The sequence below is a fragment of the Dermacentor silvarum genome, chromosome 9 (genome assembly GCF_013339745.2).
Source record: "Dermacentor silvarum isolate Dsil-2018 chromosome 9, BIME_Dsil_1.4, whole genome shotgun sequence".
Lineage (NCBI taxonomy): Eukaryota > Metazoa > Arthropoda > Arachnida > Ixodida > Ixodidae > Dermacentor > Dermacentor silvarum.
This window is the reverse complement of record NC_051162.1, coordinates 107669868-107814046: the sequence shown is the minus strand read 5'-3', so window position 1 is coordinate 107814046 and position 144179 is coordinate 107669868. Positions and strand designations below refer to the sequence as shown.

The 144179-nt window shown below is 48.8% G+C and overlaps 4 protein-coding genes across 5 annotated transcripts; 2 read left to right on the top strand and 2 right to left on the bottom strand.

Annotated features, from left to right (window-relative positions):
• Window positions 1-5273: 5273 nt before the first annotated feature.
• Window positions 5274-21266, bottom strand: LOC119463805 (uncharacterized). Its single transcript, XM_037724629.2, has 5 exons — window positions 20606-21266; window positions 17540-18080; window positions 15913-16330; window positions 13055-13411; window positions 5274-7291 (listed from the first exon to the last, which is right to left on the bottom strand). The coding sequence occupies exons 1-5, from the start codon at window positions 20913-20915 to the stop codon at window positions 6851-6853; spliced, it is 2067 nt and encodes a 688-aa protein (XP_037580557.2). The 5' UTR covers window positions 20916-21266; the 3' UTR covers window positions 5274-6850.
• An 8936-nt stretch (window positions 21267-30202) lies between these two features.
• On the top strand, window positions 30203-32039 carry LOC125940386 (uncharacterized). Its single transcript, XM_049656489.1, has 2 exons — window positions 30203-31073; window positions 31111-32039. The coding sequence occupies exons 1-2, from the start codon at window positions 30558-30560 to the stop codon at window positions 31474-31476; spliced, it is 882 nt and encodes a 293-aa protein (XP_049512446.1). The 5' UTR covers window positions 30203-30557; the 3' UTR covers window positions 31477-32039.
• A 7695-nt stretch (window positions 32040-39734) lies between these two features.
• Window positions 39735-105598, bottom strand: LOC119464079 (fibrous sheath CABYR-binding protein). 2 transcript variants are annotated; one of them, XM_037724906.2, is made up of 4 exons: window positions 105555-105598; window positions 76563-76771; window positions 43168-44202; window positions 39735-41727 (listed from the first exon to the last, which is right to left on the bottom strand). In XM_037724906.2, exons 2-4 carry the CDS (start codon window positions 76734-76736, stop codon window positions 41671-41673), a joined length of 1266 nt encoding a protein of 421 aa, XP_037580834.1. In that variant the 5' UTR covers window positions 76737-76771; window positions 105555-105598; the 3' UTR covers window positions 39735-41670. The 2 variants fall into 2 exon arrangements, with proteins under 2 accessions (XP_037580834.1, XP_037580835.1); XM_037724907.2 differs by lacking the exons at window positions 76563-76771; window positions 105555-105598 and adding an exon at window positions 57345-57548.
• A 24078-nt stretch (window positions 105599-129676) lies between these two features.
• Window positions 129677-133888, top strand: LOC119463804 (uncharacterized). Its single transcript, XM_037724628.2, has 4 exons — window positions 129677-130965; window positions 132812-132980; window positions 133156-133241; window positions 133435-133888. Exons 1-4 carry the CDS (start codon window positions 130752-130754, stop codon window positions 133779-133781), a joined length of 816 nt encoding a protein of 271 aa, XP_037580556.1. The 5' UTR covers window positions 129677-130751; the 3' UTR covers window positions 133782-133888.
• The last annotated feature ends 10291 nt before the right edge of the window (window positions 133889-144179 follow it).

Sequence of the window (144179 nt, the reverse complement as noted above, 5' to 3'; positions counted from 1 at the left end):
TGTAGTTCGTTCACGTTACTTCTTAAAGTGCACTAAACCGAAAAGCAGAACACGAATATAACAGACACCGCTACGGGACAAAGCAAGAATATTCATCTGTTAATGTTTCCGTGCGCTGAATGGTGGATTGACGGTAATGGTGATCGGATCTTTGTCTTAATTGCATTTTCTTACGCGAACCTCCTCTTCCGTAATCGTACGGAAGAGCAGCTTGAAGCCAACATCTGATATCTGTTGGCTTCAAGCGACCACAGTGTTCTTCGGCCGAACTCCTTAACAGCTTGAATCGTGTCTTAATTGTGTCTGTCTTCAACACTGCAGTCTGCGCGGATGGCCAACGCCACAGACCCCTACGCGTCGCTCATCACTAATCCGGACGAGCGAAACGCAACTTTCGTCGAGCTCTTCGTGAAGGCGATGACGATCGCTCACGGTCTGCGCATTCGAAGTCCACCGACGCGGGCGCAGTCCGTCATCTCTCAACTGGAAGCACGCCACGAGGTGGCGTACTCGTCGGCGACGTCGTCCATGGTGGTGCCGACGCTTTATCGGCGCGCTCCGCACCTCTACGTGACGGGGGTACCGTCCCACTTCAACTATGCCACCGTCGGAGCAGTGCTGGCCACGCGAATTGTAGACATCGTTGGACCGGCTCTTGCGATGGAAACGGTAGGCTACTCGGTTTTCTCGTATTCCATTATTTCATGGGTCAACGAGTGCACTTATTTGCAGTTACACTCATTTCTCGAGCGCGCTCTGTGTGGACACATTAGTTCCTCGTGTTGTGCGTGTGCAGTGCACGTATAGAGTGTATTGGACGTTGCGGTATATACTTCTTTGTACTGTCTCATCGTCACCTGCCATCTGCCTCTTCCTTTCACCGTCTCTCCCCTTTCTGTTAATACTGGCGAGGAGGTAGCAGGCTTATGGACCCATTCTTCCGGTCTACTTCTGCTTTATTTTCAATAAAGGCGCAATAAAGATAAACATAACTTAAGACTAAATAATTACTTCGTTACGGTGCCAGAGATGCTACTATTACCGTGAGTTTTGCAGTCTTTTCTGGCTTCATAATAGAGAGCTAGAACACACGCAATGACGACAGATTGGGTGGCGGCACCGTCTTGAAGTTCGCGCACCAGGTCGCCCGTGACGTCATAAATATTGACACTCTGCTCAGGTCTCGTTAACTGTTTATCGTAAAAGATGGATTAAATCGTTTCAAGAACGTTTACCTGCACCTCATCGGTCCAAATACGAGAAAGCACATTGAAATCCATGACGTTTCACTGACGTCATGACTTTCCCGTTTCAGCGCGAAGTTTAAAAAAAAAAAACATGCAAGTCCGGCCTGAATCTTTTTCCTTCAAGTAATCAAGCTTTTACTGCGAAAGGAACGAAAATAGAGCTTCAAAAGAAAAGTTTGTCATTCTAATGGCAAATTCCATTGGGAGAACAGGAACAGGGCGCCGCGCAGTGCGGAGTCGGGTGACAGCGCAGTGAGAGCAGGGACACTCGACCCGCCACTGGAATACGGCGTGCATTCGGAGAGCAGGTGGGTTGGGGACGTGTGAGGAGAAATGTACCATATGACTAAAGCAATCGACGTCCCACTATTCTCTGCAGGAGAGCGGCAAAACAAACGCGATCGTCTTGTAATTTGTCGGGCGTAACGCTGCCACCGTTTGCGACCACGTAGTACATACTTTTGTGCAGCGCCGACGCATCCCACAATGTTTCGGCCTGCGAAGATCATCTGAAACTGCAACTTGAATCTGAAGTTGAGCGCTCCAGCAGCTTTCGCTGCTGTCACCGTCGAGCGTGTCAAGCACTTCAGCAAGGCGAAGTCCGCTGTCCCCCGCGCATCCAACGAGAAGCAAGGTGGACTAGAAATGCCAGGATCTGTTGCTAAATCGCTGCGAAGCTCGCTCGTATCACCGACGTCAAAAACAGCGGTGCCAAAACACCAACTACGCTTGCCTGCCGCCATTGCCGCCGCGCGCGCCGGCTGAAGCAAAATAAAAAGAAATGAGGAGGATATGACGGTTAAAGTCACGTGACTTCCTCCATACTCCGCTTTTCAGGCGAGAGCAGTCCGGACTGCTCCCGACTGCTCTCGGCGCAGCGAAACTGCTCTTGTTCTACCACTGGATGACGGCTCTCCCACTCCTGTTCGATCACTGAACCACGTCGCCTCTGGAACGAGCACTTTCAGCGTGCTTTTGAGTGCTCCTGTTCTCCCAATGGAATTCGCCATAAACTTATTCAATGCTGCTCTTTAGTGTCCCATTAAAACCTACGTTCTCTGTGCTTAGAAACGGAAGCTTTTAGATGCCGCCCTCTTGGGCTAATAACGCTGTAGTTTTCTGTCTTTAACAACTACATGTACGTTACTACAGTCGATTTGCAAGCATGAAAATATTTGTATAAATGCGTTCAGCATCTCATGACCATGTTACGTGACTTCACTTCTCCTAAAACTTGGAAACTGTCTGTGTAACAGCCCAAGATGGCGGCGCCCATGAATCGAATATAAAACCGTCTATAGCCAAATGGCTATGACGGTGCGCTGGTGAGCTCGAGGTTGCCGGTTCGATCCCGACGGCCACATTACGATGGACGCGGAATGCGAAAAAAAAAAAAAACGCCCGTGTACCGCGCATTGGGTTCACTACTACGCGTGCCTCATAATCGTATCGATGTCCCTGCACTAAAAACCCCTGAATTGAAATAAATTAATGCTCCCCGTCGTTTCGGTGGCGCCCTCTCGCAGGGGCAAGGAACAAGCCCGCACAGCCCGCACGCCGAAGTCTGGTGGACGCGAGCGGCGTGGCGCCAGTACAACGCCAGCGCCCTCTGCTTGCAGCGGCTGCACGGACGTCTCGGGCTGCGATACCGCACGAGCGGCGGCGGTAGCGGTGGCGAGATCCAACGTCGCGACATGTTCCTCCGCGCCCAGGGCCTCCGGCTCGCCTACGACGCCCTGGTGGCCAGTTTAGGCCCCGTGGTGTCCAACCGATACCTCCGGGCGCTGTGGCACGAGGCGCAGGTGGTGTTCTTCGCCAGGTTCTGCCTGCTCTACTGCGACGCCGACCAGCGGCTCCAGGCCGCGTTGTCATCGCGCGCCAAGTGTCTCATGCCACTGCACAACATGCCCGAGTTCGGAGCCGTGTTCGACTGCGTGTCGCGGGAGGAGTTCGTGACCGAGCAGTGCGTTGCGTGATGCGGTGTTCCGCGAGAGTACGCCGCCGGTGGCTCCACCTGCTGGACTTGCTCGGGACGTCTCGACGAGGATTCGCGTGCGGCAGAGTCGAATGTTACACGTATCTGCTTCAATAACAATAATGTAAGGGGTGTTCTTTTCTCTCTTGGGAGGGTAAACGGAACTGCGAGGACATTAAGAGTTATCGTCGCGCCTCTACTAGCTACTACGTACAATGGCGCCAATACTGCGGATAAGCGGATAGGGTCTTTGCTGCACACCTTGACTGCTTAGGGCACCTCGACGAGGGCTTGTATGAGGTATTTGAAGGTATGCCAGCTTCGAAGGTTGGTAAGGTGGTGTGTGTAGTTTTTTTTTTTTTTGGAAGTCGAAATGTGGGACAGTACCGCCGAGGTTTATGCGTTCTATAAAGACCGTAACTGTTTCGAGCATCCACGTTGCGCCTCGATTAAAAATTTTCGATGGAAATGCCGACCACGTATTTCCTCAACCCTCCCGCTGTTACGCAGCTCGTGTCTGTAAAGCTGCAGTGATATCTGTGTCGCACCTGCCACTGCCTCATAGATCGATGCTTTCTAAATACGTTAGGCTTGAATGAACTTTGTCGTCTTACGTGCGTCATACAGTGACGGCATCCATAAACATAGAGATGTTTATCTTTGTTATTTTTTATTAAGCATAATCTTGAGTCTTCTGCTTGACGTGCTAAGTGTGTGTTCGTGGGATGGATGGATGCTACGAGCGTCCCCTTCGAAACGGGGTGTTCAGTAGCGCCACCAAGCTATTTTTCTTATTTTGCCGAATGTCCTAGCTTTTCTTCCTTTTTTTACATTTTTTACAGCCTAAAATTGTCAACATCAAACTTTCAGAACCAGTACTGGAAACTTTGTTCTTGTACGCCTCCGTTATTTGTGGTCTGCTTTTCTCCAACCAAACCCCCACCCGCCTTTTACGAATCTCCGTTGCGGACACGTTTACTTTCCCCCTGCTGTCCCTGAACCCAAGGGCTTTAAGGAGGCCAGCGGAGCCTGAACTGACAGCCGGGTAGATATCGTGTTTAACGCGAGTAGCGCCACCTGGTCTTGCTTAGGACATTTCGACAGGGACTCGTGCGCGGTGGCAGGGCCGTATGTATCTCGGACGTCTTTTAAAATGAATAGTAAGCGAGTAACTTTAGAATCGAATACGAATATTTGGGAAACATTACCTTTGAATCGGATGTGTTCTCATTTCTAAACAAAGTCAAATAGTTTAAATAGAGTCCATTTGCTAAAAGTAAAAAAAAAAAAAAAACGAAGGCATCAGTTTTATTTACATTAAATGGTTTAATGGTTAATTTCATTAAATGGTACCAAGGAAACGCGTGCCGCGCTGCCGTGAAACCATTTCATGGGATTTACAATTAAATTCGGCAAAAAAAAAAAAGAGCTTGGCGACTCCAGGGATGAACCTGTTTCCTGTTTGGCAAGTAATTAGCGAAGTTTTTTTTTTTTTAGAATTGTGAACATGCGGCGCTGGAGCTTGGTCTCCCCGTCCCGACGTGGGTGCGGCCCGCGGCTTCGTCGCCTCCCTGAGAGGGGGCAACAGAGCTTCTCAGGACCTCCATTAAAGTTCTTTGTCTGTCTGTCTATCTGGCTCTTAAGTCAAGGTTTTATACAAATCACGCCACTGTTCCGAATATTCGCTCAGACTTCGCTTCGAACCAAGAAACTGATATTCGCACAAGAATTGGTCTTCACATATATCAGTATTACCCACAAAAATCCTACAATTTCACTGCTTTCGTACTAGCACTCGTCTTTCTAAGCCACAGAAACATGAATTTGCCAAGACAAGTCGAAATGCGGGACAGTATAGCCGAGGTTTATGCTTTCCATAAAAAGCGCAACTTTTTCGAGCATTACTTGCCAAACAGGAAACAGCTTCATCCCTGGAGTCACCAAGCTCTTCCTTACTTTGCCGAATTTAATGAAAAATCCCATGAAAGTATTCGATTCGAAAGTTTCACTATTCAAAGACCCCCCCCCAGAAACAGTTGAACGAGGCGACACTCACGCTTACAATTCATTTTAGAAAGACGTCCGAGTTACATACGGCTCTGCCACCGCGCGCGATTCCCTGTCGAAATTTCCCGAGAAAGACCAGGTGGCGCTACTCGCGTTAAACACGATATCTACCCGGCTGTCAGTTAAGGCTCCACTGGCCTCCTTGAAGCCCTTGAGTTCCGGGACAGCAGGGGGAAAGTAAACGTGTCCGCAACAGAGATTCGCACAAGCTTCGTCTTCACATATATCAATATTACCCACAGAAATCCTACAATTTCACTGCTTTCGTACTAGCACTCGTCTTTCTAAGCCACAGAAACATGAATTTGCCAAGACAAGTCGAAATGCGGGACAGTATAGCCGAGGTTTATGCTTTCCATAAAAAGCGCAACTTTTTCGAGCATTACTTGCCAAACAGGAAACAGCTTCATCCCTGGAGTCACCAAGCTCTTCCTTACTTTGCCGAATTTAATGAAATATTTCATGAAAGTATTCGATTCGAAAGTTTCACTATTCAAAGACCCCCCAGAAACAGTTGAACGAGGCGACACTCACGCTTACAATTCATTTTAGAAAGACGTCCGAGTTACATACGGCTCTGCCACCGCGCGCGATTCCCTGTCGAAATTTCCCGAGAAAGACCAGGTGGCGCTACTCGCGTTAAACACGATATCTACCCGGCTGTCAGTTAAGGCTCCACTGGCCTCCTTGAAGCCCTTGAGTTCCGGGACAGCAGGGGGAAAGTAAACGTGTCCGCAACAGAGATTCGCACAAGCTTCGTCTTCACATATATCAATATAACCCACAAAAATCCTATAATTTCACTGCTTTCGTACTAGCACTTGTCTTTCTAAGCCACATGAAACATGCATTTGCCAAGACAAGCATATACAGAACGAAACGAATGTAGTGAACACATGTCCATGTACCAAGCGGCAGCATAAAGTATACATTGCGATCTCACTAAACGCTTTTGTGGTTCAGTCTGTATAGCAGTCTAGGCAACACAGACGATTCACATGTATTGCACCCGGCTATGGCATAATTCACGCCATTATAGACAGATAGAAATTGTTCTTTGAACCAGATACGTCAACTTGGGCGCCTGAGACTCTGTTACTGCGCCTATGTCTTCCAGCATCATCAGTCACCGTAGTAACTTTACAAATTACAATAATAATAACAAAAACCAATATTACAATTCGCAATCACACACACAAAAAAGCAAAACAGGGCAGGTACAAAACACAACCCGCACGACCATTCTTCTGCAGGAGAAGTCACATAGCCGTTTCAAAAAACATGTGCGACGCTAATGTTCGGGATAAATACACTCGTCGCGGACAAGGAATCTCGTCCAAGTTCATCCTCGCAGTTTGGTTAGCTACGAGCACAGTAAAGCGACCTTCGTGGCTTTGACATAACCTTGCGAAGAGGCACGCTTCTTTTGATTCGTACACAGAGTATACCTTTGTCAAGGTGTTGCCTTTACACCGTCAGGCTACACCGTCAGGCCGTCACACGGTGTATCCTCGTCAGGCCTGACGGTGTATCCTGACGGCTACACCGTCAGGCTACACCGTCAGGCCAGACATTGCTCGGCGACGAAGTCCTCCCTGGACCCGCAATCAAAGACGGTCCCGAACTCCGGCATGTTATGCAGCGGCAGGAGACAATTGGCACGCGAAGACAGCACGGGTTTGGGACTCTGATGGTCGGCGTCGCACGAGAGCAGGCAGAATCGAGCGAAGAATATGGCCTGCGCCTCGGGCCACAGGTTCCGGAACTCCTTGCTGGCGGAGGCGATGCCGAAGCTCTCCACCAGGGCGTCGTAGGCGAGCCGCAGGCCCTGGGCTCGGAGCACCATGTCGCGGCGTTTGACCGCCGCTGTGCTCCCGCCATTCGCTTTGTGCCGCAGACCGAGACGGCCGTGCAGCCGCTCCAGGCACTGGGCTGTGACGTTGTACTGTCGCATGGCCGCTCGTGTCCACCAGACGTCCTGGACCGGGCGGCCGGGACCTTTCTGCGAAGACATTGTTACACTTCAACTTGGAAAGATGCCTCGTTGGTGATCTGTTCGGGCTTTCTGTATAGTTGCATCTGGCACGGCTGTGGGCAGCATGGGTAGCATCGTGTAATGTATAAGAAGAGACACGTATACCGCCGGTGTGTCAAACGAAAGTGTATACGCCAAAAGCAAGAAGAACAGGGGGATCCGAGGGGCTCGACTTCAATTACAACCATATTGTCACGTTGTTGTGACGGTGAAGAGCCACAGTGGCACAACGCAAGTCACGAAGCTAAACGTTTGTTGGGCGAACCTGTGCCAAGCAAAACAGGTAGCGCTCAGTACAATGATACAGTGGCGAGCACACTCGCCGATCGTCGAAATCTAATCTGCGAATCAAGCGCGTCGGCTTTTATACATGTCTCGTCGAAGGTTTCAGATGGTTTCAGCGTAATTGCTGGCGCTTGCATCAGAAAGTACAACACTACTCACGTCGCGCATACAATCTGTTTACACAAGGTCCGGTGAGAGCATTAACAACAGATAGAATCAGCGTTATAACTTTCGAGTAACTTCCAAATCACGCAGGCGCGTCTTGCGCTGAGCGATAAGCTTAAGCTGTTAGCGGGTGAAATGCACTTCCCGGAAAATGGATAAACAAGCACACGTGTCAATACGCGGAAACCGGGCCATGAAGCCAGAGAAACAAAGCATATATAGGAGGAATTGCATCGGCTATCTTTCTTTCCACTTTCGTTTCCATTTTTCTTACAATTTCTTCATCTCAATTTAAACTCAATAATTTACCCTATCATTGGTCTAGTTTCATTTTATTTTCTCTATACGACTGTAACGAAGATTTACGCGAATAAATTTTACACAGTTGACCTTTTTTTTAAATAAAACACGGAGTGAAAAATGAAAGTTTTGTTAAAAAGCACAGTTTTTGGGCAGCTTGTGTACACGAATAGCCGAACGATTGATATAGTGTGCTATAGTAAGTTTAGTCTTGATGCTCTTGCACTCACATCTGTATAAACGAAACACAGCTGAAACCTGTCACATAGGCACATCATGGTTATCTGTTCAAACAACAGAATTTGTCCCGCTATACCGTTGACGCGCTGTGCTCCTAAATAGACCATCTGTATAGACCTTTTCACAAACCGACGTTTTAGCAGCGCCATTTGCCGACGCGGGCGACGTCTAGCGTCAGAACATGTTATGCCACCATTTTGGACTGTGCGCCTTGCGAGAGCAGGCCGGCCGCACTTCGGTTGTGTGATCTTCGCCGCGCATTATTTCGATTGTTTTCTTCCGTTTCGCTTGTCTTGTGCGGCTTGACTTGTTACATGTTTCACGTGCTCGCGTGAGCGCTCAGTGTGGTGTGCCATGGCAACAGCAAGCCCAGCCATTGGATGTGGTGTTTCGTCGTCGGTAGCGGCGGCAGCCGCGTCTGCTTCGTCGAGACCTGGCGTGCTAATCAGCGGTATATTTCATTGTTATTTCTGGACACATGTGACCGTATCGTCGATTGAATCTGATCACCATTAGGTTTCGCGGTTGAGGGTTGCCTCATTTAGCGAAAGCAGGCGCGTACGTAGCTGTCGGGCAATGCTTAGAACCAGGCGCCGGCGGCCTGACGACGCGTGTCAGTGGTTGGTAGATATGCGGTGGTTACTCCATACGCTTCCGACGCAACTGAACAGCTCAATCATGCAAAATTTATTGGATCTGGTGTGGTGCAGTGTGCTTATAACCAAATGTCTAAGCATAAACGTGGCGATCGAGCAGCGCGGTACCTGCAGCGAACCGACGCGCGACAGTGATCACAGATGCCAGCGCAACTGATACAGCCCAGGTGCTAGATTTTTATTTTTAGTATTTAGTAGTTATTTATTTATACATACTGTCAATCCCAATAGGGATTATAACATGACTTGTTATAAAGATATATTTGTTTACCTATTTTTTACGTTTGTTTACCTGGAATGGCTTTTCTTTCGAATGTCTGAATTTGGAACAAGCTTCGCTCACGGTGAACCTTAACGTAGATCGTGCGCGAAGTTTGTATTGAAGATATCGCGTACGGAAAGAATTGTTCATGTGCGCTATCTCTGAAGCGAAATAAGCCAATAATATTGCAGCGTTAGGGCCATCTCTGCTCTTTCTCTAGTTTCTGTGCAATGTTCATAATAAAGTAATGTAGAGTCTTGACAATTGTCGAATAAATACATATGCGTATGACTGCAAACTACTACTGACCGTGAGTGAAAAGTGCTTAGTCGTCAGCGAAGCGGTCACTGCACGCACGTAAGTATTTCACTTGATCGACTGTGCGAATAATTTTTTTTTCGTTGCTGTTATTCTTGAAAGTATGATGCTATTGTCCGCGCGTACCCATGCGAATACCATTTTTTACGTTCTAACTTGCGCGGGCTCATTTAGCGTGTTTCTACGCCATGCACAGTTAGCGCATTACGGTTCCCGAACTCTAGCACTGGCGCTAGGCCGCGCTGATGAGGTTGACACGTTCGTTTTTGCATTCTCTTGCTGCCCAAGCACATAGACAACGCTCAAAGATGGGTGAGCTCGATGCAGCACCACACTGTTGAAGTTATTAATTTTATGGGCAGGGCCGCGCAGGGTGCGTGTGAACGCAGAGACAATGTTTTGGTGGACACAGGGTCTGCATACATCTTCCATAGGACACGATTTTTCCAGATCGTTGCGAAGTGTATTTACCGACTAGTTCTCTCGCAGAGTGCTTCAATTTGTGTTATACCGGTGTCACACGGCCATTTTGATAGCGATCGAGACCGATCTGGATCAGAATGTTCGACCGCGATTGGCTCCCTTCCGCAGATTGAGCCAAGAAGCCAATCGTGACCAAGAAAATCGACCCATATCGGCCTCGATCACGATCAAACGTGCGCCGTGTGGCCCCCGTATTAGGCAGTGGAACGAAGTCGTGTTTGAAAGAATAACAAATGTAGCCTCTGCCACTACATACGAGAAAATATTGCATCGAAGAGCTGACAATTCTCGCAACCGATTGGGAAATGTGCCGAAAAAGTTTTACCAAAATGCGTTATTTTACTGATGTGTGCATTTGTTCACATTAGACTGAAATGCCAAGTCCTCAGGTGATGCAGGAAACCGGCGAAACGTGAACATATCACATCGGCAGTGGTCTCGCGGAGTGCTGTGTTGTGGACACACTTAGTCCCCCAAATCGTTATTTTCCGCTGGTTGTTTGTGCACCCATAAACTGCACAGTGCTGGTCTGTAGCCTTTTGATGAGTATATATGCCATTATTTACGAGCGTAAGTAATTCGTGACAAAAATAAACGGAAACATCGAAGGAAAGCTACCACTCCGCAATGCAAGCGCAAGGCAAGCTCACAGTCCAGACCAAACAGGCAACACTGACACATACTCTCCACGCCAGACCGTCGGAAGCACGCCCTCGTGAAAACGTCTATATGTACCAAATGCAGCTAGACAGGTCATTTAACACTTAGAGCAAACAACGGGTATACGGTCTATGCTATAGCGAAAAATAAATTTCATTTCGTCGCACATTTTCTAAAGGAATCTATTGATCTTGTGCTAATCTCAGAATTAATTTTAAGTGGACATGCTTTGCAAGCTCAATGGTTCTAATTCGCAAATTGCAAATATGTTCCATAAACTGATAAGTGAGAAACTTAATCAGTAAAATTGTTCATTATTCAATTACGCAACAATACTTAACGTGCAAGTATTCCAGCTATAGGACTACTAGAATTGTGACACATGCCACAGGTGATTAAAAGTCCTGCTATAGCAAAAAAATTATGCAAGTCCAACTGACATATTGGAATCCATTTTACGCGAAGCTTTCGTGAAGCGTTAGTTCAAAGCTGTAAAGCTAAGTAAGATGCACTCTATTAATAGTCTTTATTGTCATACTGTGCAACGTGTAATCTCATGCAAGGTTTACGCACCGCACATGTCACAACTTTTATTGTCACGCAACGTTCATTCGTTTACGCACTACCACGTTCACAAGCTTTGCTGCCACAACGCAGCTATGCTACCACAAGGCAGCAGGAGTCATAGCAAGAATAAGGACTTAAACTCTGATAACTGCGCAAACATTCACTGTCGTTCACTGTGGTTACATCGCGGATGCCGCTCGTCTCAAAGCTCATTCGCTGGAAGCAAGAAAAAAATTACTAGGGGTCCCTTATGCTACAACTAAGGCGACTTGAAGGCGAAAGCCCGCGCCCCGCTAACTCAATGACACGATGACCACTTTTTCTTGCTGAGTCATCATCACTCTGAAACCACAATTGACAGTTATTTTTGCAAGCCATCATGTTTTCTTGCAAGTCACCCTTCCCGATTAACCAAGCTCGTACCGTGACTCTTATCCTAAGAGGGCCAATTTCGTGTCGACGACGCTGTTTCGAAACGGCCTCGAAGCGGAGACCTCACCATGAGACATATAAGACTTTCGCCTTAATATTCTGCGAATTCGGTCCTGTGTACCTGCTGCCGTCGTGTGAACTGAGCAGGAACTGAAGCGTAGAGTTTCCTACAACAAAAAAAAAAAAATGCTAGAGGAAATTCCGGCGCTGGTTTCTAAAGGACCGGCAAGCATGGTCGTTCAGTCAGCATGGTAATGATGGTCAGCACATGAATATACTTGAACTTTGTTTTGGTGCGTTCAAACGTCTTTGCGACTGTGCAATAGGTTACTCCCGAAACAAGGCGGCCACGCCGTAATTCCGGATTCTAGAATTCCTTCCGGCGCTTGCACTAGTACACACAAGCGTCCCCGCCGTGGTGGCGTAGTGGCATAGGCGTTGCTCTGCTAAGCCTAAGGGGCGCGGGTTCAAATCACCAGCTGCTGCGCCCGCATTTCGACAGGGCGAAATGCAAAAAGAACTGCCGGTGTACCGTGCATTGGGTGCACGTAAAGAACCCCAGGTGGTCGAAAATAATCCGCAGTCCCTCATAATCACATCCTGGTTGTGCCACGTAACACTAATAAACTTGAACAAAAGCATGTCCTCCGAGATCAGCTAGGAAGCCGTCTGCTGGTAGCGCGATTTCGAAGGCACCTATGATTGATCATTTTCAACAAAAAATTGCGTTTAAATCAAACAATTGGTAATTTTAACCCGTATGTGTTTAGAAAACTACGAGTTCCTCTAAATTTAGACAAATAAAGCGCAATAAGTAACGCCATAAGAACGTGGCGCATGCCCGAAGATTAGACTAATCTATGTATTCACCAGCATTCTCATCACGGAGGAGGGAGCGTGACGTCAGACAGCTAGCCTCGGCAAGCCGACCTCCTCTGACACCGCCCCACCCTCAATTCCGAGCCCATCTGCGCGTCGGATCTTGGGGAGCGGGCTCACCAAGGTTGCCGGACTTTCCGAAGCATTGTTTAGCTTGTGGTGTGGTAGCTCAAAGTGATGCCCACGTCACGACTAGCCCTCGCCACCCGCTCTACTCTCTCCATCCACCGTGCTCTATAAGCGCGCTCGGAGACTAGAAATTACCGCTCGCCTATCGCGTGGTAAGGGCCTATTTCCCATGAGCTTTTCATTTGTATATATATTTTTGTAACTAGGCTTCAATATTGCGACCTGACACCTTTTGTTACTAGTCTGTTTCCTTCCTCCATGATTCTGGTGGCCAGCTGAAAGATTCGATCCACCACCAGAATTCCCTCCGGTAATTAACAAAAAAAGTCTACGGGAAGCGACTGGGACTCGCACCGTTTCCTTGGCCGCCGTCAAAGCCGGTCCGACAGCCTCCGAGATGCGCGTAGCCATAAGTGCCCCGACGGTGGCGTAGTTGAAGTACGGCGGCACGTCAACCGCGTAGAAGTGCGGGACACGCTGGTACAACGTCGGCACCACGACGGACGACGTCTCCTCAGAGTAGGCCAGCTCGTCGAGTTGTTCCAGCTTGGAGACGATGAACTCCTGCTGCGTCGGCGGGTTTCGCACGAGCCTGCCGTGCACAAACGCCATGGCCTGGACGAAGAGCTCGACAAAAGTGGCGTTGCGCTGCTCGAAATCGGCGGTGAGCGGCGCGGCGTCGGTCGCTCTGGCTGTCCGCGCTGACTTCGGCTGCAACGTTATGGACATATTCAAAGTCCTCTAGAGGCTATTGAAATGAGTGCCTTCTTGTTTTCCAACGTTTAACGATCACTTAAGGTATGCATTAGAGAACAAAGCCGGATAGCTAGATGATATTCGTACAGTCACCGACACAGCCGGCGGGGAAGTCCGAACGGCCCGACAAGGAACGCCACAAGGGGGAGTTGCGGAGGCAAGCAGAGGAGTGGGGGAATGGACGTTTAATCAAACATGGGGTGGGATTCTGGAAAACTGTGACATTCAGCCACATCTTCAAAAGTTCGCCATCTTGCAAGCTCCGATTGGCCCACGGGGTTGCAACGGCCTCCCCGATTGGGTCTCAAAAACGCCAACATGAAGGAAATCGGCACAACGGCAGAGTTTGATACTGTCCAGAATTCGACCCCTAGAAGTGCCGCTTCAAGTATAGAAGGGAAAGGGGGGGGGGGGGGGTGATTCATGTATAGTAGCCACCGATATAGTGAAGATGACAAGGAAGAAGTGACGTGACGCAGAGCATACGCAAAAAAAAAGCAAACTCATCATGAAGGTTCCAGCAGAAACGTTCAACGCAAATTCTCGGTTCTTGTCACACCCACCGCTGTGCCGCAGTGCATACATGGTGTTCTGCTGCTAACCGCAAGGTCGCGGGCTCGATTCCTAGCCGCATTTCGATCGAGTCAAAATGCAAAAAAAAAAAAAAAAAAACGCTCGTATACACTTTCATTTAGGAAGTGTACGTTAAAGAACCCCTAGGCGGTCAAGATTTAACCCGGCGCCCTACTACGGCAGGTCTCTCATAGCTCCTGCAGTGTTGTCTGATTACATTGAAACCCGTTAATCCAATCAATCAATCGGGTCTCATCCCTGCCTCGCCCCGTCTTAGCTAGAGATAAGGCACACTGACGTAAGAGGACGTCACATGGTGTTACAGAAGCTGGCCGTGAGAAGCGCTACACGACTGAAACACCGAAACAGAAACTTATGAAAAGCCCGCTACGCAACAATATTCTAGTTGAAGTTATGAGGAGTTGGGCCGGCCACGTAATGCGAGGGGGCAACCAATTAATACTTTATTAGACTAATAGAATGAAAGTGCAAAGGCGATCACGAAGTACGTTTTGGTACAAAGGTACTTTTTGTGCTCAAGAGGGTTCCGACGCGAATTCAGGGCGCAGGCTCCTTTCCCTAGCGTATCACCCCTGAGGGAAGCCGAATGCCAGGCCGGAGCGCGCTTGTGCCCATTTGAACCAGTGGGTGCCCGGCGGCATTGGGAATCGAATCCACAACCTCCCGCATCCGAGGTGGACACTCTGCCACGCAGTCCATAGTGTTTCCACCTAATCTTCCATAGCGTTCCACTCGTTCTCGCTAAATTTAAAGGGCCCCTGAAACGATTTTGACGATTTTGTACAAACGTACTGAGTCGTTAAGGTAGGTCCTTCTGATCATTAAGTGACGCCTTTTAGCCCTACGCGTAAAGCGTGTAATTTATTATAAGGTTTTAAAATGTGCATCGCTAGTGATTGCAGCGGCGCCGCTCCTGGGTGTTTTAAACCGCCCTTCCCATTGAGATAGCCCAATTGACATCAGTTGGGCGAGCGATCCGATTGGCCACCCAGGTTGCGTCATCGATAATTTTAAAATTAATTAAATTATGGGGTTTTACGTGCCAAAACCACTATCTGATTATGAGGCACGCCGTAGTGAGGGACTACGGATCAATTTTGGTGCACCTGGGGTTCTTTAACGTGCACCTAAATCTAAATACACGGGTGTTTTCTGCATTTCGCACTTATTGAAATGCGGCCGCCACGGCCGGGATTCGATCCCGTGACCTCGTCGAATCCAGACCACGGCGGCCAACTTTATGGCGGCAAATTTTCGTAATAGTTTCAATGTTGGTTAATATGCTGTCTTAATATAAGATGCTTTACTTCAATTGTGGCGCTAATGTTTTAGTGTAGCCGTAGCCTACACGTCTACAAAATTTGTCCGAAGCGTTTCAGGGACCCTTTAATGGTGCTTTATACATCGCATAAAAATTGCGAAAAGGCGAGTATACAACAAATATTTTCAAAGCACATAAATAACGTACACACTTGAACATTTCGGGACACTTCGCCCCAGAAATATTACCCATTTCGTTTAAATATAAATCATCTGCCAAGTTTGGTCCTCCCACGGATACCAAGAAATGTTTGATGAGTTTCATATAACGTCTTTAAACGGACCGAAAACAAGGTTTTAGCCATTTTCATTTAACCCCTAATTAACACATATACAAAATTTACCTGCATATATTGCCCCTAACAATCTCCACAGTTTCTCAAGGCACAAACTTCGCGAGTGACCTAGTTTTTTTTTCTTCCTGAATACCATGAGAACTGGCCTGTAAAGCTTTCGAGCACTTCTACTCGCATTAAAAGCGAGGCTGTAAACGAAATTTAATCTAATTGATTTGCTATATGGTTAAAACATTGTTCACTCACAGCCATGTCCTCAGAGACGACAGCGAGGTCCACCTTCTGAATTCTCTTCTCGGCGACTCGGGGCATAACTTTGGCCAGCCACGTGAAAACGGTGGTCTTTGAGGCGGCCTCCCTCAGGTACTCGAACATGGTCACGAGCACTTCCTTGCTTCCGCGTAGCTCCAGGATCCTGGCCAGGAGCCTTGGCCACGAGAATGACACGGGCTTTCGCGCCAACGCGAGGCAGAACTGTGCAGTCTCTACGGGGTTCATCGGCAGCCGGTTCCTCGACAGTTCCATGGACAGGATCTCGGCATCCAGATGCGAGGCCAAGTACATCGCGGCGGTCTCGACGCCGCCGTCTGACGCAGTGACTTCGTGGAAGGCAACCCGGAAGCCATCGGCTCCCGAAGCCAGGCCGACGTCAAACAAGTGGGACCTGTTTTGGAGCGTCGGTAAACGAGCACTGATGATGACCGTTTACAACTTCTCACTTTTTCTGAGCATTTCTTTCTTACTTTTTTTTTTGCCTACAAGATCCCAAGATCATTTGCGCTGTTAGCCGTTTCTCGTGCAGGTATAAATTATGTCGCAAATACTACAGCTAATCTCCGGAGTACACTTCCTAGTGACATGACTTGATCATCACCCATTCAGTACTTTTCTAATTCATTGCGTCCAGTATTTCCTTTAGAACTTTAATTTCATATAAAAAGCAGAGACAATTAACGCAGTCTTGCACATGCACATTCTAAAGAAACAATATGGTGTATATGCATTACCAGTGTTTGATCGTTCGTTTTTATGTTTTGACATATATGCAATTTTCTTATGCATCCCTCGTTCTCTCTGTTCAGCTATATTCTGTAACATAGGGGTCCTTGCCACGACTCATTTTGAGTTCTGAGGTCCCTACTGTACAATTCTGATGTATTTTATTCTGTTTGGTAACGAATAAGACTGTTCTATTTGCCTTAAGTGAGTCTTGGACCTCGATAACCTGCAATAAAAAATCCCAAGTGCACAGCGCTTTAAATAGCTTTAGCATTTCCACAAATAACTTCTGGTTTAATTTCTCAGGGGGCGTAAGTGTCGTGACGTGACACAGAAGTGCGCACGTGAGATGCTGAGCGCGAGATCGTGGGATCGAGTCCCGGCCGGGGCGGCCGCATATCGATGGAGGCGAAATGCAAAAACGCCCGTGTGCTTGCGTTGTAGTGCAAGTTAAAGAACCCCAGGTGGTAAAAATTAATCCGGAGCCCTCCATTACGGCGTGCCTCATAAGCACAACTGGTGTTGGCACGTACAACCCCAGAAAGAAGACGAAGAAGCGGGACATCACACTGAGGTTTCGACATTTCGACACGTGGAAGGTCTCGATAGATCGCCAAAGCGAGTGCCGAAACGTCGCGAAGTGCTGATGTCACGTGACTGCCTTCTGCGACATGACGTCCCGACACACGCACACGCACACACACACACACACACACACACACACACACACACACACACACACACACACACACACACACACACACACACACACACACACACACACGGCTCGTCCATGGTTACGACGGGGGTTTCAGGCGACCGAGAACGAGCTAAATTTAGCGCCTTTCTGTCTCAGGTCAACAACACGCTGGACCTGTTATATCCCGAATCCGCGAGGACTTCGTCAACCGCCGAGACCCATTCGGTCGCGTTGACGCCGGGAACGAGGTCGTCCAGAATCTCGTCCAGGGTCTTGGTGACGTCGTGTTGGCCGGCATTTCCAGCGCAGCGGCGTTCGAGATGGCCGTGCACGCTTTCGTCGATCGCCAGTATCTTGGACAGCTCGCCGGCATCGTAGTTCACGATTCGCAGGGTGGCCTCCAGGTTCCATTGCTCGCCGGTGGTCGTGAGCTTCCGGAGGAGCGACTGTCCGCACGAGAGACGCAGGAGGACGTGCGTGTCCTCGCTGAGCAGCTGGATGGCCACGACCGTGTGGAAGCCGAGCAGCAGCGACGTACGCACCAGTAACGCGACGAGATCGCGGTAGACGCGACATCCACGGATCGGGGCCCAGTTCAGCTGCTTACGAGCGGACTCGAGCGTCCCTTTGAACGACCGTTCGTCGCGCGCGTCGGCCGTGTAGCGGTGACACTTCTGGTAGACGCGGCGCATCAAACGCAGATCTGTCGGATCGTCTGCGAGGGAGCGGTTTTGGTAGCGAAAAAGAAAGAGGAAAATGGCAACCGCGTAAAGAAGGGATTTATAAAAATGGTCGACAAAAAAGAAAAAAAAAACAAATAATGAGCCATTCCACTCTGTAAAGGTGAATGACCGGTGAAGCTGTTTAGCACAGGACACAGAGTTGACACAGAATTTTGATCAAAGGTACGAACACATTTTGTTGTCTTGAGCGGCGGTCATCGCGTCGAAAGACGCGCGCGCGCACGTACACACGCACATTTATTCTTGCTCGGTGAGTCTTGATCGACGAATACACACACACAGACATTTATTCTCGATCACCGCCGCCAATCACATTCTCGTCTTTGTTCGCGTCGTCGCTCTTCGTAGGCGCGTTGCCCCTCGGGAGTGCGCACTACACGCGGCCTCCCCATTACGATGAGAGAAGTGGAATTCAAAATGGAGAACGGCAGCTTGTCTTTATGTTTTTATTTATATACACGCGCGACAGGACCGCCCGCCGGCGGAGAGGATAAACGCGTTACGTCTCGACGTTGCCGTCGCCCCGGGATAGCGGCAGGAAACAAGGCATGCAAGCGGTTGGAACGACGAGAAAGAGAGGGCGGTGTGAGTTTTTGATCGTGCACACGAAAAATGCACTGAATCCTAGCCATAAACAGCTTCGCTGTGGAAACAGGCAGACTCAACGCCAGTTGACATCTACGTGAAGCGAAGCATTCTTTTGTGAATGGCTCATGAAAAATGTGTGTGTGTGTGTGGGGGGGGGGGGAGAGAGGGGTAGACTGATGTGTCACACGTCGTGTGAAAGAAGCCCGCGATTATACACAATATTGCCGCGCGACTGGCCGCTCGAGGCATTTTTGCGTGTATTCGCGGGCTTCTTTCACGCTCGAAAAACTATATTTATGTAGCACATGCTGACCAACAGAAAGTTGTATCGGGAGTTTTTCATGTTGCTCTACAATTTTCTTACTGACGCTTTTCATATAATTTGATAAACATTTGAGAAGTTCATTGAATTAATTAGGACTAATTATGTAATTAGGCGCAATTCAATAAATAATCTGAGTATCTCCAAGCGATGGCAAGCAACATTACCTTGGTTCTGTTCAGCTACGTGGCATTTGCATATTTTAAATCTTGGTGCATGATAGTTGGGACACCCTGTATATATACATATATCAGTGAAGTGTTGAATCACAGGATCCGGGCGTGAAATAGTTCAAGGAACAGAACCACGTACGAAAAAAATTCAGAGCCCTTCCACTACAGTGAAGATGGAAGCCAACGAAGCTGTGACTATGGTGGTTCTGCTATAGTGAATATTGCTATAGTGAATTCATATATTATCATTATTGACTATACTGAGCATATTCGGCATGTTCGTCGAAAGCCAAGGACACTGACGTCTTGTTTTCGCCCGGCGCGATGACCAAGTAGTGCATTTGCAGCGCCAAGTCCGCCCCATCGTCATAGACTACCGTATGAGCCACAGCGTTCATGGCCGCGACACACTGCACGGCATCATCAGGATCCTGACGTCAGGATCCTGGAAGATGTGGTTAAACGAGCGTCTGTCCCATAGCGAGTCTAAAGGGCAACCGCTGATAACAGCCTAGCGCGATCTCTACGTCACGGGTCAAAGGGTCACAACGATTGGTGGGACGTGCCGCCGCCGATTATCGCGACACTTGTGAAAGAAGCATCGGTGGTGGCAAGGGGTATAACAATGGGCCATCCATCATCCGTTTTCACACCTACGCTAATGCCAGTAGCGCACCCAGGATCTCTGCCAGGGGGGGGGGGGGGGGGGAGGAGCAAGCACTTTGCATAATATGCAATTTCCTTGCTTTAGCCAGAGGTATCCAACAGCAAATAAAATCCCTAATAATTGCAATAATGACACCAAGGATGATGATGTTTCTTCAGCGTTTTACTCACAGTAATTTAAGGTCGAGTGAATGAAAAATACAAGACAGTGATAGAGTGTTTTTGTTAGTCAGGAAAATTCGACCTCAAGCCACCTTCTAAATTGTAATGACAATGCGAACAGAGCGCGGAAGGTACACGTTGGACTGGTGGGGCTGGACGCGTGGGTGGGGCGAGTTAACTCGGCCTCGAAGGGTGGGGGGGGGGGGGGTTACAACACTCGAACCACCTCCCCGTCCGTGCGCCACTGGCTAATGCACAACTGGCGGGAAACCGCCACGCGCATGGAGCCAAACCAAATGCTCATGGTGATAGTTTTTTTCTACACGCGGACACGATCCTGGGGAACCTTTCCCTTAACAGCTTCGCTCTAAGAACATAACGCTACTTTACTGACGTTTCGGCCGCGGGATCGGCCGAAACGACAGTAAAGTAGCAGTTATTTTTTTTCCTCCGTTCTTCTGTTCTTTGAACTACGTATATGTATGTACATGTACATTAGTTTGGGAAGGCTTCCCACACTTCACACACATACATTTTTTGGCCGGTTTTACACTCTGATAATGCTAGGGTGTTATTACGTGCCTACCATCTGCGTCCTCCCTGCGCCAGAGGTGATTGTTGATCTTGACGAGCGTCGTCGCGATGCTGTCGGCGCGAAAGCTGCCGCCGTCGTCCTGACCGTGCACGATCCACGAGCTGCACACGTAGCCGTAGAAATCGCTGCACGCGTCCCTGCTGGTGTTGAGGAGGCCGGACAGGTAGTCGCGCGCGGCGACGCACTGGGGCGTCACGCAGGCCAGCGGGGACGGAACTCGTGTGCCGTACAGCAGCGCGATCACGGCGCCCAACAGCACGGAGCCGACGAGGGCGATGGAGCAGATGACGCCGCCGTACATCAAGCGTTCCTGCTTGGAGTCCAGCTCCGTGACGAAGGTCACGTTGAGAGCTGCGAGTCACACCCCACATCATCATCAACCACTGCATATCCACTGCAGGACGGAGGCCTCTCCCTGCGATCTCCAATTATCCCTGTCTTGCGCTAGCCGATTACAACTTGCGCCTGCAAATTTCCTAACCTGCACCTTGTTTTCTGCAGTCCTCGACTGCACCTCCCTTCTCTTGGCACCCATTCTGTAACTCTAATGGTCCGCTGGTTATCCATCCTGCGCATTACGTGGCCTGCCCAGCTCCACTTTTTTCTCTTAATGTAATTAGAGTATCAGCTATCCCCGTTTGATCAAGTTAAAGACCGCACAAAGAGCGATGGAACGAAAAATGGTAGGCCTAAGATTAAGAGACAGGAAAAGAGCGGTGTGGACGCCACATCAATTTCTGACTAATACACGCCTGGGGAGGTATTCTGTAGGAGTCCACGTAGTGGACATGTCCATTTCGTCTGCTGTTGAAGTTCTGATTGGCTGGGCTGGGGTGCGCTTCAGCGGGAGCCAGGCGCCACAGCCAATCAGCACTTCAGCGGCAGACGAAATGCACTTGTCCACTAGGTGGACTCTTACAGAATACCTCCCGTGATCGCGTTCTAAGTTCCACTAAGTAATAGGGACTTTGTTTTTGCAAACACGTTCTTCAGTTTGTTATTGGATATGTGCAACGTACACTTAAAGGGACTGACAACCGATGTGTATGAGCCCAGTTTTTTTATGACGCAACGAAAAGCTCACCCTCTATAGTGTTGACACCTACACCGGCTACTTCCCAAAGAGCGTGGATATTCTGTAAACAGAATATTTTGATCTGAGCAGCCTCTAAAAAATAAAAAAAAAATAAGAGTCAATCCTGCAGCAACGCTGAGAAGTGATAGCGATGCCGATAGCTCACCTCGCAAATTGTGAAAGCCGCCCATCGTCCTGCTTTCACTGGAGCGAGTGCAACTGTGATTAACCACCTATATTGTCACCTTTCCAACCACTTTTAAAGGTAAATAGGCTGGTACAATTAGTTTGCGTTGTTCTACGGACCTTCTTTTATAGTTGCACTGCGTTTTTTCCCAAGTACACGCCTACGACATGGCTGGCTGGGCCCCCGGCGTCGTTATTCTGTCGATAGACGAGCAAGCCAACTCATCGCAAACGAAGGCGAAGTCAGCGCCACTTTCCTGCTCACTACAAACGAAGGCTTATCTGCACTTTGTAAGTTAGAAAAAACTTGCAATAGAAAGAATGTTACTGCATTTCAATATTAATAAAAGACCAGGAACCGCGTACTCAAGTAGAAGGTCACGTGGTGGACCTCATAAGTATGTTCATGTTTTTGCCGCGTGGGGCGCCAAAGGTCGTTTTTCGCAACTTTTAGTGAAGAATGAAAAATATAAATTCACGTTTAATGAGAAAAACAGCACCCGTTCTAGCCAATACGATAGACGATCTTTCCATCAGCAGGGTTATCTCAGTTCATGTTCTGAGTGGTTGTCTGTCCCTTTAAGAATTATTCGGGCTGTTCCGGTAAATTACACAACACCGAAACAGCCATTCTTACCGCGGGAGGGCGCTTGGTGAGCAAAAAAAGTGCGACGACGCTCAAGGCGACGACGCTGACGCCGCCTTGAAATTCCCGCACCAGTACGCACTGAGGTCATGAATTCTGACCCGTCTGTTCGCGCCCAGTTAACTTTTATGGGCAAACAATGGGCTACATTGTATTCTAAAAAAATCCCAAATGAAGTTTCAGGAACTTTTAAACTGAACCACGACAGCCGAAATATGAAAAAAGTAACGTTACAGTGTAAATAACGTCACAGTGTGACGTCCGCCACGTTACACTGACGTAATAACCCTGGGTCTCCGGCGCGAAATTCGAAAATCCACCTTTACCGTCATTTTCTTGTAAAAAATAATCTATTACCGCGAAATCAACAAGAATAGAGTTCATTAAGAATAATTTGTCCACCTAAACTGATTTGGTGTTTCTCCTTAGTTTGCCTTTTAAGAGGAAGCTTTACATAAGGGGCTCCTATTAATACATTGGAACGGAGAAATAGTTTTTCTCGGCAACCACTCCACCATGTTTGATGAGGTTTGTTGCATGTAAAATAAAAAGTTAAAATCTTGACTGTTGAAAGCGAATTTTTTTTTGATTTAGGCCGTTGATTTTTTAAAACAAAATTGTTGACAATCTAAACTGTTCTGAAAACGAAACTATCATGTTTACAGCTCAGTAACGCAGCAGTGAAACTCATATCGTTATTCTGTAAGCTGCGTGAAATGGTAAATTTAAAGCGGATAAAATTGCTGTTATTTTAGATGGCTCCTCCAAAATGAACTATAAATATGTGAGTAGGACTCTTGCAAAACCTTTATAAGCATTGTAAGAAGTTCACGTATTATAAATTAATATACAAAATTTGTCCGCTTTGGATGTTCGAAAGGGCGCAGTTGATAGAACTGCGATATCTGTTCTCGGTGCTGATATTGGTGCTTCTATTTTTTTTTCTATTTCTATGCTTCTTCTTTTTTCTATTTTCTATTCTTCGGCAATGTTTCTAAAAAATTGTAATTTTTAGAATAAAAATTCCGTCACCAACAGTCGCTAAAAGTTAACTCGATCTCTTCAAATCCAATAGATTTCATTAAAATCAGCGAAGGGTTATCGCCGAAAAGCATTTCTGCGTCTTAAGTGTATATGAATATCGGAGTTAAACGCGAGCTAGAGCTTGTTCTTAAGATATTCAACGTAGTGAGCATTCGTGCCACGTAAGTTCCACTTAGTACGACTAACATAGTTTCCAAATCTGTCCCACTTGTCCCTGACCGTAGGCTGTTCCTTCGGTCGAGCTTCTCGCCACTGTACTGTATATCACGCTAATATTAATCCTCCCACACATGTTTCCCTAAGTGGAACATATCTTAATTGTGTTCCACGTGGGTTTCCCCAACCAGGAGGAACATATTTGAAAAAAAAGTAAAGAAAGTTCGGCAGCACTTTACACTCCTGTAACACGTGAAGGCGAAAGAATGCTGTAAACGTGGTAATGCATTAAGTTACACGATCTGAGTGGTCAGACTTCTTGCAAGAAATAACGAGCCGCACTGTGAAGTACACGTGTGGCCCGTATAGCGGGTTAAGACTCGCGCCAACAACGTGTCCATTTGACTGTAAACGTCATCTTCCCGGCAGTGGAACGCCTCGCTCCCGGCGCTTCGCACGTCGCACTTCGTTTTTCGCTTGGCGAGCATCCGAGGCCTATCGCGCAAACCGCTAGGCCCCGGGCGAGCGTTTGGGATGATTTAAGGGTCGCGAACGCCGACGCCGGATTTTCTCCGACATGGGGCCTTTAAAGCTATCGCGTTAAAATAGCTTGCATTAATTGACTATTCGTTTCGAGCACGAAACGTATCCAAAATCCACGGGGTTACACAATGGTGGAATCCACCGTAAATGAACGTTTCAAACTTGTTTTGGCTTCACTGGTGTCGCAAAGACGCTCACAACATCTGAAATCACGAAAAAAGTGGCTAAGATATCCCTTGTATCACCTTGTTACATACAAGAAACGTTACTCTGTCGCCTGCGACTACGAGTTTCATTCACGAACGTCTACTCATTCTTAATTGGTAGAGGGGATAGTGCCTAGTGCAACAAATTTGGCGCAGAAGCTACCATCTAACACTTCCCGTGTTTGATGGTAGCTTCGAAGATGAGAGGCTTGCGCATAACAGTGAAGATGGCAGGCTTGCCCATCGGACCGCTTTAGGACACGTAGCTGACAGGCCCTTTACAGAAGAGATCTTCAGACCGTGCCCTTGTGCGTCTGCGATGTACATTAAAAGCCACGAAGGCGCTGGTGCGCTTCATGACGTGCCTGTATGACCGCTTGTGATGAACTGAACGGTGGACGCTTCACTGTGCGCGTCTCCGCGCTGAGTGCGATAAGTGGTTCTTGAGGGAAAGGGAAAGGTTGGCGCTATCTTCTGCAGCCCTTGAGGGAGCACGGCTCAGCGCCAACGGGGAGGGGTAAGTGGGCGCGCTGAGTGCGAACTTCTCTTCCTCTCCTCATTTTTGAGTCCCCATCTTCCCTTCCCCAGTGCAGAGTAGCCAATCTGGCTCAGCCGTGGTTAATGATCCCTGCATTTCGCTTACGAGTTCTCTTTCTCTGTCTCTCCTTCTTGTTACGGATTTTGTTACATACAGTGGCATACTGCTCCGCGTCGCTTTCTATAGTGTCATTGTTTACGCTTTAAGGTGGACGGGCTTTAATTAAGCATCGAGCACAACCTGGAGCCTTGCAACCTAGAGCCAGCACAAACTAGAGCACAACCTTCGGCTTCCGGTATGCTGTAAACCGAAATTCTATTATTTAACAAACGGATGAGTCGACAACTCACGGTAGAATGACCATTGGCTCGGGGACCCGATGGCACTCCTCCGCGCCTCGTGCGAGGAAACCGCGCGATCGTCGCTTCCTCTGGACATCAGCCTGCTGTTCTCCACATCTTTGCTCTGAGCGGTTCCCTTCCGCCGCTTGGGAGCTCCGCCACTCGCCTGTCCCTGGACCAACTGCTGCCGCATGGGGGGCGGCGCCGACGCCGCAGCGGATACAGCTGGCGGCACCTGTTGGACTGGTTCCTCCACGGGCACGGCAATCCCGGACACCGCTGGATGTGCTGCAAGCGTGTCCTGTTTCGCCGTGTCAGCGTCCTTGTCCTCTCTGACCGACGACGGCAAGACACCGAGGTCTTCTTGCGCGTGGGTCGTGGTGGCCGCTGCGTCGGCTTGTTTCTGGTCCAGTGGCGCACCTGCCGCATCGCGGTCTTCGAGGTCGACCGCGCCAGCATCCGCCAGCAGGGCAGGCTGGACTACTCGTTGCTTGCGGGAACTCGACTGCGTGACGGTCGCCGTGTCGTCTCCGTCTTGTGGTGCGTCGACCGAGGCCTTGTCCGCGGGTCCTGCCGAGTCATCCGGCGCCAACATGGCAGAAGACCTGCGGTGAAACGTGGCGGACGCAGTGTCGATCCGAGTTCCAGCGGCGGCGTCGTCCCCGCCGTACAGCGCGACGACTTCGGTGGCCAGGTCGCAGATTACCGGCGCGAAGTCGGCGATTATCGACGTCTCCAGCGACGAGGTGAACCCGGTGGTCGTTGCTGCGGCCGAAGGTCGTCGCTCCGACGCCGTGGTTGTCGCGGTCTCCGTCGGATCTCTCACGGAGCCGGTGGTGGACGACTTGGAGCTACTTTTCCGCCGTTTCTTCCTGCTTCGCGAGGAGCGGCGGGGTGCCTCCGCCTCTCCGCCCAACGTAGTCGTCTTCGATCGCGTGCTGAAGAGGTGCGCTTCAGCTGGGATGGGGGCCACGGTGTGAGGCTGCCTTGCGTCGGCACCGGCTGCGGACGCGATTTCATCGGCAGCGCGTCTTGTAGCCGCCGAGTTGGTTCTACGCGAAGAAGGCGCAACTAAAGCGAGATCGTCAGTCGCGGTTTCTACGGAGGCTTGTCTTCTTGCGTGGGCGTCGGAAGCAGTCGGAACGTCGATCGCCGTACGGCTGCCTCGAGGAGTGACTCTCGCTCTCTTCGGTGACGGGCCCAGGGCGCGCACTAGGGGGGTGGACGCTGTGGAGTCCCTCTCAGCGTGGACGCCGTCCGCGGACTGTTTCCGGGAATCGGCGGACTTACTGCTCGAGGCGGCTCCACCCGATCCCGGTTCAGTTCCGCGTTCCATCCGGGCGACGGAGTTGTCTCGTTCGTGACGAACACGATGGGGACGACGTGTCCGAGAGAATGGCTTTCTAGCGATCAAAGCGGGAGAACGCGGTGCGGGCGACCGATACCTCGTAGTCCTCTTCTTCTTCTTGTCGATCGATGATTGCATCGCGCAGGGATTAGGGCGGTTGAGGAATAGCAAGTGCGTAATTATTGGAACTCGGGGCTAATTTTGAATTTTTTTTACTTTTTATCAAATAATTCTATCCTCGCTTGCAGCAGATATATACATGGTGTTTCAGTGGAACACTTTCAAACATTTTTGAAGGTTGCCTGTGGCAGATAGCACAATTATAGCTCAGTAGCTGGTCTACTCGAAGAGGCGGACATTATTTGCACAACAAATTAAATGGAATAATCGACTAATTGACAAAAATTCACTAATTACGTTTTAACAAATTACCTTATGGCTCATATTGCAATTTACAAATTCTAGCCGTCGAGTTTGCAAGGTGGATCCACTTGGAACGAATTCTCAGGATGACACCATAGTTTAGAGATGTTAATTCCCGAACTTTGCGCACAAATGCATCGGCGTTCCAGTTACGTTTGTGCTTCAATGCATAAAACGACGTTTTGTTAAGAAAGTAACTGGAACGCCGATGCATTTCTCCGCAAAAGAAGATGCCAAGTGTATCTTCGTTCAGAACACTTTCGCTCAGAGTTCAGTGCGTGCTGGTACATCAGCTGCTACATAAGCTGGTACATCAGCTTGTGTTTCTCAGAGCTCAGTGCGACAACAAACGTTCGTGTGTGTTTCTTCTGCATTCAGGACAATCTGGATTGGCGAGCCTCAGTGTTCTATAAGGCGTCGCTGCCGACTGCAGCGCCATTAGAAGACGCCTGCTTGGAGCCGCCGGAGCAGAAAAAGAGGAGGATGGAATAAACGGTCAGGGACTGAGTAATTACAGGCAACAACAACAACAACAACAACAACAACAACAACAACAACAACAACAACAACAACAACAACATTACAGGCCCTGTGTTTTTCCTTCTTCCAAAGACGGGTTTCATAACGTCTGTCAGGTTTAGAACATACACCCTTATGGCATCAAAATCAATTCTAGCATCATCCATCGAATTGCACCACTTACAATTCCCTTGGAGCAGGAAATTTTGCAAGACCAGACAGACAGAAGTGACAATAACGAGACTGCGAGGTCGAGTCCTACGCCTAAAAACATGCACCGATCTGGTCTGGCGATTTCCCCTTTGTGCCATTTCTGTAACGTATTAGAAACGATCGACCATTACTTACTGGACTGCCGTCGTTTCTCCTCCCTGAGAAAAAGGACATTGCAAATTGCAATGCGACAGCTCGGCCTGCCATTGAAACTCCAGTACTGCTGTCGTTCGGAGCTTCTGTGCTTGGACAGTCACACAGGAATGTATGCATGGCCATAGAGAAATTAATTGTTAAATGAAACAAATTTCATTGTTAATCATATTATTCCATTTACCTTTACCTTATTTATCATGTACAGGTATGTATACGTTTTATATATTTATTGAATGACTGTCCACTGAATCGTCGTGGCATTTACTCGCTTTAATTTATTCACCAAAATTATACATTTGCTAAATTCATTCACTTAGCACATATATAAAATCTGCCCGACTCTTGGCCAATCCCCGTGAGTGGCTATGTGCCAAAGACGTTAAGGTCATCAACATCAATGTCTCCATTGATATCGCACTGAGTATTATGCACGATACAACACATTTGGCGACGAAGATGGGATCCTTGGCACCGCGCTCTTCATCGGTGTAACTCTACGACTTCATTTGCTTGTTCTTGATGCGCTCTCACAACTCCTGTAGTACCTTTGAAGGGTCCGTGCTCAAGAATTTGTCAGGCAATCCCACAATATCGAGTCAGGTTCGAGGTTGACGTCCATGAAGAACAACAGTGGGTGCAACACAAGTAGTCGCATGAGGCGTACAAGCGATATGTTTGCAGGTAATCAAGCATCGCTGTTCTTTATCTTGGGCGCAGAAAACTGCGCCCAAGAAAATTATTGAAAAGCGTGGACCCGCCTCTTACTTCTTGGAAGATGGGCGTGTGTGGAATGCTTCTAGGTTAGCGGCCATTCACCGTGAAGCTATCAGCAAAATGAAGTTCGGTACGTCTGCTGTCATGAACTGGTCACTGGCATCCGATTATTCCGCTGTTGCAGCTGTAAATCATCCTTCACAACCTGGCACGTCAAGCGCGGAAAACTACGAGAATGCACCCCTGAACCCTGAACCACCTGCTCCAGAACGCACGCAAGAAGCATAATCTGCCGGGATGCGAGGCACACGCAAGAAGCGCCAGTATCAAGAAGACGCCGAAGAAGCTGCAGCACATTACTTCCTACATTAGCTTACCTAACGACTGCTATATTCAAGAGATATACAATTGTTCAAGACTTTTTGAACCCAGCAGGAGTTAATTTTTCAGAATATCGACAAATCCTATTCCCTTGGCCCAAAACTTCCTTTCACACCAGAAAAACTGGAGTAATTTTTAGCCGATTACGTTGTCGAATACCAACATTAAACTTCTATCGTCACAGGGCTAGTCTGGCGCCCTCCCCTTTGTGCCTAGTATGTGGAGACGATGAAACCATAAATCATTTTTTCATGTTCTATTGCCGTTTTTCTTCTTTAAGGAAAAACATTTTAGAATCAAGGTTGACACAGCTTCGTTTACGTTTTTCAATTCTAAATATCCTTTGTCTAGGAGCCTCCTCTCTTGGAAAGTGCCACAGGGATATTTGCTCCGCCGTGGAGGATTTTATAGTTGCTTCAAATAGATTTTCTTAAATTCGTCAAATTTTATTTGTGTTCATTTCCTCCAGACAACTTTACCAATTGTAGTATTAACAAAGGTTTCCTAATACCATACAAATCTTGGCCAATCCCCCGCAGTGGGTGTGCGCCATCAGACAAGGCATACCATACCATACCATACCATACCGTACCATACCGTACCATACCGTACCATACCGTACCATACCGTACCTTACCATACCGTACCGTACCATACCGTACCGTACCATACCGTACCGTACCATACCGTACCACGTTAGGGAGTAATGGGCAACCGTTTTTTTCTCTTGTTTTGAATTTAGTTGATTTTTTTATATTTTTGCAAGAGGGGATATGTTATATAAGGCGTCGCTGCCGACTGCAGCGCCATTAGAAGACGCGTGCTTGGAGCCACCTGAGGAGAAAAAGAGGAGGATGGAATAAACGGTCAGGGACTGAGTAATGGGGGTATGCGCCAAAGATGATAAGGTCATCATCATCATCTCAGTAATGTCTCCATTGATATTGCACTGAGTATTACGCACGATACAACACTCAGTACGGCTCCATTTTGAAAAATATACTTACCTCGATCTCTTTGTGTAATTTGTTTCCCATTTTTTTTGTTAGTCTTCGCGCTGTACTTGTAAGTGAATCTCTATACACAAACTTTCCATCCTTTTGGCTTCCCGTGCCGGTCAATGGGTGGCGGACAATTGCAATGACATTGCAAACCAAAGCCTTAGCCACAGCCACAGCCTCTAACACCTGCGAACGAGCGAGCGAGCTAGCATCGACGACGAAGAGGTGGACCTCGCGTGCCTCGCTGGCCGGGCCGGTGGACGGAACACTGCGCGCCGTTTACTAGACCAAAAAAGAAAGCGCTGCGCTGGGCCGTTTCCTCCCGGGACATGAGCATGGACGACGACCGCCAGCGGTGCGCGCCGCCCTCCTAGTCGGCGCAGGACCCCACGGTGCCGAAAGCCCGTCACCGCTCGCCCGGCCCCGACGACCCGTCCCGCGAGAACAGCGAGGATGAGCGCGGCGAAGGCTGTCGTCGGCGTCGCCGTGCTGCTAACCTTCGCCGGCTGCATCCGGGCCAGCACGGACGCCGATGAGCACGATTTGAACGACAAGTTCCTCGACACTCTGATCAAGACCAAGGACAGCCGGTCGTTCCTCAACGACCTCATCTACAAGATACAGCTGCTGCTCAACGACACGGACGAGCCGCAGCACACAACCCTCGCCGCGCCCAAGAGCCCCAAGGATACCGCGACACGCTGGGCCGCCAAGAGCCGATTGCCCCAGGTCACGCTGGGGCCGATCGGAGAGGTGGTCGTCTTCGAGCCTTCGACGGCGGCGAGTAGGCCCAGCAACAGCAACAGCAGCAGCAACAGCAGCGGGCTGAGCTTCCTGCCTCAGCAGCAGATTAAACAGCAGCTTCAGAAGCAACCTCAGCAGCAATCTCTGAACCAATCTCTGAACCACTCTCAGCAGCAGTCTCAGCAGCAGTCTCAGCAGCAGTCTCAGCTGCAGTCTCAGCTAGCAGTCTCAGCTGCAGTCTCAGCTACAGTCTCAGCTACAGTCTCAGCTGCAGCAACAGGCATCGCTGTTCAACTTCTCCCTGGAGTCCCTGCTGGCGTTGCCGGCCAACATTACGCTGGACGCGCTGCAGATCTTCAACCAAACGAGTTACATCACCAACGAGACGGTGGTGGACATGGCTGCAGAGAGAGAGGCCAAGCGTAACGCTATGGGTCAGGATGCGAGCCAGCGGGTGGCCACGCTGGGCGTCATCATCTGCCTGACGTTCGTGGGCACGGCCACCTGCATCGTGGTCATGGCGTTGTACTCATCCAAGTTCAGTGGCATCATACTGCTCAGCAACGGCCGCTGGTGGTGTCCGATGGTGACCCGCGGCAATGGCGTTGAACGCCAGCTGCTTGTGTAGTCGTGCCTTCTCTCTCATCCTTGACTGACTTGTTTTTGAAGTGTCATGATAGCTTCTTTCCGTTTTTTTTTATTCGCTCACGGAACAGACGGCAAATAAAGCCAAAGGTGTCGTGTACGAAACGACTCGTGCAACGATGTTGCGACAAGGCTGAATCGCGCCTGGTGTCTCGTTAACGCCGAATGGCTTGGGCGAAGGTGAGCGTCATGATGTGACGGCGTTGACTGATGTGTCTGTCAATTTTAATATCGCCGAAGTACAAGTTTGAACTTCAGGACTATGAAAACCCCAATGCAATAAAGCAACAAGAGTGATAACCCCACTTACATGGCATGCTCTATAGACTCGACGTTGTGAACTGTCGAGCAGGTTTCAAAAGGCTGCTGAAAAATGAGTCAATTCCGAAAGCTCAAAGCACGTGCCGACGTGGTCCTGGACTTCAGCTCCGGACGTCAGACATGTCATTCCTTGCAGTTTGCTTGCGAATAAACGATTGCTAGAGGGTTTGCTACAATGCCTCCAATGTATTGAAATGTCACAGCGGCCTGCTGTAAGACAGTTCGTTAGCGCGAAAGGTTGGCTTGAGGCAGGACCTCGGCTATCAACGTACCTAATTGTACTGCACACCACGAAGAATATATTTACGTCCAGTCACAAGTAGCGGTAGACGAATTGCAAGCCATATCAGGCTGATGCTGCTAACAAGGCGTTTACCTCTCATGTGACCCGGTTAGACCTGTGCTAAACTTTGGTACACGCTGTTAAATCGTTGGTTCGGGCTAGTTGGTAATCCATACTTGTTAGTGTTTTAGCACAGAATCTACAAAAAAAGCACTCAGAGACACGAACAGAACAGTAGCTAACTTCCAATTAACGTTTAACGCCAGATGTTCTGAATGTATGCAGAAAAACAGACAAAAAGAAAAGAAAGAACATTACTAATCGCTTGATCGTACCAACGTCAGCGCACCGCCTCCTTTGTTCTCTGCAAAATAAATTAGTTTTCTTGAGGGCAGCTGGAAACAAGCGCTTAGTAACACCACGTGTTGGTACGACCAAGTGATTAGTTATATTGTTTCTTTTCTTTTTGTCTGTTTTGCTGTATATATTCAGAACATCTACCATTAAACGTTAGCTGGAAGTTAGCGCTTGTTCCGTTCGTGTCTCTGTGTGATTTTTTGTAGATTCTGCGCTAAATCACTAATAATAAGTACGCTGTTAAAGACGAGAACCCAGGTTTGTAGAAGTAGCGTGGGCCTAGCGGTCTGGAGCTTGACCAGCGGGGGGCCCAGGCAGAGACGCGAGATGGTCGACGTAACGATGAACATAGAACGTGTAACTACATCCCTACAGAGCCGTGAGCTCTACAAGCTTCGTAACGCAAAGCGGCACAAACGCTCTAAGCTGGTGCTGAAGGATGCTGTTGTCGGGGGCGTGTTTTATAGCCTCTTCAGAACGACCTCGACCAGGAGGCGGACGCTCTCCGTGCTTGCGGCCGCCGCTCGATCAGTACACAGGAGTCCAACGTATTTTAGCAGCGAAGATGTTCTTACCCTTCACAGTCTGTCCGGCGTCACGCAGGTCACGTTACCAGGAGAGGATGAGATCCGCGCCGGGGGAGAGCAGGTCACGTGACCAGAATAGGAGGAGAGGCGATAAGAGAAGGTGTTTCTGCGCGGCACGCCCTTTCGGATAACACGCAACGTGTAGAGCTGCTGCCGAAGCCGTCCGCGTTTCACCGCGTTCGCGCCAAACGCGTGCGACGTCCGTGACTGCAGCCGATGCCTCTAGCGGCGGCTCGGCAGGTTTCGACCAGAGAACTGGACACTCGTCGGGTAGCGTCGAAAGTCGCTGCCTCTTTTCACCTCGCAACGTTTCAATATAAGTTCGTGTTGTGATAACGTTTATGCAATGTCCTTTCACCTAGTTCCTCCCATTATCATCCCCCATTGTGACCATCTTTCTTCCCCTCTTCCCCTTCCCTTACGTAGAGTAGCAGGCCAGATGCTCCATTTTCCGGCCGACCTCTCTACATTTTCAAATCATTAACTTCTTCTTCTTCGTGTTGTAGAGGTGTGTTTACTTGTGTTTACGCAATTACATCACGTGCAACACATGCACATGTAACACTCGTAATACTCGGTGTAACTAAACACAGCTTCACTGTTCAACCATCTTCAAGGAGTGGAAGGGGCGGTGATTTTTTAAAACCGTCACTGGCACAGCAGAGAGAAAATCACTGACGCGCGCACACGCGCGCACAGAGACCACCGACGTCACACGCAGAAATCATCGCGTCGCGCACGCCGAGGGGAATGAGGTGAGAATGCACGCACAAAGGCTAACGTCTTCTAGCCGTTGAAGCCTTCTAGGCTTTTTGCAACCGTCGCGGGCGGCTCGGCGTACTTCAGGCGTCCGGGCTTTCGCCGTGGCTTCGACGGTGTGACACAAATTGTGTCGTCGCAAAGGCCAGTCGCAACAACGCTCGACAAAGTTGTAACTGGGTCAGCGCTTTTTAAGCTCGCATCGTCTCTTCGTTCTGGCTGACGCACCACTGTGCTTGGGACGTGCACTGAGCAAATTATTGCCTTCAGTAAAGGCGCACGATCGACAGGCACTTTGGCTATGTTTTCCTGGCATGTCTTGCAAACGAACTATTGTTAGACGAATATTTAGTGGGCCGCGGCAAGGCAGCTACATGTACTCCTTATGCGCGTCTTCGCATTACATTGTTTTCTGAGCAGCATTGTTTTTAAACTTTGGATAGCCCCTAAAGCCACATAGTTGTGGGGCATATTGTAGGCCTCAATCCACCGCTCACCGTTATACTACTATCCCTCCTCGTCTTTCCCGTCGCCCAGCGCAGATTATCTGACTATAGCAGTGGTTATCAATATTCTAGCTGCCACAAACACCCCTTGGCTCCTTCATGGGTGAATGAAGGAATATACTTCAACTGCATCTTTTACTATGACAGCAGTGTGAAGCTCTAAACTGAGTTTTCTGTGTCCGTTCGTCATGGAAGAATGAAAGTGCTAGGAGGGAGCATTACGTAACAAAAATTGAAGCCAAGAAAAGTGGGCCCAGAACGTGATCACGTGGCGGTAAGTTTTAGTGTCTTCCACCGCAGCGCTCATCGCGCGCTCTTCCAAAAGACAACGGGTGCGACAGTGACCTGCAACTGCCGCACATGCACGTTGCAACGAAGACAATGAGTGCATACATTGAAATAAACCACAGAAATTACACGAGCATATCGACAAAATGTGCACAGAGCGGCTTGGCTAAGCACCCCAACCAGGTGCGCGTCGACTAAAACCTACCGGTAACCAAGCACACCGGACCGAGTTCACCGAGAGCAGCGTCACTTGTTCGGCCGACTGTTTGAGAGAGGAAATGCGATGGCTTCACGGTACATCAGCTTGTGTTCCTCCGCGTTTTAGGGGCGAAGCACCTTAGGGCCGAGCCTTGTCCCTCCCTCGTCGTCCGTAGCTCTGGTTTGCATGGAGTCCGCTAGGGGCGCTGCGGTCGTTCCCGACGCGCGCTCTCTTTCTCTCTTCAGCCATGGATGATAACGATCGCTTCTGATAACGGCGCGCCCGCTATGGATGAAAAGGCGAGAGTGGCGGCTCAACTGCAAGCGGAGTCGAGGGCTCGCAAAGCTGCTGCAGCACGGCGACGCAGACAACAAGCGGACCCGGAGTCTAGGGCGCGGGAAGCTGCAGCAAAACGGCAACGCCGGCAAGCGGACCCGGAGCTGAGGGCTCGCGAAGCTGCAGCAGCACGGCAACGCCGGCTTGCGGACCCGGAGCCGAGGGCTCGCAAAGCTGCAGCAGTACGGCAACGCCGGCAAGGGGACCCGGAGCTGAGGTCTCGCGAATCTCGCGCTTGAACCGAGCATCCGCGCCACCAACCTCAGGTAGAGAACGCTTCCGGCGTTTTGCCGCCGCTTCCCGCACTCTCGCCGCCTCTGGGTCCGCTTACAGGCGTCGCCGTGCGGCTGCACTGATCACAAGGCAATGTACGGGGATTCACGGTTACCCAAATGATCCCCCGGTGTTTCGCCCACTCATCATTCACTCCGTGGATATGCGGCTGATTTTTTTTCCTTTTTGTACATTTCCTTCTTCCATGCCATCCACCCTTTCCAGGAAACCAACAACGTCTGGCCACCTCCTCAACCTCAGGTTACACCTCGCGACAGTGTTTAAAAAAAAGAAACTGATTCTAACTCGCGCTACTGCGGCATGGTGGCCATAACGTGTTTTCTGCTCCGCAATCTTTTTCTGTGCATTAGGCCCACATAACCATAGCGTAAGTATTTGTTTCTCAGAGGGGACCGTCGCTGGGGCACAAATCTTGGACACCACTTATGTGCAGTATAGGGAAATGGGTGCAGTAACCAGAGATGGGTGTGGTACCACTGCATTATCAAGCATTTACAGAGGTTACGGCTCTTCGCAGTCCTCGACTGCGTGGCGTCAGTGGTGGCATCTGTGCGCGAGTTTCGGAGGCCCCAGCAGGCAATACTGTATAGCGTACTAGGAAGATGTTCGGCGTCTTCGATCTTCGAAGAGGCCTGTCATGGGCATCGCAAAGTTCTCGAGAGGATGGTGGGGTCCACCGAAAGAGCCTGCAGTGCTCGCTGAAGCAATAAATGCGTTCAGAGCTGGACGAATCGCTGGGGTATGCTGACTTTTGGTTCTCTCTATAAAAACTTTACATAAAGCCATACAGGCCGAGGAGGCTGCACAACCAAGTTTAAGTTTCAGATTATCATGTTTACGTTTGAGCTGCTTCTCATGTAACTCGCAGTCCGTGATCGGGAATAAAAATGGCGCTGCATGCACGAAACATAGGCGCTGGCGTCACGACTTTTACTGAAACCAGAAAAGAATACTCTATTTGACACAATTCCGTGTATCACAACGCGAGAGTCGCGCATTGATCGTAATTGTCGCTGCGTGTCATTGCTACCGTGTAGTTGGAAACGTCATATATAAATGTCGTCAACGGGCCAGTTCTCGGTGTCTCGCGCGGTACTTATATTTTCCAGTGGTGCTACGTATTTTTTGTAACGTATACTTTTTCATTTGGTGAGGACGTGCATGCAGCCTTATCTGCCAGTTACACGGCGCTCATCGAAAGGGAAATGTCACATTGTCATTGCCCAGCTCAAAGCTTTCCAATACAAACAAAATTACGGCCATGACGTCACTATTGCTTCCCTTGCTCACTGTCTCGTGTGAGTGCCCTTGTAACAAAAGTTTGTAGTGCGATGTGGGTAGCACCCACACTGCACTAGGATGAAATTTTCATATCGAAGTGTCCATAAAGCTCGCCATAAAGTGCGCTTTGCACATCTCGGTCCAGTGTTCCTGCCAGCTTTGTTTGCGTATTTTTTTGCATTCCTTTGTAAATAGTGCGACCTTCATGCTTTCTTTTCTTACTACGCGTATGCTTTTCTTACTGGCGCGCTATATTGTTTGTCGTTTGATGCCTGTCATCTTGCCGTTTCTTTCCTCTTTACTTCCCTTCTCTCCTTCTCTTCCCTTCTATTCCCTCAATCACAAAGAATTAGGCAGGCGTTGTGCCACTCTCCGGTGGCAGTTACCAGCGAAACTCCCTACCTATTTCCCTCTGTGTCCATTGAATGTGCGTGTTTTCAAATGAAATATCACTGCATAAATTTTTGAAAGCGTGAATATAAACCACAAAGTAAACGCACTGTATTTTTACATTCCCGTTCGCGATTTTCTTTCAGAATATTGTCACGTCGTAGTGACGGCAAAGAGTCAAAGACTGCCAAGAGTGGGAAAATTTAGCTATTTATTGGGTGAAATTATGCCGGGAAAAACTAGCAACGCTCAAAGCACAATAGAGGCGAGCACATTCCGCTACTTATATATGTGTCCTAGTATACATCCGCGAATAATCGCTCGTGTTCGATTACATCCGAGATGCACGCATTACGCACAAGCACGCATTATAATATAGCATATCGCACGGCTTGCTTGACACTTAAAGAATTCGCTGTTCATAAACATTCACGTCTGAACTTGCGACACGGAATGTCGACATAACGTCTATTTAGCGAACATGTGACTTGTATGCCAGCATCATTGTGGTTTATAAAAAAAAGGGAGTTACTACAGTATAGTAATTATTGTAGTTGGCTGTAGGTGTTCAGTAGTCGCACTGCAAAGCACTTTGGCAGGGCAAAAATAATTAGGACATTAACTTTAGTGACACCCTTCGTTGCAGGCACAGAAAACTGTGGCATCATTGCACTTTGCTCTCCTCCCTAATGAATTTGTAGCCACGTTATGCAGTGAACCCGAAATAAGATACTTCAAACGAGGTTGTAAATAATCAGCACAAGACCTAAAACAAATTTTACTCCGATACAAGTTCCATAATTACATGGTTAGAAATCGCACTTTAAAACGGTATATCAATTTTCTTAGTAAGTCTCGCTGCGCGATGATGTCCACACATGAGGCAGAACACAAATATTGTAAGCTTTTTCGCTATTGTATAACGGAACGTCGTCGTCAAAGTAGCCCTGAAAACATTTTGAACATAGACTATGAACGGTTAATTCTGAACAATCAGATCCACATTCAATTTATGCAGCTTCCTTACGAAGAAGGCCAGCACGAATTCACTTCAATATACCGTATGGCGATCGCACCGTCAAATAAAGCGCACCACTCTTGAAAGCCAGAAACATGGTTACAATGCTCTCAAAAGAATAAACATTCAGAAATATAATGCATTTTCTTTTCATTCTAACTCATAACCTTTGTAACAGGGAGAGGTGAAAATGTTATGATAATGCGTGCAATAAATATTTAAAATTTTTTATGCAGCACCACTCACTTACCCTCAATGCTCAGCGTTCACAGCACCAAACTTTTTTTTTTTGTTTCGCTCAAATACTAGAAGTAAAATTCAAGGAAACGGGCATTGTACAAGGACCACCTGATACACTAATTACTCTACTCAATTCGATTGGACCTTACAAGCTCTACTTATACCCTCCTACAGCTAGTTTTTTTCTGAACTGCATTTTGTTCAGCCATATACCCTTGCACCGACAGAAACGGCTTTTCTCACAATTGTTCCTTGGCATTTTCCAGCAATAAAACCAAGTCGTGCGGAATAAAGGCACACTATACGCTAGAACGTCCCACGAAGTTCTATTATCAAGCTGCGCTTCTTAAATAGTAAACCAACCATCGATGACGCAAGAAGCTATTCGTGCACTAGTGCAGTTCAAGAAGTGCACAAACCCGAGTGACCGCTTAAAGTCATCCTGCGTGCCTGCATTCCTCAATCTATTGCCCCATTTTATTGCGATAGCAATTATATGGACACTCCAGGCTCATTTCTGCCTTCTGCGTCGCCGTGAGGTTCCATATATTTTTCAAACCCGCAGTGCAGGGTGGGGTAGCAAACCAGACGCTCGTCTGGTTAACCTCCCTGCATTTCCTCTCCTTGCTTTCTTTTCTTCATCGAGAAACGGAACATGTGGTAAGACAGAAAAGGACGCCAGAACGAACACTTCACGCTGTCGTACCGCGGACTTCGGCGCAAAATTGAAGCAGTTGGCCTTTCTACGCTATATAACAAACCATTTTTCGTCAGATGAAAAATTTAGCGACTTAAACTTTCTCTTTAGCGTGTATAGATGACTCATTTTTCGAACAAAGCAGGCATGCAACTAATCGCACCCGTATACGAAATATTGGGAACCTTTTCTTGCCATCATTTATGATGGCACATTTATGACGACACATTTATGATGGAAAAAACGCAAGTCTGCTGGATTAAAAATTGACGACCTGCTCGAAAGGAAAATCGGTGGTTTGGTACTCTCTGGAAGTAGTCTTGTCGGGTATAGTGAAATCTTGGGACAGACAGACGCTATTAGGCGTTTCTGCTTACGGTAGTTTAGTGAGCAAAGCTTCCGTAAAACGGAAGCTGAAACATTCAATACTAATTCTAGTGGCACCGTCGTCATCGGCGTCATTCAGCTTCATTTGGAGGCTCTTCTGCGCCATGCTCGGGCTCCTAGAAGTGCGCGCTTTAGCCAATAAATCAGTGGTCCCTGGCCTTTTAGCTAGCGAACCTTCGGTCCCTCTACAGTAAGAACACCTTTCTGGTCGGCGTCCTCTCATGACATGGAGAATAGGAATGGGATTAAATAGAGCATAAATAGAACACAATGGGAGTAAATAGAGCACAACAGCGAATGAAAAGTTTGTATCAGAAGTTTATTCAGAGTATAAACATTGGAGGGCGGAAAGAAGTGTCTGCAAAACACGGTCAAAAACTCACGTTAAAAGGCATCAAAAAAAAAATTGCAGCCAGACGAGATGGACAACGCTATAGTGCTTAGAAGAAGTCGCACGGCCAGACTGGTATCTCGCAGCCCTGGCTCAACGAGCTTTGTGAAAAGTACAAACGAGCTACTGAGAAATACCGCCAGGGGGCGCGTACAAATAGGCCTAAAAAGCCGGCCCATGAAAGTGTGCAAAGAAGTCGAAGCTCCGCCGCGCCAAAGAAGAAGAAGAAAACGTTCTGGGCGTCTTGAAAGCACCTAGGCATCTCGCAGCAAAGGTACCCTGAAGCCAGAGAGGAACTGCTATCACGTGACACTGAAACTGTGCTGCCAAGGCTTGGCAAAGAAATTTATCAACCAGCCAAGTGCTGCTGGTCGACCGATAGTGCAGCTATAGCTATTTGAAGTGATAGCGCAGCAATGTTGCACAGAGAAATGCAGCCGTCCAAAAATCCTGACTACGCTGACGAACGTGGTCACTCCGACATCCGAAAAAGCACCGACCTGTGAGCACGCCAGGCAATTGCGGCATCACCAAACGGTTCTTCCACGTTCTGGGATCCGCCCTTGGCAATGGACATCATTGACGGGGGATAGCGACGATTGCTAAAACGACACAGTATGGTAAACTCTAGCGACGAAAGACCAAACTACACTGTTCTCAAGGTAACACCTCGGCACGCATGTGCATTCTGGGCAAAAAGCTCTCGGGCACAATGCCCCGAGATATGAAGACGACGGTCGCGGAAAAAACTGCAACCACGTTCGGGCTAGTACGAGATGATTGGCACATAACACTGCGACCTCTGTCCGTACAAGATTTTTCTTAAAAGGCAAAAACGAACAGCGACTGGCGGATGCAGTTATGGCGGCGGCCGAGTCTGCAGAGACAAGTCTTTTGATCATCGAGGGTCTCGCTGCAACTTGATCTCGCGTACACGTACACACACTGACCTAGAAACACGATGGCGAGACTCCCATCGGCGTACTTATATAAAGCTGAGTGGTTAAATAATGCGTAAAGGAGCATTGGAAACGTAACTACGTGGCAAAAGTGAACTGAAAGAACACAACTAACACGTCATCTTCACCATGGCACACTAGTATCCGCGATAACGGGACTAATAAAAAGTGCGGACTCACTGACGAAAAAGCTATCAAGGGAACAGGGGGGACCGACTATCCAGAGGTGTCAAGTGCCAGCAATTGCACTATCGACAGACCTCATCGTGGTGACCGCACCGAAAGTTTTCTTCGCGGATAGGATTAGTCGGGGACTCGTGAGAGCGACGGTTGACGTTTCGGCTCAACTACCACATGACACGATAAGAAGAATGTGTTGCGAGAACGCTGAAATCAAACAGACAAGCGACAAGTCAAATGTGTACAACACCAGCGCGTAGAGTGCCCTGCCTTCTTTACCCGCTACGCACACCGTGCAGTTTTCGGTCCACGTGACGTCACTGCTCGGCCATTCCCCTTTCCCCAACCCACTTCACACGAATGGCACGACCTGGCACACAGTTGCCGCCCGAGTCCCGCTCCGAAGGCTTCCGGCGGTTGTGTGGCCCGTGCGAAATCTTCGGACACGGAACTACAGCGTGCCACTTTATCCGTCAGCATCATCGCAATCGTGCTTCAACTAAAGTCCAACAATTCCCGTCGTCGCCGGCCACCAGAGGGCGCAGCGGGCACAAGAACCCCTCCCCTAATCCCTCCTCCCCTCACACAAGGAGTCTTTTCCCACCCGAGAACGTGATTACAGAACGAAAGCCACAACATGGTCAGCGGGGCTCGGGAGCTTTCTAGATTCCGCGCGTGGGGCGATGACAAAGGTTCCCCGTGGTTCACTCCTCCACCTTAGGAGCCTCGGCGCTCGCACTCTCGGCTTTGGCATCGGGGGCCTGCGAAAAAGAGGAACAACGCTACTATGTAATACAGAGCGCAATCGGCTATTGCAGGGCATGTGCTGAACAAGCACACACACACACACACACACACACACCAAAGAGAAACTGAACAAAATGAACTAAAACACTGAGTTTATCGTTCAGAAACTACACAGTAGGCTATGGGAACGCCATATTTGTAGGCTTTGGATTAACTTCGAGCACCTCCGACTTCGATGGTTGGTTCCTCGACTCTCCAGCATGATTTACCCCGCATTCAAAAGCGTTCTTGAACTTGACACTACCCATAGCTCAAACTAATCAGATGACAGTGGTGCACGCTCGACTGAAGCCGTCACTGTGCTTCAGTGACTGTCGACGGCTATTCTTGCAACTTCTGGTTGTAGGAATAACCGAGAAGTGCTATAAAAGCTCAGTGTATTTGACCTGCCGGATGACGGCACTGTGCGCCATTATGGAGACAGGACTATCCGAGTCAGAGTTAACCAACTCTAGAGGAAAAGCTCCCCATAGCGCCGATGCATTGAAATCGAGAACCGCAAGGGCGCCGCCATGTTGCTACCCTATGCAGGCGCGCAGATGACGAGATGCGATTCAGACGAGGAGCGCAATCAATGCGATCCAGAGTCGTTGGATGGATGGATGCTATGAGCGTCCCCTTTGAAACAGGGTAGTGGGTTGCGTCACCAAGCTCTTATTGTGCCTATTGTCCTATCTTTATTTTTGAGAAAACACACGAATACCAAGAATTCCAAGCATCAAACTTTTTAAACCATTACTGGGGACTCTGCTTCTATATGTCTCCGTCAGTATGGTAGCGCCATCTAGTTAAGGTGCCTGCAAACAGCCTTTCAGAAACCGTAAATTTTACATAAACATTTTGTAAATAGCCATCCGATCTTTCTGAAAAATATACGTAATGAACTTCAAACATTGTCCCTGCCTACGTGGTGTGTAAGTGCTTGCTTTTGCATAATATTTTCAATATTTTTAGTGCTACAAAAATGAGTCGCAGAAACATGGCAGCGCCTTTGCGGTTCCAGATTCTTTCGCCCAGCTTGTCCTTTAGAGTCAGATACTAACTATGATCCGAGTATAGGCCAGAAAAAAAAAAACAGGGAAGCGTTAGTGACGATCGTAAGGGCATCGGTAAATTGAAAATATAAAGCAAATAAAATGCGAGATCACGATACAGTAACCAGTAAGAAGGCCCAACTCGACATCCTGTTTCAAGGGCCATGGAGTGATCATACCATTAACGATCATTATCATGAAGTTGGGATTCTAACTAAGCGTTGAGACCCCTTTGCGAATATAGGGTTAGAACAGCCACACGTGGCCCGGGCAAACATTGTTCGGCGATACCGAATGCGATGTTTTCTGAACAAGTACGAGTATCTTCGCAAAGAGAAAAGCAAGGCGGGTAACCCTTACAGCGTCTCCTTCGGGCCTTGACTCCGCAGGACAGGTCTGCTCGGCGGGGGCGGGGGCCTCTGTGGGAGCAGCGGGTTCAGCCGGCGGCTCGGCGACGGGGCTGGCAACCTCGGGCGCCTTCTCGGGCTCAGCCTCCAGGGCTTCGCTGGACGGGGACTCCGTGGCTGCCGCGTCTGTCGCGGGCGCCTCGGGAACGGCCGGCGCCGCCATCGGCACCTCCGAGGTTGGCGGTTCCACGGCGGGCAGTTCCGTGACAGCCGGGAGGTCGAGATCCTTGGACTCGGCGGGTTCAGCAGAGGAGGGCTGCTGTTCCTCGGCCGGTTTGCTTTCTTCGGCGGGGGCTGGGGCCGCGGCAGCAGGCGCCGGGGCGGCCTGTTGCTCTGCCTCGGCTAGGGCCTTTTCGAGCACGACCTCGGTCGGCTGTGGCTCGAGGTACCCGGAGTCCTGGAGGGGAGAGACGACCTCGGCAGCGGGAACGACAACTTCTGCGGCGGGCTGCTGCTGCTGCTCAGCCTTCGTTTCTGCCGGTTCGGCCACGGGAGCGTCTGTGGCGGGTGCTTGAGGTGCTGGCGCAGACTCTTCCTTGGCCGGTTCTACGGCAGCCGCTGGAATGGGTTCCTTCGGTGCCTCTTCTGCTACCTTAACTTCCTCCTCGGCAGGCTTAGCCTGCTCCGCCGCCGCTGGCTGTTCCTCGACCTTAGCGGGAGCGGCTTCCGGTTCGGGCTGCTTGGGCTCTTCGGGCTTCTGTTCAACGGGAGCTGGCGCCGCTGCAGGTTCAGGAGCGGGCGGCTCGGCGACGGGCTTGGGCTCCTCCGCGGGCTTGACTTCTTCGGCTGGCTTGGCTTCCGTGGCTGCCGGGGCGGGGGCCGCGGGTTCCTGGGGCGCGGGTTCTGCGATCTTCTCGGCTACAGGCTCGGCCGTGCCGTTTGGCACTGGCTTGGCCTCCGGAGCGTCGGCGGTGCCGTTTGTGATAACCTCCTTGGTGGCGGTCTCAACCTTCTCCACGGGCTTATCGACCTGAGGCACTTCGGTCTCCTGCGCGAAATGAGAGAAACAGATCAGTTAGCAGCTGAAGTGTAAGGTGGCCGAGTAGGCACTGGTTCGTTTCATTCTTATTCATAATGAAGCATGCTAGCAATCGTATATTGAAAGTCACACCGCGCCTTTGCAAATTCGCGCCAGAAACAGACTGACACAAGCAAAGCAAGGTTTCGTAGCCATCCGTGTCATTGCTTGTGTCAACGTGCGACTCCAGCCTACGCCTAACTGGAAGGCGGGCTGTCGCAGGCGATAGGTGAACCGATCATGACGCAGTGCTATTGGTGAAGAAATGGATATTACGTATTACTCCTGGCATCTTAAAACAGACCATAGGCGGTGAATCGAAGACCGCACTAGATGAGGTACCACCGGAGCGTTAGAGTAATCGATACTACGGCTTGATTGGGAACGACAATTACATGCGATTGGACATTTGGGGGAGTTAAGAAACCATCAAACGATCAGCTTGCGCCGAATTTGGCAGAGCTGCTGATGAATACGTGAAGCCTGATGTGTCAGACAACGCTATCCTTAAGTAAATAAAGATCATGACTATTATATAGGAAGTTCTATTTGGGGAGTCGTACGGTGCTTCGACATTTGGCAGTACCAAGGAAAGTCCTTCAAATGAAGACGCTCGAAATAGCAATATACTTGCGAATAGTATCTTGAGGGGTTAGTTGGTTCATGGTGTAATGGATAGGGAGTTGCTCCGGAAATGTAGATAGCGACGCACGAAAAGACAGTGTAAGCGCAGACACTATCTTTGGAACCAACAAAAGTGGTTCCAAAATAATTGAAAGCAGTAGACACGACACTGATTAAGTACTGCACCAGTCTGTATAGGCGAATAAAAGCAACGAGTCCGCGTCGACTATAGAACACGAGAGACCACAGTGGTATTCAGGGGGCGGCGGTAACGCTCTTTTACCGAAGTGCTTCAGGAAGCCTCACGAGATGAAAATGCTGCTCCGTGTAGGCGCTGGAGTAGAATGGGTTATCGGAAGTAATGCCGAAATTTCTAGTGACATCTTCATGACACGTTGAGCAGTCATGTGATCGAATGAGTCGACGCGAGTCTCGGAGGCTATGACAATGTGCAGAGAGGATCAACAGGTGATGAACGTACTTTATCAGCGTTCTTCGGAGCAAGGCAGTGACACAGGATCAAGGTAACCGTGCAACCAACTCGGCGCAAGCGAGTAAATGTCCAGTGGCCCATGGTTAATGGACGTGAAGAGGGAGAAAATTAGAACGCAAATATGACATGCGCCAATACACCATGGGCGCGGCGCGGTTGCCCAGAGGGAGACGACTATTTAGGAGCGGTCCCAAGAATTTCTCCCGCTGAAGAAAGAAAAATCGGTGCCCAAGGTCCAGCTGACATCTGGAGGCGGCAACCGCGAAGCCGGAGTGTAAATTTAGCGCAACGCGAAATGACTAAGGTCCTCTAGTGCGGACATGAGAAGGCCAATGACATTTCACCACGAGCTGAGGCCGGGCAATGCGATCAGCTGACCGACTGCAAGTTTTAACCGGAGGACGGCTAAAAACAGTCGCCCCTCCGGCGCGTTTCTGCGACTTTCCTTGGCTACGCAAAAAGAATAAAAGAAAACCGATCTGCGCAGAAGGGTTTAACGCACATAACCGCGCAGTTGACGTTGCGACAGCCCCGACACCAGGGCAAGCAAGCCGTGTCTCGCGCGCTTGGCCCGATGAAAGCGTGGGCACTGGGCCACGTGAGAACGCGCGCGCAGAGCGGTGAAACACGGTCACATGCTACGCGGCCTTCTATCGGCGCGCGCGGGAAAAGCCGGTGCGCACCGGTCTACGCCGCCAAAATGTTTACGAGGCGCGCGCGCGCGCGCGCTTGGAGAGAGCAAGCGAAGCATGCCTCTTCTCTGGCGCTACCGCTACGCGTCGCAACGCCGCGCATTCCACTGAAAGATTCGGGCGCGGCGCCAAAAAGGCGCGAGTTGAACGTCACCGGAAGCGCCGACGAGCCCCCGCAAGTTTCCCTCCTCGGTCGCCGGTAGGCGTCAAGCGGCGGCGGAGGCGCGTCAGCTGTGGGCAGCGGACGAGACGGCGCGAGAGACAAGGCTGACATGGAAGGCGCTGGAGCGTTGGTGGACGTGAAAACGCGTCGTTCACTTTTGAGTCAGCGGTGCGGTATTTCACAGACGAGACCGGCACGACGGGAATTCAGCGCGAGGTACGGGACTTGGAGTAAGGAAAGGAGTAGTAGCACACGGCCTGTTCACTCCGATCGATGACGCCATGCTACGTGGCCCGACTGCCATAGAATCTAACGGGGATGCTCCCGAGTAGGTAACAGTGATTTTGACGTCACCGCTTTGGTCACGCCAGTTCTTGGCAATCGAAATTTCGGACTAGGTAGCGTGACGTCGTGGATCGGAGTGTACAGGCTTTGGTGTTGGCAAGGAGCGCACGTGGCTGCTGGCATAGCGGATTTCCTACAAAGGTTGCCGGAGGGAACTCAGACGCTGCCATCGTTTTCGGTACCACGAGAATCGGGTATAGTACACGGATTTGTCCGATCTTCGTGCTCGTTGGAGATTGAAACGTTTTAAGCTTATGCCAACCGCACGAAGGCAGTAGGTTTGTGCGCACATGCGTACCACTACAGTCGTTTAAAACTGTTGCATTGATAAAACAATATTGAGTTCAAATAATGCTGCCAACTCGCACAGTCGTTTGAAGCCACAATGACGAAGTTTAGGCAAATCCACGTGTTACACGTTCCCCCATACATGCAATTCCCGCCGACATTAGTGTCACGCTTACCCGCTAATAATTTACTTGGGAAACTACGGCCGCAGGTAAGTAAGGCACAGTCGCATACAGGATGGGGTAAGTCCTTTCTAGAACGGCGCGATCGACAGTCACCTGCTACACGGGGCAGATCTATAAAATCTTGACGTATAGTCTGCAGCAACGTTGCCCATGTTTGTGCGCGTTAATAAAACCGGCGACTTCCAAGATTCACTATAGCGGGAGTGAAGGAAGCGGGTGCAGTAAACGCCAATCAGCGCGACGCCTATTTCACTGCCTCTTTCATACCGAAGAGAAACATACAGCAAGCCACCTGTTAACCGCATGAGGTAGAAAGGTCGAAATCGATCCGAGCCGGTATTGGGCCAAGAAGGTACCACGCCCCAGGAAGGCACGTCAATTGGGTAGGCAGAGTAAACGAGTGGGCACGGCGTTACGCACCCAGTAAGACAAAACAAACAGCTAGTAAGTGCATCATGAGAACGCTATATCGCATCGATGGATCCGCGTTTGCGGCACAGAATTGACGAAATGCCACGCAAGGGCGGGGTCGCTCAACGAAAGTTAAGAAAAACCGGCACATGGCTGATCGCAAGACCTTGAAGCGGTACGACTGGTTCAAAATTGGGGCGCTTGCGAACTGTGGTGCCACCTGCGATGAACCGAAGTAAAGCTAATCAACTTCAAAAGGCGATGCCTCAACGAGAAATACCAGTGTATCGTTCTAAGGCGCGCGTGCTCCTGTTAAGGTCTCCAGGACAGTCCCCAGACGTCGTCGTCAATGTTCACGCAAAAACCGCCGTCAAACCGACACCGCAGACAGCAATTAAACGTGTGGTTAAGTCTAATGGGGAGTAATCCTTGAGGCAGTGCCACCCTGATATCACTCCAAGAAGTATGTCCTTGCGAGAAATGTGTCCTTGCAAGAGTCTTGATGCGAGAGACACCAAGCACGACAAAATAATGATGTTTAAGTACGCAGTCGAAGTGCCCTCGCTGTGCATTTGTGTCGCTGGTGGATTACTGTCTGATCACTGCGCTACAGGCATACTACGGATATATAGACGATGGATGCATCACAGGTAGACAAGAACGCTAGATCATAATGCCGTGAGGAGTAGGTACCTAGGCAGCATCAGTAGATCATGATTTCGTAACAGTTCACGGGATGATGGAATCTGAAGACAAACTCGCAAAAAAGATGGGGGCGCGAAGTGATTAACAGTAGCCAAACAAGGCACGTATCAGATTAACGGTTGAAGAAGGCTCACGTGAATAGCGATAGATAACCTTGGAACGACAAGACATCACAACGCTATCACATTACATTCGCTCGGGCGTATACAGCGAAGATGCACGAGTTGCGAAAAAAAAAAAAAAAAGCTGATGTGGCGACAACCTTCGAAGTCCGCCATTCACTATGTCTTTCTTAAAGCAACCTGACAACGTTCCCTTACGACTGAAGTGCGTCAGTAATATTGCAAGTAGCGATAATGTCGCGCCGTCTCTTTGGTTCCTAAGCGTTATGCGCGATTATCCTCGCTACAAAACGCAATTTGGTAACGAAAACGCTGTCGCAGCGCTCTACGGTGTTCGCATGAAAACGGCAATATTGTCTATCTCAGCAACTCTCGTCAGCCAAAGCCAAAGTCAGTTTATTTGACATAACGTGTACAAATTACATGTACACAAATACACAAGTTACCAATCAGAAAAGGGAACGGGAAGGGCCATGTTACAGGTCACGTCCACCTGTAATCGTCCCCGACGCAACGATAGCTGAATGGCCGGCTCCACGGAAGGATTAGGAGCGCACAATGGGCGAGACCTCTGGGACACGCAGCCGGCTCTCGCTACGGATTGGCTGGCGGAAGCCTTAGGTTTCACCGCACTGTACGCAATTGGCCAGACGGAGTCGATTTTTTTTTTCTTTTTTTGTGAAAGCAATGCATCGCGTCCGGGGACTGCAATGCACGGTGACGAATAGATATCTTCCTGGGATTTTACGTGCCAAAACCAGTTCTGATTATGAGGTACGCCGTAGTGGAGGGATCCGGATTAATGTTGACCACCTGGGGTTCTTCAACGTGCACTAAAGAACCCCAGGTGGTCATATCAGCTCGAAGGACGTTGACTTGGAGAAGCAACGAAAGTAACAAGAGTTGTTGACTTAAAGCTAGGGTTTATTCAGAAATACGAGCGAATCCAGCTTATCTCGGCGATCCGGCATAAGAAAATCGGAGCAAAAGCGATAGGCCAACACTAAGAAAAAAAAAAAACGATGAACCATATACCGCGTTGCATAGCCTATAGGTGCCGATTTTAAGGCAACTGACAATAAGCAGTATGACCGTTACCGGGATAAACGGAAATCACCTCGAAAAAAAAAAAAAAGGTCATAGCAAAAGTTTAGCGTTCAGGCACGCCATTTCACTGTCCAGTAAGTGCACACAAAGAAAGGTGCATTATGCGCTGTTCCCACTGTTCATCTGTCACCATGCAACTGTAACCAGCCTTCCCAACTTGCCGCACTCCACTGCAATGCACCTCTAACTTGCGAAGTTAGGGACAGGGAAAAAAAAATGGTCGGATTTTGAAACGGTAGCCTCGCAGCCGTCATTATGTAACTGCGGAATCTAGCGTTCTGCAGGGAACACGTGACAGCCAGTTGGAAAGCGGGGCACGGTGACATCACATGCCGGACTTGAGCGAGTTCTGGGAAACATGTTTGCCGCAAGAAGAAAAAATGTTGGACGTGCTCTTCGCATGCGGAGGCGTAATGCGTGACGCAAGGCCATGTTGACAGGCGCACCTAAATAGATGCTGGCAGAGACCAGGGTTCCTGTCCCAAGAGACCAGGAAGCAAGGTTATACATAGCCGTGCACAAGATGAGCCTTTTCATGCCGCCGAGTCCCGTGATACTGAGACGCGGTTGCGGCACTTGGATGTGACCGCGGCCTCGCGATATGCGGCTGCTGAGGTTGGGCGTGGTTAACGATCTGGCGCAGAGAGCGCCAGGAACTAAATTGACGGGCAACGGACTGGCTGATACATGAGCAGGGAAAAGTTGATGTTGAGTGCGATGACGCGATTAAACGACCTCTGACAAGCGGAACAGGGCTATAAGCTGCAAGCAGCCACCGAAAGGAGAAAGTAATAGACGACTTGGGAAATCTACAAGCGTGATGGAAGACGCCACGCGGATAACTCCGCGTAAATTGTGATCGCATAGGTTCCCGTAACGTGCACAAGAAACACGGTAAACGAACGTCGTTTTTTTTTTTTTTTTTCGCATCCAGCCTCCATCGGAAAGGCCCCGTGTGAATGTTGTATTTCATCAACGAGGACTACGTTGCAAAGGGGCAGCGAAAGATCGTGCAACGGCTTCGCATCTTGAACTCAAGCACAAACAGAACTAGCGGCGTTGCGAAGTGGTTCAGCCGTGTACATCTAGAGAGACTATAGTTCCAAAAGCAACGGGCACATCGATGCGCGGAACACGTTAGCAAGGATCGTGCTTGATATTCAATTGAATGTAACATCAAGTCTATCGAAGGTGACAAAATAACGCAAGATTTCTTTAACAAATTGTATGGGCCACGCAGCTGGCGATGAGAGAGAGGGTAGCTGTGGCACTTTTGCATTGCCGGTATCTATAGAACGGCGAACATGGGTGTCGTTAAGGGTGCCAAACGCAATTATGAACACAGAAATAAGGGGCAAATAGCAGAGGTGCGCCTAATGCAACGAAGCTACCGCGCCGAGAATCAACGTACATCTGAAATTCGCGATTCCTTAACGTTTTCAATAAGTTACAGAAGTTTGTACAACCGCAACGTTTGTACACATATACACGAAGCCGCTGGTGCATGCTGCGACATTCGAAGGCACAACTGTGTATACAGTCAGAGGGGACAAGTAAGGAATGCGAGATCGGTGAATCTGCAGCGTCCCTTGCAGCTGCATTCGCAAACAGTTGGTAAACACCTCTAACCTTCAGGCAAGAATGGCAGTGTCGCACGTTTTGGGTGCCATAGTTGGGTTGACTAAATTCGGCACGAACGTCTACGTGCTGCAGGGCTGGTACAACGATCGAAAGTTTGGACACGTATACAGTCCACCACAAAAGTTCACGGACCACGGTATCCCGGAAAAGGTTCAATTTCCGAGCAGCCTGTATCGGTAGTCAGTAAAACCGAACATCACAATGTCGTTCACATATACCTGGTAGAGGCTGCAAATACGAATACTAGGCTGCGTTGTGAGACTGCGCGGATGTTCTTTTTTCTCAGATCTCGTGTCCCGTAAACGCTCGAAGTTTCATTTCGCGCTCTCGTATACATAGACATCGTGACAGATAACGCGCACACAACTTCCGAGTCGCCACCGCCACCGGATGCACGCGACGGATGACGATCGGCCGGGCAGCGCTCATAGCCCCAGCGAAGAAAGAATGCTCGGAAACGAGGCCTAGAATAAACCGCACCCGTCCGGGAGGCGCCGATTCGGGGGAACTGCAGCCCAAAGGGGGGCACACGATGAGACGCAGGCCAGCCGTCCCGGCCCCGTCTCGTCCATGAAAGGAAAGACGACGCCCGCCCCGCCCGCCCCCTCTTCTCAGAGAAGAGCGGGCGAGCTCTGTCTGTCAAGGGCTCGGGGTCAGGGCGCTACGACGACGACGTCTATTTCCAGGCGACTTGTACACTATAACGTCGCCAGGGGCAGAGGGTCGTCGACGCATACGACGCGTCATCGGCACGTAACGAGTGCCATGCGAGTGTTGAACTTCCTTCCCCTCCTTTTCTTTGGGCCAAGGCAGTCAACGACGACGAGACAGCGCCGTCGGATTTCCCGGGAATCGGACGGAGAGCGAAACGGCAGTTCCGAAACGTCTGTTCCAGTTTGAGACTAACAAAACACGGATACAATAGCAGCTAAACGGATAGCGGTGTTGTGTCCTTGTTTTGCAAGCCTGCTTTTGATAATACGTATGAATCCACATGAAGTTGTCCAGCTAAGCTGAGTTACAGGAAACTTAAGACGACAGGACTTAGTAAGACAGGGTGAGAAGAACGAGTTGTTCTATTAGTTGCTATCGTATGGAAATTTTGCACGTCTGCTTTTGATATGACACGTCCGGACCTTGCAAGGGCAGCGACAACGAAGCGAAAACAGTGGCTATGATTTTGAGTTGAGCAGTTGGACGAGTGCGTTTCGCCTCGATCATCAAGCATCACAGGTGTGTTCTACGATTTCGAACTACACGTTAACTTTCGGCACGTGCAATGTAGCCGCTACCGGAGCCTGCCGGAGTGCTGACTGTTCCCTTGTTCGCGTAAAAGACAAAGTTCAAATCCTGAATTTGGCAGAAGCATCTACTGAGTGACCCCTTCCTAGTGGTTCGAGGAGATGCTTTCGCGAGAGAATCACCACGGCTGAAGCCATCGCGAGCATTGCGTCGCCCATCGAAACAAGCGGTATAGTCGTCCTTTCTACATATCTTCGAGCACAAGACGGAAAAGCTGCTAGTGACTGTTGGTAAAGGTAAGATAACAATATCAGCTGGTTCTTTTGCCACAAAGGGCGTGCCAGTAAGCATGACTAAGGCAGAAAAAGTAAAGGAAATCGACAAGCTATTTCAGGCAAACAGAAGTGCACGGAATGCGACAAACAAGCACGTGCGGGGTCGTGTGACGACACAGGGCGCTTGCGCCATCTATCGTCCGCTGACGCGCACGCAGTCAGCTTGGTGGACCGGAGGCGCGAGTCGTCAAAACAAGGGACGCGCCAGAGGAAGCGAGATTGTGACGACACAAGCCAAACAACGAGCAAGGTCGACGCGTACGGGGAGCGCCCTACCGTAACGTCTTGGACCTTCGGGACGGGGAGAGTTAGGAAACATTCGTACGGTGGTCAATAGTCGCGCAGAAAGTTGACTTGAGCAAGTCGACAGCGAAAGCTACGATATGTATACGGCAAAAGCGACGGGAAAACGGCTGACGCGAAGAACAGGAACCCGTGGAAGGGCAGCGCCAGAATCAAGAACGGATGCCTCGGATGTCATCCCGTGGTGCGCGTAGAAAACAGTAGTGCCAGCATGGAATACATATGCGCGCACCACGACACTTGTCTTTCCAGCCAGATATGCAATTCCGTAGGACGTCCGGCAGCCCGCACTGAATTTCGATACCGCCCGATGTCTTGGCGCTCTCTCATGGTTCAGCGCCGGGGGGCGGCGAGTCGATCTATTCACTCCTCGAAGCGCCCACATCCGCCATGACATCCAAGAGAATGGGGAGAACCGGAGAAGGTTCCACTTGCAAGACGAGAGGGAGGGGGGGGGGGGAGGGGGTGCTCGCCGGCTTCCTGGCTCGGATGGAACATTGACCCGCCAAATGGTTACGATAACGGGGACTCCACACGTCGACTATGCGGCGACAGAGGGCGATGAAATGCCACGACGACGCCGTCGTCGTCGTCTGGTATACCGTCGGCACAGACGTGCAGACGCCAGCGCAGAGCGGCGTGTCAGAACCATTAGTGAAGTCCTTTTACGAGATTTGAGGAGAACGCGAGGCAAGGTCAGTCGTGTTCCGCGTCTATCCCCCCCGTCTCACTTGCTCTCGAGAAGGGGCAACGCTTTTTTGTCGGTCTCGCTATGCTACAATTCCACGGAAACTAACGAACAAAAAGAAAAAAAAAAGGCCTAAGGACCGAAGGTGCTGCAGACTAGCGAAGAATGCCGCCGCGACCTCGGGCCCGTAAACGCGCATCACACATTTACCACCACGAAACGTGATTAAGTCGTGCGCGCCCGTCTCGCGTGGTTGGGAGAGAGAGGGAAAACTATTTTAGTCAAGACCACAAGCACGGAGAGCCTGGAGATGCGCGTCTGCTGTGGTGCGACTCAGAATAACCGAAGAGCACAGGCACGTGCAGTCGCCGTCAGACTTAACCCGAACGATGAACACATGTTAAAAACGCGGGTCGTAGGGAGCAAGCAGAATGCTTTGAAAAAAAAAAAAAAAAATTCAGCTAGTACATTCAAGGCACCCCCAACCAGGAATCATCAGCGCCTTCGCAGGAGACGTAAAAGAGCGATCGAGGCTTGCTTGCTCAGGTTAATCATGACGGATGCTGTAGAGTTGAGCACTGCAAGATGGAACACCAAATTCGGTTTTATGCAACGATTACTCGTGGCGTGTATATGCAAAAGCAAACTTATTTTATGCTAATTAGCTGTTTGACGTCATAATTAGGTAATTAGATGCGTGACGTCAAGCTATATTACACCGCCATAACTTGAGATAATACGGCGTTTAGTTTGTGTAGATGAGGTTGTCTCGAGATAATTACGTTATGGACGTGATGAACAAGTCAATTAGTTCTGCTTGTGCAACAGCATAACGGCCACTATTAGGGTGAAAAGAACCGCGGTAAGCTAAAAAAAAAATACGGGCGGATATGTGACGTTTGTATCACATGACCAGGTTGCCGTGACGTCATGGATAATGACAACGCACATATGGGTCTAGTTTTATGTGTCGTTATCGATAAGGGAGTCCTGCACTTCAATTGAATGGAAACACTCAACCTAGCAAAATTCTATAACTGTGCGCCCCGCCCCCCATCCGCCCAAAAAACCTATACGTGACGTCTCACTGACGTAACACCGCTCAGGTTTCGGCGCGAAATTCAAGAAAAAAAAGTGAAAGTGAAACTACTAACGAACCTTACTCCGTTCAGTGAAGGCAATGCATCTTTGAGATTTGAAAGTCTAAATTTAGTAAGTGTTGCTCTTTAGTGTCGCTTTAATACGCAACAAGTAGCTCCCCGTTGAACCATTTCGTCTCGCGGAACATTTACGCGTGCCATTAGTGTCGAAAGCCGTTTGGGCGTACACTTCCCGAAGTGTCACACGGCTGTCTTACAGCAGCAAAGAAACAAGCGCCGCCGCCTTGCGACGAAGAGCAAGACAGGAGCACAACAACGGCAACAGCACAGGCCTGTCAAGGGCACGAATGGCCGGGACGCCTTGCGGACGCCGCCGTTTCCAAAAGTAAACCCACTCATACCTGGCAAGCGTCCCATGTGCAAGACGAAGTACTAAACACCCGAGCCGCAGAGACATTTGCTAGGGGCAGAGAACCGAGGCTGCCCTGCCGCAGTAAACGGTGCTTCAATTTATGCGTCTTCGAAAAACACTGACGTAATTGACTATTACTGACTACACAGCACTGCGGGTGTGTTAACCCTTTAACTCTCAATTTATTCGGTAAAATAGTGCACGAAATTCATTTTTGCTTTCCCAGCAAATAGCATATTCTATCCGGAATCGAAAAATACATCACATGTGCGTGCCTCGTAATCAGATCGTTAGGGGTTTTAGGTGCCCAAAAAAAACACGATCTGATTACGAGGCACGCCGTAGTGACGTTTAGAACAAGTGCCACTATGGCCCAGTGCTTTTATCCAAATTTCTCCACGCTAAAGTAACTGCTTCCACTGCGTCCACGTGCTACAAATGAGCTACTGTAATGCTACCGCATTACACCTGACATTAATAAGCGATAGCATCATCAAAATAGGCATATTCTCGCCTTTGTTTGAATTGCCTCCGGGATCGGCGCCCGTCACGAATCACCACGTAACCAGCTTCGATTACACAGCCTCCGCGATCGTGTCAACGTAAGCGCGGCAAGACACACGAAACCCCGGGGGAAAGTAGGCAAATTGAGCTTCGCTGCAAAAATGGGAAGTACTCGTAAACGTTCACAGCCCCAACAATGGGCGTGCGGCCAACAGGCGCGTTCATACGGTACTCGTTGTGACGCACGCGACCATCGCGCAAAACCGATACGCTGCTCGACAGAGCGACGACGCTTGTCACGCACGCGTCGTGTCGGCTCGTCTGCCAACTGATGCGACGACAAACGCGCGAACGAACCGGACGCCGCCCCCACTTCTGAAAAGAGCTGACTGACAGATTCGAGGGCCGTGTGCATCGAGAGCGTGACGCGGTCAAGGTCGCCTACGCATTGTTGGGGGGGGGGGGGGGGAAAATAAGGTACGACACCCGTTGTAATGTCGACGTTGTTGACGTAAGCTTTTGTTTCCTCGACGTAATGGCAGAACTATATAGTATATTGCGAAGCGCCGAACATAATTCGGCATATTTACGGAAGTGGATGTATTCGGGGGGGGGGGGGGGGGGGGGGACCGTTACTACCGATCGACCAATTTTTTGGAGACGGGAATAAGCATTGATTGGACACGCTAGCGGAAGTGGGCGGGACGAAAGGGTATGCACACGTGCGCCGTCATCGTTATTTACGTCGCATTGACTCGACTGCGTCGGAACAGGGTCGCCTGCTCTGGCGAAGCGCCGCACACAACGATTAAAAAAAAAATTTCAAGGAGCAACTAAGCGTTACTGCCAGCATAAGCGAGCTTTATTGATACGGAAGCGTGATCACTACAGTCAAGATTATGCTAATATGGCTTTAAAGCTGTTTATCCACTTCATGGCACGGTCGGAGTGCTCGCGAACAAGCGCCCGCAATTCACGTATCTCCGAAAGTGGTCAGTCGAGAACAGGGCTAGAAGACTTATTGCACCCCATCACTTAATGCAGCTAGAAAATGAACACTGCCCTTCCCCATACAAGCAACCCATGCTAAAGAGGAACATATTCGACCCACGGAGAAAGAAAACGAAACTAACGGGAGAGTCACCCCATTTATAGGCGTAATGCAACCAAAGTTCGTAACGGTAAGGACTGTACGCGTGATTCACAGTGACAAAAATGGAGGAGGCCTGCTACATTCTTCAAAAATAAAAAAAAGCTTGCACCCTTTGGGGCATGCGTGTAAGCCTGACATTGCATTCTCGACAGGCAAGTAGCGATGCGCCGAGTTTTCAAGAAAGGAAAGGCAAGCAAGGCAGACTGTCATCGTTGTGGGCCATAAGCCTCAAAGGGTGCATACGCTGCCCCTCATGAACACTCGTGCTGCGAAGCGACTAACGTACTACGCTTAACGTAAGACTACCGTACTAATGTAAAAAACCACCCGAAATCAAGACAACGCAACCATGCTAACTACACAGGCGTCGATGCTCTCATGCGCGAATAGGTGACAACGGTAAGCACGCTGCTTTACGGTTGATGCCGACGGGAGCATTAGCCGCCTTATCAAGTTAGCACACCGCTTTACTATGAGTGTGATTTAGAAAGCACCGGCAAGTACGTTATGGAGCTATGGAAAAAAAGCGAGCACACACAGACGCAAAAGAACACTTTGTAGACAGGACGAACACACACACGAGAGAGAACGGTACCCACCATTGCGTATTCGCAAGATTGGCTACGCGCAGTTCACAGCGGCAGAAAAAAACGGACGGCGGCCCACCCAACGACGCTCTCTCTCTGTCGCTCTCGAAGACGGGCGGGGTGCTCCGAAAAGATCGACAGATGCACGGCCGGTCGCACACAAAGTCAAAAAAGACGGATGCCGACGAGATGCGAGCGGGCGTCTGACTGGCAAACGAAACCGCAGCGGGCCCCCGTTTTAAGGCTCGGGACACCCGGGGAGCTCGCGATGATGGCGGAGAGGGAAAGGGAGACCCGCCCGCCAACGGGCCAATGGGAACGCGCGCATTGCCTGACGTAGGCGTACCTTCTCGGTGCTAACGCGGTGGGGAAAGGGTAGAAAAGCGGCGGGAAGCAAACAAGCAAGAGTCGAGACCACGACGCAGTTGGTGTGGGTCATTATCACGAGGTATTTTGTTTATCACCATACCTGCTGCACCCCCCCCCCCCCCCCCCCCCCCCGGTTCCCATCGCGGCGCCAATCGTTTTCTGCTACTTGGGATATCTGCCCAGTAGATTGCAAAGCATAATAATAAAAAGGAGCTATCACACGGTCACTTCATTCATGCACACTCAGCGACTAAAGTTTACAGAACACGTGACTCGAGGGGGGGGGGGGGGGGACGCATTCCCGCGAAGCCTGGCCTAAAACATCGAATGCAATATTTCAGTGTGAAGCAACGATTGGGACCTGCATAGTGACCCATTAAATTAGAAGCGACATGAATTAACAGAGCCCACGTTCGCATTTTCCCTCAACTCATGGTCCGTAAACTTTTGCGGCCGACTGCACGTCACTTGGACGATGCGGATAAGATGAAAGATTAAACCGTGCGTCCCGCCCCCAAAACTATCCATCGTGCGCATCCCACCACGTCATTTACCGTAGATAACCACTCTGATGCGCAGGGTGTAACGCCCCAAAACAAAACAGACGGGCTATGAAAGACTCCGTATAGATCGTAGGCTCCGGATAATTCAGCGCAGTGTGCAGATCTTCAGACAACAAAAAGCAACACCTACCCTCTCCCGCCCTCAGCGATTCCCTGACAGTACTCCTCTGCATCATTACGTGTCCGGGACAAAAGTCAGTCATTGTCAAACAATCATATTAATTGGATGCGCCTGACGCGACTGAGAAGGCCGTGGCCTCCTGATCATGAACTAGGCCGGCGGGGCATTTTATGCGCGTCAGCGGGAGTCACTGACAGATAAGGCCTTGCATTGCTCAACGCGAGCAAAAGCCGTTAGTTGCGCGAACGGCAACACCAGATTTTTTTTTTTCTCGCAAATCTCGAGCGTGCGACAACGTAGAATAGGATAAATCGAAGACTAACTGGTTGTCTTCGTTATTCCTGGTTGACCATAAAAATGAGCTCGGTTGGCTATCCTGCAATGGAGGAAGTGGTTAAACCGTATCATGCCCAAATGCTTCGCTTCATATTTGATGCCTCGAAATGGTTACGTAGCCGCAGCAAATTTCACGCAAGAAACACACAGTTGCGTTTTTTTTTTTCATATGTCGGAGCGAAGTTCCAACAAAGCAATGAGTGATTAATTAATCTCAATTAAAATTGAACTTACATGGCATTTCATTCTATACTTTTTTTCTTTGTACGAGTGTACTGCTACATGCCCAGAAATAAGGATGAACAATTTGTTGCAATTTTGCTTGATGTGGAACCATGGTTGGTGATTACAGGAAACGATGCTGAGATTAAGAGATAGTATTATCAGAAGCCGTATGGGAGTCCGTAGTTTCGTGCCTTCATGCCCCACTCCTGGGCGGATGACAATCCATTTCGCGAAACTTCCTATACACCTTGCGAGCCGAAATGATTTGCCACACTCGGCGTCCCTTTGATTCGAGCTGTGCATTAATTAGGCATCGCCATGCGATATCCACTGGTCTGCTGATTGGGTCGAGTAGCAGATGGACTGCCCCGCAAATACATTGGGTCCTGGCTTCGATATCTGCACCAGGGGTGCTTGTTCATTGGACACTGTCAAATTCCGCTATATTGTCGAATCCGCCATCTTGTCAGTTCTGATTGGCTAACAGCGCCTGGTACGGCTATCTGATTGGCTCAAAAACGCCAAGGTGGCGGAGTTCGACAACATGGCGGAATTTGACGGCGCATAGAAAAGCACACCGGGACAAATTCGTCTTCAACTGCGAACCTTTCCAAGAAAATCCGTATTGGTTAACTTTCCTTTGCAGTTTCGTACTACATTTTGGGTGGATAGATACTTTTATAGCAAGTGAAACGTTTTGATGTGCACCGTAGTCGCGAACGTAATGAAAAGCGCTGCTGCGTTTCCTCAAGGCAACTGGTGTAAGCGACCGTCTGTGATACAGCGCTGGGAACTTTCAGGCGTGTGACATAATGCGGGAGACAGACATTAAACGGGGACGACATTCAGAGCTATAAACCGTACACAGCGTGGAGATTAGTCGGCTGCAACTATATAGCGCGTGATTTCTTTTCCATTTCAGTGGAAACACTTATTCAAGCTCGCCAGTGGCAGACCGCGCGATTTACGTAGCACCAGCTGTATTACTCGAAGGGGCGCACATTACTCGCGCGACGAACTGCAATTGCAGTTAACGAAGTGTCGCAAATTGTAACTATTTGTTCACTTTTAGGCACATGTCCTAAAAGTAAAGTGTTGAAGCCGAGTGGTAATGAAGTCACCCACAAACAAGGGCTGCTTTAACACGTATGGCGCTTTAGCAGTCCACGGCGCGTGTCCACCTTTTAGTAAATTTTCACGTTGCGAATGCAGATTTGAATATGAATCTATAGCCGACTGTTCCTATGAAACAGCAACAACTTCAGTTATTGGGACGAAACGAGCCCGAATAATACAAGGGAATGCGATGGCCACGTCGCGTCCATAGTTAAGCCACATTTCAAGCCCTGTTTACACAGAAACTGATGTGGAGGCGACGTGATGAAGGGAAAACGCTCACCTAGACATATGCGGCAGAAATAGCGTATCCTGCCGCTCACACAAAAAAAAAAAAAAAAAAAGGAAACGACGCGTGTTCAGTCAGTGACGGAGTGATGACAAATGGCTTGTGGTCATTAAGCTCAACTTAGCAACTAAGAGAGCGAGAGAGAGAGACGCGGGCAAAGCTAATTGCTGCTCGCATACGTGGATGAAAATATATATATGAATGAAGGAACCCATCGTGCGGAACGCGTCGACGTTCTACGTGCTCGTCATCAAAAGCCGCGACTTAACTGTTATATAGACCCTCACCAGGCAGTCCTTGTGATTAATTAAATAAATAAAAAAAGGCAGCGCATATGGAAACAAATGGGGTTCACGACGAGCTTTCCCGTCGCGCAGCAGACACAAGCAGGAAGGACCCCGCGTCATGGCATTGGTGGAAGCCACTGAAACGTGACGTCACTTCCGCCCGCGCTCACCCCTCCATCATAGTCGGTGGGGAGCCCTTTTCTTCCGCCATATGCAACAGCAGGGATACCCAAGGTCGACACAAACGCCAGCCGGATCGCTTCTTTTGTCTGTTTCGCCCCCTCGTTGTGCTTTTTCATCGTAACAACCAAATACTCCCCCCCCCCTCCCCCTTTGTTTGAGAACCCCGCCTGGAAACGGCATCCGCCCCGCATGGCTCAGGAACCCAGACCCAGGAGCCTAACCAGGCTTGGCACTGCGCGGTGCCACTGACCGCTCTCCCCCTACGCAATCAACCCGGCTAGTTCCGTGCACAAGTACTTGGCGGGAAAGTTGGTGCATGTCTGTTAGTATAATTGTCTCCGCAAGAAAAAAGAAAAACTACACCATCCTGCCAATGTGTCAACCATGCTGTCAACCACACAGTCATGTCAATATGTCCTTGTGTGGTCGTGTTTTTTTCAAGCAGACAATTATGCTAATAGTTGCGTGCAGCGGCACGGAAGCTAGGCGCCCCCCTTCTGTTTAACGAAGATACTTGATTTATTTTATTTATTTACCATTGGCAAACCTCACAATAAATCGTAGCAGAGAGTGCACATAACCGAGTACAAGTGTGGTTAGTATATATCTAGTAAAACGCCAAGAAATACTAATAATTATCGATCAAGTCAACTGCTACAATATGCAGATTATAGATCAACATTACGTGATCAGAATTACATGATCAACAGTAAGCAGAAGAAGTATGTAGCGGGTTATGATGGCCCCAATGGAAACTGAACATGTTATCCTGGCCGCAGGGCTGCATGTAGTCCAAATGAAAATTAATGAAAAGATGACCCAACCTAAACTAGACATTTTGCTGCAGCCTACATTGTACGCTATAAGACAGACGACGAGGATGTGCTGATAACTGCGCGAGCCGAACGCAAAGAAATAAACGGTATTTCGTGGTAAGGGAAGGCCATTAATCATCAGTCCCGGTTGCTGGTTGTCAACGCACTGATTTTTGGCTCCTGCTTTGCGTGACACCGTGGGAGACATGAGTGCACGATCATACGTCCAAAGCTATAGTTAAAGGTGTCAAAGGTCCTGAGGCTTGCGACAACGTTATAGAGACGCTTTCGCAGCGAGCAATGCGCCGACTACAGGTCGAGTACATCAGGCAGCACAAGGCGTGAATTCAGACGCAAGTGTGCTGCGACCATCAGAGATTGTGATGTCGGAGTCTAATGTCCGAGAGGCTGGCAGTCGCCAAGAGCATTACGTAAGTTATCCGGAACAAGCTTGAGGCACCATAGCAATTTCTAGAGCTGTAGAAGCAAATCGTTCCACCTAGTGCGTACGCGTATTAGCATATCTACGCCCACGCACCCGGCTTCCATGTGTCACTGTCCGCCAGCTCACGCAGACGAGCGCAATGAACTTTCAAATGTTAAGGGGGTCTGGTAAGTACGTGTCCGACTTTGGTGCAACACTCGGTAAAGCAGCGCGAGGTGTCATCGACAGATGGCGCGGCGAACGCTATGCACGCACGAATGAAGTAATGAATGCAAATGTGCGTAATGTGGTGCACGAACGCGTCATAAGGACAATTCCGCAATGAGCACCGGCCCAATACAGAGATCGTGCCACGGAACAACGTTACACACACTCAACCCAACGTGGACTTCAAATCCTGCCCTATTCACGTTTCCCAAATAGGTACCGAGGCATGCTTTCGAATATATTATTTTCTGGTCTATTACATTCCGAATGCCGCAACCCGGATGTCTATACTGTAGGTAGGTAGGTACACTGTGCTTTCAGTATACTGTCCCATAAGTTGCGAGGGTATTATTACCACGAAGCCCGTTGAAACTCTTAAGGTAAATGCCGTAGCTTTGAAAATTCGTGCCCTCCAGACGTGTCACGCTTAAGAATCCCGCTGGAGTACGCGATCCAGGCGTTCACCCGCACACGCCGTCTGCTCCGTCATCTCTCAGCCGCATCCCCCGTCGTCTGCTATAAGGTATGTACATTTTGTCGCACGGCATACCGAAGAGGCATACGTGTCAAACAGGAGGGCGTAGCCCTGCGTATCGTTCCACGGCAATGCTGCTACGGACTATAGAAACCTTATCGCCTTCAACTATAGGGCGGGGGGGGGGGGGGGTGGCATTGTGTACATAACGGCACCTGAGTGCACAAGAGCAGCGCCGCACCAGAAGCCTACACGGTGCGTCACAGCGCCGGGTGGCGCCTATCGTGAGCCGACCGAGGGAGAGAGAGAGAGAACGGTACAGCGGGTGGGGTGGATGGGAGCGCCCCCTATGAGGGCGAGCGCGCAAAACAACAGCAGCCGCGGCTCGAAGTCCCCCCCACCATTCCCAGACCAGCGGCAGCCATGTGGCGTCCGCGACAGGACGGGAGGCGAACAGCGCGTGCAGACTCGACGCCGCCATGCATGCACAGGCAAGAGGAAGGGGGACAGCGGCGACCACCCAATTATAGCTTCCCGCCGCGGACCGTCTGTGGCATAACGCACCAAGAATCGCGACGGGGTAGAATGGGAGAGGGAGGGAGAGAGAGGGTCAAGAGCACGAGATGTGTCAGTGACTTTCTACGAGCAGGCAAAGACCGCCTGGATGTGTATACACTACGCGGCTGCGTTTGAGTGCAGTACGCTGTATAGTTGCCTGATGGCGCGACAATACTCTTCGTTTTAGTTGTGCGCAGTATGAGAACTGTTAAGCGGAACATCTAGTTTTGTCATGAGTGCATTTTAACTGCGACATCTTTTCGACTAGGTCATGAGGAAGTGGCTGATATGATGCTGTTAGGCATAGACGCATCAGCGCGTAAATAAGTGGCTGGCCTTCATCATATATCTCAGCAGTAATCGGTTACCGTTAAGAGTGGATCACACAGTACGTGGAATGCTAATATGGAAAAAGTTAGATTGCTAAATCTCCTTGCTTCTTGCAGCGAAACGAAAAGAAAGTACCACGTGACACTTTCGTGAGCGCAAGACCTTGTTTAGCAATACCTAGTTTAGCACTTTCGGAGTGGCACGTCTGCATTAATCGGTACTTCAATAACGACAGGTTGTTTGCCTTCCGTATTATGCTCTTCTCTTACATCTGTGAGTAATATTATAGAGGGAACACTGCATTTGTTTTCAGGCAACGACCACTCGTGATACGTGGATTCGAACCTGACCGAACGAACATGGGTAGAAGTAAAGCTCCCCCATAGAGTAATTCGCTCACAGAACACTTTTATGTTAGCCACGAACGATGAACCGCCAGGACTTCTGTGAACGCCAACTTGGGTTTTCCGAGACACCGGTCAATGAAGAACACTATCCACTCTTAATGAGTTTGAGGGTGTTCCTGATTCATTACGATAATATAGTGTTTTTTTTTACTTCGAACACCTAAACAGCCTACAAAGTTCACTAGAATTACGTCACTGCTGATGACTAATTTGCTCTGGCGGACGTCACTTACAAATCCACAAATCGAAGCAAATTTATTCACTCATTAAACTAACTGCATTAATTACCTTAGTTAAATCTTTACGGGCACATTTTATTGCACAGTTGAAGTAAATCGCCGTAAAAGTCTAGTTAGGTTCTTAAACATTTCAAAAGTGTCACGTAGACCGAAATAACCGGTATCGCATTATTCATTCAATTTCCCTGATTACGCATGCGGCACCTAGAAGTGCGGCTCGTGAAGAAGTGCAATCTTGTAGACTTAAAAAAAGAAGTGTTCGAAGTAAAGAAGCAAAAAAAAAAAAAAAAAAAACGAAAGAAACACCGTATTCACTCGTGTAAAGTCTACGACACCTAACTTAACATCAAGCATTCCGCACGCACAGCCAGGAACGCGGACGCGGCGGTACAGAGCCAGACCGGCCATAAAAGGGGGAACAATACCGAGCATTATACCGACAGCTTTCGTCGGGAGCAGACAGAGGGTCGTCTGTTGCTCCCAATTATAGCGCCTGTGAAGACTCGGCAGACCGACGGCGTGAAGAAATCATTACCAACTGTCGGCCAGGCTGGTGGGAGTTGGGTGCAATTCAAGAACACGTAACGTCAGTTGTTGATGATGCCCTTTTTTGGCACAAGGGTCGGTCTTGGCCGAGCAGCGGCAGTGCAACGTCCGACTCCACATGCGACGTGATGAAGATTTGCATATAACGGCACGCGTGTTATATGTGACTGATTCGTGAGGTTAAACCTTGGCTTTAAACCTCACGAGGTTCACCTACGCCATGGGGGTAAAGCGTGGCGGCGGACTAACTTCTGACCGACTGAGGTTCAGCAACGTGCAGCTTAACAGGATAAATTGAAACGCGAACCGGAACGAACGCCTTATACGCGTGATTAGACGGAAGTGCGAGGTGTTATCGCTCTGTAATTTGTTTCTGAGCATGGAGTAGTCCTGACTCCCAAGTGTACATTTTTGGAGTCTGAATTAGGCCGCCGTTACAAATACAGCGAACCTGGAAAAGGAACAACGCAATGGTGTCGGGATTGTTCGCGTTTGAATTTACGCTGACAGGGCACAAACGTTTTCTGCATTTCGGCCCAGGTTAAAATTGTAGAACTGCTTGCTCACATTGGAAATTGGAGCGCAATTTCTTTTCTGACGATAACGCACTCCCTGGTACAAGAAGGAGTGTTTAAAGATTTCTCTGGAGTTTGAACAATCTATCGCATTTTGTTCACATTTTAGCTCATACTGTTGTTGAGTGCAAATCTCTGAGAAATAGCTGTCATTTGGATGAAAACACCAATAAAACGGAAATGCGTTTCTGTACGTTGCCGTCGAAGAACTAAATTTTGCTAGAATCGCGAATTGTGCATCGTCATCAAATGAAATCATCGGTGCTACATTTGGACTAGAGAAGAATGTAGAACAATTAGAATAAGCAGAAGAAAGCAGTAGAAAAGCAGAAGTAACACTTCTGCTAATTCAAGAGAGCAATGTTCCAGCACACCGAAGCTTTAGTTACAATTTCCTGAAACATTTTTGAACAGGACGAAGCGGAGAAGGGTGTCGCCTTGCTTCATTTATGACTGAGTATAATTGGGCGCTTCTTTCACCATTAGTACGTGTATTTATGGGATACTTCAAGGAGCTCTTTACCATATGGACACTCATCCCGATACGTTAACTAGCTCCGTCTATCAAAATCCGAGTGGGACACGGCGGCACGCTCTCGCTAGCTTTGAGAAGGCTACGAAGCGACATGACTTTGCTGCGTAGCTTCTGACGCGTAGTCGTAAACATGATCAGACAGCTCCAGTAAAAGCAAAAAACCACATCTGGGTGACTCATAATCACCGACTACTGAAGGAAGTGAACGCCGTCCCAGATAGCAGCTACAAGAAAAAAACAGCAACACCAGTAGTTCAACAAAGGGAATACCCGATAAACCAGCTCATTACCGCGGACGCCGCGCCTTTTGGACCATTGTCCGAGACAATATGCCTGCTTACCAGTGGGAAAAACAAGAAAAACTGCGTGCCTCGGTAAAGCTAAAAGACCAACTCAATCAGGCGTTTTATTCAATTGAAAAAAAAAAAAAGAAACGTTAACAAAAGGACGTGAGTGCGATGCGTTCGCGCGCTTTCCCAAAAATGCACACGGTGTGCCTAAGGCGGAATGCATTTGCACTAAACAGTAAACCAGACGGCGTTATTAATAAGACTGCTTTAAAGGAATATACTGAAAGAGACTGCCAAAGTTAAAGAAACTAGCACAATCTTCTCCCACTTCAGAAGATGACGCTTAGCAAGTAGGTGAGTTTGGAAGTGAGTATAAGGTATTTTAATTTGTTACCAAAGGTATTCACAGGTGCCGAACCTGGCGTCATCGACACTACCGTGACGTCCGCGACAAAGCAACATTTGATCATGTCGCGTAGCAATGAAGCTGGGTATGGTAACCTTGTTTATATAAAAAAGATAAATAACAGCGCTGCGCGTGCACCTGACTGCCCTGTCCTGTGGCAGCCGCAGTGATATCAGGAACGGAGCGAGCCAGTGTGTCAAGACGCCATGGCGCCTCAACCTGCTAGGCAGCCTAATCTAAAAACGTTGCTGCTAGGTACCGGAATCTGTCCACATGGGTACCCAACCTGGGTACCGAAACCTGTATATGGGTACCTGCAGCCTGCACACCAAAAACTGCGCAACTGGGTACACAAGCTGGCTACAGAAACTTGTCCACTCGAGTACCCAAGCTGATCACGGAAGTCTGTCCACTTGGGTACCAACACCTGCCCGCAAACGCGGCACAGCTTACGGAACACCAAAGACAACGAAGTGCGCAGCAGCGCTGGTGGTTTACTCTTATTACAATATTTATTTTTAGCTAGTTAGGTTGGCGACAGCTGAACGCTGGTAGGCGAGCATTCAAATTGCTATAGCTTTTTTTTTTCGAGATTAAAGAACAAACGGAACCGCAAAGCGTTTGCTAAACGAAGCCGGCCGGCAAAAAAATACAGCTCAAGAGATTTTATAGACGTGTAATCGTAATCTCACAGGCGGCTGAACTACCGCGGTAGATTTTATGCCCTTGTGGGCTTCGTAAAAGAAACTACAGTGGGCGGCGCGGTCGCGCGCGAGCGCATTCCGCTGGTTAGATAATGCCGGGAAAGCCTATGCACACAAGTACACGAACGAGAACAAAGCGCAAACAATAAGGAGCGCCGCACCTGTGCACGCGATATGCAAACCAGTCACAGCCCGACGACCGATATCAAGGGCACCGCGGCCGTCAGGGCAAAACAAATGCGCGTTTCGCCGCCAGCAACAATCGCAGACGGTCTCGACCAGTATATGCAGGGTGTTTAATTTTATCTGTACCAAATCTTTAAAAATTGCCTGTGGCAGATAGCACAATTATAATCCTTGATCTAAACTACTCGATGAGGCGGCCATTACTTCCACGAGAAATCAAAACGCCTAATTGAATAATTAACGTAATTACGCTAATTAACTTTTAATTAATCATTTTACGGCGCATATTTCAATCTACTAATTATAGCCGCTGAGTTCGCAAGGCGTATCGACTTTGAACGAATTCTCAGGACTGAACCAGTTTCGAGATATTAATTTTTAAGTGTCCGACGAAATGCATGGGCGTTCCAGTTTGTGCTTCAATGCATAAAACAGCGTTTTCCTCCAAAAGTTAACTGGAACGCCCATGCATTTCGTCGGGCACTGAAAATTAATATCTCGAAACTGGTTCAGTACTGAGAATTCGTTCCAAGTGGATACGCCTCGCGAACTCAGCGGCTATATTTCGTAGATAGAAAGATGTGCCGTAAAATAACCAATTAGAAAGTTAATTAGCGCAATTACGCTAATTATTCAATTAGGCGTTTTGATTTCTCGTGGAAGTAATGGCCGCCTCATCGAGTAGTTCAGATCAAGGATTACAATAGCGCTATCTGCCACAGGCAAATTTTAAAAATTTGGTGCAGCTAAAATGAAACACCCTCCTGTATCTTACACCGTGGTCTCGACGCAGCACGGAACAGAAGTTAGCAGGAGAATCCGGAGTCCCGGCGGATGTGCTTGCTTTTATTGCAACAGCATTATTCGCGGTCTTCATCACTGCCTTGCTAATAAATGATCTCTCTCCCTTCCTCCCCATTCGGAGGTATCGCGGCCCTCTGACGAAAAGAACATGGGCGGATCCCGAAGGCAATGCAACTCTACAACCAAGAGTCCTAACGCGGCGTCTCAAAGCGGTAGCTGCCACAAAAAAGTTGTCGCAGTTTCACCTGAAAGGTGAAGCATCAATTGCGATAGCAAACGGAGTGGCTTTATCAGCTGGGACATGCAGCAGCACCGGCACGCGCCGAACTGTTGTCGACGCCGTCGGCACCCGCGTTCGCTCAAGCGTGCGGCGTTGGTGACTGTTGCCGGAGCCTCTGAATAAATATGCACTTGGTGCCGCAGCTAAACGTCGCCTCCCTTGATCGGAAGAAGGCGCGTTTGCTCTACATATATGGTGATTGTAAAGGAGGAAAGAGACGCCTACTTCTGCAGCCCTTAAGAAGCACGGCGCAGAACGCGCGTTTGCCGTGCGTTCACTCCCCGTGAAAGAGCGCGTCCCTCGCGCCCTTTCACTCGCACATACAGCGTTCGGCGGCGCGCGGCCACGATTTAAAGAATGCGATGAACTGGCACGCGGCAAGACACGAGAAGAACCGCCTGATTGGGTGCGTTTCTTTGATGATCTGATCAACCTGTAACACTTTTGAAGCGTGATCCCCAATAATAACGGTGGTGTTTGTGTTATTGTTGATGCTGCTGAATAAGCAATAAAAAAAGATAAGTGAGATAGTGGGCCTAATGGCTAAAGTATTGGGCTGCTGCACTGGAAGACAGGGGTTCGATCCAACAACCATCATTCACGCGTTTCTTTATAGAATTAAAGACGGGTACCTGTCACCCCCAGTGGAGGTGTCTTACAGAAAAAAACTCGAGATGCGTTGAGCGTACGCGACCGTGTCACAGTGTGTGCGAAATCGCAACAAGAGGTACGAGGTACACACACACACAAAAAAAAAAGTCGCTTTGATAAATGAGATTGTGCAACATCGCCCGTGACGCGCGCGCGGGAAGCTGTAGAGACATCACACTCCAAGCATGTTATCGCATACTTGGAGAGCTAGCGGTCCTTTGTTATGGCCTAGTTTCTTTGCTACGTAGCGAAATCTTCATCCGCGTCCAGTCCTCTCGCAGCCAGTTCCGTCCGCCATGTTCGTCCGCCATGTTCCGTCCGCAGATGCGGCGGAGTACACAACTTCGGGTCACGATAGAGTACGCGGGGCAAAAAAATAAACAATAATAAAGGTACAAAGATGGGCCGGAAGAAGCGCAGCATTGCGCTGCTAAGTATGAGTACAGATTTTTGTGCTATAGTGGTATAGTCAGCGAAGTGGGACGTTTCGAGCCCGATCTCGTGGCATCACTTCGGCGATGTTACAACGGTTCGGAAAGCGAACCGTTCGCTCGCCCTCGCATGGTTGGTCAGAATCGCGCTTTCGTCATCAAACGCGCCATTCCGACCAGTCACGCAAGGCCAAGCGAACGGTTCGCTTTTTTTAACCGTTGTAACAGCGTACCCTTGTATAACCGAAACACGTTCTTAGCTTACCTACGCGCTTCGTTGTCAAAAACGTAGAACCACGTGAGAAAGCACGTGGTGGACGAAAACAGCTTTAAGGGGGAAATCCAGCGCTGAAGAATAGGATGGGTTCGCGGCACTTGAAAGGCTTTCGCTAGTCAACTTTTTTCTTTTTTTTAATGGAAAAGAGTATGCAGGGGCTTTAGGATAATCAATCAAAAGTTCGCCTACCCAGCCTTTCCTATACGTTTTGCCTAACAAAAATATCGTTAACACGCATCAGTATGCATCGGTATTTATCTACGAAGCTGATACGACTTGTGGCACTCAATTTTATGGCGTCTACATCGTCCACGTACGCTGTATGCACCTCATGGAGGACGGTAGCTTATCGTGTCACCATTAGCCCGTACTGTGCTTACAAGTGCTTTGTGATCGTATGCATGCAATGATGCATAGAGTATGAAAGTTTTAGAAATAGGTGTCCCGAAGATGGGGGGCGCTATCGGTTGGGCGTACAAGAGGAATCACAATAGCCCAAGCGGGGCCTGTTTCTTTGGTATAGGCTTAGCCGGTTGCTTACGCTCTTTCTAAAACACCGTAATGAGAAAGAACATAGCAAAGTCGTTCTCATTCCGTTTCCATAGCACGCGCAATAAAGATGCGGCAAGTTTGCGTGCTGATGCTCGACTCAATGACCATTGAAGTTCACGTGCACCTAATGTGCTATTGTTTTTGATGCGAGCTCGCGGACTTCTGCAATCTGATTTCAGTGGCCATTGAAAGTGCGCGTGTGACTGCGGTATCAGTGTAGGAGCTCATTTTTGGTGACTCGGACAGCCGCTCCCCACCATCGCTTGCCTATTTCCCCCCAAGTTTCTCGTCCTTCAATAAACAGCAACAACAAGCAGTGCGTACGAAATCTACACGAATTGGCATGCGGACAACTGACACATTAAAAAAAAAATTATGACACAATGCTTCCTGTAGTTTCGAATTCTCATAAAGTCCCGGGCTGACGTCAACGAAACGCATCGCCAAACAATCGCATCGGACAATGCCATTTATTACGCGATGGCTGATTGACAAAAAAAAAAAAATAAATAAAGGCACAGCAGCAGCTTTCCGTCGCGGTTCCTCTTCCGGTATATAGCGAATGAAAAAGCCCGGTCGAACTCCAGCCACGCGAATCGTGGCAAACAAAACGGGGTACGGGCCCGGCCGCTGCTGCAACCTTGGGCGCGCGTACATCGTGTACACCCCTTTTCAAAGTCTCCGCGTGTTTACATTCGCGTCGATCGCTGAGCTCCGCTTGCACTCTGCAGAGATCGTGCGTTGGAGCGTCCATATATACAGCCAGACGAAGAAGGGAGGCATATTTGCGCAACGCGAGACTGTTTAATTGGCCATTGTGTGCGTACAGGCGCGCGTCGTAGTATACTTGAGTCGGTCAAGGGACTACTGTACAGCGAGCGAGCCGTCTTCTTCGCTGACGCCAACAAAAAGGCCGTCTCGGGTATGCACGCTTTAATACGAAGCAGTGACGAACGTTGAAGGAATAAAGAAGTCAACTTTAAAAAACAAGTACAACGAAACCGGCGTAAAAAGAGGACTAGATGTGAAATTAAGTTCGATATAATTGTGTATGCGTCACGAAAAGATAGCAAAGACGTTTCTGAAACCACTCTAGACAATCCTGTTGAAACGGCCTGGCGACAAATAGTCACCCAGCTGACTTAATCTAATCAGGTTTTAATTTTATCTATTGCAGTTTCTCATCGCTACTTCATCCGTGGCCTCAAAGATCGGGCAGCACAAAGCGCGCGCCGCCCGATCTCAGAGGTCATGCTTTATCTTGCTATGTATACCTAAGCCTGTGACAGATACGGGTCTATCGATCTCTTCGCACTTTTTCCGCACCAATAGTTCAAGCGTATCTTGTTTATACCATTCCTTCCCTAGGTAACGCTTCTATGTATAAGCTGCGAACTCCATCGTTTTCGGAAAGAAGCACTGAAACTGAAACCGAAACTACGAGAACGCGCCGCCATTAGCGCTCACCGGAAATGACGTGAAACCCGGAACGCTGATTGATCGCGGCTCATCGGAACGACCTCCGAGACTGGCCGGCGCTAAAAATGTCGGAGGCCTTTGCCTGGGAATAGCGTCAAATTAGCTAACCAACAGGTGCTGCACCCGTCGTCTGCTTATATGCAGCTTAAAGGCTCTTAATAAATAAATTAGCCATTTCCAAGCCCTGCAGCTTTGCGAAGCTTGCTTTACCAGGACGTACCACTCGCTTATAACCAAATCTAGCCAAAGCGAAATTTTGTTGCAGTCGACATTTAATTCTCGTGCACAGCTAACACAATCAATGTCGCTACATAAATGACAAGATAGCATCTGCATTCCTTAAGCATGGTACGTACAGTAAACTACATAAGTTTACGGACCACGGGACCTCAGAAAACCTTGAATTTCCGACGAGCGTGTAACACACAGCCAGTAAATCCGTACATCACAATGTTGTTCGCATATACCAGCAGAGGGATAAAATGCGAATACCCGGCTGTGTTGCGAGGCGGCGGAAATATTCAGCCTTTTTTTTTTTCTAAATACCGTTTCGTGAACTTTTGCGGTGGATTGTACATCACGTAACATATAACATCTACATTAGCATAACACGACATAACGACGGCACATTTAGTACCTATAGATAGAAGCCACGCGTTCACTGGTTCCCACGAAGCGTATGATCCGCATGATTGCTTTTCTTTTCGAGCCACCGAACTGCATCCGCTGTCAGAAAGTGTCGCACGAGTGGAATGCGTCATTGCCACGGTGCAGACGAACTGCTCGTCGATCGTTTCTGGCGCGTTGCCCAGACCGAAGATCTCGCGCGTAAAGGCGGCACTGAGAGCTCCTTCCCACCCGCCCTCTGAGCTACAAGACAACGACGAGACTCGCGCTGAACGCGAGTAATAGAGAGTTTTAGCGCGCCTGGTATCCCGGCAAACGCGGGCGGATTGCCTGGTGGCGCGGAGCTCAACCAGACGAACACACAGCTAATATTGCTGTAACCGAGTATCTCCTACTTCGCTGCTGGTGTAAAATTTAGGCAGCGGCGTAATCGCGAACTTGTAGAAAATTTTAGACCAGCAGCGGCTATATATTTGGCTCAGAATATATTTGGCTCTGGGTTTGCCTGGCTGAGCTTTGCGCCACCAGCTGGCGCCACCAATCTGGCCGCGCGCACGTTTACGCCTGCGCTCATCCGGCAAACCACCCTGCGCGCTTCCCTGAATACCGCACGCACTAAAACTCTCTAATATGTCTCGCGTGTCCCATGTACGCAGAGACCCTCTCAAGAATTATTTAGACAAGTACGGTAAAGTGCGCTGAGGTTTTCATGCACGATTAGTAACAACCAGGAAAACATGACAACGCGAAATACAGATGTCATATCTTCTCTAGAAAAAAAAAAAAAAAAAGGCAGACGTCTTTCTGCGCACGTAGTCTTCATGGTGCGATTTTAAAAGCGTTACAGCTGACCCGCATTAAATGATATGGGGATACATCGGTAGAAATTACATTAGTCAAGTGGGCAAAATGTTAAAGAATAATAAACGAACAAAATACAAGGACACAAAAAGCCCCATTCGGTACCATTGAATGTAACGGGAGGTAGGAAGGACAGCTTCTATGGCGGGGCAATGTTAAAAGGAACAACACCCCAGCAGCGTGTGCCCTACGTGTGCTCGCCAGCTTTCGCGGTTCCAAAATCATACTATTACAAACGCGGACCAACAGGCCCGATTCGCCAGCTTGCCTCATGTATTCTGATCGTGACCTTCGATATTAAACCAAAGCGTGTAAAAACCACATCTTCGCGTCTCACTGCTGCCAATAGACAGTATATAGAACAGTTTCGCTCATTACACGCCAGCCAGCGCTTAATTACACTCACCTAATCTCGTAGCTCAAAAAAAAAAAAAAAAGTAGGCTTAGCTTTTAGCAGTTTCAGTGTGCTGTCAATTTTACTCGCCCAGATAAATTTCTCCATACGTTCGTCCTTTTTCCCCTCTGACGTATAAGGTATACGGCAATGTCGACATGCATTGCTCGAAGACTGCAAATATTTCACAAAGAAAAGTAAACTTGACGCCAACTCAAGCGCACCCTTTGATGCCACGCGTTGTCTTCGAGCTGCGCAGTCAACGGACACAGTCGTTCGCCATGCTCGCAGCGGATGCAGACAAAAGCAGCAGCTTCTCTTTGTGTCAACGCTTCGCTGCAAAGCCGTCAGTCGACGGGCAAACGCTGCAACGCGGGATTTCAGTTGCGACATTCTTTCTACCCTGTCAATGGCCTCGCGTAAGAGCGGGAAACAGTGCTAGGCGCATACACACGTACGTACTATCGACCAAAAAAGTTTACGGACCACGGGATCTCAGAAAACCCTACAAGAGTAGCCAGTAAAACCGTATATCACAATGTCGTTAGCATATACCAGTAGAGGCTGGAAATGGGAATACCAGGCTGCGTTTTGAGGCTGCGGAGATATTCGGCTTTCTGTCAGATCCCTTGGTCTGTAAACTTTTTTGGTCGATAGTACACTACGGTCCACTCTTAAACGGAACCCCCACCTGGTAGTAAAGCCAATATAATAGAAACACCTCTACATTATCCAGAAGAAAAAAACAAGACACAAAAAAAAAACAAAAAAAAACCAGTGGCCTGCTGTAATCAACAGCCAAATACCCATTCAATGGGTGTTCCGATTAAAAGTGGACCACACTGTATAAACACTGATCTCACGCCCACAACTCCCTCAGGCGCGTACCTATATACATCAATTACGCTATCAGCTGACACGTACATGCAAGGACGCTATAGAAGAACAGATCGACAATAGAATAAATCGAACAGAATAAACCGTCAATCACTTTGATTTGAATGCAAATGCATTACGAGTTCTATAATTAAATGGTTACGCCCATGATACGTAACCTCATACTTTGTCACGTGTCCCTTACAACTCTGCTCTAGTCCACCTTACTCTAATTTGTACCAACCTTAATCTACTCTAATCCACCTTAATCCACTTTAATTCACGTTCATTCACTTCACCTTAATTCAGTTTAGTTCACCTTTATTCGCTTTACTCCACCTTGATTCACTTTACCCCACCTTAAGTCTTCTTACTATAACTTGTTATAACTTTATTTCTGTATTACTACTGACGTCATACAAGACGCTGATGACGTCACTGATAATGATTTTTGGCAGCACTCGTTGCCTACAACGCCGGGTTTTCTGCCTCATGGGACATATAATGCTTTCGCATTAATAAACAGTCCATCACAATTCACGACTGAAGAGGATATGTTGCATACTGAACGTCAGTACTAGCGCATCACGAGCCTGCTGTTCACCAACGAGAGTTCGTACACACGCGACGCGAACCGCGCGAAGCTCCGCCTGCTGCTGCTGCTGCTAATGACCCTCTGAAGGACAGAGGGCGCGTTGTGTATAAGGGGGATGCGCCCATGGTCGGATCGATTCATAGCTGAACGGACAGAGGCAATCCTTGAACTCAGTTGCCTTCCAGAGTGAGCAGCTAGGGTCACTCTCAGATTCAGAGTCGAAACATCGAAACTGAACTATGTATAGCCGACTATGTTGCATGTAGATATGCCAATGTGGGTTGACGATTTTATATAGTTATGTGTAGAAATATAGAGTTGTACGTATAAACTACACAATGTGTCCCAGCTAACGTTAGCTAAGATGTTAAAAAAAAAAGAACACGGTGCTAAATACAATTACATTAGTCTTATAATCGTATAATCGTATAATCGTATCTTACACACTGTTTTTGTAATCTTCCCTTTTTGTTGAACAGCTTGGCTAACGTTAGGGTGGGTGGACACCCTGTATGTGTACATAGCATGTGCTTTCTTGTGCTGCTGTTAGGGACACTGATCAAGGTGACCTGACCGGACAGCAGGTGCTTATCACATAGCATTTTTACATCATCACTGTTCCATCTTCCTCTGCTTTTCTGTTTTGTCCTCTTCCCCTTTACCTTAGCGTGGATTAGCAGACTGGAGATACAGGCTCCTTCGGCGCTGCCCTCTCCGCATTACCTCTCATCAAACCTCCTCTCTCTCTCTCTCTCTCTTTATGAAAACATTCTCACTAATTTCACGATAAGCTAGAAGACTCCCACGGTCACACACACAAAAAAAAAAGAAGAAGAAACTGCAGTGTGCGCCCGCGACATTCCTAGTGAATCAATAAACCATAGTGCATCTTAGTCTGCCGCTACTTACTGAACTCTATGCCGGGACTTCCCTGTTACGTGTACCATTTTTTTAAGGGGTGAAAGTGCCATCGTGCTTTGCGATCCACCGGGCTCGGTGAATCCTTACCCAGTTACTATTTTGTTTCTTTCTCTCTCCTCTTTTCTAACTTCGTGCTCGAGGGAGTTGGGGAAACGGAGCTTAGAAAGATGGAAAGGGGCCTTTACCTATCTATATATCTATCTCTCTTGATGGCGAAGGGCAAAGTTTAAGAAATAAAGAACTATTCAACGACAGTATCAAAACTGCGAACTCACCTGCGTGCCCTTCTGGACGGCAGTGGCGGCGGCGACCACCCCGTCACCTGTGGGCGTGATGGTGCCCTGGGTGTCCCCGTTGGCGGCCTCACGCTTGCTCTTGCGTCGTTTCACCTTGTCCTTGGGCGCCGGCGTGATGTCCGCCGAGCGCTGCTTGCCCATCTTCTGGCCCATGGCGACCGCCTATGGCTCGATCACACCGTCAGTCACTGCGCAAGCAGAGAGGGAGAGAGAGAGATAAATTAACATTATGAGTAACCAATTAAAGTCAAAGCTCAAGAGGACACTTGGTGTTTCAAGGATTCTCGCAACGCGGCACAGCAGATATCACACACAATTAAGGGGGGAAAAAAACAACGAGAAGCAATTTAAGCAGTAAGCTATAGTCAGATACAACTAAAGTCTGCAGTGAAGCCCCGCCCACGCCCTCATAACAGCCAGCCCCTGTTCCTCCGCGAGGCTGCAAGTAGTCCGTACTTCAAACTTTCTCCGTTACCTAAATAAGGCGGTAACCAAAAGAAATAAAATTATAGGCGCGCAAGTTTATACGTTTTCACTCGTCTATTATAGTGGAACATACAATTAAGTACGACGCCATTTTGAAAAGGTCCCATGACGACGATTTTGTTTGCTTCTGTGATTGGCTGGCGGATAAACAACCCGACGGGATCCGTGTGTCTTTATTGCTATCTGTTTTTTTTTTTTTAAGTTGTATCCCACAAGCTTAAGGCGCTCAGCAACTGTTACTCGGGACAACACTTCGACCATGGACAGTTAGTGACCTTGAAATGATAGTTTTCACTGCAGTGAAATACTCATCTATTAATTCACTCAATATATATTAGGGACCATTTGATGCACAGTGACTTGCGTCCATTGTTTGTTATTGTGTGTGGCGCAGGCGCGGGCTGCAGGAGTGACGTGGTGGGATAAATTAGATGCTTTCCGTGTAATAAACTCAGTTGGTAGTCAGCAGATGTCCCGAGTTCTTTTGCTTGTATCTGTCTTAAGTGGTGCTGTTGAAGAGGGATCGTTACCAACTTGCCTGATTTGATATCCGAACAAGGAGTGTTACAGGCTGGAGCCAACTATTCGACAAAAGGTCTCCGTTAGTGTAACCACTGCTGTTCTAATTTGAAGATCTAGATTAGGTAGCCCACTTTCCTCGATCCCCAAGCAACTAAGCGGGAGCACTGAGTAGGTTGAGGGTAGTCGAAATTGTCAAAAAAAAAAAAAAAAAAGGGAAGAAAAGAAGAAAAAAAAAAGGGGGGGGGGGGGAGGAGTTGTTATGGCGAGGTAATGGTTGAGTCTTACAAAATATTACTTCTGGTCAGAACCGGGGATCGTCAGGTCACCCACACCAATTATTTCTTTTTTGCACAGGTACTTTCTTTCCTGATATATTTTGTAAGTTTTCAGTGCATAGAAGACTTATAACTACCGTTTCTTCACTCCTCTATAGGTTGTTTAATAATTCGTCAATATATTGCCCTCTCTCTTCGCTCAACTTTCTGCGGGAGGCGTACTAGTACGACTCCTTTCATTTTCCATTTGCACCTTTTACGTATCAACTGGGCACTTCACGATACACGATACAACTGTTCCTTAACAACTTTTTTCTTTTGTGTGATTTTTATATTGCTCGTTTTTCAAGTGTTCAAGGTCTACCTCTTGTTAGTTTCCCGTTTTATGAAAAAAAAAAAAAAAATCTAAGCCCACCGGATTTAGAATGCCGGTATATATGCGAAGATTACTTTCCGTTTTTGTCGCAGCCACCCTCTTCGAAGAAGCGATATAGCAACTAATTTCAAAATGAAAATAATGAGGCGAAAAATAAACCAAGTTCAACTGTGTAGAAATGGGCTGCCCGGCAAAACAAAGCGCACAACTGATCACGCAAAGCAGTGCGTCAAAGGTCATTTGACAGCCTATATCGATGCGAGCACAGGGTGGGTGTATGAGTGGCAAGACCCGAGGGACCACTAGATTATGTGCCTTTAGCCCTGTCACCCAAGACGACGTGGTGTGTGAAACAATACTGCAAATAAATAAACAATAAAATAAGCACATCGATCGTGTTGGTGACCAGCGTGGACTCGGGGACTCTCGTACCAGCGCGTGCGACGCGCGGCAGTCTCTGAGGCCTTGTAGAGCCCGAAGAGTTGTCTTGCGGGGCAGGTGCTGCCACCTCTTGCAAGCCGAGGAAACTAGGCTTGGACGCCGCGGAACTGCCTGGAACGCCCTGACCCGTTTTACTGCCCGATACACCACATTGATCCACTATGAAATGAACCAATAAATGAATGAATCTGCGCGTATTACGCAAGGTGGTTGTATGGGCGAGTTGACACTGCATTTTATTTTATTATATTTTTTTAATGTAACGTCAGCGCGAAACAGAAATGGACAAGACATGCGCTGGACCAAGATAACGTAAAACTACTCCAAGCTATTTTTATTCCAATTTCACCATTAAAACTCCAGGAAAGGTCAATGGCTCGGGCCTCAAAATGATAATCATTAATGACAGATTTGGGATAACTTGTGATTTGGCGGATTTGGGAGGGATAATGGCGGATCTGAAATAAAAACAGATAGGAACAGATTACGTAATCCCGGGTCTGGCTTTACATACGGCAGCCAACCATCAAACACTGCCCTGCGTACCAGTACTACAGTGTACCAGTACACAGTAATATGTATCATCACCATTTGCTTAGATCCATCAGTATCACCACCATCATCGTCATTATAGCAGAAACTTGGGAACAACCCGCTGCTCGAAACCTGGTTTTTACGAATTACCGGCTTTTGAAAATAAAGCGCGTAAGGTTTAGCAGTCTGAGCAGAGTTGCCGATATTACATTGATTTCTTAGGGCAGATATCTGCACCATTTTTTTTTCCTCACAAGGATATCGAAGCTTTAAGTATAGATGCTCACTGCCTTAGACGCGTACGCGTAAGAGGAAAAACAGCTGTCAATTTAAATGATACTCGATCGCTTAAATATAAAATGACGACAGTGCACTCGAGCACTCAAAAAAAAAAAAAAAAACTGAAAGAAATAATCCGGTAACTTGAATCATCGTGCATAACAAAATCTTGTCGCTGACGAAGAAGCAATTCAAAAACATTTTCAAATTCTGATTTATGATGCTTTTCCTACGCGCACAAGAGGGTTTCAACGTATATAGTAGTAATTGCATGCAGGGGTTTCACAGGTGTACTACAGTGTATGGGAGCCTTTTATGGGAATAAGTCGGTGTGGATGGATGTATAGACTTGTATACATCTCCCTGAAAACGGGCCGGCGCCTGGCGCCACCACCAAGCTCGCCATTGTTTCGCAAACTTGAATGCAGGCTGAAGGCAGTGCGCCACTTATCACGTATAGATGAGGAACCCTATATAGGCTTCACTACTGAACAATGTTGGTCAGTTTTGATGAGTAATTATGACCTCAGGCGGCGCGTCAATCAGCGTAGTTATTTCTGAGCCCATCAGAGCGCTGCCTCTTTTTCTTTATGAAACAAAGGCAGACGCCCCAGGGCAGTGGAAAGAAATGTGGAGTTCAGCATCCAGAAATTGTTCAGTGGGACACCGTAGTGGAAGGCGCCTGAATAGAGAGCTGTAGTTTGTCCATAAACGCGCCAACCTTGATGTAATACCGGAGGCGTGAACTGTAGCAATGATGATGATTTAATGGCATCCTCTTTGAAAAGCGGCGGTGACAAATAGTCACCTAGCCTGCTTGATTTAATCACGTATGCTATACATGTTTTTTTTTAATCTAGCATTTATGTATACATCTCAATCTTTTTTTCCGCAAAAATCGACCTTGTAGCTTACCTATGACTGCACGTAAGAGATGAAATTAGGTCGTATCAATTTCTTCCCTGCTGTTTCTTCCACCAATACTCTAAACGGCTTTTGCTTATCTCGACTGCTGACCGGTTGATGCTTCCGTCCACTTTAAATGCAAGCGTTTCTGGAAGGAACCTACGGTTCTCACTAGGTGAAACCCTTCGCATTCCATCACAGATCCGGAGTGGTCTCCGGATCTTTGCTGTAGCATACACATGCCTCATCTAGTTCCAAATATTTGCTCCGGTAGGGTATGTGCTAATGTCGCTATCACCGCTCAGCACGACGTCTGGTGACGCTTTGCCCAACCACACCGCAGCAGACACGCTTTCGCGATACGTGGATGTTCTCGTGGAGGAAAAAAGAAAGAGGCTGCATGTAAACGGTTACGCCACAGTCAGTGCTTTACATTGGTAGCTAAGTAAAACATAGTTGGTTTCTCCGATAGCTCTCTGTCCACTCCGGTCAAACTCCGCTCTACCAGATGGCGCCATCATTACGGCTGCTGATTAGAGTATTGGTGAGGGGGGAAAAAAAAGCAGGGCAAAAATGATATAACCGGAGTCAATACAAGCGTAGGTAATGACACAATATAGTGATAGAGGTTTTAAATACGAAAGTTAAGATCGAGATCAGATATGCAAAAGGCCAGATAGCGACGTATTTAAACCCGATTAAATCAAGCAGGCTAGGTGACTGTCCCCTGCCCCGTTTCAAAGAGGATGACAAGAAACATCATCCTCATCTCAAGTTTATACACGCACTCGTAGCACAAACGGCGGAGTTAGGCAACGTACAAGAATGGCGGCACTGTCATCGCTTTCAGTGCCGACTAGCGGAGAGACTGGACAGACCTTCACCCCGCTTTCCCGCCTCGCTAGAATTTGTGTTTCCCTTTTCAGCTTCGTTCGGTTTTGATTCTTCGCTGCCGGCAGCTGCCGCACACGGAAATGAATCAGACAGGGCGCGGGGCCGGTGACATGCTCACCTTGTTTTCCATCTTTCCGGTATTTATGTGCACAAGCTGCTCGAGCCCAAAACAGAAGTCCGCACATGCCGATTTCGCTATCACACAGCGGTTTAGTTGAGGCGACGGTGTACGAGGTTTTCCCAACTAGAGCATCCTGCAACTTCGGGGGTTTATACTTTGTAACGGTCCATTTCGTTGAGCGAGACTTGTTGTTGGCCCAATGGATACGCGTGTTCATTGTGGAAGAAATGGCACGAAAGAAGATGACGCATAAGAGTGGACAACAGGACAGGACATTCCTTTGCGCAGAATGTGATGTAGGCTGCAGCGTGCCTGGCATATGCTGCGTCCACCATGTGGGTGATCGACAAGTTCGGTAGAAAAGGGGTAGAAGGCAGAAATTAAGTGCGTACTTAAGAAACATGCGTGAGTCGTTCTTGATAACCTGGATTGGTAAAGGTTCAGCTGGGATCATTCATCTTCCTGCGTATCTACTTGCCCTTTTGAACTGAGCTTGTTGATCACCCACAATGTGGGCGAGGCATAGTGTGCACGATACTTATCACATTCTGCGTAAACTAAAGAATGGTGTCTCTTGTTCAGTTGTATAGTCTTATGTCTTCATTTGTACCCTTTCTTCCAAGATGGAGCCATTTATTTCGAATCATTCGTCAAGCCGAATGGCCGATCACGGCGGCGTCCGAGCCAATGACGAAAAGCGAAAAGGATAGGAAATGAAATTCCTATTCCTTTCGCCATTCGGAATACTTCGAAATGAAACACGGCCGCACGCAGTGTACAGGAAATCATTCGCGTGACGTCATAGACGCCGTATCGTCTAATTCGCATTTGCCAGAGTGCTACTCGCGCTGCTGAGATAAGCGGGTTGAGCTGACACGCCCAGTTTTCTAGTGTTCAAGCTGTGGAAATAGAGGTTGCCGGTTTCCGTACACGTATTGAGTATCACTGAGGTATTAGGAACTCCTAGTGCTGAAAATGGTGCACGAAAAATGTTTAGTACGCAGCAGCAGCAAGCAGCAGCCTATTTATATGTCCACTGCAGGACGAAGGCCTCTCCCTGCGATCTCCAGTTACCCCCGTCTCGCGCTAGCCGATTCCAATTTCTACCTGCAAATTACCTCATTTCATCACTTCACCTAGCTACCTGCCGTCCTCGGCTGCGCTTCCCTTCTCTTGGCACCCATTCTGTAACTCTAATAGTACATCGGTTATCTACCCTACGCATTTCACGGCCTGCCCAGCTCCATTTTTTTTCCCTCTCTTAATGTCAATCAGAATATCGGTTACCCCCGCTTGCTCTCTTACCCACACCGCTCTCTTCCTGTCTCCTAACGTTACGCCTAACATTTGTCGTTCCGTTACTCTTCGTGCTGTCCACACACATCTCGTACACGTAATCCACTAGGTCAACCTAAAGTCCCTATATAAGAAAAGTACCGCCATCTACTCTTTCCTCCGCCGCCTCCTCTCCTAAAGCGCTTGCTTTTTTCTTTACTTTTTGCTTGCGAAAGCCAAGTCGACGGTGGCGCACCTAGAAAGTCCACGCTGAAGCGCTTTCAGGCCGGGCGCGCGCCGCCGCCGGCGACTGCGGCTGCGCAGAGGACTTTCAACATGGCTCTGAGGCGGAAAAAAAGAAAATGTAAAGTGAAAAGCGCGCGCTATCATCGTCCAATCGGAGACACGGGAGAGAGAGACGCGGCGTTGATCAAAGGATGGCGGTATTGTCTTATATAGGCACTTTAGTTCAACCTGGTTCGTTGCTTCCCCCTTTCTTCCTTTGTCTTTCCACGTGGAGCACGTTATCAGTTTTCTGGCTACACTGCCACGCCATGTGCCGACCAGACTGTGCAACACTTCCCGGAATCATCGGAGCTAGGTAATCGGTCCCCTCTTAACGTTTTAAGCGCAAGCGCGCTCGAAGCCCGTTTCACTTGGCACGTGTTCGGCCGGGCCGGAAGCCCACAAGAAGCTGCGCGGCTCGCCACAGTTCAAACCTCGTGATGCATCTTGACGAGAAAATTACTGTATATACGCACGCATGATTCACACTAAGCGACGCTTCTCGTATGTGCGACGCCATATGCTGCGCGCTCGTTACGCGTCTTTTTTTTTTTTTTTTTTTTTTCGCGCACATGCGCGATATAGTGAAAAGAGACTGGCGTTCGTATACGAAACCAAAGCCAAGCCGACGCCGTTTCCTGCAGGGTCGGATTTCGTTCTCAACGCGATGCGGCACCGAAAAAAAAAAAGTGAAACAACAATAACAACAATAAGAAAAACCTGCTCGCAAGTTGTGTTTTCGAGATTGGAGTCGTCACACGGGGCAGGCTCCAGCTCAAACAAGCGCGCGCATGCGCATACAGTGCGAAGAAAGAGACTTGAGTCGCCGTATAGAAGGGGCTACCAGACCCGAACAGCGTAAATAAAAAAAAAAAGCATATAGTAATTAAGAAAAACTAACTCGGGCCCTTAATCCCGTTTGTACTCGCGTTCACTCACGTCTGTGAAACGAAAATTCGGCAGAGACACTTAAAACTGCTTGCGTATGGGAATACGAATGCATCATATAGTGCATTTGGTGAAAAACCTTAGTCAGCCAGATGGCTGCGACGTGACGTGTGCAATGACGCACTTCACTAGGCGCCCCGCCCCTTTAGTCAGCCAGAACCGTGGAGCCGCAGAGGCGTCAGCGAAGCGTGCTCGTCTTGCAACACAGAAGCCGGAGCTCGATTCCCATTCAGACCGAAATTTACTTCATTTACAGGAACCTCTCTGAGAAACGACATATTTACTATTTGCGCCGTCCGCCATTTTTGGTACCACCATCGCATATAATGCATTTGCATTCAGACTATGAGTGAGTGTGCTCCTGAGAGTGGGGGGTATGCCGCCCCATGCTCGCGGGTTCCTCAATGCTACAGCCGAGCGAGTGTAAATGCGCTAGCATTATAAGAGTCGCCTTTCATTTCGCTGCCTCCGTGATCGCTGGTATCAAAAACGACCCTCCCACGCTTTTCATATCACTGCCTCGGGGACCGGCTCGCTTTTGTTTTGCGTCGATAACAACGAACGCCCGGTAGTGCCCTGCTTTATGCTGTCGCGTTAAGTATGTTAATTGCTATCGCATTAAAACGCCCGAGCTAGAAAGCAGCCCGAACGCGTTCACTTAAACCGCTTCCAAGCACATTACTGTCGGCAATAAGGGGACACGAGTTCTGCGGAATCGTGTCGAACGCACTGCTAGACTATAGATGCGGCATTCACGGAGAAGGCCATACACAAGGCAAATATGAAAACACTTTATCAAGGACCTTTGGCACATTGGCGGTGACCCATTATGCGCCTCTTTTCACCAATGAAACGTCGAGCACTCCATTTCCTGTTTGATTGCTTCGAATGAACTGGTTGCTTTACAAAACTAAGCTGTCATTCGAACTCCAATGTACAACGTATAAATAGGTAGCAGTCTAAGCAAGACTTCAAGTCGGACTCGCATTCGTCGATGAAGATGCCAAAAGTGAAATCAAGACAGAAAGTTGTATTGCTATTCTATTTATTCACGTTTTTTATTATTATTACTGCCCCTCTCCCATTCCCTTGTAGAGTAGCTTGTAGGCGAATACTATCACGCCTCTCAGCTTTTAATTAAAGAGCACCTCCTCTCTTACGCTAACCACTGCACCAATAGTACCCAACCATTTCAGCTATACAGTATCATGCTAAAAAAGTTACAAACGACCTAAAACACGATAAAGAAGGCAGTTTAACCTAAACGATGCAACCGGCACGTGGCGATTTCATCGACCTCCGCAATCAGTTGATGGAAACGCGGAAGTCCCTCTCGTGCGCTTTGTCATCGCGATAGATAACGCGGTAGAGTCCGGTGTAAGTCGCGGTTGGAAATAACCACGGAGGGGGTGGTGTCATCGCGGAGAAAGGGGCGCGCATGTTGCGAGCTCCTTGATAACAAAGTCAGCCTTCGGCGACCTCTATGTCGGGATTCGTCGCTCCGTAATCCCATACGGCATCAAGGTGGTGTCTATAGTAATATACCTACCGAAGCGCGCACAGCTTCGAAGCCGCAGAGGCAAGGGCCGGAGTCCTGCACACACACCAGGACCCTCGTGATATACAGTGCATGGGTCCCTCGCCCCTCTCCAATAGACAGGAAACGCGTGAGTCACCACTTGCGAGTGCCTCGCGCAGCCAACCACACACTGCACCCTCATCCACGATCTCGATTTCTGTCTGGCAGCACGGTGGGAAGAGAATCAAGTACCGCTTACGCGGCTGCGGATACGTACAACGGCTCGGCGTGCCACCTCTGCGGCGACACTACACGAGGGTTTCCGGTGTCCTATGCGCGAGTGCTGCGTCACAGGCAACGCCAAAGGCTGCCACCACTGTAAAATCTCGCATGCGATTTTGGTCCCGTCAGACTTTGGTATTTTATATTTGCCAATCGAAGTTTTGAAAGTTTGGGTGCACCGCGTACGCGCACTGAAGCACCAACCCCAACACCCAAACACCAACACGCACACACAAACACAAAACAACCACGCACACCAACGAGGTATTAGAGCTCGGTCGGGACGTGCACTGGCGCCTCACCCTGGAGTCAAGCGAAAAAGGTCGGTCGCACTTTGGAGGAATGACACGCATCCCCGGAACAAGATAATTAACCGTCTTTCGCCCGCCACGATACTTTCTTCGGGGTACGTCTATCATGCCTGCAAGGTCATCGTTCATTCCCCCTGTTAAAACAACACAACGAGAGATGCTTCGCAGGCGATTAGCCGCGGGACAATAACTTCATCCCCGCTGCGATTAACGAAAAAAAAAAAAAAAGAATAAACGTGACCATTCGAGCCAATGACGCCGCGGAGTTGAAACGCCGGAGTCATTCAAGGTCAACCCATTGTAGACTTGCTTAAAATGTACACTAGAGAGGAATACTTAATGATTTGGATTGATCAATTGTACTTCTGGGCTACCGAAAGCCCACTACTGCCGCGAGCGAAGTCCCGCGCCAATACTGGGCTGCTTTCCATGTCTTTTATGCAGTAAATATACTACCAGCACATACAAACCTTTCTTCGCAACAATTTCGTATTTTAAGAATCCATCACAAAGCCCGAGGTTTAAAACGCTCCCTTAAAACGAGCATTTTTGCTTCTTTCAGCCATCCTAGAGATTTCGAACGATGGCTTGCCAAACGTTTCCGGCAGTGGCGCACCCAGTATCTCTGCCAGGGGGGGTAGGAGGAGGGGGTTGACAGTTGGCCTTAGTTTACCAATAACATCTAAACAGCCCTAATTTCAATCTCTTCACGGGAAATTGAAAAAGAAAATGCGCTTTTTTGCGTAAGTTTGCGTGTGTGCTGACGATTGCGCGTTTTGCATCTTAGTTACAGTCCCTGATACTGTCGTTACCGAAACTTAACGACGTTTAGTTCGTTGTCAGCAGAAATTGGCCAAAGGTTAATAAAAAAGTGAGATGACAGTGCACAGACTGTTTTTAAAGGGGCACTGTTCTTTCCACGTGGGAACAAACACATCGCCTCTTTGACGTGCAGCGCCATCAAGCGTCGAGGCGCCGCACTCGGCCTTAGTAGCGGCGCCGGATTCCAGGGGGCGCGGCGCTCGCAAGCCTCTCCTTTCTCCATTGTTTATCGCGCTAGTGTGAGCGCGCGAGAAGAGACCAAGAGACGGAAAGAACAAGCAAGCAATCAGCTCGGTGGGTGGCGAACGCCGAACGCTCTCCCCACACCATCGCCCCGGAGTAAGCGCTTGCATGGGTTCCACGGAAATGGGATAGGAGGAGATGAGCACAGGCGGTTAAGGACGATTTGTCGGTGAGCGACCCACTGTGATGAATCAGGCGAACGACTTGGGGTCTCCGCCGCTCAAAGGCTTAGATTTCTCTTTTTCGCTCGCCGCCAGGCCCTCCCCGGTTTTTTTTTTTTTGAATAACTCTGCCGCCTTTTCCCCGAACGCTGTTGCTCGGGAGGCGTCGACTTCGACAGCCGGCATTCGAGCGAAAGATCCCCTTTCAGTAATAGATGCGATGCGCTTTTGGCATGTATACTTCGGCATTCGCTGTTCTTTTACTTATTCGTCTGTTCGTGTGGCAACGTTCGTTCGAGAGCCCGATCAGTTTGCCCATGTCAACTGACATGCATTCCATCAACTGCCAACGACATTTCTGCACAAATATATATATATATATTTTTCGTTCTCTTGGTGCCACTCGTTTATCACTGATCTCATCGTGATATTTTTTTTAATCGTGCGGTTATACTTCGTCATTTACTTGCTCACTACTTCTCTATTTTATCTGTAACACTTATATTACTGGTCAGGGTCGCAGTATCTTGAATTTAAGAATATGCTTACGTACGAGGTCCCCGCTTGCAGTTCTCACTTTGTGTCCTCTTCCTGTACAATAATATTACTATGTACCCCAATCTGATGATCGCCTGATGACGTAATCTGATGTCACGCGATGCCTCTCGGAGAAGCAGCCCACTGTGCGCTTCCCGCTTCTTCGCACTGTCTCCGTGATCGGCCCACACTTTTGTGCGAGCGAAGATCGCGCACGCGAAAAATCCCGACCGACTACAGGCTAACAGCTTCGCTGTAAAACTAGCAAATATTGCATTGTGCGTTTGTGTGCGACTTCACCTGTCATTTTCGTCCGCGATAGTGCACGCCTCAACGAAAAGGCAAAGGCGAGAAAGCAAGATCACATCTGACCACCGCCGCACCTGTTGCCTCGTCACGTCCGAGGTGAAGGGTTCATTCATAATGCGCATCGAAAAGACAACATCAATAACCACGAAGTAAACAAGTAAGCTACGCAAGGGGGCGCCGAGCGCGAGAACTGCATTGAGGAGAAGCTCTCTTTGGGCGATGTACCGCATTTACTCTAAAATAATCCCGGCACCCATTTTTTCTCTCGTTTTTTTTTTCTCTCCGTTTTCAATTTGCCGAATACGAAACGCTGGCGCTATCAGCAAACTTGAGAGCGATTCGAGGAGTGATGGTTTGGTTAGAGTAGGTAGGACCCACACAAGCGTCAGTTAAAAACGTATAGTAAACGTCATGTTCAAGTCTTATAATAACCGTTGCTAACAAGTCGTTTAAAAGCAGACTAATAAGAGATAGTATACACCAAAAGGCTGTCCGAAGAAAGGGTAGTAGGTGACCAAGCAATTAGTCGATTAATTGATGGAGTTTAACGACACAAAGCAACTCTGGTTATGAAAAACGCCGTTTTAGAGGACTCCGGACTACTTTATACCGCCTGAACGATCTTCAACGCGCATCTAAGTCGTCTAAGTACACGAGCGTTCTTGCAGTCCCCCTCAATCGAAACCGAATTCACGAATGCAATCGTGCTCGGCAGCAATAGCACCGTATTGCCTGTTCCATCGCGGGCGGCGGGTCTTCCGACAATTCGCATCATCCACACGTCGCATAAGAGAGGTGGGTTAGCCTGGAAAGAGCCGCATTTCAAGCGCGCTCGGCAAAACCAAAGCAACAAATGTATGACGGAAAGATGGACGAGATACGTTAAATAATCTGATGATTTCGATACGGACGACGAACGAGCATCTCGCATAGGAACGACCACTTTTATACGTCGTACACTGACGTGAAGTATTTGCGACTGTGTAGCTTATCGAAAGTGAGTTTGCTGTTGCTGAATAGAGGACTGAAGCCTCAATATTGATAATCTTTGTTAGTGACAAAATGCGTGATTGAACCGTAATAAATCTACGTGCATAAGCTTCAATGACAGGCTATCTCCCTACATCTCCCTAGCACATGTAAGGCTAGTGTTTGTGATCATTATTAAACAGCACCACTTCACAATTATGACATACTGTCGCTGTGGAGCACGGCCACGCACCTTCTAAAATGTTTTCTAGTTTGCTGGATTTGTGAATCAGCATATGCGTGCACGCATCATTTGTTACTCACCGTGCACATTTGCTGTTATACCTGTTCCACGCTACACTACCGCTGCGCAGTTTCAGGCATTTAGCCTTAGGGTGAAACCCCGTTATACCTAAGCGTGTCATAGCTGAAACCCGTAGTTTATGCCTCTCGCAGGGATATTTTACTTTTCTCGGTTGTTTACCTCCATGTCGACTCGCGTAAGAGCTTTTCTTTCTTCGACCCTTAATCTCGAGCTTTTGTGTTATCGCCCCCCAGACTTAAGGGCCGGCCAAGATTCGAATAAATACGGTAGCATATACCGGCCACTTCCCACGTGTTGCAACGCTGACCCCTCAGCGTCGTGATTCGAATTACGCGGTTGCAACGTGCTTTTTTTTTTTTCCTTTGTCTCTCTCGCTACAGCTGTACGTCGTGCTGACCTATTCCACGGCCGGCGCGTATTTTAGCGCGTTTCTTCCTCGTTTCCCACGTCGTGCAAGGATTGCTGTATCCGCCCCAAGAATCGTGCAGCTTGTAGGGCGCCCAAGTTGACGGAAAGAAACTGCACGTGGCGTTTCGTGTAACGCGAACTTTCAAATACCTTTTTTAATGCGACAGCGTTATAAGGGTCACTAAACGGCCGGCGATGTTGGAGCAAAGTAAAGTGGACCGATCCCCATAATGATATCGCGTTACACTGGCTGAAGTGTAGACGAAAACGTGGCATCTTTTATTTAGATAACCCGGCAATGCCCAGCGTAAACAATTTATGTCACGCCGAGTTCCACGCCTCAAAGTACTTATTTCGGCGCGGCCAACTCTAACTCAAATAACATTTCATAATTTTTTGCTTCGTAGGAAAGTTTGCCCTCCATGTTTGAGAAATAAAAGTGAACAAGCCGTTTTGATTTTCATCGAAGTGGAACTGTGTTGGGGCATTACAGGGTTATAAGACGACCCTAGATTCTGCAACGCTGACGCTGAACAGTTTCCGACTTAGAGCAGCAGTAAACGTCAGCCGATACAATAAAGACACATCTACAGCGGCTTTAACTTGATATAAGGATATCTACGTCACTTCAATTTCTGACGTCATGCAGAGTTAATGCGGTAATTTCGAGGTGACATCGCCACCTGCCGCTCATAAAGTGCTTCTGATTGTAAGAGTTTAAGATTATAGGAAATAATCGAAGAAAAATGATATTCGGGTATTCGACGCGCATCACATTAAGAACAAAGGCTCGAACTGAAACGGTAAAAGTTGAATGACTCTGTACAATTCAGAAACCACCTACAACAACTCGTCCTAAAAGCGCTCGAACCTTGACATAGTGTCAGCTCAATGTTTTCAAGTGTCATTTTGTTCCTTGGTCGCATTATTCTTGTCTATTTGTCCCTCCAGCGCTATGAAAGAAACAGCGTTCTCCATTGAGAGTATAAAGTATGAACCTACAAAGTAAACCCACACGGGTTTCTCAGAGAGATACGTAGTTGAAGACAAACATCTTCCTGGTCTCCAGGGTTCCAATCTGGGACCCAGCCCACTTCCGCGGGTTGGTCAATGTGTACCATCTGGGATAACCAGGACAAGAGGTCCACAGAAAGATGGAGGATTGAAGTCAATGACAGTGGTGGAACAATAGATGTCGCTGAAGCTAACGTTTCGACAAGGGTACCTGTCTTTGTTAGCGGACGAAGACAAGCCCTCTTCTCGAAACGTTAGCTTCAGGGACATTTCTTCGTCTGCCACTGTTAATCATCTAAGCTAACCAGGAAGGCTCGCAGACCGCAGAGCGCGGCGGAATTCATCGGCAGCGCGAAATGCAGGGACTCCTTTTGTAGCTTCGCGTAAGTTTACGGTCAGCTGGTTGACAATTTCTTTATTATTTATGAAGCTTCGCCCGCCTAGAGGATCGGAGCAAAATTGATTGCCCATATACTCTAATGTCCCTTTACTACACCGACTGGGCCCGGAACAAGTTCTTTCGAAGTGTTTACTTCCGGTTCGAAAAGTGAATAATACGCTTAACGTACCTCAATATATTCTTTTTTTCCCTTCAAGAGACCTTTAAAATGTCCTGAGGTACGGGCAGGTAGAACAGCTAGAGAGGATCACTCTGCAGGGTCGCCTTCCAAGTCGGCGTTTCCTGACAGACCATTCCAGCATTTTTTTTTCTTTTTTTTGTTGCTGTTTCCGAGGAAAGCGTGGAGCTCAAAGGTATACAACAACAAGAAACCCCGCAGAGGCGCACGAGTGGACCGCGGTCAGTCTGCAGAGGGCTGCGGCACGCTCACTTCTGGCTTCGTCTCTATTCGTTTAGCGAGCGCCAAAAACTGGACATATGGAAGAAGGAAGCGGATGTAGTCATATGGAGGATGAGACATAAGTGTATGGGAACAAGACCTCTTCCTCAACAGTTTTTTTTTTTTTTTTTTGCTTTCTAGACAGGACAAAAGTGATTTTTTCTTAGATGACATCCGATCCTTGGGTGATCGCACGGAGGAAAGAACCAGCAGGGAACATGACGGAACATGACGCAACACAATTGAAGCCAAGAGTGTCGGCCCAACACGTGATCATGTGTCGCGGCAAGCTTCAGCACAGAGTTTTAGCTTGTGCGTACACGTAATTACCGTTCACGGAACGCTGAGTTACCGAACTTGAGCAAGCCGGGTTGGTGGTGCCATCTCGTGGCGCAGAGCTTAAACCAGAGAGGGCAGAGAGCTGCCGCTGCAGTATACTTTAGCGGCATTCTATACTCACACGCTGGTGTATATAAGGCGTCGGCAGCGATGCAATTCGAAAACGTGCAGCCCCTTTTTAGTTTTATATCGCTTCGACGAGAACGCCGTGGCAACACAAAAACGTTTCACGCGTTGTTGTTGGACAAAGCGTTGCACGATGTCGTGGACAGCAGTAACAACCCGGCATTTCCGTAAAGAGCAATGCGCACATAGACTATCCATAACTCTATACCCACCCCCGCTCTTCCGAAAAGGCAACGGGTGAGACTCCAACGTGCGGCTGGAGCACTCGTCAAGTTACGAAGACTGACGATAAATGCATACAAAATGACAGACTGATTGTTTGGTTGGTGTGTCATTATTTAAACAGTAGCGAGAGAGCAGACAGACTACAAAATGAGCAGACAGGACACAGCGATATGTGTCCCGTCTGCTTTCGTCGTCTGTATGCTTTCTTTTTTTGTGTGCTACTGTGTAAATAATAAATGTATACGTTGCTATGTAAACAACAGAGAGCTGCGCGACCACATCGGGAGAAAACGCGCACAGCGTGGTTCAAAAGGCACTCGAACAAGTGGGCGTCGATTAAGAACTACGGCGAACCAAGGACACTGGGCCCAGTTAGCCGAGAGCAGGGTCAAGTGCTGGGGCCGACTGTTTGAGAGAACATCGTGAAAACCAGCGCACGAACACGTACGTGTAAGGTCAAACAAGAGAGGACAGCATTTCGGAATGTGAAAGCAAACGAGAAATTGTCTAATCTGGCCCAGCATTGTGTCAAATCCGGTTGTGAAGCAGCTTTCCAAGACCGCGATTTTGTAAAAAATAAAAAATGACAATGATACCGGGAAGTTATCGAAGTTTTCCACGTGAAAAGATTGAGGGATAAATGTGCCGGAAGGCGCCCGTTTAGAATGCACCAGAAAGGATTTAGCATAACTTAAAGGAAGCTGCCATTGAATTGAGCCCTTCTGATGTTCTATGTTTGCAGTGATTGCATCCTCTCGATTCTCAATCCTGCTTTATTTCCTGTATACATGGCGAATCCCACGTCAGTGGGCTATGTGCCACCTCTAAAGGAACACCAAACTATACGGAAACACTGGTTTGGTGCTTCGCACCTGCTTCTGCTCCACTCAGTTGAGCGCGAAAGTCAGTCAGGCTACGCTTTCGTTGGCACGTACGCTAATAGGCCGAATGTTTGCCCAACAGTGTTGCCAAAGAATATTGCACTAACAGAGCATGTGTTATCGTTTGCACTCACGTATGTACAGTTCAACGGGGGCAGATAAAGGAAGCGAAAAATAAACCGACCTCCCCGGCGTCTCTTGACGCAACCGCGACGCCGCTAGACCAAGCGGAAATTATAACGGGCTCGGCGTAACGACGCGCTAACAGCAACGACGATAATAGGGCGCCGCTTCGCTGCTGCTACATACGATAATGAGGAACAACGCGCAACAGCTGTAGCCCTTAATTCCGCAAGGTTGCGTGTCAATGCACTTCGATGTCGGAAGCGTTTTTGGCGTTTATACACGTTCGGCAGCACTATAGAGGCAACATATAAGCCGGATCGAAACGGTAATCAATGCCCAGCGCTGTTCGCGGAGGCGTTGTCGTCAGACAGGTGTGCGAGACTCCTATATATATACGACTCGTACGTTGCTAGAGAAACTGCGATGCCAGTGCTTTTTTTTTTTTTTTTTCCCGCGAAGATGTGTTTAGAGAGCGGGATTAGATTCAGCTGCCTTACGCTTTAGACGTACCGCTCGCTGATATATATATTAAAAAAAAACTAGAAATTTAAAAAGAAAGCTTTTCACTATTTTCTTCTGTCCTTGGCCTCATTTGCTGACACACCAAATGCTTACAGCAGCAGAACGCCGCTTGGACTAAGCCAACGCGTCGGGTAGTCACCCAGTCAATCAATCAATAAATAAATAAATAAATCAATCAATCAAAGGCTTACGCTATGAAGCACTTCACGTCCAACGAATGCTACGCTTCGTCATTCCATGCGGGCTTACAGTTAAAAAGTTTTGGATCGGCACCTTGAAGGTCGCTGCTCCATACGGCCGCACAAAATATGAGTCCTCTTATAACTTATTAGCCGATCTGGCCCCGGAAGAAGGAAGGATGCCACTCAAGTTCGCGTAATAGCCCCGACGTTGTACGAAAAACAAGTGCGTCCGAACGCGTATGACTCACGCCGCAACAGTGTTTCGTGAGCGAAGATCATGCCGCGCGCACAGTTTTATCTTAAGGTTTTTCGTTGCCGCAAAATAAATAAAAAAGTAGAAAAAAAAAGAACGAGAAAAAGAGGAATGGCTATTACGAAGCACAGCTGCGCGTCAGCTGACGCCGACTGATTGCAGCCTAGACGCAGGCGCACAAGGGCCTTTTTCTTTCTTGCGCAGCTGCCGCCGCACAAAGCACATGGAAAGCTAACTATTCAAGCAACAAGCTTTGTTTCTCGCCAGCGCGGATATTTGAGACAATTAGACTGATTAGCATACCGCACCATGCACAAGAAATAAAAGCACATTAAGCGATCGACACAGAAAAATTGACAGCCACTTTAGCATACGTCAAAGACGCTGAAGGCGAAAGCCTGCGCGTCTTTCATCAAATTACTCGACATTCTCATTCGAATGCGTCGTTACTTATTGTTTTTTTTTTTCGACCAAAGATCGCTGGTTCGAGTGCCTTGGTTGACGCTACCTTAATTAACTATGCCTTAATTATCCTCGCTCTAATTAACACCAAAGGTCGTGGGTTCGAGTGCCCTAACTCTATATTAATTATCTTCGCCTTAACGACATCCACATAAGCCCGAGGGTTCCACTGCTACCGTCGTTACCGTGTTAATTAAGATCGAGTTTAACTCGATCTTAATTAACACGGTAACGACGGTGACCCGCACATCATCAAAATTGTTGCGTGATCGAGCGTTTGCGCATATAGGTAACACACGGTTCTGGGGCGGTGTAGGAAGTGAATTATACTACACCGCGAGTCGTCATCGAGTCCGATTTCGCGTCGACGACACGGTTTTCGCTCAAGGTCGTCGAAGGTCGACTGAACAATGAGACAGACAAGGCTTTCGCCTTAATGATTGGGAGTTGCGAAAATAGCGGACTCAATGGTATACCCGACGCTACTGCGCCTGCGCAGAGAAGCACCGAAGTGTCAGGTTATACACGCGTGAGCCGACGCTGGTTTTCGATTAGCATACGCCTCATCAGCGCATGCGCGAGTCGATTGCATGCATGCTATCTTCAAAAGCCTCTGAATATAAAGTAGGCGTCGAAAGATTACAGGACCACGGATTGAACTTGAATTTCCCGAACGATTTGCGCCGGCAGCCAGGAAAAAGGCCGTACACCAACACTATATATATACATATATGTTCTTCGCACATATCAGATATATGCTAGAAATAGACGCTGTGCGCGTGGGAAGCGACAATATTCAGCTCCTTTGGCAGATTCAGTACCGAGCAACAACCATTTGAGTACAGTTAAATTTTTTTATCATTTTTTTTCCACGGGCTCACCGTGACGTCAACGATCAAGTGATTTTTCTAACGGTGAAAGGGGAATACAAGCAACACATTCTAGCGAAACCAAAGACTCCAAGCTTGCAAACTGCGATAACTGTTGCTGTGCCGAAAACGCATTACTTAAGCACTACCAAATGCTGCTTTGTAATGGATGACGTCACAATGATCTACCAGCGTTACAGTTACGGTTATGAAACAATTTTTTTAACAATTAAGTTACGACCTTCCAGTTATACTCAACGTTCATCCGCAAAGTGAATTGATCGAAACGTGAGCTTTCAAGGAATACGTCACCAGTCTGAAGTAATTTGGACTTGCTCGTTCGCCTCTTTATATGCATATTATATAATTGTCGTTTACGCCACTGGAGATCCATACAATGAAACGAAGCCAATTAACGACGCGTCGCCAATTGCGCCGTATGTTATTATACCTGCGCAGTTTCGCGCTTTCAGCGGCTGTGTCACATATTTGCCTTTTCTTTTATGCGGCGGGCGCTCGTTATCGCGACTGCCGCTGGCGTTCCTCCAGACAGCGCCCCGCGGCGCAGAATATTTGTAGTGTTACATCAACGCCGCTATGAGAAGTTAGGAGAATGCGACATCCGAGCGCCGGTTTCCTATTTCAAGGCTGTATAATAGAACGCGCGCTCACTTACTCACTCACACACACACACACACACACACACACACACACACACACACACACACACACACACACACACACACACACACACACACACACACACACACACACACACACACACACACACACACACACACACACACACTATGCGTTCAGTTTAGTTAGTGATCTTTAACTACTATATAGCCTTAGCGCACGCAAGACAGACACCACACTCACACACAAATGAAAAAAACAAAAAACAAAAATAGAGCGCGAATAGTCACCGTATTGCGTTTTCTGAGCTTTCCGCGCTCCTTACAATCTTGGTCTTGTTAATCTTACGTTTTTAATCTCGAGTTGTTCCGTTCAGCTTGCGCGTATACCGGGCGCGGAAACTTAGTGGGCATTGTGCTGGTAAGCACGAGCTCGCGGGAGCTAGCTGCTTCGCAGTAAGCATGATCGCAAGCATGACGTGCGTGGGTCTCCCTTCTATGTTCCTGTGTGCCGTTTGGTCGCGCTAATTACCACCTCCCTGCAAAGGTGCCATGGTCACGCCGAAGGACCAAGACAGACGATCGTGCAATGCGGCTTATGCGCGGGTTTTTGTTCTCGCGTGACATCCCGAACGGACATTCGACCGCGGCTCGGTTGCAGGTGATCGGGGCACAACAGACGGAGTGTTTAAGCCTGCGTATAACAACGCTGCCCCTTGTGTATTGCGTGAAGCGTGCACGTGACGTAGTTGCACAGAAGTACACAGTAGACTGGGTGTCAGCTGTCGACATCTTGACCATACCTACCTTCATCTTCCTACCCTGTTTTTCCCTAGCGTTTGAGTAGCAGGATAGAGTCGCAACACTTATAGGCCAACCTCGTCTCCGCCTCTCTGTCAGTAAAAGTTCGTTTTACCGACACACGGCGGGCCAATTACGTATAGAGGAGTTAACCTCTGGACAAACCGTGCAAGCATTAGTTTAAAAAAAATTAAATTATGGGGTTTTACGTGCCAAAACCACGATCTGATTATGAGGCACGCCATAGTGGGGGACTCCAGAAATTTGGACCGCCTGGGGTTCTTTAACGTGCACCTAACTCTAAGTACACGGGTGTTTTCGCATTTCGCCCCCATCGAAATGCGGCCGCCGTGGCCGGGATTCGACCCCGCGACCTCGTGCTCAGCACAAGCATTAGTTGTATTAGTTGTAGTGACGCGCGAGACTGTACGGAATTCCGTACTCGCAGGCACTGAGAATGGACGAATACTTGTATATAAGGCACGCCACGTGCCTTCACACTCCTCGTTCAGTCTTTTTAAGCGAAGCTTTACAGGCTCACAAGTTTCGGCGGCGGCGGTGGTGTCACGCGGAAAAGTGGGCCGATCTTGGCGATACTGCAGAAAGGGTCCAAGCTCAATGGCACATACCAGGCACAAAAAAGGAAGATATAGAGAAAGAAAGAAAAAAAGAAAGAGAGAAAGAAAAAGAACGAAAAAGATAGAAAGATAAAGACAGAGAGAAAGAGAGAAAAAGAAAATGACCAGCCCTTCCCCTGTCGAGAAAATGGGGGTAAGCAAAGGTTGTCGTGTGTGTACTTGACCTACCACTTTCCCTTTGCTTTCCTACTACTTTTCGTTCTCTTTCGTGGTACTTTTCGTTTCCTTTCCTTCTATTTTTGTTTCCCTTTCGTGCAACTTTTCCTTCCGTTGCGTTGTACGTTTCCTTCCCTCGATGCAAACATTTAATAAACGTTTATGTTTTATTACCGTGACATGTCGTGAACTTTACGTTACCCTGACGAAGGTCAGATACGCATACGACAAGCTTCGCTTACCCAAATTTTCTCGACAGGGGAAGGGCTGTTTCGCCAACGTCACGTGGTCTATAACGGACGCGCGCACAACTCCTTATGTAAGGCACGCTGACTTCACAGTTATCGTTCAGGCTTTTCGCCAACGGCCCCCCTTTGGCGAGAGCTTCCCGGGCGATCGACCTTCGACCACGGGGAGGCACCAAAGGTCGAGCCAGTTTGCGGACATAACGATTGCGCATCTTTTCAAACAGAAAGCGCTGCTCCTTCGATTGCCCCCAGATGAACTCGCCGCACCCTGATAGATAAGCGGCAGATGTAGTACACCCTCATCCTGCTATCTCTTTATTCTCACTGACACATAGGCACGTGACGTGGCGCAGAGGTGTGTGTGTGTGTGTGTGTGTGTGCGGGCGCGTGTGTGTGTGTGTGTGTGTGTGCGGGCGTGTGTGTGTGTGTGTGTGTGTGTGCGGGCGCGTGTGTGTGCGTGCGCGTGTGCGTGTGTGTGTGTGCGCGCGCGTGTGTGTGTGCGCGCGTGTGTGTGCGCGTGTGTGTCGTTTATCGCGCGTTTAATAAATCGCGCGTACGCATGCGCGAGAGTGCTCGTGTTGCGAGGGCGTTTGTTACGTGTTTCAGTGAGTAACTTTGTGCCTGCACATGCGCTTGAGAACTTGCGCGCATGCGTACGTGCGTGCGTGTGTTTTGTGCGTGAGCGAGAGGGTGCGCGTGTGTGTGCTTCCATGTGCTTGTGCGTGTTTTGTTTACGTGTGCGTGTGTGCGTGTGTGTGGGCGCGCATGAGTGCACGTCTCCGGGAAAGAGGAACGTGAAGGAGAGAGAAAGAGAGAGACAGAGATAGTATGTGTACGCAGTGATAAGCGCCAGGGTGCTTTGGTACTCGGGAAGCCCTCGGCGTGGCATCCGCGCGCTATCTCAAGGTCGAGAGCTGCTCGCAGAGGACAAACAAAGGCCAGTGCGCGACGCGACGCACGGGACAAGCAGCGCGAAGCACAGGGCTTCCTTCGCTGCTTCTTTTCTCCCGCGGCCCGACGGAATATACGGGGGTGTACCGGGCGTTTGTGTGGCCGGGTGGGGAAGTGTGGTGCCCCGCGATCCCGCTTGCAGCCACTCGAGGCCACCAACGCGGTTAATGTGTGGCACACTGGTTGCCGACTCGCGAGAGAGGAAATGGCGCCAACGACACCGAGCGCATTTGCAACGCTTTGCGAATTAGCGGGGCTATAGAGGAAAGCGCTCGTCGCTTGAAACGTTTTCCTAGAAAACACCGGTATCTCAGCTATACATTAAATTTTAGTGCGCGCTGAAAGATACGCGTATGATGCAAGTCTAAGCTTGTTAAATGTTTACGAGGTATGATGTTACGTATGGGTATAACCTACGGTCTGTGCACATCATCTGTCAAAGTGAAGTTTCATTTCGTGTCCTCGGACAATACGAAGCACATGTGTTCACATATGCAGCTGTATATACATGTTCACCTTCTGTGGTTCCCTCGACTCACGCACAGAACTCTGTGATATTGCTGACCGACTGTTTCGTGCGACAATAACTTTCTTTGACCAAGCGACGCGGGGTAGCCGGTGTCACCTATTAGGTTACCTCTCCTATTACGTCATGCCAAAATAACAATAAGTTATATTAAGAAAGTGCGCACGAAACCACACGTGCGCCGGCGCACTCTGTCTCGCACTGCGCGACGACTTCGGCGTAAATATGCAGATCCGAAAAGTTTGTCACGTGACTGACGGTGTTTGTAAACTTAAAACGATAGCATGCTGTTCAACGATCCAAATGCGGCGCAGTGGTTGGAGTCCGGATTAATTTTGACCGCCCTTGAGTTCTCTTAACGCGCAACTAAATCTAAATGCACGAATGTTTCTGCACTCCGTCTCAACTGGTACGCAGCCACCTCGGCCGGGATCCCAACCGACGACCTGGTGATGAGCAGCCTAACGCCACCTAGCGAGCACGGCGGGCGTGTACACATGAAGATGCACTAAAAGAGCGAGCAAGAAGCAGCACTAGAAATTATGTCCCTGAAACAGCAAACCGGTAACTCCTTTTGTATCGGAAACATTGGTAAAACAGCAAACACGCGGAGACCAAACAAAGTTCCCGAATCGACTCGATGTGACGTCACCTGTTTTTGACGGCGTATGGTCGCGTCTACTTAAAATGTGTATCGGTAGAGGAGGACCGCACTGCACTCTGAAAGACTCGAACGCCTGGCGTTGCAAGTTTCGAGAATACTTCGTCCGCCAAGTCTGCCAAAATGTGAGAAATATGCTTAGAAATTTGTGACGTCATGCCAGCCGTGCCCATGCGAAGCTGAGACAAACTAACAAGAGCAAAAAAAAAAAAAAAGGCTTAGCTTTACGTTTGTCGAGAAATAGCAAACTTCTGTAAAGTGAACGAACGTATGGAACCATACGTTGAACGAACAGTCCGAACTGGTCTACTGAACACTCCACCTCGTCTAAGGAAAGTAGATAGCAGCGCCGCCCCTTGAGAAAAATGGTCACTGCGCTTCACGATAATTCAAGGCAATTCTTGGGAAGTGTAGCGTCTTCATCAGTCGGGGGGCTCCGCTATGCTCAACTCGGCGGAGCGGTGGACGAGCTTCAAGTCGAAGGATCGTTTGACAATACGAGGGTTAGCTATAGTGTTGCTCGTTAGTGTCCCTTTAAAGTCACTACCAAGGACTTGCACGTGAAGCTTTTATGCTGAGTCATACTTAACCCTATCTCCCTTCCCCAAATAATAAGCACCGGGCCCGTCACTTACATTATTCCGATCTGACCTTCCTTTTTTTTTTTTTCTGCTTTACGCATGAGTGAAGCAAATACAATTTGTCAATTGCACAGCTGCTCCGAATCAGCCAGCATAGAACGCCAGCAACTATCTTGCCCAATAATAAGTGTCTATTAGACTGGCGTTCCTTTATACATGGTTACGTTGTTGTTAGGCGGGCTTTTCCGAGCCCAGCTGTCGCCAGCTGTTTTCGTTCGCAACCGCAAACTAAAGTATACAGAGGGAGGAAACAACGACGACGGAGGGGGAAGGAAAAAGTATAAACCGAGCTGGGGCGTACGGATGTACGAAAACAAAAGCAGTGCGCGGGCACGTACATATGCAAGCAGCTGCGCGTGGCAGGCATAAAGCGACGCGATGAATCACGACGAGAAACCGCCGCTGGTATAGTTAACGAAGACCCCCCCCCCCCCCCGACTTTGTTTCTGTCTTAACCATTACACTATAAACAGCACCTGAACCGTCATTATGTCCATTGCAGAACGAAGGCCCCTGACCCAGCAATCTCCAATTAGCGCAGACTGGTGCCAGCTGACGCCCACAGTATTCCTGCAAATTTCCTAATTCCATCACACCCAATAGCTCTCTCTGCTAGTCCTCGTGCCAACTCTGAAACTCTTAATAGACAACCGGTTCTTTGCATTTTTTGCACAACGCATTACGTCACCGGCCCAGAATAATTTTTTTTTTCTTAATGTCAACTAGAATGTCGGCAACCCCAGTTTGCTCTAATCCGCACCACTATAGTCTTCCCGTCTCTTAACGGTATACCGCCTGTCTTCTTCCGTTCTATATCACTCGTTGCACGGTCCTTAACTTCATCTCGAGCCTGTATGCTAGTTAACATCCAATGCAATGATCGCACGTTTCTTTTTTTTTTTTTTTTTTTTTTCTTTTCAACGATAGCGGTATAGCTAGGCTTACCGGTCGTGACCCGGTAATACTAAAATCCCTATATAGTAAAAGTACCGCCATCTACTCTTTCCTCCGCCATCTCCTCTCCTAAAGCGCTTGCGTTTTTATTTATTTTTTTGCTTGCGAAAGCAAGTCGACGGTGGCGGCCCAAGAAAATCCACGTTGAAGCTTTCAGGCCGGGCGCGCGCCGCCGCCGGAGACTGCGGCTGCGCAGAGTAACTTTCAACAAGGCTCCGAGGCGAAAAATATATATAAAGTCAAAGCACGCGCTATCATCGTCCAATCGGAGATACAGGAGAGAGAAGCGGCGTTGATCAAAGGATGGCGGTTCGTTTCTTATATAGGGACTTTAGGTAATACATGCCGCGTGCGCTCAGACCCATTTTTTATTCTTCCGTAGATTTCCTTCTAAACTCAACATACCGATAAGCATTACCGTAAGTCACGAATCACCGAACAAGAGTATTTTTCGCATAGCGTCACCGGTATCTATTCGTTATCGAATGCCACCGGCGGAGCGTGCGCGGTAATTACTGCGCACGCGCAGCGTAGCTGGGAGGGACCGTTAGAGATAACGACAGAAGCGCAACGCATAAATATACACTATTATCAGAACAGGTGGAACAAGTAGTCTTAAATTTCGAAACGGCACATATAGGTGGGCGAATTGGGCTGAACTTGTGGTTGATTTAGGCGGCGCGACAGGAAGACGGCACGGATCGAGGTAACACTAGAACGGACATGGATGTTGCTGTCCGTTATATATAGTTCAATACTAGCGCAGACAAGCCCTCTCCCGCTCCCCATTCCGTTCTCTCGCAAAATACCAATTTCGCGACACACGGCCCCGCGGAACGCCCATACCACACAACGGCATATATAGCTTATCAGCGCGCTAATTAGAGTCAGACTATACGCAACGGTCGCGAGCGGCAGCATTAAGTCGTTTGCCAGTCTATACGTCACGTCCAGTGTCCCCTGCATTGGGGCCACGTTAAAGATCCCTCTCCTGGTGGTCAAAATTAACCCGGAGTGCCCCCATCACTATACGGCGTGCCTTCGTAATCAAATCGTGGTTCTGGCACGTAACACCACAGAATTCAATTCTACGTCATGTCGCTCGCGCATGCCAGCTACTAAGCGTGGAAAACGCACGCCGCTGGCACACGTTCGCAAAACATGCCGCTTCTCGATCGCGTTCGGTAATTTTTCAAGCCCGTCCTGCGAACCTCTATTTGCGCGCGCGCCAGGAAATGCTTCCCATTTGCGGAATAAATTTTAGAAAGCGTTTCAACAAAGCCCATGTACGCCACCTGAAGGCCTCGAACGGGCGAACGAACACAACACAGAAGAGAGAGAGAGAGAGCGAAACGCAGAAACATTTCCAAGCGAATTTTCCCGGGCTACCCGCCGTGGTTGCTTAGAGGCTATGGTGTTGGGCTGCTAAGCACGAGGTCGCGGGATCGAATCCCGACCACGGCGGCCATATTTCGATGGGGGCGAAATGCGAAAACACCCGTGTACTTAAGATTTAGATGCACGTTGAAGAACCTCAGATGAGATTTAGGTGCACGTTGAGGAACCTCAGATGGTCCAAATTATTCCCACTACGGCGTGCCTAATAATCACATCGTGGTTTTGGCACGTAACACCCCGTAATTTCATTTTTCCCGGACTCAGCTGACCGAGGCAGCAAGGTGTGTCGCCGAACAGCTCAAACCCGGGAGAACACTCGTATAACGAATCGGCTTATACGTAGCCCCCCGTCTGTACTATACCCGAACAGATGTGTCGGTGACCGGCTCTGTTCTGTACGGAATTGCAATGAAACAAACGGTACCTGAATACCCTCGGATCAACAAGTGTACGCCTTAAAACGCATAATTTCCTTATTAAAGCTAAGCTATACGTGCCTTCTGTCATGGAGGTTGGCCCGTATGCTCGGCTTGGATTCTTGCCGAGTAAAGTGCGCTGATCTCAGAGGCAGTGTAATCATCGGCAGGAGGTTCGCGACTCGCTGATTCGCAACACGTACTCGCCTTGCTGCGCCACGCATTGCAGGAGATGAACTGTTGTATACGGTATTTAAGCTTCGCTTTACATCGATTCCAATACGTGTGTTGGGACCTCCACAATTTGCTTCATCGAGGCCAGGAACTCGCTCGTATATAGGAGAGATCGAGAGGCAGTGGCCAATAATAATGAATTGAGAAAACCCCGAGGAGAGCAGGAATGCCGGGCGCGCACGTGATCAAACAACGGGCAGTCGTCTCGGTCGGAGAAGGCGAGCGGGGGGGGGGGGGGGGGGGGGCACCGACTTCCACGTACAGCCGTGCCCGCGCGTGTGTACACAAACCAACTCGCGCCGTATCCAGACAAAGCGCGCGCGCGGCGGATGCAGCGCGCGAGGCTTTGTTATCGGTCACGAGCCACTTCCGCCCAAGTCGCCGGCAATATCCGGCGCGCCCTTCCCCTCCGCGCTCAGCTGTTCCCCGCCTCCCCCTGTTGTCAAGTTCCTTCGGCGCTGTGGCTGCCAACGACCGACGCGGCAAAACCAGGAAGGCCAGCCGACAGTCTTGTTGCTTCGCGCGCCCCAGACGGGGAACAAGAAAGTGACGCATAAAGCCGCGGCTGTGACCCCTCGAAAACGTCATCCCCCCTCCCCCCCCCTCCTCGTTCCTCTCATCTCATTACGGGAAGGTCCGTGGGCGCGGCTCTGACGGCGGTGCTGATACCTACTGGACGTACAAAGCGGATCATTTTCGACAAATTGCGACAATCTTTTCCCGTTCTCCCTCAACTTTACGGATTTCCCTACGGAAATGATTTGCCAAGTAGATTATAATTGGCTTTGTACCATGTCGCAAGCGCAATCAATCAATCAATCAAGTCATCGATCAAGCGTACTCTCACATAAAAAAAGACAGCACTACAGCCCAATGTTCACATCTGTTCGATTCACTCTGCAGGTCGCAACTGCATGACAATGAGTAATTAACTATATCGATCAGTCAATAAATCAACCCGTACTTCCACCTGAAAAAAGGATGGCAGGGTTACGAAGTGTTCGTATGTGCTGGACTCATTCCGCAGGAGAAAACTTTCTTCATGACATATACCACAGGAGCAATACATACAGTAAAACCTCGTTATAACGAAGTTGAAGCGAAAGTAATAAACTTACTTCGTCACATCAATTACTTCCGTTATATCCTTTATTGCATGTACAGCACTGTGAACCTGTATAGGGATTTCAAGGGGTATTGCACTTTCTTATATCCATTATTTCGCTATATCCCGTTTCGTTATAACGAGATCTGACGTATATCGAAAGTGAAACGTGGCAAGGGAGAGGGAAGGTATGTGTTTTCTATACGACAGAAACTACAATATGAAATCTTCGTGCTCTTCGTCTCAGTCTGTCTTGTCATGTCTTAGTTTTCGTGCGCATCCAATATACGCTGGCAGGCTAGATTCGCACTTTCGTGTAACAGGCCTATTATATCGATACTTCAGATCGATTCCATGTCCTTGCATTTCTTGAACAACACCAAAAAAAAAAGCTGTTTTGTTTCCGCAACAACCCCATCAGATGCTTCCAGAAATTGCATTTCTGTATTAACCTCCGACTGCAAAACAATCGTGTACGAATTCGTACTAACAACTGGAACCAGCCCTAATGTTGTATAAGAAATGCTGCATGACGTACCTGTATATCCTGTATTCCGAGCAGGAAAACTGGAAAGAGAAAGACAGAACAACAATCGTTAGCATTTCAGTGGTAAAATTCGTTTCGAATGTTAAAATCAGTCTATAGCTCGCGAAAACATTGGGTACAATATATACCAAGCAGTGTGCGTTGAAGCCCTGCTTAAGGAGAGTGAATGTGACATATGCTAAGCGGTTTGTTACAAGCAAGAGTCGGCATGGGATCTATACTAATCTATCTATCTATCTATCTTACTACCTCGTAGGAAATTATCTATCTATCTATCTATCTATCTATCTATCTATCTATCTATCTATCTATCTATCTATCTATCTATCTATCTATCTATCTATCTATCTATCTATCTATCTATCTATCTATCTATCTATCTATCTATCTATCTATCTAAAACGTTTAATTACAGCTGAAGAAGACAGCTAATAAAATCGGCTGACATGGCACTCCGGCTGTAAGCAAACTCAAGTAATGAAAAAAAAAAAAAAAAGCACACACACACACACAGGTTGCAAGTTATCGTTTGAGTGAAACAAGAAATACCCACGAAACAAAAAACGAACGAACAGTACCACTAACCTACATTTTTAGAGTAAAATATTCCGCGTGCTTACATCTGATACCGGAGGGACACACACAAGGGGAGAGCCGAGAAAGAGAAGGCTTGTACCAGAGTGGTACGACGATTGAAAAACAACCGGTATACGACGCGCCGACATAACGGGCCCGAAAAAAATAAAAAAGAAACGAAAAAAAAAAAAAGAAAACGTCGTTAGCAACCAATACAAGGAGCACAGCACGCGAGCTCGAGTGAGCAAGGCCGTTGATTCACAATAAGTTTGATTTCGGAGTAAGGAAGGACCATTAGATGCAAAAAGACAAAAAGACAGGCCTCAGCACAAACAAGAAAAACAAAGCCAAAATAGAATATACAGAGGGTTTCTTCTGAGACGGAGATAAGAGCATAAAGTCGTTCGACCTCGAGAACAGTGCGTCTAGTAGCCGAGCTTAAAAAAAAAAAAGAAAAAAAAAAAAAAAGAAACACGAAAACTTTAATCGTCGGATCTACTGAAGAAAAAAGTGGGGCGTTCTGGCGCTCCCGCGCCGGTCGGTGTAGCCGAGATCGCAACGGCCACGCTGCTTTGGCGCACAAACTTCACGACAGCATGGCCCGCGTGCTACTGGGCGCTACGTGGTCACGTGGTGCTTCTCGTCTCGACGATTGCACAGGACTGGGCGCGAGAAGCGGTCGCACAAGATGCAGGCAGCCATTGGAATTGCACTACAGAGATGTGTGCGCGAGAGCGAAGAAGTAAGGAACACAATCGCTTGTCCCGCTGCGGTTGAAAGAAAAGTGGGTCACCACTTGGGCCACCAGATAAATTTCGAATAACAGGCGAGTAACGCAATGCAAGCGCATATAAAATCAGCGAGGCTGGATCGAAAGCAGCCCAAAACAAAAGGAATGTATCATCAAAAAAATGCTGCGGCATGTAAACCAGGATGTTCAATATGCGCGTTGAAATGTGCTATACCGAACGCCAAAGTGTGACCGCTGACGGCAGCTATACGGCGCAAAGAACTGTAGCTGCGACGACAAACTTGTCTATATATCTGCTCGCCCAAGGTGTTAACAGCGACAATCATTAGGTATACAGTCGAGCGCATCTAAAACGAAATGACCTCTGTATAACGAAGGAATAATTCTGTCCCAGGTTACATTGCGAGGTTTTGCGGTGTGCGAGCTTTTACAACGAAGTGGCCTTTATAACGAATTATTTTGGAGGCCCCAAATACTTCGTTATAAAGGCGTTCAAGTGTATAGTTTTCTTTCTTTTTTTGCAGGAGCAATGATCGAACAGAGGCGTTTCCAAAGCCGTGTGTTGATAGGGCGTATCAAGACGCAGCTACAATCGCGGCTGCTGCAATCAAACTCTCCTTTGTAAAGATGGTAGGAGTAAAAACGTAAATAAAAAACAGCCGCGCGCACCGTCTGTCTCCAGGACACGAAAGACGGCACATCGGTTCCTTCCGCTAGAAAAAAATATCTGTTTCTTCCGCTAGAAAAAAATATCTGCACTAGCTCGTCAGGTACCACTATCAGACGACGGGCATCTTTTATTCTGGACAAACACGGTGGCATTACTGGGGGAAAGAAGGCAAAATGTCACCCAAGTCAATATTTTACCCTAAATGGTCAAGTAGTTTAGCCGGAAAGGTAATTTACCCATGGTTATTTCATCGACGTCACACTCAATACACGTTAATTTTGTAAGATAGCTCCAGCTTTCTACAGTCAGATATTCAGTCACCAGCATCAGTAATATGTGCATGTACGCACAAATGTCCCAAAAGCCGGGTGAATTCATGACTAACACTGCTGGACGACAGGGCATAGTTTCGACCTTGACAATGAGGCGACACTGGCCCAACAGCAAAAGTGGTGGAAAAGAAAGTTCCTGGAATACTGGTTCATCCGTCGTGAGTCGTGACGCATCGGCGTGCAACACCAACCATTGCCCCGTGCAGGACTATTACAAGGACGTGTGTGATAAGTAGACTGGGACCTCCCCTCATTTGCGTTAATGCATACTGAAGATGTCAGCTGCATAGGTGGGAAACGTGTATACCCTTTTGGTTGTTAATTTGTTATGTTAAGTCGGAGTAAACATTGTTTCAGTTATGTCCAAGTAGCAGTAAAATTACTCTCCAACTGCGCTGTTTCCCAGAATCGAAAAGCAGGAAATCTTTTTCTCCATCGTTTCAAGGACGAAATTGAAAGGCACGAATTTGTTTGGGTTAATAAAGGAAACTTGCACGAGCTCGTAGACAACTCCCAAAGCTAACGGCTTGTCGGAGCTATATAAGGGGACGAAAACCTCTTCACTAATTGGGGAGCAATAGACATGACGTCACCCTCATAATTTGCCTTAGGTAGTCTGGTATTTAAGGGACCATAGCACCAAGCGAGGTGCTTTTTTTTTTCTTCCGTAGACGAGGCGAGGAGAACTGGTATGTTGTAACCGAGGACTACATATAGCCCCATGCGAGGCGCTAGATTGGCTGCTCCTGGCTGAGTGATTTCTGCCCATACCAAATTAGTTCACGTGATACAGCGGACTCAGCTTAACCTTAACTAAGACCAGCTGAACTTCGGCAAAGCAAGAACCTGGATTTACTTTGACATTAGGCAAGAGTTAACCGAAACTGGGTCTGGTCAGGTAACATAGTCAAGAGATAATTGCAATTGCTGAAGTAGTCAAACTTAAAAAAAAGTAAAGAAAAAGCTTGCACTCGCCCGCGCAAGGCTTAAGACACAGCGAAGCTGTCCGATTTCATGGCGTCCCCTTTCCCTGCCCCCGTATTCTGGATCTGCTCGTCGCTGCCGTTGCCACTCTGGTACAGCGGCAAGCCTCGCTTCTCGAATCGCCGATTCTTCGGGAGTACGTACTACCTTTGTACGTCCCATGGCTGCATCTGATCGAGCGCCGCCGCGCACCGGCTTACATAGCCGTTGCTCGCTGTCGGCGCATGCGCAGTACACAGGAGGTAGGTGGCGCCAGGTGTTCTAGCAGCTGCGCCGTCGTTGGTTGCCATGGCTACGGCGCGGCTGGCTTTATGTGAAACACCATACGTTTTACGGCTAGCTTAAACAGCTTCGCTGTTAAAAAGGTGGAGACGTTCCTATACTCGTACGCACGCATTGACATTGGCAACGCATTGACACTGTTTGACCAATGACCATACGGGGTTTCTTGTTAGCAGTGCATGACCGACCAAACTGTACGGTTCCTGGTCGCTCTTCTCGGTCACACACAGTGGAACGTGCTGTGTGCGACGGAGGAACCAAGGGACGTGCACAGGCCCGGAAAGGTATTTATTTTGAACTTTGACTTCGTCAGTGACCGTAACTTCACCTTCATTACTTGGACATTATACAATCTTTCTCAATTTTGTTTTCTCGTAACCTTTTTTTTTTCCATACTGCCAGAGTCCTTCCATGCTTTTAAAAAACATGGAAGGACTCATACTGCTGAAAGATATGCTGATGATATGATCACGCTCATCTAAACCTAGGCTGCCCAGCCACGCACACAAGCAAAGAGCTTATGCGGACTGGACTATCATCATGATTTACTGTATGCACTGTGCTGAAGTAAACATTCTACATCTACAGACTATCCACAGATCGCCAAAACACACTCGCGAGGGCTGAGTTATAGCGACAAACACAAGCAGAGGTGCCGTATACTATTGCCGGCACAATTCCCAGCATCGCGCACAAACGCTTCTCGGACGAGAGAGAGAGGCTCGCGAAATGGTGAACGGTCGGATAAGAAACCACCGCCGGCCTCGGTCGGTTACACGCTTCCCCTCTGCTCCTCCAAGGACGGCGGCGGCGCTGATGCAGGCCAGCCGATTGCCGGCGAGTTTATAGGCACGCGCCGCCAACAAGTGCCGCGCACGTCCATTTTATACCCTACGGCCAATCGCCCGCAAAAGCCACAAAAAAAAAAAAAAAAAAAAAAAAAAAAAAAAAAGGCCCGGGGCTAAGCGGAATCTCTGGCGCGGAGCGCGAAGATATTCCCGCAGTAAAAATACGTGCCGTGTTCTATACGCTCGCGCGAGCGCAGGAAGCGATGCGTGACCGCGCGGTGGATCCGCTAGAGGTCGTTGCGTGGAGGGACGGTTTTTTTCTACAGGACGTTCCGGCTCCGGCCACAGGCGACCACTATGCTGAAGGTCGTAACGTTTGGTTTGCTTCAAATTTTTGCATCGCTACTACGTTACTACGGGCTTTCTTTTTTTTTTTTTCTGCGGTCGATTTACAGTTACACAGTCCCTGTGGATGCTCTTTGTTCTAGCGCACTATTAACAACGTCCTGCACCACTCTCGACAAACTTGACACGGTCCCCTCGGGGAAAGCGGAATCCTTGGGACCTTCGGTCCCAGCCGACGTGAGCCTGCCTTGCTTTAAAAGCGCTGGTCCTTTTTTGAAAGTACTGGGTTTGTGCAAAAAGGCTTTAGATGTCGTCGAGCGCCTTGCCTTTGTTGTGTGTCGGTGGGCAGATTCTTTTCATACGTTTCATACGCCAACCAGACGGTTACTCTCGTTAACTATTCTGCATCTAGTTTTTTTTTTTTAATTATCTCTCTCGCTCTTTAGATCAGAGAAAGAGAGATACAGCAAGATGGAGAAAAGGGAAAAAAGGGAGAGAGAGCTAACTCTACGCAAGCGCAAAAGGACCCGCAGAAGAACAACAAATGGCCCATTTCAGGCCAATTGAGTTCAAGAACTGCGTTAGTTAACGAACGAAACAGTGATCGAAAGCTTATCGATGGAACTAGGAATCAAACCCGCGCCACTGTGCCCAAATACAATTAACCTTTTCCACAATTCACAAATGCGCTTCTCTGTGGTGCACACATTTGCCCAACTACTGGCAACACGAACGGGTCAATGTTCAAACGAAGCCGAAGTGCTAGCTGCACATGTTATAGGGCTTGTCTCTTGTACATGGTTTGGTGAAGAGAGGCACAACTACATTTTCCATGCCACAACACAAGCAAACCGGGCTTGTAAACACTGTTCGCAATAAATGCCTACGCCGCCATTAGCTGGCCAAACTGTCGCGCGGGAAAGCTAGCTTTACAACTGTGATTCACTGCGCCCCGTAGCCCGAGTGCAAAGAGCTGCGAGCTAAGCGTGACAGCGGTAGGTCAAGGCGTCAGACATCTGCATCCTGTATGCATAACGCATATCGGATGCTATAAGCGACATAGGTACATGTTAGGCCTTGCGATACTACAGAGAGCTACGTATAAGCCCAGCTATCAGGGTAGATGGGTTATGGGTAGATCCGGGGCACCCACGTCGCTGCCCAAAGACAGCAGAGAATGGACGCCGGCAGAATGGAATCTTCAGGGAAAGATTATCAGAGCAGCACAATTGGAGGGTCGCGCTCCCTTCTTCTGGCGCGCACGCGCGCAGCCAGACTCTCGTCAGTGATTGGCTGCACACGAGGCCCTGACATTTGCTGCACTGTGCGGAATTAGTGGAATGAAGTACAGCCAAACCCGGATATATCGAACCTACATATAACGAAATACTGTGTATAACGAACAGCAGTAAAACCCCGCTGAAAATGTTTGCATAAATTTTTTGTTTTATATATCGAATTACATATACATAGAACTTTTTTGTAATCCCATTCAGATTCGATATATCCGGGTGCGACTGCATAGAGCTGTTGACTTGCTGGAACGTCCCCCTATCCGGAACCTGCCGTGCATCCGAGAATCCTCGTAAGCCAAACATCCACATACAAGGTATCACTAAACAACCGTGTATATCTAAACGTTCCCGTATAGCGAAGACCAACGCCGCAACGAAAACAAACCACTGCGAAGCGGACTGACAAGCTCCGACGCCGCTTCATCGAAGGAACCGATCGTTTCTGCCTAAAGTCGTGAGGCCGCAGTCCTTGGATGTTCTCCATATCGGCGTTGAGCGCGCGCGCGCAGTGAGGGGTCCAGTATACTGCATACGGCAAGAAGCCATTATTACACGCCGGTGCGTGATCAACGGAAGCTGCGCTTGCGGGCGTTTTTGTTTCAAGCTACACGATCGTCCTTCGCACCAGAACGTGCCGTCGTCCACAGTCTTAACCAAGAACGGCACCCGCTTCACACACAGCTGTGCCGGCGGAAACAGGTGGCACGAACAAAACGTCCGTTCTGGATCGGATGACAGCGCTGATAACCAGTGCTGCTTGAACCAATGCTGATTGAACCAAGCGCGGGTCCGTTAATTATGACGAGAGCCTTCATTGCAACCTCGCTTTGGTCATGCTGTGATAGCGGCCACGCGAACAGCCTTGACTTATTGATCGATTGATTGGATTTGACATGACCTGATGATTCTCCCGGTGGCAGGTGCACCGCCACCGGGAAGGTTACAAGGCCTGCCTGTTCTAGAAATAAAATTTTTCAAATGTGCACAGAAACATTTGTAAAGAACAGAGATAATGAAAAGGACGAAAGGGGATGGGAGTGGAATATAAAGGAAGAAAAAAAAAAAGGAATATGCACACATGAACATGCAGGACAAAATTGCTACATCGTATCCTGAAAGGCATACCAAGCAGAAACAGTAAATGAGTTTGGGCTGATAAAGCACTCCTGCGAACAGTTTTATTTTATTTCACCTAATAAACTGATTATTAAAAGAAAAAAAAAAACTGCACGTCATTTTTGGGGAATTTCGGGCCGCTACTCCAGCACCGCTAGAGGTAAGTGCGACGTCAGAGATTACCATGCATTTTGTCGTACTTTTGGACCGCTGTGGTGCAGAAAATGTTCTCGAAACTTGCTAAAGTTCAGTATTCGGGTTCTTCAGAATACGATTTCGTCAATCTTTACCCCTATAAACAAACAAAATGGGCCCGAACAGACATCGTCATAACCCATGACGTCATGGGCAACGTGGTGCGGGAAGTGCACGGCGACGTCGCCACTAGTTCTTCCAATTCTTGCGTCTTTTCCGGCTGACCAAGCTAGCAATTCTCGCCGTACGAGCGGCATTCTCAGTATTGCAGAAAGGTAAGTTACTACCCTTACAAAAAATATATTTAAACAGTCCATAGGCAACCTTGCGGGATTTGTCTCTACACCTACAATAAACAATATAGACAAAACGTGTAAGACAATACTCTAAAGAGTCTATAGGCACTCCACAGAAAGTTGTGCAGAGGCATTCAACACACGATAATCGATAAAAAGTTCAATACCATAAGTTCTTAAACTGTTGTAGACAAGTCCATAGGATTTGCCTATAGACAATGTTATATAGAAAGCGCAAGGCCATACGTTCTGACTATGGACTAGTCTATAAAATGTGTGCATACACAGTATGAAATTTCTTTATAGGCACCCTATTAACCTTAGACAAATGTGAACTGGCCTTCTATAGAGCGTCTAAAGAAATTTTTGCAAAGGATATAATACAGCTCCAATTATTTCTTCTCTCTAACTTTCTTTCTTTATTCAATTAATACTGCCGGCCGTCTTTTTGGTAGCCAAGGCAGGAGTGGGCCTTTAACGTGGTAAGGTTATAAAGAACGCCGGTCGTGTATAAATATAGGCTTAAGGTGAGTAAGAACCGGGCTAGCGCGTATTGGACTCCCGGGGCGCAACCGTTTCCGCTCGGCTGCCCGAAGAAATGAGGCATTTGTTCTTCGACCATCGCGAGTTCGCTCTGCGGCTCGTGATTGCTTTCGGCGAAACGAGCAACACGCCGTTGGTGCGGCGATCCGCGGCTTCCCGTCAGTTGGCGTGCATTGTACGTGTCGATTACTATATCCAGGAAACCGAGCTACTGATACGAACGCATGCGCCGAGCGCTGCGTTCTCTTACTGCGGCGCTCGCAAAACGCCAGCAAGACAAACACGACGTCCGTGCGTCCAATGAGTACGCGGTACCGTCCATTAAGCGGCAACGGCCCCGTCCCAGGCGCTTAATTACTCCATACCGGTATTCATGCATGATATGAACTCGTAATGTATGAATATGTCGATTTTGTGGCCTTCTACAATAAGTGTGCCTTTTTTATTTCAGTGAATTATTGTTTGCGGTTCATTACAGTGCACGCCAACAGCTGTATGTCTTTGGCGGCATGCAGTGTACCACTGCAAATTGTCTTAACATGCTAAAGTTGCCGATGCACTGTTCTACACTACTGATGCAAATGAATTTGTATGCTGAAATTTTGTACACACGTCAAAAGTATGGTTAAATTGTCGCTTTTCCGTGCAATTCCTGTTTGAGTGGAACATTATAGTTGGAAACAGTTGATAACCGTTGTCTTATTTAACAGTATATGTGCGGGGCGATGACCTTTAGGCATGGAGGCATGCGCACCTTTGGTCCTCGGCCTCCACAAGAACTTTCAATAAATAAATAAATAAATAAATAAATAAATAAATAAATAAATAAATAAATAAATAAATAAATAAATAAATAAATAAATAAATAAATAAATAAATAAATCATTCAATCAATCAATATAAACTGAAGGCGAAGAGTCAGCAAAAAAAGAACGTCGACAGTAATAGAAGAGGACGGCACGAAGCTGGACTAACAGTTTGTTGGTTAATGGTGATTACTTGCTGGGCGTTGGTGACAAGATGGTAACGCAGCTATCGTCCCATCGTCTTCTATTCCATTGTACGTTGCGTTTTTTAGCTGGTTCTTCACCTTTGGATCATGTACGAACCGGCCCAGCGTTCGACCTTGTTAAATCAACACGAAATCGAATCGCGCAAAGCGCGGAATAAAGGGCAGTGTTGCACAATAAGCCTTTCCAACCAGGGCTTTCTGGTCGTCCCCTAAAGCCCCTCTGGACTGCTGTTATAGAACAGCGCCGGGAGCTACGTACGAAACTATATACCAGGCGTCACCCTGAAACCCCCGTTGAGTCTATGCCAGCACGAAAGTGCATAGCACGGCGGCGGCCGCGAATGTGGGCCGCGCGCTATAAAGGCCAGTCCTATACGCAGCCCAACTAGCCTTGATCTCGTTTATGCGCTAAAAATGAATTCCGCGCGCGCGCGCCGTCCGCACCATATGCACGAACGAGGGGGGAAAGCATGCAGTTACAAGTGGCGACTCTTGCACGGCCAAGGCAAGAACACGGGCCTGTACGTACCTACTATACAGACGCAAACGTATACTAGAGCTATCTCGTTTTGAGATACGTTTTGTTTCACTTTATTTACTGCCCCTTGGTTATTCGATGTCCCCGCTCCGGTGCGCTACCTAAGTCGTTCTATTTTTCATCCGCCAATGTATACAAACTGTCTCAGTGTATAGTTGCGTCATACTCGTAGCCTACTCTCGGCATCAAATTGAAGTTTGCGGGACACGCAGGAATAGCGAAATGAGCCGAATTTCTGATGCGAAGCCCCGGCACAAACCCTCGAATGCAGAGTTGGAGCTTGCAGTATAGTCTAGGTTATCTAAGCAGCGATCCCTTCGATTAGAAGCGGCAAACCTTAACAGAGCCGATTTTTTTTTTTTTTTTTTTTTGACAGACGCCGTTTTACCACTGGGGGTTCTTTAACACGCACCGATGTTTAAGTACACGCCCAAACCCCGAAATGCGGCCGCCACTGCCGTAAGGCGGACACCCGATCTCGTCTCGTACCCGACAGCTGCACGTCACAGCCACCGCCGTGAGCATTGAGTTGAACACTGCGTGCACACTCATCACGAACCTTATTTCTGTCGCCTCCCGAACCAAGCATAAGCCGCGCACGCAACTAACGAAGGACTTATCGATCATCATCGTCGTCATCCCAATCTGCTTTTGTAAGAACCGTTGTTCTTTTCGTCCCATTACGTCATCCCTGCCTTCCCGACTGCCGAAGGTAACAATGCGCCGCGCGCACTGCCAAGTCAAGCAAAGCGGACGTCGAAAGGCAGTGTGGCTCTGCAGGATGTACGGCGTTATTGTTGACGTCCAAACAAAAATGGACAAGTAAAAATAAAGGTGCGATGAGTATAACTGTCAGCGGAACACAACAGAAAGGGGCCTCGCGACAGAAACGAAGACGGATGTCGATTGACTCAGGGCGCGCGCTACAACGGAGCAGGATTCCCGAGCACCGTCCGAAGTAAGAACTGCTGAAAAAAACCGCACACTGCGCCGACCGCCGTTCAACTGCTAATGGCGAGCTCCTCAGGCTACACGTTCAAAAGTACAAAAGACCGCTGTCGGCGTGAGGACTTGGTACATCATAGGGAAGATACGAAAGACACAGACGCAGCGACGCCGCCGTGAAATTCTCGCACCACAGCACTTCACCGACAGACTCCGAGATCAGACGGCGCGCGCGGTCTTGGAGGCCACGTAATGAAGGCGAGAAGCTTTGGATGTATTTCCCTTCGGTGCACACTCGCCCGACTAACGGCGGCATCTGCCACGGTTCAAACGAAGACGAAGTTCTACCTGCAGATGCTAGCGCTTGCGCATTGTCCACATTTGCATGATGAGGGAGCCACGTCTACTTTTTGTTTCCACGTCATAACATGCTCGTATACGCGCTGGCTCGCGAAAACCGTGCACCATTTTAGCTTGGTAAGCTCCCTCGGGGGAAAGCTCGTTTCACGGATCGTGAAAACAAAACGGCTCGCTACGCACCGTAACCGCCCGAAAGTGCCATCGCCTGCCATGGAGCAGCCATAGCGCCACGCGAACGCTTCCTGCATATATCCGTGCAATATAGACCACACAACGGCAGCGCGTGCAACCACTGGCAAAGGAGATCAAAGCGCGGCGTTTTATACCCCCCCCCCCCCCCCTAGCCTTCCACACCGTATCTGGAGGAACAAGTCGAGTGTCATATCCTGCCACGCTTGCTTGTCGCCCGCCACACACACACACACACACACACACACACACACACACACACACACACACACACACACACACACACACACACACACACACACACACACACACACACACACACACACACACACACACACACACACACACACACACACACACACACACACACACGCGCGCGCGCGCGCGCTCGCACTGTATATAGGGCACACCACGGCGGCGGCGAGACCCATGAGATCAAAGGAAACCACCAGCTATAAGCAATACATGTTTCCAGCAAACGAGCCAGCAACACACCGCCGAGTCGTCGCATTCCAGCTGCACCAGCTCAGCGACGCCGCCGTCGTCAAGCGAGCCGCGCAGCAGTTCGTTATCGCTACGCTGTCTCGGTGGGCGCCAGATATAGGGGCTATCGGCCCCGCTGGTGTTATGCGGCGTAAAACGCCCGGGCACGCGACCTTTTCCTTTTAATCTTTTGACTGTGTGGCGGACGCCGGCTGCCCCGCCACACTATGTAATATACACGTATACATGCAGGCGCTGACAGGGCACGAACAACCGCTCGCGCAACTCGTAAAGTTTCCTACAAAAAAAAAAAAAAAAAAAAAAAAAATTAAGGACAGACTCGGATTCCGCCATGTTGGTGTTTTGAACCAATCAGCAAAGCCGCAATGACCAACCAATCAGAGCTGACACAAAGGCGAATTCCGTCACATTGCCGAATTCTGTAATGGCGGCATTTAGAGTCAATCAGAAAGGTCGTACCAGCCCTCGGGGCCAATCAGAGCTGACAAGATGGCGAATTCGACAATGTAGCGGAATTCCGCCGATGTCCACAATAGCACCCCAGCACGGAAATGATGGGGTCGGAGTATAACTCACAGCAACGAATGATAGCATGGATAAGCCTAAACTTTCTGGCTTCGAACGACTTCGTGACTCTGCAAGTTGACCATTATTCAACAAAAATACGCTGAGTTTATGAATACATGGACACAGTGATTACGCATGCTCGGAGTGTCTTAATTTCGAAAGTAGTTTCGCAAAATAGGCTGCTCGCAAATTTAGGCCAATTAATTAGGCAAATAGTGCATAACAAATAAAACCACAACCCTACACTTGAAGACACAAGCAAGACAAATCCAGGGATGTATAGTCCTCGTTATTCTCCCGATCACTTCTGAACGACTGCAGCGCCCGACTTGCCACTTGTAATTTTAGTAAGCGACGTAGAATAACGCGTAGCCTGCATGCAAGCTGCAATGCATGTCGTCACAAGGTGCCGCACTGCGTACGAGCAAACGCGCACACACGCACGCACGCACGGATACAGAAAAAAAGTCAATTCTTACTGGCCTGAATTTTCTCTCGCTGTTCCATCTAAAATCGGCCTGTTCACTTCTCAGTTATATATGTAGCCTTTTTTTTTTAATAGTTCCAATTCATAACCAAGTTCGCGGGGAGATATATCACTTCGTATTGCTTCCACTGCCACTGCGAACCTTGGTCAATCCCCGCCCTCGGGTAGGTGTCATATTTAAAAGGCAACTGTTATCTTTCCTGACACAAAAGATGAACGCCAGTGCTCAAACGTTGCTGTGCACGGCGGAGAAAATCGAAGAGGATAAGCATGAACGTAGTCGTGGCTCTATCTGTGTTTTGTCGTCTGTTCGTTTACACAAACATGAACGTTAAGTGCTTATCCGACGCTGCTGCGCCATTTGGAATGCAGGAACAGGACAAACCAGAACACGGACACGCGCAAACAAGCGCTGACAAAGAAAAATCACGCGCCATTCTACTGCTGTGAAGGCTGATTACCAGCGAAGCTGTTTAGCACACGACATAGAGGTGACGAAGAACTAAAATCAAAGATGTGAGCAAATTTTATTTGAGCGGAGACTGCGGTCATCCCGAAGAGAGACACACGCACACACTTAATTATTTGACCGGAAGTCTTGATCAGCGACATACAATCACGTGGAAGACTACGGCCCCCTCAGGGAGCCGGCGGAAAATAGACCCACTCGACGGGACCGCCAAGCTGGGAGAGCGGAAGGAAACTAGGCACGCAAGAGCTTGGAACGACGACAAAGAGAGGGCGGTGACAGCGAACACATGGCCGACGCGGGCCGCACAGCGGCAAATATTTGAAAAACCCTTATTATCTTCCTGAAAACCTACCGATGTCGAAAATGGTGCCAATTGATAACTAATCTACTGACAATGCATATTCAAGTGATGATACGTATAAGCTTTTGCGCAGAATGAAGCCATTTTGCATGAAATTCGGGAGCTGAATTTTTGCACACGCAGAATGCACGGAACCCTAGCCATAGACAGCTTCGCTGTAAAAAAATCGTAGATTTGATCTGTCTTCTGCCCCTATTCCAGTTGTTGACGTTCATGACGATGCTCGCCGTATTGCCTCACATATCGACGAGTCCTGTAATATAGATGGTGCATTGGCCTTTTTCGTTCATACATGCACACACTAGGATCTTGAAGCTGCTTTCCCCATCAGGACAACATCTTCCCACGTATTTTTCCGGGTGATCTGTGATTTATCTCCTCCTGCACTGTTTGCACACGGATAACAGTCAGCCTTTGTTGGGCTCAGTAAATAAAAAAAGTGAAGTAGGCGTTTTATCGGCTCGGCCAAACAGATAACTTGTACAGAAATAGCAGATAACATTGCACTGACACCGCACGTGCGTCCCTGCCCTTGCGAAGAAGACACGGACGGGAGCGCACCATAGCGTTCACGCAGAGCTGCTTCTGCGGACCTTTAAGCACGTGGTACACAGCTCTCGGACACTGATATCGCCGCGACAACATGCCGACAACATGCTGACAACATGCTTATGATCCTGGACAAGGGTCAGATCACAAACCTACGGCTTTGCGGTTACATGATCTACGTGGCCGGCGTCCCTTGTACATATATTCGAGCACTTTTTTTTGCAGAAAAAGCGACGCTTAATTCAGCAATAACGAACGGGCTCACAGCAAGCGCTACTGACGTCGCGTTATTCGTGCCGTGAGCAACATCCATACTCCTCGTGTTATGATCGAATGCTCGGGAAGCGTGATAAGCATGTTGAGCAAAACGGACGCTATATAAGCGGCCCAACAAACCGTCATCAATATTTTACAATTTTCTCTTCAGTCGTCACGTGATACTAAACGATCGATTAGCGTATCCAAGGTTATGGTGGTGTACACGACGCAAACAGTTCTCGCGTGCTTAACCCAATCGTGGAGATCATAATTACCCAAAGTATAGGCGAAAGCCAGAGCCCGTGCTCCGGGAACGCTACCTGGACATATCGAGGCAATTAGTTCGCGCCAGACGATGACGTCAGTTTCGTGAACCTTGTGTGGCAGGAAGTTGTAGAAACAACCATCAGATATGAACGCTACCGCACGAAAATATTGCGTATTCCTAGTGCCGGGATACTATAATGAGTGCTCTAATTTGACTTGTATAGAACTTGCCAGTCGTCGAGCTGAGCATCGACGACTGGCAATCCCTAAATTTACATCGATCCCCAAATGTACATCGCCATCTTCCTGCCCGTTAACGCTACGCCAATCATATTGATTTCTTTTTCTTCCATCGCTCGTTGCGCGAGAGATGGAAGCTTCTCGGAAGCGATTTATAGCTTCTCAAACTTCGCCGTCATCCTCAAAGTACGGCTCCTAGGACGAGAAGCCGGCGTAAATTAACGATTCCAACCATCCACACCTAAAAAAAAAAAGACAAAAGATCTGGGCAAGCTTGAACATTTCGAACGAGCAGGGGCGGCTTGCACGCACATTTAATAACGAATTTAAGAAAGCGTTCTAATGCGGGCTAGGAGAAGACGAGCAACACTTAACGCTTTCTTAAATTCAATATTATTTTCGTTATTTAATGTTCGCGCAAGCCGCCTCGGATAACCAGCCAATCGCGATGTTCGACACGTTATTATAGAGGAGGCGTCTGGCCAATGGCAAAAAAGCGCTTGCGAAAGCAAACCACGTGGGAATTAGGCCCCCCCTGCTAATCTCGCTTACAACAACATACATCGCGAATCTCACCGTGGCGGCTACGCCCAGTCACCAGCCAAGTTAACAACACCGACGACAGCGGTATCCGCGTTAGCCATTTAGCTCGGAGATAAGAAGAGCGACGCGGTCCCGCCAATCCAACTGCCTGGCCGGCGTCGCTTGTTTACAGCCACGTGCAGGTGTACCCGTAGAGGCGAGAAAGAGCGGTATACGTGCCTCTACCGTGCGAACCTTCGCGACGATCCAGACGGAAGAGAGAAAGGCGAACCGTGCCAAGACGAGACTCCGTGAAAGACGACGCGCTGAGAGACTGGGAGAGGAGGGGGGGGGGATGTGTCGCCGCAAGTAGAAGAAAACCGTGCCAACAGACCGCGCAGCAGGTGTCTGTGCGCCTGGTGGAACTATGCCGAGCGTCCGACATAAATCGCGGGAGACGTCAGCGGCATGGCAGAGACAAGAGGCGCAGCGAAATGTTCGGGCTGAAACCTCTACGAGTATACGACCGAGGCCTAGGTTAGTCTATGGCTATAGACTACCATAGAATATCGGTCTATAAGAAACCATGCAGACTATGTCATAAGCCTATAGAATTAGACTAAAGTCGTAAGTCTATAGCCATAAGTCTATGACTATAGACTACCATAGACTATCGGTCTATAAGAAACAACGTTGGTGGTACAGCTTTATTAAAACAGGGATGGCTCATAGGCCTATTTAAGGGTTATGGAATTGGGAGATGAGTAGAGGGCCACATGCCACCGAGGAATGCTTCCCCGCACGGTTACACTATGCAGAGAATGCCCGATTCCGCGGCGAATAGCGCTCGCAGGACACTGTCGGCCTCCGCTGAGTAGCGGAGCCACTCCTCGAAGCTGGCCACTAGCTTGCCCCCGGTGCGTTCGTCGGAGGGCTTGCATACATTGGGCACTCCCTCAGCAAGTGCCTGATGGTTGGCGCAGCTGCCGTATAAAGCAGTGCGAAAGATGCGGTCAGGAGGCAGACTACAGACGGACAAAGGCGGTAGCGCCACGTTAGTTGCCACACACGCAGCGCGGGCACATGCAGGGTCCTAGCTGTCATACACGTAATTAAAAAAAACACTTATGCGGATGAAACCAGCTACGTTAGCAGCCATCTTAAGAAGCGTACAGTATTTTCTTGCGTCGTTCTAATTCGTTTGTAATGATCAACTTTTTTTAGATGCGAAGCAGCTTATGGCGGGGGCTTTGTCCGTCCCTCCTGCGTCCCGCGGCGTCCCACACCCCCACAGCGCATGCGCGTCCGCTCCCGCTCTCTTTCCTCTCCTACGCTCCCCCCTTTCTCTCATCTAGGAATCCTCTACTGTATACGGAGCGGCGCCCGCGTCCCACACTCCCACAGCGCATGCGCGTCCCCTCCACTCTCTCCTCTCCTACGCTACCCCCTTTCTCTCCTCTAGGAATCCGGAGCGGCGCGCAGGACAGGTGGTGCGACAGCTGCATACTCCGCTGGGGGCGCCACGGTAGTTCCGCGGTATGAAAATGACGGAGCGCGCGCGCCTCATTCTCTCTCCTGTACAGCGCCGCGATGAGCGCTCGGGCCGCTGCCGCGAAACCATGTCCCCGCTGCTTCGCATCCACACATGGTTTCCTTTAATGGGAGACGGAGTAATTTTTTTAATATATTATACTTGGGGCATATATGTCAACTGGCTGAACACGGTCGTGTTCGAGATGGCTTAACGAGGTAAATCACCAGCCATGTGCCGCGACCTTTTGTTAACTCGGCTTTCACACGACTACTTACCGTTGTCACTAACTGGCGTGCACACTCAGATGCGAGGCTCGCCAATGCAGAGGTTTCGCTGCCACACCAAGATAAACGACCAGGTCAGGCATATGGCCGTTTCGGCCGTTAGTTCTTTTGCAGCATGTTTGAAGGGTGAAGGTCTGAATTCCTTCAAGCGTAGCCTTTACCGTCTCTAAGCGTAGCCTTTACTATTTCTAAGCGTAGCCTTTACTATCTCTATAAGCGTAGCCTTTACCGTCTCTATAAGCGTAGCCTTTACCGTCTCTATAAGCGTAGCCTTTACCGTCTCTATAAGCGGAGCCTTTACCGTCTCTATAAGCGGAGCCTTTACCGTCTCTATAAGCGGAGCCTTTACCGTCTCTATAAGCGGAGCCTTTACCGTCTCTATAAGCGGAGCCTTTACCGTCTCTATAAGCGGAGCCTTTACCGTCTCTATAAGCGGAGCCTTTACCGTCTCTATAAGCGGAGCCTTTACCGTCTCTATAAGCGGAGCCTTTACCGTCTCTATAAGCGGAGCCTTTACCGTCTCTATAAGCGGAGCCTTTACCGTCTCTATAAGCGGAGCCTTTACCGTCTCTCTAAGCGGAGCCTTTACCGTCTCTAAGCGGAGCCTTTACCGTCTCTAAGCGGAGCCTTTACCGTCTCTAAGCGGAGCCTTTACCGTCTCTAAGCGGAGCCTTTACCGTCTCTAAGCGGAGCCTTTACCGTCTCTAAGCGTAGCCTTTACCGTCTCTAAGCGTAGCCTTTACCGTCTCTAAGCGTAGTCTTTACCATCTATAAGCGTAGCCTTTACTTTACTATCTATGAGCGTAGCCTTTATAAGCGTAGCCTTTACGATCTATAAGCGTAGCCTTTACCATCTATAAGCGTAGCCTTTACCATCTATAAGCGTAGCCTTTACCATCTATAAGCGTAGCCTTTACCATCTATAAGCGTAGCCTTTACCATCTATAAGCGTAGCCTTTACCATCTGTAAGCGTAGCCTTTACCTACTCTAAGCGTAGCCTTTACCGTCTCTAAGCGTAGCCTTTACCGTCTCTAAGCGTAGCCTTTACCGTCTCTAAGCGTAGCCTTTACCGTCTCTAAGCGTAGCCTTTACCGTCTCTAAGCGTAGCCTTTACTATCTATAAGCGTAGCCTTTACTATCTATAAGCGTAGCCTTTACTATCTATAAGCGTAGCCTTTACTATCTATAAGCGTAGCCTTTACTATCTATAAGCGTAGCCTTTACTATCTATAAGCGTAGCCTTTACTATCTGCCCAACTTATTCAGCCTGCAAGACGGGACTGTCATACTAATCGAAAAATCATGAAAGCTAAGAAAAGGGCGGGAAATTCCTGAGAGAACGACTAAGAAATGTCGGGATTGCCCACCCGAGCTCGCTCAGACCAAGCCCCAATCGGGGATAGCGCCTACAGCCCCGCTTTGTCGCCCCGAAAGTACGGTATATGACGTCATCGGTCACTCACGTCCACACGCGGCGTGCTTCGAATACTTTCTGCATTTAAACCTCGATCAGTTCCTCGTATGTCAGATCGACTCCCAGCTCGTATAATGGACACCGCTTACTTTCAAGCTCGCCTCACACTCGCACTCCGGTCACGTGCCGGCCTCGCACGACGTGGCTGGCGTCCAGGTGTCACGTGGTTTGCCGGCGCAGTTTGCTCGTCGGTTGCACTACGAGGAAACGTTCTCCGAAGAGCAGCACAGACAGACGGCACCGTTCAATGTCACGTAAAAAAACCCGAGATATGGCGGCGCGAACTTTCGAATACTAATGTCACTGGGCATGTGAGGCTCTTCAAGGAACATCTTTGACGCCAACTTCAGTCACTGGTTATCGCGACAACAACGAACAACACCACGCGCTGCACTCTGCATCGATTCGCAACACGCCGCAACCTTAATTAACCGTTCGCTGCAGAACAGCTATAGTATGATTCATAAGCGCCATTCTCTACTAAGCCGCGAATGCCTTGCATCACGCCGATTTCAACTAGAGTTGAGTCTGCTTAACATACATTATATATATATATATATATATATATATATATATATATATATATATTTGTTAGTCACGACCACACGAAGAAACAAGGAAAGCAGAGCCAACATAAGGGAAATTAGGGGACAACATAGGGAACAACATAGACAATTACGTTATAATTGAAATGTAGAAACAACGAGGTAAAGGGTACGAAAAGACAACTTGCCAAAGATGGCAAATCGGTCCACAGCACACACCCTTGCACCCTTTTTGGGTCTAAGGGCGTGAGTTAGACAGATTCACGCGCTTACTCCCTTTTAAGGGTGTAAATTATTTTACAGTGCGTGTCGCGATCGATGCTACAGTACACGCAAGCAACGGCCTGCGCATGCTCGCAACAGGTAACGAGACATCAAAACAAGCATTTCCGGTGCACAGCGTAGCCAAAGCTGAAATCACTGCTTCCTGTTGGCGCTCGCGAACCCCGTGGCGTCGTCTGCTAGTCGTGCTTTTACAGCAGACGACGCCAGACGTCGTCCACATTTACAGCATCGTGTCAAAGGCAGCGTACGCGCGCAATGAAATACAAAAAAAAAAAAAAAAAGATACTGCACACAACTGGTTTCGACGCTTTTGCTTCCGTTCGTCGCAGTTGCTTTCACCACAGCGCGGAAACATAAAGGAGCGAACAACCGCGTGCAAACCGGGTCAGTCTGTCTGGAAGCTCGATCGCCGCAAAATGAAAAAAAGAAAGAAAAAAAAAAGTACGGACACACAGTTCGAAACGGCGGCTCCACGAGAGAGGTCAAGGTCAGTCGTCCTGTGATCGCGACCGACTTTCGTCACCAGAGTGCGCGGAATTTCGACAGGGATAAGCGGCGTCGCCTGGTCCTAATAAATGACGGGAGTCTATAATAAGAATTATTGATGGTGTTTCTAGTGTTCCAAAGCAGCAGCCTCGCTAGGAGGAGCCTCATAGTAGACGAGATGGAACGACTATGCGAATTAACTGCGACCCCCCTGGGTTACTGTAGCTAGGGGAGTGAGAGGCGAGAGTGACAAGTAGTACGTCAACCCCCTAGCGTCCTCGAAGGCGATTTCCTGAAGCAGTGATCGTTTCGGGGACCGCGTGGGGGAGGCTCCGGACGCCCCAGCCTTCTGCAAGCTCACTTTTATTTTTGTAAGGTCTACTCTAACCCACGCATTGTCGGGGGCTCTCGCAAGTCGTTCAAAGGTGAACGACTCCTCGGGGTGGCGGAATGACAATAAAGCAACACTGGTTGAAGTTTCAGCGCCCCAAAGTGGAACACAGGTTCTACGAGGCAAGCGGTACAAGTGGAACACTATGTATGTGCAGCGCTCTCAGAGGCCAGGTGCCCCATCAAGAGAAATATCCTGGCTGACGCGATGGCTTCAGAGGCATTCCGCGTTCGACCACTGTCCCCTGCTACATTAGTCGTCGCCCGTCAAACCCACTATATGAATTAGGGTAGTAAGGTTACAACAAACTCGACAATTTTATAGTTTTGTTTATTTGTAGCGTAACGTAACGCGGTTGTGGAGTAGTGGCACTTGCTTCGAACCCAGCTATTTGCACTTTTTTTTCGCTATTTTGTTTTACGTTGGGTCAACTTGCCTATACAGATCCAGGAAAGTGGATGGCGGTACGCAAAGTAACGCAATCGAAGTGGACAACAATGCATTTGTAAGAGAGCTCTACTTCAAAGTACACCTATATACCACGTACCAGAAAGGCTGCAGCTCCGGCGGCCAGCCAGCCTGCGTGCTAACTAATCCGCGCTGGGCACGCACTTAGCTGGCAGGCGTCTGGAACGATATCGGCAACCGCGGTGTAGTGACTGTGCCGAAACCAGTCTGCGATTAACTCTGCACCGCAACAGTGCGACCGGTTACGGTGAGAACAGCCTGCCGCACCTTACGGTATAGATATACGCGCGAACAGTATTCACGGCACGCGATAATAATAATCGAAAACCGGAAAGAGCACCCGTCCTGCTTCGAAGATTTCATTTTTCATTAATTTAGAAGTGCGTGTGTGCGCGAACAAACGATAACCCATTTATCAGCATTCGCGCGACAGAATTGGGCAACGACAAAGTTGCACGCAGCATGGCAGAAGAGGAAAGCGCCTCAAGTCGTCATGCAGCCTAGGGCCCGCGCAAACGAAGGGTGGTCCCCTGTGCAATAAGAGTGCTGCCAGTTCCTCTATCGCTTCGTATTGCTTTACTGCGCTTTATTGGTCATTGCATTATGTTCTCAGTTCATTCATTTTTGACGAGTCCACATCCAGAGCATGCGCCTAACTAGGAGGACGCCATAAAGACGCACAAATCGACACACCGCGACGACTACGTAACCCCAATGCGCGGGTGATGCGAATAAACGGCTTTCCCTAACCCCCGACTCGCACGAACACGCACGCAGCTTAAAAATATGATCGCGCGTGCAAGATAACCTGCACCGACCCCCCTCGCCGCCCAAGGTACAGAACAAGTCTACACCCGCTACAACGGCCGAGTTCAACAGGCTACATCTCGTTAAAAAAAAAAATTAACCCGCACACACAGAGTCACTGCGAGCACTTTACAGAAGCGCTTGACCATGCCACTATTTCTTGAGCGTGTCGTATGCTCCCTCTCCCTCTGCCACGATGTTTCTCGCGCCGTTTTCGTCGACGCGTCTCGGGACACAGTTATCGCGCGGTTGCAAACGGCGCGAAGAAGTTAGGTCATCGGCTGGCCTACTATACTCCTGTAAACCACCAGGCGGCGGGAGAGTAGCAGAGCGGGGGGGTGAAGTCGCGCCTGACAAAGACGACGGCAAGCTACGCGAACTTATACAGTGCATAAAGCACGCGCGCAGCTGGAGCGAACGCACTACACTGCCGCGTTAGCCATTCGGGTCACGGCACATCAGATGACGGTTAAATAGAGAGAGAGAGAGAGAAAGAGGCGGCCGCCGCTACTGCTGTCGTTGTTGTCCTTGACTCGTAGCTATTTATAGACACGAGGCGAGTCTTGGGGGGGGGTTCTACTTTCACACTAACGCCAGGGCTCGAGGAGAGAGGGTGCTCGAATAATAAATTAAGAGGAAACTTGCGAACATTTCGAGGAAATTCGTGCGTTAACTTTTCTTTTGCGACGTTCTTCGTGACGAGTATGAAGGAAAAAGTTGCGGTATGAGCGAGGAAGCAATGGCTTGCAACGAAGCACCATAAAAAAAAAAAAAAATCCCGTTTAAATTTTGATAGGGCCACCTGCCGCGGTAGTTCAGAGGCAAGAGCGTTGCGCTGTTAGTCTGAAGGCCGTGAGTTCGAGCTAAGCCATGGTGACCAGATTTCGCTGGGGCCGAAATGTTAAAAAACGCTATTGCGCTTAGATTTAGGTACACGTTACGGAAACCAAGTTGGTCAAAATTATCCCCCACAACGACGTGCCTCATAATCGACCGCGGTTTTGGAACGTACATATCCCAGACTAATTTTTTTTAGAGGGCCCTGAAAGTTGAAACAGACACAAGATCAGTTTATAGGGCTAAAGCACTTCAAAACTCTCGCCTCGATGATTCGGCCAATACGAAACTACCTCCGTGTGACAATAATTTAGAGGATGAGTCGGCTGGGAACGAGCCGCTCGTCCCGGCATCTCTCATTCTGTCTGTGCATGTTTTCGCCCCGCTAGACGAACTCACCTAAATGCGCCGACTCAGGCAGGATGTGAAAAAAAAAAAAAAAAGAAACAAGAAAAAGAAGAAGCCTTCTCCCCGCCGCCCTACAACACGACCGCCCCTCGCCCAGGCGCCGCTATTCAACCACCCTCACCGTATTGTGTCAATAAAAGAGGGGCTCCCCGTCGATGACCGTAGCTATAGTCACCCTCCTTCAATCTCCCGGGGTACAACCGCTGTCTTCACAAGGCACGCCAGCACCTACACCCGGCCTCGCTCTCGGAGCTTGGCCCCTTCGGTGAACACGCGAACCCAACACGACGAATAGGTGCCCTTAACGCGGTCGCAGTTATACGGGAGTCCGCTCCACTACGGCGTGCCTCATAATCAGATCGTGGTTTTTACGCGCGTAACCCCAAACTTCGTATCGCAACGAAGTAGGAGACGCAGAAAAAAAAAAAAAATACTCGTTTGGCTCTGGGAGTAGCTGAAGACAAACGTGCCGTATCTACTCTAAGAGCGATCAGATTATAGCCACACGACCGAGCTTTTGGGACCTTGGTCGCGCTCCCAGGTCGGAGGTGACTGTCGCTCTCGTGACGTGGCGTCGCAGCCAATGGGAAGTTAGGCATACCGTTTTTCGCTAGTGCAGACGACACAGGCCGACTTTTTCGCTCAATGGGTCATTAGACGCTGTTGCCTCCGAGCGCTGTGATGTGGCGCGCAGCGCTAGGAAGGAACCACGCGAATGTATTCAGGGCGCCCGATTTACACCAGCCGAATGTAGTACTGAAGGTACAGAAACAGAAAGTAATGATGGTAACGCGCCAGCAAAAGGAGAAAAAAATAAATAACAAGAAATCAAAACCTAAAACAAGCACGGAGTCGTATATGCAGCAAGGGCGGCGAAGAAGAGGGAACGTGGCAAAGACGTGTCGCCAATTTTTTTTTTTTTTTTTCCCCTTCGTTGTCGCGTCCTGTCGCGAATGCGCTGCGACGAATGCCCCAGAGAGAGAAGGCGCCGTCTCGTCGTGTGTATGTACATAGAGACGCGCCCGGTAGAGGCAGGACGCGAAACGGGCTTTTGCCTTTCCCGGAATACGCGCAGGAGAACCGGCCGTTCGCGGCGAGCCAGGCGTGAAAAAGTAGTGTTGCGGCATCGGCGAGGAGTCGCAACCAGTGGAACGAGTCCTCCGTTCAAACTCGGGTCGCTCAGTGCCGGGTCGTATTGACCCAAAACGACGATTTCCCGCTCCGCACGTAGCTGTTATTACAGTAAGGCATGCGTATTAGACACGATCATCGCCATCACGTTGAAGGCCGGCCATCGCGTGGAGCGAATTTCGGGCGTCAAGACGGCGAACTTCGTATCGTAGGCGAAAACCGGACGCCCGGCGTCGAAAAGGTTGACGACGCCCGCCGATGTGTTTCGGCCATGGAGGAATTAAAGAAAACAGTGGAGGCCTTGACGTCACGTTATTGAAGCCGGAAGTGCCGCCATGTTGGTTTGCCGTCGCCCTTTGCGTCTCCAATCAGCACGCCGGAAGTGTGCGCCGCTAGCGCGCGTCAGAACAAAACCTACGAAACGTCTGCAACAGTTAAACAGACGCGCACCTGCGTTTTCCCGCGGCACGTCGAGGAAGACGACGAACAACCGAGCAGTGATTAATTGAATGCCTCTGTCGCTGGCTCACAAACAGACCAAAACTTTCAAGCTTACACACACCACACTTCAAACTACGCTTGCCTCGCGAACGATATGTGCTTCGAGCCAAAGACCCGGACCGAGAAATCTTATCTCACTTTTCGGAGGCGGAGAGCAGCAGCGTGAGCTTCACGAGCGCGGTTGCTATGGCAACGAGAATGTTTGGAACACCAGTCCCGGCGCTCCTTTGCGAAGAGCAGCACGCGACTTCCGCTACACACTCTCCAACACATCCGGGCTGGCCAGGGCCTCTCCCACGTTTTCCTTCCTCAGTCGTGTCTCGACCACGCGGTCTCGCCAGATATTTTCGTCGGGCGAACTTCGCAAGCGGCGAGCGCGCGGCGTTGTATGCGAGCCAATCAGAAGCCACCACTTCCGGCGGACTTGTCTGACGGGAATGGCTCGCTTCCCCCCCCCCCCCCCCCCCGGCTCTCTTAAGCCACACTCCCGTCAATCCTGCTACTAGCGTACTGTGTTGTTTTTCTCGTAGCGTCGCACGCAGCTAGCCGCGTTCCATCGTTTGTGCCATCTGCGCGAGAGACTTTATTAGGAATGAACGCCGCCGAACAGCTGCAAAGCAAGCATGTACAACGGCCAAAGAAGCAGTCGGCGAAAGCAGCACGCCTTGAATACAACGACCGGTTAATTACAGCCGTGCACAAGCGACCAGTGTTGTGGGACTGTTGTCGGTCGGATTACAAAGATCCGCGGAAGAAGATGACGGCATGGAAAGAGGTGCTCGCGGACTGTGGACGTGACCCGGCCGGTAAGTGAAACTTTGCCGACTGACTTGCAGTGCTCGTGCGTTCGTCTTGTCGTGCGCAGCTGAGCACCAGCTGTGCTAAGCCGTCCGTTCGGAGGATTACGCAAGCGCGGCCGTCAACCAACGTGCAGAAAAGTACACACGAACAATATGCGACAGCATTAATGTCAAATTCAACGCCGCTGAACGGTCCGTAATAGTGTGTGTGTGTGTGTGTGTGTGTGTGTGTGTGTGTGTGTGTGTGTGTGTGTGTGTGTGTGTGTGTGTGTGTGTGTGTGTGTGTGTGTGTGTGTGTGTGTGTGTGTGTGTGTGTGTGTGTGTGTGTGTGTGTGTGTGTGTGTGTGTGTGTGTGTGTGTGTGTGTGTGTGTGTGTGTGTGTGTGTGTGTGTGTGTGTGTGTGTGTGTGTGTGTGTGTGTGTGTGTGTGTGTGTGTGTGACTACGCGCGCGCAGTCTAATAACACCGTCCTCGCGGGCAAGCGAGCGCGTTGAGAGGCTTGGCCAACGCCTCCTATAGATAGCACAAGACCGGTGTATTTGAATCCGTGACGTCATGATACGTTGGCCGACTGCCATAGGATCTAATGGAGACGCTCCCGCGTAAGCCGCGGTGATTTGGCGCGTTTTGATTTGGCCTTACCGAGGCGCAGTTAGAACGCAGGCGAAAGCTTGCGCGGACACGAAACGCTCGGATAAACCAAGCTTCCGACAGCGAGGGTGATGTGGCGTCTCGTCGAAGCCCTCTCCCCTCACCGAACACCTGGCTCGGTCATTCCAGCGACTATAGGCGGCGCGACGGAAGGTGAAAATGGCTGCCGAGACGGTGATAAGGCAGTCTCGCAAGCGTGCGCATCTCGAGCAGCAAAGCAATGTCAGGCTCTAGTTTCGCTGCAGACCATGCTTTATCTCGCTAAAGATACGCAAAGGTGTGTGAATGAAGGCGAAGCTGCTTTCAGCGCCGATCACATCATATGCTGCGGCATAAAGTCCCTTACAGACACCAAGGTCAGCGTCAAATCGCTCTGCCTTCAGACGATTGCAATCAAGGGCACGCTACGGCACGGTTTGAGAACTGCAGCACACTGCACCATTGGCTGAAAATGCAATTACTATTCGCTTTTTTCATCTTCGGCACGTCCATGACTACCGCGAGACCGAACCGCCGAACTGAGTCGCAGATTTCTATCACCGGGTGACTGCTTCGGAAGAGGGCCGCGTGGCGCCGCCTGCGTCGCTGGAATGAGCTCCGTTGAGGCCTTATCGTGACGTGGCGTCGCAACCAATGGCAATTTAGATACCGTTTTTCGCTTGTCCAGACGACAGACGCCGGCCGTTTAGCTCAATGAATTGACACTGTCGCATTAAAAAGAAAAAAAAAAAACTAGTAGCGCAATGCTTTTACAGTGGCAGTAGTTAGTAGTAGCGAAAAGTGGGCACGGTAAATTTACCACCATGTTTAGTGCTGCTGACTCGTCAGCTCACGTTGTACAGGGCACGGTTTTTATAGGCGTCACGGCACAGAAGTGCCGCTGCGGACACCCATACGCGGATGGCACTTGCTGCGCGTTCTTGTACGCTACCGGCGTCTGCGCTTGACCACCAGATCAAGCGCAGGAATAGAGAACGCCGAAAGGAAAGCGATGCAGCCGCAGTCACTGTCCCGCCTGCTTTTGCGCACAAGCAACAGCAGAAGGCGATGTACAGTGACAGCTATTTGAGAGCAGCTTGACAGCGCGCAGATGTGCTTGGAATAGTCACTGTCGTTAGTTGAGAGATGACTATCAAGACGTACTCATGTTGTGACGCGTTCATGCTCACGTTTTATTTTGACGGTGTCCTCTTACTTTTTAGGTTGCAGTGTCCAAACGCGCTGGAAAAGCTTGCGGGACACTTTCATTAAAAAACACCGGGCATGGAAGACTGGCGCAACCCGCGGATCCGGTGGAGACGTCGAAAAAAGCACCCGCTGGCCATATTTTAAGCTGTTAATATTTCTGAAAGATCAAGTGGACATTAGCAAGCAAGTCATTTTCGCATACTTACTGTTTGAAAGAGGACTATATTTGTTTTATGGATAGCAAATTTTTTTTCCTGCTTGTGTTTAAAAAAAAAACTGGTTATTTATAATATTGTCGAAAAGTGGGGGTCACGTGACTATACGTTGACAATTGTATATTGAAAATTATGCTTTTCAGTACTGCCAGCAACGCCACCGAGGGGACGGCTACAGACGGAGAAAGTGCGGAGGGATTCCCGATGAGTATGTACGGCAACGAAGGTGGTAAGAAGCTTCAATTTTTTTAGTGTGAATATCATTCAGGACGTTACAACTTTTTTTTTTTCAAAATGGGACTTCTCTAGCCACACACTTTTCACCCCCTGTGATAGGTTTTCTCACACTTAAAAATTTCCCAAGAAAATGCGATAACATTTACCGCAGCTGCTGCTTCATGAAACTTACTTTTTATTTACAGATTTCAACGACGAGGAATTACCCTTACACGACGCAGACGCAATGAGCAGCCCTTCCAGCGCCAGTACATCAAGCGCAGAGCCTGTACTCAAGCAAGAACTTACCGAGCCCACACTCATCGAAAAACGGGGGCCGCGAAACGCTCAGAAAAGGTCATCAGAAAAGAAGAGCAAGATAGACCGCGCTATAGATGCAGTGGATCAGTTGCTAAAGAAAGATGAAGATGAGGCAGCCCTTTTCGGCCAGATAGTGGCCCACAAATTAAGGTCGTGTCCGAAAGACAAGAGGACGTCACTCGAAATTCAGGTGCTTGAAGTTTTCAAAAGATCCGAATGCAATGATGAATAAAGTATGTTTACGTAAAAAAAAAAAAATTCTCGCATACGTTTAAAACATGTTCCTTCATTAGCCACAATTTGGTGTCCTTATTATAATGGACCTTTCCTGAAATACGAGAAACTATCGCCAAATAAATAATTCTTCCTTCGCATACTGCTGAACAGTGCACCAACATGCATACAGGCATGTTACATGTTTGTCGGTGCTTCGACACCGGCATGAGCCAACTGTCAGGGTTTTAATGGCGCAACGGCCAGTTCTGGCCACAGAGCCTCAAACACAACGTGCAATGAGTTAACAATGGTGCAGTTCCTTAATTCATAAAGTATTCCACAAAAATATTCAGTGTTTCAGCCGCACTATATTGCTATGATTCTTCGGTGACGTAGCCTCCACGTCAAAGAGGCCACCATTCTGAGCGTTGTCGCTTCACAACTCAGGCGTAGAATTAACATGATCATCATCGCTATCTGCAAACACACTTGGTACGCACCATGACTCTTTCCTTGCACATAAAAAGTTGTGCAGGGCACATCAAGCCAGCACAACAAACTAATTTTGGCAGCAGGTTGATGCGATTCAGCAAGACTATCTACAGTCGTGCCAGTATTCCAAAGGCGTCCTCAACGATGCGCCTGTAACAAAACCAAAAATGAAGAGCCCTCGCCAATCAGTCTCCTACTAACTTGCCCTGCTCAGTCTATAGTTGAACACCCGGTGGCTGGAACACACGCACTTTCCAGGAAGAGCACACAAAATCATTACGGAGTTGAAACGCTGCATCTCCAACAAATACGTATATACGGCATCACTTTATTGCTATTCGGCCGTCTTGCAGAGTTCGGAAAAGGCAAGGCCTCATTTGTAAGTTGCCTTCGATACGTCGAAGCCTTAAGACGCTGCTCTCAATGTAGCGACCTGGCTCCCCCACGTCGATCACTGAACTTATCATTCGGATCCACAACAGCCATGAGAACAATGGAGAACGTTCCCTGAAACAATTCCGAAACTAATGCATGAAAGTCACAATTTTGTCTTTATGCAGGCGAAGATATGCAGGCGAATATATGCAGGCGAAGATATGCAGGCGAAGATATGCAGGCGAAGATATGCAGGCGAAGATATGCAGTTCTGAAACGGCCGCTTGGAGTGTTACAGATTTTCAGTGGACTCCATATATCTTGTAATTGAAGCAGTTGCTTCCAGAGTTGGGCTGGTGCCATTATTTTAACGCGCTTGCCATCAACGGCACCCAAACAGTTGGAGTGCTTGGGTGCCGTTCGAAAGCCAACAAAAGTCATTTCGACTTTCGTTGCAGCCATACTGGATTTACCCGAAACCTTTTCTTTCTTGCTGGCTTTTTTCCTTCTTCAAGAGCAGCAATTTCAGTACGAGAAGCCGCCGGACGAGTTCCATTGCAAGTTCGTTTGTCGTCATGCGAACGGACGCGCGTCTTAACCGTTTTCCTGCAACTCGCATGCAAGGAGATAAGCGCGTGGCAATGAGCGACTATATGGACCTCTTGAAGGCGGCGTACACGAACGAGAAGAAAAAGCAAACGTACAAAAGTAGACAAAAAAAAAGAAAAACACGTACGCCAGATAAAGCAACCAATCCCCTCCTTCGTGGGTAAACGACGACACGTGTTAAAAGCGACAGCAACAACGAAGCAGACTTTACAAATTACCGACTTCTGCGTGGCAGCTTGCATGTACGGCTATCGGCGTCTAAAGAAAAGAGGACACCGCCGAAGATAACATGCAGACGAACAATTGAAACTGCCAGGAGGCTGAAGCCTAATTGCGAGGAAAAGTCAAGAATTCTGCATCCACGCGAAGTGCCGGGAGGGGCCGGTAATGGTTCAAAGGAAAGAGATCGAAGATGGCATTGTCGAGCGCTGGCAGGCGGTGTTTCGCCGCTGCAGCAAAGATACGCCGACGCGTCGGGCTAGATTTTCTGACGCGCGAACTTCGTCGAGAAAGTCCACTCCACGAGGGCGCGCCTTAATAGCGTACGCATCGAACAAAAGCATCCATCTCAAACGTTTTCAGCTCATCGCGGTACGGTAACACGGAACGGTAATCCCGTAGCGTAAGCCCATGCGCTAACACGGCAGCGCTGAAACTCTGCAATACCGATCAGTTGGCGTCGGTTCCGTTGGTACCGTCGGTACCTCGTGAACCTGGTGAAACAGGCAGTCGAACACAAGCGTTCGGAGTACAACTTCACCAACGTTTCCGCAGGCGGACCTGCGATCTGCCACCAACTGGACCAGACGCGAACCGCATTCTGCTGTCAAGATGATAGGCAACGTACGAAGTCAGAGGGCAGGCCCCGTTGGCGAAATTGGACACGAAATGTCAAACATACGAGCGAGAAACTCGTACAAGTACCCAAGAAACTTCGCAGTTCGCGTTGCGACTATAAAGGTATATATCGAGCACGCCGTAGGTAGTTACAACTGGAAGTTCACTGCTCGCGGAAGAACAGAGTGTGGCCGTCAGGATACGCAAGGCCGCGGCTGTGGGAACTCTAACCAGAGGCCTAGTATACTAAGAGCAACGCAGAGACTGTCTGAAGTGTGCACAAGAAAGAGTTCGCGAGAAGATGCGGGCGCGCAAAGCAATGCATCCAGGATTGGTGCTGAGCCGCACTCTTTGCAGGTAAGGGTTTGCAGGTAAGCGCAGAAATAGCGCGTCTTTCTCTATTCTCACTACACGTGGATTTGTGCAGCTCAGGAATCGAGCACCACCAGGAAGTTTGCTGCCGAGAACATTTAATTTGCCAAGCACGATTAATTTAGGAAATGAAGGCTAAAGACACGATAGGCATGGAGCAGCGCAACGCGACAGGGACCTAAGAATAAGAAGACACACATACACAGCGCTAACTTTCAACTAAAAGTTTTATTTGACCGCGCGTGTTATTTATACAATGACAGCGGATCGATAATATGGATAACGTGCCCTAGCTAAAGACGCGAACACACACACGAACACCTGTGTTCACCTTCTCTGTTCTGCGTGCCAGTTTTTTTTTTTTTTTCGTTTTTGTCTGCGCTCAGAACTAAACAGCATCCGTGAGACGGCTCCCGCCGTGCCGTCCACACTGGCGTCGCTACCACCCACCCGCCTTCAAAACGCGTCTCCCTGTCCAAGCTCCTCCGGCGACTCTCCCGGAGAACCATCGCTAACAGGAAGTAATTACCACGGCTTCGGAGTGTACGTAGAAGCCGGTAATAGCGCCACGAGTTTGTCCTCGGCACGACTCACCCCTTCTCTGCCCAAATCCTCCCACGACCCCATCGGCGCTTGGTATTTTTTTTTTTTTTTTTTTTTTTGCAGCAGCTTAGACTGACCGTCCACAAAACCGCGTGTACGCCGATGTCCAACTCGCTTTCACGGTCCGCCTCATCTCGCCTGCTTTACAGACGCACGCGGCGAGCAAGGCGTTAATAAGAAACGGCTCCGCGACTTCCCAAGTAACGAAGGAAGCAAGGGAGCGGACACCGGCGCCGCCGCACGAACCCCTGCCCTGACCGACCGTGGCGGAGAAAAAAACGAACAAAGCCAAGGCAGGGTTCGTCGCGAAGCCATTCGCCGGGTTGTCGGCGATGCGATGCCAGGCGCCGTTGGCAGCAGAGGGGCTGCCAACAACAAAAGGTGCGTAGAAAAAACGATAACACGTGCGAAAAGCGCGCGAGACTAATGGACGAAGAGTGGGAGAGCGAGCGAAGCGAGGGTAAGGAAGGTATTTGGAAGAGTTTTGCCTCGGGGAGTTTTGTTCGTTGCTGTACATCGTCCCCTTCGTATATAGTAAGGTGTGCAAACCTGTTCCTAACCCACGGTGTAACAAACGTAAGCGTCTTAGTCGCACCACACACACACAAACACACAGTGGTTACGCGCGAAAAACGTGTACCGGTGGAGCATCTCGGCCGCCGAAAATAGGCTGAAATCGAAGAATGCCAACAAGCACGGGCTCCACAAGATGTTTTACGAAGCTATAAGGGACGCTAGCGAAGAGCTGAGGATTAATTCTGTCCGCCCGTCGTTCATTAACGTGCACCCATGAACGCTTTTGCATTCCACATCGGAAAGCAGCCGTACCGGCTTGGAATAGAACCCCTGTTCTCACAACCAAGCCAGCTAGAACGACGAACCGACCACAACGAACACAGAACGAACTATAGTTGGAAGTTACCGGCCACGTCGTCTACGTTCCTTACTGTGTATTCGTGCTTTTAGCGGCCAATGAGTCCTTCGGGGAACACCAACTGAGCCAACAAAAGCTTCGCTTGCATTAACTCGATGCGAGCGGGTCGAGTCAGACGTCGAGTTGACGCTCGAACGGACAACTTGATTCAGAGCCCCGAGTTGTCACCAAGCCCGACGCGAAAGTTGCCGGCGGCTCATTCAGCGCTCCACGAACGCAGGAAGATGCATGCAGCCACGATCGCTGTACCCCGAAATAAGACCGGCGCAGACACGCAACTCGCGAGCGCAAGGGCGAGTTCAAGGCTAATGGAGCTCCCCGGTCAGGGACGAAGCGAAGCGATTACTCTCCGGGCTGCGGCAAAAAAACGTGGGGAGCCCAGTGGCAAAACAGCGGGACACGCGCTGCTATCCACGAGTTTCCATATATTTACGCAATTCTGTATATATAAGCTTACATTTTCGTGCCAGCTAGCTTCCTTAGTATTCTAATATTAACCATACTGACTATTTTGCTGAGTGTAGTCGTCTTCCTCGCCCTAACCCGCCGTCCTTCACGCTGCCCCTTTCCTCCTCTCCTTGGATGCGGAACAGTACAGGGGCCGAATTCACAAAGCTTTATATATATATATATATATATATATATATGTGTGTGTGTGTGTGTGTGTGTGTGTGTTGTGTGTTGTGTGTGTATGTATGTGTGTGTACGTGTGTGTACGTATGTGTGTGTACGTATGTATGTGTATGTACGTGTGTGTACGTGTGTGTGTGTGTATGTATGTGTGTGTATGTATGTGTGTATGTAGTGTGTGTGTGTGTGTATGTGTGTGTGTGTGTACGTGTGTACGTGTGTGTACGTGTGTGTGTACGTGTGTGTGTACGTGTGTGTGTGTGTACGTGTGCGTGCGTGTACGCGTGTGTGCGCGTGTGTGCGCGTGTGTGCGTGTGTGTGCGTGTGTGTGCGTGTGTGTGCGTGTGCGTGCGTGTGCGTGTGCGTGCGTGTGCGTGCGTGTGCGTGTGCGTGCGTGTGCGTGCGTGTGCGTGTGCGTGCGTGTGCGTGTGTTTTACGCCATTGGCCGGCTGGCCTTTTCGCTGATTATGTCGAGCATCAGGGCTAGTTGCAATTTTCTCTTAACGAATGATTCTGTCGTAAGAGCTTCTTGTGAATGCGAGCCCTGGCGTCCACCGACACGTGAGATAGTTACGAAAGCCAGCGGCCCAGCCTGCTCCGCCCCGTCTCTTTAAACATTAAAGATCAAGAAGTCCAGCTCCCACTGTCAGGATGTGCGCACGAAACGCTGATCGCTCGAAAGAGTTCTAAAACATGCGCACTACTGGACGTTCACAAAAAAAAAATAATAAAAAAAAATAACTCGGCCACCAGCGGACGGCGTAAAATTTACGTCACGCCGAGCTGGCGCAGGATCTTGAAGGCAAGGCGTCGCACGCGTTTGTCCCTCGTTTCCGCGTCTTTACCGGCTTATACCAGGCCGCTTCTCGTACCGTAAGAGTGGCTTTCAACACGCTCAATCCATCGTGTTCCACGTAAGTTCCGCTGAAGCTGCGGAACATTTTTGCAATTACGTTTCACTTAGTTCGTGGTGCCTATGTGGATTGAGGCTAAGATGTTCCACTAACTTAGTGAGACTTGTTCGGAACGATATTAAGTTATATACAGTTAACAGTAAAAAGAAGCTCGACCGAAGGAAGAGTCGATCGACGCTCAAATGTATTCGTGTCCGCATCAGTTTCACATAGTAAGCGGAACATTTTTTTTTTCCAGTTACCGCATTTACTCGTGTATAAGGCCCGCCATGGTGCACCCCCACTTTGGAATGCGACAATTTGGAGTAAAAGAAAGCTTTACTAAGCGTCGCACACGTCCCTCGCATGCTGGTTAATTCCCGCAAGCCGCTATACAGCATGGCACTAGTCCGTGTCCGAAAATTCCGTCCCCGACTGCGAATGTGTTCAATTTATAGCCTCCCAGATCGGCCGGCGGGCTGGTTCAGCCCGCGCCGCCCGATCTTGGAGGCCATTGTTGGCTGCCCGTGGTTGCCACTTATTTGTGTAGCAGCCTCAGTGCAGTTCGAGGCTTCGGTGAGTAGCCATATAAGCCAGCCTCGTGTGAGGCCCGCAACCGGCAAAAAAAAAAAAAAATCATGAAAGAAAACGTGCGGGGCTTACACGCGTAAGTACGGTACGTTATACTGAGCGGAATCTATGCGTATAATGTGGTTGAGAGAGAGTGGGGCTGGCCGCCATTCTGGTGTCGCCTCGCAGCGTGCCATGACATGTAATGCGCTTTGTTGCTGCAGAGAGCGGCACGGGCGTGTGACGAGACTCAAATATGCGTACGACGAGACTTGGATAAAAGCTGGCATCGTGCGAGACGAAATGCACTGCAGACACTGAAACGCGCGCCGACTGCCGTGCGCGCCATGCTACGTTGGGTCTTCGCACGCTTGGCTGCTGACATGTAACAGAAGCTTGCGCCACAATACGGAACAGTTGAGGCGTACGTAAACTATATAGCGAGGAGGTTTCCTGGTTGTATAGAGGACGGCGGTAGACATGCATTCCGTATGCCGGGAATTTTCTCTTTCGCCACTGGTTAAGTCTTCTAAATATATAGAAACGTTGTGAAAGCTATCCAGGAAGGTATGCGTTACCCGACTCCGTCGGTATATGTGTGTTGGCTTGCACGTATCAGGCGGTAGCGGCCTTCGAGGTTGAAACGTCTACCGGAGCTATCGAGGTTGAAAAGAATGTGGTTAGCAACTTTGGATAGGTTAATTAGGCAACCGGGTCCGACAGAGAAAGAACTGTATGACGTCAACAGACAATGACAACTGCTTTAGTAACAATTATGAAGCCAAAAGACAATGAAGCGAAGAAAATTTCAATCAATGTGCAATTCTAAATGCGTGTTAAATTTCGAGTTCAGATGTGCACGAAGCTTTTTACATTGACCGGATACTGCCACCTGTTATAGGTAATTGCTTTACCAACAGCGCTAACAGACTAAAAGCTGGCAACGACAAGACGGTCTTCATCGTCGACTCAAAACGCTGAAATATATATTTTCCCTCCCATACATGCAGAGTTTTCCCTCCGATGAACACCTATGGGCCTCAATTGCATAATTTAAGCTGCAAACGGGCAAAAGCCGACCCTTTCTCTCCCCACCAAGTAACTTACATGACCATTCAATCACGTGATCGTAAAAATGGCCTTCAGAAATAAGAGTTAAGCTGGCAGGTTATGAGCAGACCCGCCAACATCGACTACAGGACCGTTCCCTAGTTGGATGAAAAATTGCGTAATGGTTCATCCCTGGCTATAGCAGCAGTTCCTTATGGTACAGCGTGACAAGCGGCTCGCGAGAGATCATAAAAAACGAGCAGGAATAAGCATCGGATGTCCGTCAAGGTTCGTATCTGTAAGCGCATGACGTAATTTGTTGCGCATGCTCCGTGACGCATCACCATTTCTTTAGTTGTTTGTTGAGCAATTTTTTAGGGGCGCATCGATAACGCCAATGCACTGGAAAGGGGTCATATTGCGACACGCTCCAAGCCGCGAGGTTCCAAAAGGACGCATCGGTAAGCGAGGGCAGACGTGACGCATGGTGATAGCCTACGTGTACAACTGCGTTCCATTTGCGTGATGCCACCGCGGAGCTGTCACCAATGACGGATGACAGCTCCACGTTTGAAATCGCATTGAAAGCGTTTCGAAATACGATTTTTACAGCAGAGAATTTCGTAGCGTGATCGCATGACACCGTGGTACTTAAGGCGGACAGCTGGGATAGTTGGAAAATCGACATGTCATCACGCGTGACACTTTCCGAGGATCTCCCGCGTTGCCCTCAATACAGATGAGGGGCGAGCAGTGTGATGATCGTTTAATTTTCTCCGAGTAAAAATGTCAGCGCCCGTTTACGTACAAAAAATGAACCAAATTCACGTACATTTCTGGGTGTTCTTACGTTCTTTTGGTCCCACAAAACCTCCACTATCGACGAATTACAGCCGCGAAGCGAACTATGGATCAGCGAAGAAGGTCCTGTACATTCGCAAAATACGGTATTTCCGAAATCTTGCCTCAGTTAATTCCGGTATTTAAAATATAGATTTTTTTCATCATGACTTGAAAAAGCTGATTACTGCCGAACAAAGTGAACGCCAAGCTTCAATTCCTTTAATTAAACCCCGAAACAGCGAATTAAGGCCATTTTAGCCTCGGACAAGCTTTCCAAGTTTGCTATGGTCAGTTAGAATGCAATGCAGACCCCCCCCCCCCCCTTTTTTTTTCTCATTGATAAATATTGAGCTCAACCCTGATTAGACGTCAAAGTCCATGACGTCACCTCGACCTAGTGCAGGAACTATACAGGGCAATGTCCGCCACTCGTCTTTAAATTAATTAAATTATGGGGTTTTACGTGCCAAAACCACGATCTGATTATGAGGCACGCCGTAGTGGGGGACTCCGATAGATTTGGGCCACCTGGGGTTCTTTAACGTGCACCTAAATGTACACGGGTGCTTTCGCATTTCGCCCCCATCGGAATGCGGCCGCCGCGGCCGGGATTCGATCCCGCGACCTCGTACTCAGCAGCCGAACACCATAGCCACTCGTCTTTAGTTTGTGAGCTTGCTCTTAATTACCAAGCCCTCCTTTCGCAGTAAGGGCAAGTGATTTTTCTACCGCAGAAGCGTAATTTCGCAATAGTACAGCGAAAACGTAACACTTCTTGTACACCTGTAAATCCTTGATCGCCGCAGCTCGGCAATTCTCCGGGGTGTCTTTTATTCCCTCCGCACGTAGAGGTAGGGAAGGAAAAAAAGAAATACCAAGAATGTGTGTAGGATAGCGCCCTCTGCTCGGATGCCGATGTCGACACTGGAGAGGCCACCGACAGCCCGAGCCGTCTGGACTCCTAGCTCTTCCTCGTGTGTCGAAACCAGCGGTACGAATCGAACAAGGCGTCGACGAACGCCGGTGCAGTGAAGCGCGTCGACACATACTCACCTTCACACCTGCCGTCCTGAATTTTCCGCGAAGAAAAAGTCGAAAGAAGAAAAAAGATGTAATCCGAGAAACACTCGCAGCCAAAAAAAAAAAAAAAAAAGTCTCGAGGCTTACGTTCTACAAGTCTAACTGCGCAAACGACGGGAAATCGGCGAAAGACGGGGCTACGTAGCATATCTGGCCTGTAAGCGCGCACCTGTCCCGTATGCATCACTGTATACCGTGCGCGCATCTCTGTACACATCTATTGACTTCTGCGCTATTTCTACGCATCTCGACACCCCTGAGAGCATCTCTCGACCTCTCTTTATAAGCATCTCCTTATTCGTCGTCGGCGACGTCCGCCACGTTAGTCCTAACTTCTTTACGTTTCACTCGTCTACGGTTGTACCTGGCACGCACACGAACGCTGTATGTACGCAATCCGGCGCACAGGAGGTGTGCCGTTTGACATGCCTTTGTTAGACGCACGCATCGCTTTGACTGTTGCCAGTTTCATACTCTTTCGTTCATGCAGTACAGTACAGTTGCTCGGCAAACTTTGTGAAACTTACTTCGTGTGGATTCAGTGGTGAAGGTTCCCAGACATACTGGCCTGTTAAACCTGCCTTCATAATGGTTAATCCTAGCGAGTTGGATAAGCAACACATCTGCACCTAATGCCGCAAACTAACAAGAATGTGTGTATGAAACCACGTGATCACTTGCGTCACCGTCTCGGGGCCCCAGTTTCACGCAATTGTGCGGTCGCTCTAATTTACTGTTATGAAAATACAGCAACTCGCTTTTAAACACAATTCGCACGTTGCCACAATCATAGCATTAACAACAATCAAATCATTTAATTTAACCGTTTTCCTATCAATCAACTAAACTTAACTAAATGTATCGCTATTGCATATTCAGTCGATGCAGCACATTACAGCGCGACTTTAGTAAAGACAGGGGCAAGATGCTTGACAATAGCACCATTTATACTAAAGCGCAATGACATACACAAAAGAACAGCTTGCGAGCTCGTTTGACTTTTTTCTGTTTGCTGCCATGGCAATGCGCAAATTTCAATTTCTTGTACTCCATTCAAACCCGCAGCATAATGCGCGATCCATCACCGCTTGACTTTATCGACATTAATGCGCGACAAGAAGGCTGC

Bases quoted from the DNA above. Each gene is read 5' to 3' on its own strand.
- LOC119463805 (XM_037724629.2), bottom strand. From the start codon at position 20,915: ATGTACGGCGGCGTCATCTGCTCCATCGCCCTCGTCGGCTCCGTGCTG. The intron at 18,081-20,605 runs GTAGGCACGTAA...GCTCCCTCGCAG, and splicing joins GCGCAGGGAGGACGCAGATG to ACGATCCGACAGATCTGCGT. The intron at 16,331-17,539 runs GTCCAGCGTGTT...GCTCCAAAACAG, and splicing joins GCGGATTCGGGATATAACAG to GTCCCACTTGTTTGACGTCG.
- LOC125940386 (XM_049656489.1), top strand. From the start codon at position 30,558: ATGAGCGCGGCGAAGGCTGTCGTCGGCGTCGCCGTGCTGCTAACCTTC. The intron at 31,074-31,110 runs GTCTCAGCTGCA...TCTCAGCTACAG, and splicing joins AGCTGCAGTCTCAGCTAGCA to TCTCAGCTGCAGCAACAGGC.
- LOC119464079 (XM_037724906.2), bottom strand. From the start codon at position 76,736: ATGGGCCAGAAGATGGGCAAGCAGCGCTCGGCGGACATCACGCCGGCG. The intron at 44,203-76,562 runs GTGAGTTCGCAG...CATTTCGCGCAG, and splicing joins CCGTCCAGAAGGGCACGCAG to GAGACCGAAGTGCCTCAGGT. The intron at 41,728-43,167 runs GTAAGGGTTACC...TCTTTTTCGCAG, and splicing joins CAAGGCCCGAAGGAGACGCT to GCCCCCGATGCCAAAGCCGA.
- LOC119463804 (XM_037724628.2), top strand. From the start codon at position 130,752: ATGAACGCCGCCGAACAGCTGCAAAGCAAGCATGTACAACGGCCAAAG. The intron at 130,966-132,811 runs GTAAGTGAAACT...CTTACTTTTTAG, and splicing joins CTGTGGACGTGACCCGGCCG to GTTGCAGTGTCCAAACGCGC. The intron at 133,242-133,434 runs GTAAGAAGCTTC...TTTTATTTACAG, and splicing joins TATGTACGGCAACGAAGGTG to ATTTCAACGACGAGGAATTA.